The 125,177-nt window shown below is 38.1% G+C and overlaps 4 protein-coding genes across 6 annotated transcripts; 3 read left to right on the top strand and 1 right to left on the bottom strand.

Moving 5' to 3' along the window:
• Positions 1-7,152: 7,152 nt before the first annotated feature.
• PPAT (phosphoribosyl pyrophosphate amidotransferase) lies at positions 7,153-41,461 on the bottom strand. Its single transcript, XM_065877421.1, has 11 exons — positions 41,334-41,461; positions 19,329-19,395; positions 14,971-15,177; positions 13,847-13,959; positions 13,598-13,743; positions 12,997-13,069; positions 11,944-12,095; positions 11,382-11,509; positions 10,197-10,418; positions 8,877-8,997; positions 7,153-7,349 (listed from the first exon to the last, which is right to left on the bottom strand). Exons 1-11 carry the CDS (start codon positions 41,459-41,461, stop codon positions 7,153-7,155), a joined length of 1,554 nt encoding a protein of 517 aa, XP_065733493.1.
• Positions 21,029-69,993, top strand: PAICS (phosphoribosylaminoimidazole carboxylase and phosphoribosylaminoimidazolesuccinocarboxamide synthase). Of its 2 annotated transcripts, XM_065877419.1 has the most exons (15): positions 21,029-21,410; positions 27,553-27,987; positions 35,672-35,737; positions 38,029-38,165; positions 42,289-42,355; positions 46,373-46,570; positions 46,890-46,901; positions 48,903-48,911; positions 52,390-52,568; positions 60,510-60,689; positions 60,786-60,899; positions 61,769-61,852; positions 62,769-62,949; positions 64,460-64,618; positions 69,827-69,993. In XM_065877419.1, exons 1-15 carry the CDS (start codon positions 21,029-21,031, stop codon positions 69,991-69,993), a joined length of 2,370 nt encoding a protein of 789 aa, XP_065733491.1. The 2 variants fall into 2 exon arrangements, with proteins under 2 accessions (XP_065733491.1, XP_065733492.1); XM_065877420.1 differs by lacking the exons at positions 27,553-27,987; positions 46,890-46,901; positions 48,903-48,911.
• Positions 69,994-76,611: 6,618 nt separating this feature from the next.
• SRP72 (signal recognition particle 72) lies at positions 76,612-102,523 on the top strand. Of its 2 annotated transcripts, XM_065877392.1 has the most exons (19): positions 76,612-76,776; positions 78,880-79,000; positions 81,014-81,137; positions 82,418-82,561; positions 82,638-82,749; positions 84,287-84,318; positions 85,590-85,714; positions 85,808-85,865; positions 88,171-88,302; positions 89,176-89,304; positions 90,672-90,744; positions 92,705-92,769; positions 94,048-94,143; positions 94,996-95,099; positions 95,227-95,304; positions 95,532-95,669; positions 98,382-98,419; positions 100,829-100,988; positions 101,808-102,523. In XM_065877392.1, exons 1-19 carry the CDS (start codon positions 76,668-76,670, stop codon positions 101,983-101,985), a joined length of 2,016 nt encoding a protein of 671 aa, XP_065733464.1. In that variant the 5' UTR covers positions 76,612-76,667; the 3' UTR covers positions 101,986-102,523. The 2 variants fall into 2 exon arrangements, with proteins under 2 accessions (XP_065733464.1, XP_065733465.1); XM_065877393.1 differs by lacking the exons at positions 85,590-85,714; positions 85,808-85,865 and having other exon boundaries at positions 76,668-76,776; positions 101,808-101,985.
• A 2,691-nt stretch (positions 102,524-105,214) lies between these two features.
• ARL9 (ADP ribosylation factor like GTPase 9) lies at positions 105,215-122,918 on the top strand. Its single transcript, XM_065878200.1, has 4 exons — positions 105,215-105,490; positions 108,297-108,459; positions 111,081-111,256; positions 122,739-122,918. The coding sequence occupies exons 1-4, from the start codon at positions 105,215-105,217 to the stop codon at positions 122,916-122,918; spliced, it is 795 nt and encodes a 264-aa protein (XP_065734272.1).
• Positions 122,919-125,177: the final 2,259 nt, after the last annotated feature.

Genomic DNA, 125,177 nt, shown 5'->3' with positions numbered 1-125,177 from the left:
TCTCTAGACCAATGCCCAGCTGTCTATATCAGAATCGCTTGTGGTAATGTTAAACAACACAGATTCCAGATTCCTGGATCTCCATCCCAAGAGGCTCTGAATTCATTTTCTAGTGATGGAGGGGCCTGCAATCTGCATTCCTCCCCTGCCCCCCATCTGCATTCTTTAAGTGATAACATCGTCATCTCCACTACTGCTATCTTAGTTCAGGTCTTCTTGGTCAGTGTTTCCCTAAAGCCCTTCCAGTCTTGCTTGGCTACAGTAGACTCTGAACTGCTGCCAGGTAATGTCTGTTTCATTATTGAAGATATCATTTTTCAATTCTGATATTAATGATAGCTTTTTTTAGTTTTTTTCCCCCCTTGCAGTCTCTATTTCTTCTGTTGGCTTTGGATTCTTTCATGTTAGAAGCTTCCACGGGTGTCTGGTAATAATCATTGATTATCTGATCATATTTAAAAGTGGGCATTTAAAAGCTGATTGGAAGCTCTGAATCCGTGGAGCAAGTTTTTTGAAAATCAAATGAGAGAAAAGGGCTGCAGGGGTGGGAGGAGGGTCTCAGAATTCAGTATAAAATTTTTCACTTAATTCTATTCCAGGTGCCTGATGTCCTCCAAAGACCCTCTGTTTTACTCTCTCCCAAACAAAACGGCCTTCAGAGTTAAGCTTAAGGGTGATGGGAGGTAGCATAAGGGTATAACTCATTCCTAAGTGAATTTCCAATCCTTTTAGTTACCATCTTTACCCCTGCTTCCAAACGCCAGTTTCTCAGTTTTTAAGGGTGCTCTATGATGTAAATAGGATTGCTTATTGGCTTTGCTCACTGCTGGTTTAGTCTAGCTTTTCCAAATCAGCCGAGCCCTTTGCTTTTTTTAAAAAATAAATGAGTTTGTTTATTTATTGGCCGTGCCATGAGGCATGCGGGATCTTAGTTCCCCAATCAGGGATTGAACCCATGCCCCCTGCAGTAGAAGCGCAGAGTCCTAACCACTGGACTGCCCAGGAATTCCGAGCCCTTTGCTTTTGATTTTAAAATTTTGTTTCTGTTATCTCTTTCGCTCTATCCTTGAGAGTTTGTGACTCTAAAAATCCCTTCACTGTCATTTTCAGGGGGTCTAAGAGGGAGCAAATGTAGAAGACTATGTTCATTTTTACCTGGTAATCTAGTGATCATTCTAAAACACACACCAGAGCAGTAACTGCATTCTCCTGCTTAAGAAGCTTCAGTGGCCTCTCATTGCCTACATGACATTCAGACTCTAGCAAGGTAAACAAGATAGTTCGTTATCTTTCTAGCCTAATCCCTCACAGTTGGCTACTGCTTCCTCACCCCATGCTCCACATTCCCCACACCTGGTACTGTAAGATCCAGCTATAATAAGACCCTAGTAAGTCTTCTGAGCCTACCAAACCCTTATCAAGTTTCCACACCTGTGCTTTGGCTGAGTCACAGGCTGAAAAACCCTTTCCCTCCCCACACCTGCTTGATCAACATTTATTCCTCTTATGAAAACAGTTCTAACATCACCTCCTCAATGCCTTTCTTCAAGCCCTGTATGAGAATTTACCCATCCTCCTCCAACCCCCATCCCATGAACCTAGCATACTGCTGGGAAGAGCAATTTGCCATGGGCCCCGAGTGTCCCTGCAAATTTTTGCTGGGTTCGCAAAGAATGCAAAGTACTGACTGCTCTTTATCCAGATCATTTTTCAGGGTTGTTCAGGGTGATCAATCTTCAGAGCTGAGGTAATGTCTTCCCCAAGCAGCAAGCTTTCTTCCACTTACTTGTAAAAGGAATGAATCCCCCCAAACTTAGTATTCCTTTCCTGTAATGCAACCCACTGTGTGTGCAGACATCCATCTATGTCTATCTTAGTTACCCGAGGGGGACTTAGGAGGCATGGAGAATTGACAGACATGAAGCTCCGGCTACTGCTTTTGCCATGAGTAATGAAGTTCTCTTTGACCCAGGAATCTCATGTCCGCTACCACGAAACAGTAACAAACTGGCTCATTAGATTTTAAACAGGGTACAAGCCTTCCCAAACGGTGACTTACACTTCTCATAGAACCTGTAACAGCTGCATTATTTCCAAGTCTGTCTTCATTTAATCCCTTCTTGACAGCAGAGATTCATGTGTTTTGCACCTGTTTCCTGAACTATCTTTTTACTGTTCCCCATCTATTTACTACATCATTCCAATTCCCAACAAGTATCAAATGCGTGCCCCAGTACCTTGCTGATCCTTTGCACATTTATTGTTACATTCTCATTTCACTGCTTCTCTTCAGCTACTTCCTAACTCATCTCTCAGTTGTCAATGTCATTGTTTCTTTTGAAAATAAAAATTATTTCAAAAATAATTCTGAGGGACTTCCCTGGAGGTCCTGTGGTTAAGGTTCTGCGTTTCTACTGCAAGGGGCACGGGTTTGATCTTTGGTCGGGGAAGGTCCCGCATGCCACGCAGCACGGCCAAAATAAATAAATTAAAAAAAATAAAAATAAAAAATACGCTTAAAAAATTTCTAAACAACAACAACAAAAAAATTTGAAAACCTTTGACCCTACCCTGAGACAAGGTTAGGTCCCTGTTATGTGCTCTGGTAGCACTGTAGCCCACGTCACAGTTGGGACAGGAGTGTGTGATTTACTCTAAGGGAGCTCAAGCTGCCCATGGGTTCATTCAGGTTTGGCATTTTTGTCAGGTGATTGTGAAAGAACGGAGGGATGAGGGAAGTTAGGCTCTTTGCAAGAGTGAGCCCGTTCGAATTCTCTAGAGGGAATTCCCTAGCGGTCCAGTGGTTAGGATTCTGCGCTGCCACTGCTAGAGGACATGGGTTCGATACCTGGTTGGGGAACTAAGATCCTGCATGCCGTGGCCAAAAAAAAAAAAAAATGATGTTGCAGTCTTGAAACAGGTTGGAGACTGTGGTAGGGTTTCTAGGGTGCAGTCTTGAGAATTCTATCTTCTTCTGGAAACCTCAGTCTTTACTCTTAAGGCCTTCAACTGACTGGATGAGGCACACCCACATTACGGAGGGTAATCTGCTTTATTCACAGCCTACTGATTTACACGTTCATCCCAGGTAAAAAAAAATACCTTCCAGGCAACGTCTAGACTGGTGTTTGAACAACGTGGCACCAAAGCCTAGCCAAACTGAAACATAAAATTAACCATCACATCTAACATACCATCAGTGGAGCCAAACAAGCAATCTTCAATGATTGAGGTAGAGGGCAAGCACCCACTTGCGTCTCCGTTGTGTAATCATTTTCTGTTTGTCATAGTGCAGTGAGAAATTCTGATTCACTTTGTTATAAAGCAGAAATTAACGCACCATTGTAAAGCAATTATACTCCAATAAAGATGTTAAAAAAAAAGAAATTCTAAAAAGGTTATAAGCATTGGTTCCTGCCATCCAACAAATTCTCAGCTACATGAGAAGACAATTTCTGCACACAAAAACATAAATTTACATGGCATTTTTTGCAGTTTTCTCTAAAATGTCTGAGTGAGCAGTTTTTTTCTGAGAGGGCTGGATTTTCTTTTTGACCTCTTTATGAAACATGAAGGCAATTTTCCTTAGAGGAGTTGACTACACCCTACTTGAAACCCTAAGAAAGGCATCAGAAACTCAAGTACTTGAGTTAATCATATTAATATGATGAACTTAAGTCTACCTGTCAGAGCAAACTTTGCTAGATTCCAGGGAAGAAATAGAGATAATATCTAAAGTTGGTACAGTAAGAAGTAAATAGTACGAGCTAATTGTTTAAAACATAGAGATTAACAACAGAAAATATATTTAAATGTGGATGCACTACAGAGGACTGGAGAGGGCAGTGACCTCTTTATTTTCTTCATTTTTAACTATATACATGTATTATTTTGATAGGTTTTTTTAGAGGTAGGACCCTGGTATCTTTATTTTTAAACAGACTGTTTTTTAAAGTAGTTTTAGGTTCATAGCAAAATTGAGCAGAAGGTACAGAGTTCCCATATGCCCCCTACCCCCACATAAAATAATCTCCCCCGTTATTAATATCCCCCCTCCCCCGGAAGTAGTCCATTTGTTACAGGTGATCATTACACTGACACATCATTATCACCCAAAATTTATAGTTTACATTAGGGTTCATTCTTGGTGTCATACATTCTACAGATTTGGACAAATATATAATGACATGTATCCACCATCATAGTAACATACAAAATATGTTCACTATCCTAAAAATCCCCTGTGCTTCACCCTATTCATCCCTCTCCCCACCAGCTCCTGGCAACCACTGATGGTTTTTTCTGCCTCTCACTGCCATGGCCTCTCCCGTTGCGGAGCACAGGCTCCGGATGCGCAGGCTCCGCGGCATGTGGGATCTTCCCGGACCGGGGCACCAACCCGTGTCCCCTGCATCGGCAGGCGGACTCTCAACCACTCTCAACCACTGCGCCACCAGGCAAGCCCACCACTGATCTTTATTATTCTCTCCATAGTTTTGCCTTTACCAGATTGTCATATAGTTGGAATCATACAGTATGTACTCTTTTCAGATAGGCTTCTTTCACTTAGTAATATCCATCTAAGTTCCCTCCACATCTTTTCATGGCTTGACAGCTCATTTCTTCTCAGACTGAATAATATTCCATTGTCTGGATGTACCACAGTTTATTCATGTACCTACTTTATTTTTATTTTTAAAAGTACTCCTCCCCAACACACACACGCAGTTTGGGAATCTAAGCCTCCTCTTCTGTGACACCTTCCCTATTCTTGCTAGTGTCTCCACAGAACTTGGCACTAACATAGCGCTTACTTAGCACTGCATTTCTACTTACTTTATTTGTCCCTCCTACTCAGCCAGCAGTTTTGCCTGGTTCATAAGAGATGGTCTATTTACTGAAATGCCTGAACCAGAGAAATAAGATATGACTAGCTGGCGCCAAGAATGGATCCTGGATGTGACTGTCACTTGTGCTGTTCACTATAATGCAGTACCTGAAAGTCACTATTTAGAAAAAGTACACACACATATTTCAATGTACTCATTACATGTATTTGTCACCAACGCATCACAAGGAAGTCACAAAAAGTAGGCTTAGTTTAGTTCACAATATAGATCCTGTGAAAACACATTTCTCATTTGCTCTGCAGTTTACAATACCTATAAAAATTTGAAGCAGTTAAACAACATTTGAGATTACACTGGTATAAAATTGTAATTCACACTTCAGGAACTTGTGAAATAAAAGGCCATGATGGAGAAAGAGTAAGAAATCTGTAGAATTACCAAACTGTCACAGTACCATTTTCCTTTATAAAAGCATCTCAATAAAACAAAATAAAAACTATGGAAAACACAAAAGTTATATCAGAGATTTTGGTTTAGTACTTTCCCTGAGTCTCTTGTTTTTAAAAAAATCAAAATAAGGCTGGTTCAAAACTGACCCATAAGGTCTTGCCTCCTCCATATGCTGCCATGAGGAATACATTTAAGGCAAGAGGCTATACACACAAATGGTCCCAGGGCTTTATTCAGATGCCAGTTTGCTTGTGGTACCACCACAGGGTTATCTGACCCACTGCTGCCCGCTGCACATGCGCTTAAAGAGCTGTCAACATTTTCTCTTGGCCTGCCATGATACAACACATGAGACTAAATACCAAATGAAGACAAAAGATTATGGTTATTAATAAATATTACAATTCTAGGTGGATTTGGACACTGTACACCAAATCATGGTAATAACACAGAAACAAACACTTTTATGTTTTCAAAATCTTACATAAACAAGGGTTGAGGGCAAGTCATTTTAAAGTTTTAAATCTCAGATGTTAAAAAACAAACAAAAACCTTTTAAAAAATCTAATTCATTAGATCCCAATAAAACAAAGTAGAAAAAGTGATACGTTGATGCTTGGAATTAGATGAGCATGCTAACTGAAAAAAGCTGTTGTCTCCTTGTTCCATAAAATTGGCCCCTACAATGTTTCTACTTGATCATCTCATTGCATACACAGTATATTTGCAAGTGATCAAGCACTTCATTAAAAAAGCATATAATCAAATTAAGGATAAAAGGTTTGTTAGAATCTAAAAAATTATTTTTTACTTCAAATGTACCAGGTTACTTGCTGGGCTTCTACTATAAGGGCACTAAGTAGTATGGATCATACTTTCTAGTCAAATGTAGGAAAATATTTTGCACAGCCATGTTTTTACAGTCATTCTCAGAGCACCTCAAAGATAGGTTGCAAATTACTGCTGTATGTCTCCCTCTTGAAATCTCGATTGCAGACCAACGGCCAACATTTCAAAAGCTAATAATCATGTACTGTCTTAAAACTGAGGGGTGGAATAATGGCTCTAGCCACGAAAATAACTGCTGCAAGTTATTTAATTTAGTAATATAAGCACCTCATTGCACAGGTGGGGAAAGTGAGGCACAAAAAGGTGTTCCTTCTGTTTTTTGTTTTTTTTTAAAGAGAACTCTTGATGCTAGGTAACTTTGGGGTATAATGGATTCAAGGTTTGCATGAAATGTTATACTTAACTCACATGTCCTGTTTGTACCACAACACCTTAGTCTAATCTCTTGCAAACTCTTTAAAGCATGGACCTGGCAAATGCCGCTGACCACCTGCCTTCTCTGACCAGGTGAAAAAGGCTAGCCAATGCTTGAGCGAAAAAAAAGAATACCACATATTGTTGTTTTATATGTAATTAGCAAGGTTCAATTATGAAAATATTCCATAACTGAATTTCCATAACTCTCAAACATTCCACAAAATTCTCTAAGAACCTGTGGGAGAGTAGAGTACCTGGCAATCCTCTCTTGAACAGAAATTTACCGATTCGTTGCATTACTGTTGATGATCTGAAGTTAAATGTATACGATTTCTAAAAATAAAAGTGCTAAACTACTAAATAAAACTGAAAGGATCATCCAAGTTCCTAGATAATACCAAAATATTTATCTAGGATTACTAAAGAAATCATAGCACTTTGGTACCCTTTTCAGAGAAAAATCTCAAAACTTATAACACAAGCATGTGGCATTTCACACTGTACTGAGTAACAGTAAATGGAGGTGTAACCACTATAACTTCTCCACTAACTTTGTGTTTTGAAACATCGTGTCTGCCCCTAGCAGCTACCATTCCAGTTCCACAGGGTATTTTCCAGTCAGACAAGCTGTACAATGATCGTTCTTTTCAAAACATTCCAGACCATTCCCATTTTCTTGAACCATAATATCTTGCCTTTTCACTTTCTGTTTTTTAAATGTTATCCCTTCTTGTACAGATGCAACCAGTCCTTCTACTGACAGATACACAACACTGTTTGCTCCTGCAGGGGAAAGACAGGGAAAAAGGTCATGAGACTTCCTTTGGAAAGGAAGAATTGCCTTAACAGAGAATAGTTACAAACAGAAAAACAGAAGCCAAAATAAAAATTTCTTCTTTAGCCCCTATCTCTCTCTCTTTTTTTTTAATTTTTAAAAATTTATTTATTTATTTTTTGGCTGCGTGGCTTGTGGGATCTTAGTTCCCTGACCAGGGGCTGAACCCAGGCCCTCGGCAGTGAGAGCTGGAGTCCTAACCACTGGACCACCAGGGAATTTTCTCCATTAGCCTCTCTTAAAAAAAAAAGGCGGGGGTGGTGGTGGCTGGAGAATCAGTAAAACTCAGGGCCTTTATTATGTTTTTTTAATTTTAAATTGGAATGTAAGGGATAACAATTTAAAATAGCAGTGGAGGATTTAAGTCTAGAATGGCTTCAGAAGGCTTTAGGAGTCATTTTCTTGAATAACAGATCTTGAAGTCCGAAAGACTTCAAATTTAAGTTCAAGGTCACTTACTTTTCCTAAGACTTTTTTTTCAGCTATCAGATAAGGGAAATATTGCCTAATTGTATCAGTTTTGTGATGTTATTATGATAATATAGATATGTTCCTGGCAAACAGTGAGTGCTCACAATATATCAGTTGGCTGACATTCAAAATATTTAACTGGGGGGCTTCCCTGGTGGCGCAGTGGTTGAGAGTCCGCCTGCCGATGCAGGGGACACGGGTTCATGCCCCGGTCTGCAAGGATCCCACATGCCGCGGAGCAACTAAGCTCGTGCGCCACAACTACTGAAGCCCGTGCGCCTAGAGCCCGTGCTCTGCAACAAGAGAAGCCACCGCAATGAGAAGCCCGCGTACCGCAACGAAGAGTAGCCCCTGCTTGCCGCAGCTAGAGAAAAGTCCGCACACAGCAACGAAGACCCAACGCAGCCAAAAATAAAATATAAATAAATAAATAAATTTACAAAAAAAAAATTTAACTGGTAAGGTACAGGTATGACCAGTCAAGAGAAACAGCAGCTGTAAACAATCAGTGTGGAGGTACCATACATGGATGAACATGTATGTGATATTTATAGTTTATACCTCACCTGAATTTGAAAGGCAAATGTCTTATCAAGGATAACCTCCATCTCCAAGACTTCTGACCACATTATTAAAGATAAGCCTACATAAGCTTTTCACTTTTTGATTTGTACTCACATCCAAATTATTCTATTAGAATCTGTGGTGAAATTACTTTTGTTTTTCTTCTGATCTGACCTTTGGGAGGCTTTAACTGATTAGCAGTTTTCTCTACCAGGAAAGCCTTTCTTCCTTCTTCTCTGATCTCACCTTAGCCTAGCTCTCCATCACAGCACTCACTATGGTGTCCACACATATCACTATTCATATGCTCAACACATACAACATTTACTTTCAATAAATACTGAACACTATTTTTTATTAAAAGTGTAAAGATTGACAAGCTTGGATTTTCTGTTAATAAATGAATAAAGATAAAAGTTTATAGAAATTGTAATACCTACCTAGATGATCTGAGATATGCTCAAATTCTGGTTTATTGGCAATAAGCTCTTCTTTTGTTGGTATGTTTATTCCCATGAAGCATGGATATCTAATTGGTGGTGAAGCTACGCGAATGTGTACCTTGGAAAGAAATCATTTCACACATTCATTAGTTTGACATTCACTGTAAGAACAATTATGCAAAATTCTGTCATTGACAAATACAACATAAAATTGTTTTACAGAATACTTTAACAACATGCAGGTAATAAAGCATACTAAAAAATTTCTTTCACTATAATAGGTGGAAAAGAATCCTATAAAATCATGTGATATACATATAGAACTCCAGTGTTCTAAAAGTAATTCTACTTTTAGAATTAATTCATTACCAAGAATCCTACTTGAGCAGCCCCGTCCTAGACTCCAAAGTGTCCTGAACAAGAATTTCAAAATGTTAGCCACTGGTAAAGGGTTCTTTTTACAGAGATGCCCATTGTTTCCTTCTGTCACCTACTAACAAGGACATTTCTTTCTTCTGATCTGTCATTTCTCATTTATTATATTCCTAGGACCATCTTCATTTTTTCCTCTAACACTTGAATGACACTTTTGCCTACCTCTTATTTAACCTTTTTAAAAAGAAAAATAACATCTACCAGGATATAATAAAAACCTTACTACTACTACAAAGAGCTGTGTTTGTCTGTTTTTTTATCTATCATTATTTTCTGCCTTTTGTCAGGAACATTTACACAGCTGTAATCAGTGTCTACATTTACTTTTCACCTTTCTTGTAACAGCAAAGATTTTCCCATGTTTTGCAGTCTTCATAATTATAGTTTTTAATGGTTGCATCGTATTTCATCATACTGATGTATCGATTTACTAAATTATTTCCTGCTGGTAGATATATGAGCTATTTCCAGTTCTTTTGTTTGTTTATTTGTGTCTATTCTTTTTTACTATTGTAATGCTTTCTAAATAGACTGTCATACTGCTTTCTATACCATTTTCTCCACCATAGATTTTATTTCTAAATCTGATCAACTATTAGCTGTAAATGACATCTCACTTCAGTAATTCGAATTACTGAACTATTTAGTTAGAATAAGCTTTGAGATTTGAAAATATAACCTAATGTGTCAAATTTATTACACTAGGATTGCTACCATATCTTCAAAAAGAAAAAGTAATCAATACTCTACAAATTTAAAAGTATTCTATTTTGTGGTTTGTTAGTTTTAAAATTAGGTTTATAAAACTTCTAACATAAAATTTTCATGACTATCATATTGTAATTATTGGTGCTTTAGGATAGGTGTTTTAATATTACTTACCTCTTTTGCACCAGATTCTTTGAGCAATTTGATTATGGGTGAAATGGTATTGCCTCTCACAATTGAATCATCTACAAGAACAATTCTTTTGCCTTTAAAGTTGTCCGACAATACTCCAAATTTTTTCGCAACACCAAGTTGTCTTAACCTCATGTTTGGCTGAATGAATGTTCTTCCTACATACCGGTTTTTACATAGCACCTCCACATACGGAAGCTCACACTGACAGAGAAGGAATAAAAGTACAATGAGCAGCACATATACAGAGAACTCTAGGGTTCTGTTTTCTCTAGGTCATGCTTCCGTTATAACATCTACGTAAAAAATTTTAAATGTGGTTGTTATTCTGAGCTCTCCATCATCAGATTATAATTTTCCTTCACTATTTAAACTGTAGGGAAGAAAAGGCAAAAAGAAAAATTATTGAAAGTTCTCTACTTAGTAGGAAAAACAACTCATTTTGCTAGAATTTGTAATGCTTCTTTCTTAAACACATATTATTTCTCTATCTTGGAAAAGAACACCAAGAATGTGAACACATGACAAAGAATAAATCACTGTCAGAAAAATTCACATATTTAAAAATTGTCAGCAGGAAATGAATTAAAACCGGTAGGCTAAGGAGATATTTTCTGAGGGACAGGAGGTGACTTATCCATCTAACAAGGTAATACTTCTCTAAAATGTATGCATATTATTTCTTTTAAAAATTCACAAACTAAACTTTCCAACATAGTGAATGTTGGGTATTATACACCAGGATCACTATAATTACATATCCTACCTGGTTATGAAAAATGAAATTAAGCATAGTACTAAGAACATTATACAAAATTAACATAAACAACTTTATTATCACCCACACTCAGTAGGGAATAAATACACCAGTGGTTTGTGAAGGTACTTAATAATAAGCAAATATTACCACTAAATTCTACATATAGTCATGATATTATTTTTTTTAAAATGAAGGGGATCGTTTTCCTAGTCTTTGGGTAAACTTTTTGTGGACCCATTAAAAAATAGTGCCACTGAATGAAAAGGCTGGAAAATAAGTAACTCTTGCAAAAGAACAAACACTTTCTTTTTCCTTACAGTAAATTGATGAGTTTCTCTTTATATACATGGACTTCTAATCTCAGTGCGAAATGAGCAATTCACTGTGTGTTAATTAAGAGAAAATACCTTTGCTGCGTAACCAAGGGCAGCAGGCGTAGCAGATTCCGGGACAGTGCTAACTAAATCCGCATCCACAGGGGCTTCAATTGCCAGCTGCAGACCACAACGGTATCTTACTGTGTAAACCATTTGGTCTGGAATGTTTGGAAAAGGAAACAAATGTTTACTTAGTATAATATAGCACAGCATATCACTATTCTAAGAAACTAGCTTGTTAGAACTCCACAGAATTGAGCGTGCAGCAACGAAGACTCAACACAGCCAAAAATAAATTAATTAATCTAAAGTGGAAACACATAAACTGGGGGAATTCACTCTTTAAAAAGAGAATTAACCTTAATACATATCTGAAAATCATAATCCTTACTCCTAAAAGGAAAACAAAATCCAAGAGTCAGATGAAAAGGAAAAACTGTGATCTTTTACGACTTGTAAGCTCAGTCCCAAAATTCACGACATATAACTATGTGCCTTCAAAGAACCAGGTAAGCCTTTGGGCCCAAGAATTGTCATGTTTCAATGAGGTAAATAATAGATTTATATCAATAGTTAGAGATACTTTACTTACCTTCAAATATACTATCTGGTCTTGCAAAATAAACATATTCAAAGATACAGAAAGCCATTGGGTTTCCTTCAGACCTTGGTATAATATCAAGAGTTTGGATATTATGTCTGGATATTTCCACAATTTCTCCAGGCAAGATTTCACGGTAATATCTTGGGAAACAATATTAAAGAAGACTAAAAATAAACCAGTCAAATTAAGGCAAATTATCTGTTATAAAGCACACAGAGTCCCTTCCCTTATAAAGGAAAAATGGCTCAATTTAAAATAAAGTCTATTGGCTTAAAAAATTAAAAAGTAGTATTCCTGGGCTTCCCTGGTGGCGCTGTGGTTAAGAATCCACCTGCCAATGCAGGGGACACGGGTTTGATCCCTGGCCCGGGAAGATCCCACATGCCACGGAGCAACTAAGCCCGTGCGCCACAACTACTGAGCCTGTGCTCTAGAGCCCATGAGCCACAACTACTGAAGCCCGCACCTAGAGCCCGTGCTCCCCGACAAGACAAGCCATGACAATGAGAAGCCCGCACACTGCAACGAAGAGTAGCCCCTGCTCGCTGCAACCAGAGAAAGCCCACACACAGCCCCTGCTCGCTGCAACCAGAGAAGGCCCACACGCAGCCAAAAATAAAAACAAATAAATAAATAAAATTTAAAAAAGAAAAGTAGTATTCCTCCAGCAGTAATTTCCATAAATCTGTTACCCCTAAATTCAAATTTAGAATTAAAAAAATTAAAAGCCCTATATTTTATTGATTTTTAAAAGCATGAAATCTAAAGAGAACATTTTTATCCTGGCTTTAATTTTTTGCTCATAACTATTACTTGTTGAGGAGATTCTTCCTTTCTAAAATAAGTCTCATGGTATTTTGAAAACAGGATGCCAGTTCCGGGATTAGAAGGTATTACTGGGACATTAATGTCAGTGCAACTGCTGAGCACAATGCACAAAAGGAACTGCATTTATAAACACGTATTCTTGCAGACATCAGAAAAAAAAATTTTTTTTATCCATGTGGAAAAAGTTGATGTGCTGAGTGAGATAAAACTTACCTTGCACCAATAGATAAAAAGCTACAAGATTCTGAAGACACCACCCATCCTTCTGTTTCTGAAGATTTTTTTTCTGTAAATCACAAGACAATCGATTCAGTTACTGAATTCAAGAAATTTTAAAAGAGGCTACATATTTCAAGAGAACAGCTAAACACCAAATAGATAAGCAAAAGAGCTCACAGAATATCCACTACTATGACTTTAAGAGCATATCGTTCCTCATTTGACTAGAACCAAAGATAAAATTAATAATCCCAAGATTCCTTCAAACAATATGGTTTCATGGCTTGAATAAGACATCTGATAAGTCAAAAAGAAAATCGCTGAAATCATACTGCACAAATGAAAAAGCTGGGCAAAGGATATGAATAGGCCACTCAGACAGGACAAAACAGGAACGTCCACTAAATATATTAAAAATGGCTCAGCTCAGAAATACTCAAGGAAATGTACTTTGAAAACTAAGTGTCATTTTTTTCCTTTTTACCTAGCTTTTACTCAATAAGCTCCTTATACCTACAGATTTCAGGGTGTGCCAATAGTAGGACAACGACTTGGGAAAGCATTATAAAATTATATTTCTTTTGAAGTTCATTACCTTTATCATTTATATCAGATACAGGAATAAGACGACCAATGCACAGAGGACGATTTCCATAAGGATCTCGTACTGCATAAATCACATCTCTGTGCATTATAATCAGAGAGTATGCCGTGGGTGCTTCCTTCATTAAGTTTTTAACCCTGGAATCAATTAAATAATTGAATGAATAATTTTAGTTACAAACACATGCAAGATCAAGCTCTCATTACCAGACCTGCACACTCGACCTACTTTTACCATTACCTTGCCACCCAGTCTGGGGTGTCATCTTGCTCCTGAGGAGGGGTATACGCCAGTAACTGGGTGATCATTTCGCTATCAGAACTTGTTGACAGACCAATACCATGACGCAGAAGCTATTTGGAAAGGAGAAAAGTTGCAGTCATTAGAGGGGAAGCTTTAACTCACCCCTCACCCAATAGCCTGCCATCACAGAAAGAGATCAGGCATCCTGTAGATGCTCAGTTACGGGATCCTGCATCCTACCAATGGTAGGTATGTATATATAATAACGGAGAACCGCTGCTGGAGGCAATGGGAAGTCTCTGAATCTTTTCAAACAGGAAAAAAAAAATGTGCTTTAGGAGGTATACAGGAAAGCTTTTGAAAACTAAGTTTGATGGAATGTAGACCTGCAGTGGGTGGCTGGAGGAGGGGGACGGAGAAGGCATGAGGGTTTGGGATTATGGTTCTAACTTTTTCAGCCCTCGACACTCCTGAGAGAAAGGACACATTCCTGTAAGAGTGGCACACTGCAGTGCAGACTCTCAACTCAGGTTTTTTGGTGGTGGCGATGGTGGCTATCCATCCCCACTGATCATCCCTGATGCAGCGAAATGTGTAGAGGTGAAGTCTAGCATCTGGGTAAGGGGTTAGGTGAAAAATAATGCCCTGGGTATTGTTTAGAATGGAACTTCCAGTGGTACCTCTAAATAGTGAGTTTTAAAATAATTTTTACTTCATATTTTTTAAATTGTCTGAATAAAAAATTTTTTTTTCATTTCGGAGCTAAAAAACTGTATTATAGTAACAACAATGGCAGAGGCTAAGAAGAGGGCAGGACAAAGTTCTGGGAATACTTAAATCAATTTTACAAATCTCAACTCCAAAGCAGTGCATCAGAATCACCTTAGGAGCATATTAAAATGCAGACTCAGCAACCGGCCCCTCCCCAGACTCTGGGGGCGGGGCGGGGAATCTCTTAGAATTTGTAATTATAACAAGTACTCCAGCTAATTCTGATACAGTTGTTCTTTGACGTTAGATAACAGGTAGCAACAATAGGGTAATACCCTTTTCCAAGCTCCTCAATAACTTCTTTTCAGTAATTTATTACAATCATGAAAATGCATTAAAAAAAACCTTACCTTTTTCCTTAAGCGAGCAGCATTTACCAATTCGCCATTATGCGCCACAGCTATTTTCCCATGAAGTGTTTCAACAACAAAGGGCTGGCAATTTTCTAATTCACAGTTTCCTTTAGTGGCGTACCTCGTGTGTCCAATTCCAAGATTTGAAGTATATAATTTCTTCAAATTGTCTTCAGTAAAGACGTGATTTACAAGACCCATTCCCTTGCAAAGTCAAAGTAAGAGCTCATTTTAGGGAAAAAAACACTAGTAGCATTTTTATATGCCTTTGCTCAGACAATCCCAAATTAGAAAATGAAGTTCACTTAATTTCTCTGTGCTGCAGAATTCTAATCTTAAAAAACAGAGGGGGGACTAACCTAATTGTAAGAACTGTGACGCATTAAAATATATATTTAAGGTGAAATTCACATAACAAAATTAACCATTTTAAAGTGAAAAATTCAGTGGTATTTAATGTAGTCACAATGTTGAAGTGCTTGTTTTATAAGATACTTTTTGATAAAACACCGAAGAACAGATGTACTAAGCGTTAACATTTGTCAAATACAATAAACTAAATTATTTGTAATTTTAAATTAAAGCATGTTGAAGTATTCAAATAAATGACTTGTCTGAGTCAGTCTAGCAAATCATCACTGGGAGAGAAATAAAAATAGAAATGACAAATAGAAGTGGTTGACCCTTGAACAATATAGGCTTGGACTGTACAGGTCCACTTTTTCATGGATTTTTTCCAATAAATATATCAGAAAATTTTTTTGGAGATTTGCAACAATTTAAAAATACTTGGCAGATGAACTGTGTAGCCTAGAGTAACTGAAAAAAATTAAGAAAAAGATGGGTATGTCATGAATAAAATATATTTAGATACTAGTCTATTTTATCATTTACTATCACAAAATATACACAATCGTATTATAAAATGTTAACATTTATCAAAACTTATGCACACAACAAACACAAACCATAAACTGTGCTATTTGCTGTTTCGAGAAATGTAAACAAACATAAAGGTGCAGTATTACATCATAACTGCATAAAATGAACTGCAGTCCGTACTGTAATACTGTAATAATTTCGGAGCCACCTCCTGTTAATATTGCAGGGAGCTCAAGTGCTGCAAGTACCCACTTAAAATGCCATGTGACACTAATCCTCTCCGGGTGAGCCCTTCATCTCTACCTCAAGTTGCCTATTGCAGTAAAAAGTCTCCTCTCCCAGTTCCTGCGTATTTTTCTTCGTGTTTGCTGCAATACCGTAAACCTTGAGTAACACCGTGGGACCCATTCAAAGTGCCACTAGTGACGCTGAAAGTGCTCCCAAGAAGCAGTCACGACTTTACAAGAAAAAGTTGAATTGCTTGATGTCTACTGTAGATTGAGGCCTGCAGCTGCAGCTGCCCCACCATTTCAAGATAAATGAATCCAGCATAAAGACCATTGCAGAAAAAAGAAAAGGAAATATGTGAAGCCGTTGCTGCAGCTATACCAGCGGGCACAAAAATCTTACACTTTTTGTGAAATACCCTTTTATCTCATATTGAAAATGTAGCTTTTATGTGGGTGCATGATTGCTATAAGAAAGACGTACCTATCTAATATGATTCAAGAAAAAATGAAGTCATTATATGATGGCAATGCAAAAGGAAGGTGAAGGATCTAAAGCTGCAGAATTAAATGCCAGCAAAAGATGGCTGGATACTTTTAGGAAGAGATTTAGCTTAAAAAAATGTCAAGATAACAGAAGTGACTTCTGCAGACCAAGGGGCAGCAGGCAAGTTCCCAGACAGCACTAAGAAAATCATTGAGGACAAAGGATATCTGCCTGAACAGGTTTTTAACGCAAAATAAAACAGGTTTTAACGCAAAAGTGACCTATTGTGGGAAATAAAATACCACAAAGGACATTTATCAGTAAGGAAGTGAAGCAATGCAAACAACAGGATTTAACGCAGTAAGGGATAAGCTAACTCTCCTGTTTTGTGCAAATGCAGTCAGGTTTAGGATCAGGGCTGCCCTTATCTATAAAGCTGCTAACCTCCGAGCCTTGAGGGGAAAAGATAAACAGCAGCTGCTAGTCTTTTTTTAAAATAAATTTATTTATTTATTAATTTTATTTTTGGCTGCATTGGGTCTTTGTTGCTGCGCACGGGCTTTCTCTAGTTGTGGCGAGCAGGGGTTACTCTTTGTTGCATTGCGCAGGCTTCTCATTGCAGTGCACGGGCTCTAGGTGTGCGGGCTTCAGTAGTTGTGCCATGCCAGCTCAGTAGTTGTGGCTCACGGGCTCTAGAGTGCAGGCTCAGTAGTTGTGGTGCATGGGCTTAGTTGCTCCGCAGCATATGGGATCTTCCTGGACCAGGGCTTGAACCCATGTCCCCTGCACTGACAGGCGTATTCTTAACCACTGCAGCACCAGGGAAGTCCGGCTGCTAGTCCTTCAACACATGGTTGTACAACAAGAAAGCCTGAACAACAAGAACACTTTTTCTGGACTGGTTCCATCAATGCTTTATCCGTGAAGTCAGGAAGTACCTTGCTAGTAAGGGATTGCCTTTTAAAGTTCTTTTGATATTGGACAACGCCCCTGCCATCCAGAACCCCATGAGTTCAACACGGTCAGACCCAAGTGGTCAAAGTGGTGTGCTTGCCCCCAAACATATCTCTAATTCAGCCTCCCTATTAGGGGATCATAAGGACCTTCAAGGCTCATTACACAAGGTACTCTATGGAGAGCACTGTCTACGCCATGGAAGACAAACCCAACAGAAAGAACATCATGAAAGCCTGGAAGGATTACACCACTGAAGATGCCACGGTTGTTATAGGAAAAGCTGGAAAAGCCGTCAGGCCTGAAACAATAAATTCCTGCTGGAGAAAACTGTGTCCAGGTGTTGTGCATGACTTCACAGGATTTACGACAGAACCAGTCAAAGAAATCATGAAAGAGATTGTGGATATGGTAAAAATAAATAAAAAAAAAATATACAAATAAATAAAAATGGTGGGGGATGAAGATGAAGATAGGGATCTTGGAGAAATTCAAGAGGTAACAGTCACCATACCAGAGGAATTAACAGAAGATGACTTGGTGGAGATGAGTGCTTTTGAACCAGTGCCAGATGATGAGGAATAAGACACAGAAGAAGCAGTGCCAGAAACAAACTGACACTCTGGCAGTAGGGTTCCGATTATTCAAGACTCTTTTTGGACTTCTTTTACAACATGGACCCTTCTATGATACAGGCACTGAAACTAAAGCAAACCGTGGAATGACTGGTACCACAAAGAAACATTCTGGGAGAAATAAAAAAAGCAAAAAGTCAGACAGAAATTACGACATATATCTATCAAGTTACATACAGTGTACCTGCCTCTCCTGCCTCCCCTTCCCACCTCTTCCACACCTGAGACAGCAAGACCAACCCCTCCTCTTCCTCCTACTCATTAGGAATGAAGACTACTAGGTTGAAGTCCTTTATGATGATTCACTTCCACTTAATGAAGAGTGAATCATCAACATACTGTACAGTTAATAAACTTACCTGTTGTGGATGTGTGAGAGTCTTCTTGTGAAAATCTAGTAACTGTACAGCAGAAACCATATGAGACATTTTGGTGTCACCACCATCACCATTGCCTAAGTAGTCACTGTGTACAACATCATGTGGAAGACCGGTATTAAAGTGGATAGCCCATCTTTACATAGGCATAAAGTGAGTGATATTTTATAACGATTCATTTATTAGTGTATAGGCTAGGCAACCATAAAGCAATCATATTGCTTCTTCTTTGTTACCAATGCATGAATTGTTATACCTATAAATATGAATTTTTCACATTATCTTTTCATTTTTGAGGTCTAGTGTTAGTAACACATATAACATCTACAGTGCTCTGTATTAAGACTACGTTAACATAGGTACCGACAGAATTTATCTTGTAAAAAGACAACATAAGCTTATTGTATCGATAAAGGCAGTACTATACTGTAAATGTATTTTCTCTCCTTTATGATTTTAATAATATTTTCTTTTCTCTAGCTTACTTTATTGTAAGAACGGTATATAATACACATGACATACAAAAGACATGTTAATCAACTGTTTATGTTATCAGTTAAGGTTTCCCGTCAACAGTAGGATATTAGTGGTTAAGTTTTGGGGGAGTCAAAAGATATATGCAGATACTGGACTGAACGAAGGCCAGCGTCCATAACCTGCATTGTTCAAGGGTCAACTATACTTCTAATTACAAATTATTTTTATTCAAAGTTCCTCCCCTCACCACTATATACTAGTTATCTTCGGGCTATTGTTACCTTTATACTCAACATTTTTTAATGCTTAAATATACCTTGTGTGTTTTGAATGTTGGTATCGAATTCCCATCACTGGTCACAATACCAGCACTCTCCTGACCCCTGTGAATATAAAAAGTATCAGCTGTTAAATTTACCCCACTGATAAGCTTCTTAATGACTTTTATGAAACATACTTTTCTCAGTAACATCCATGAACTCAGTCTTACACCACATTAAATGCTACTAGCACTGGTGCCACTTCCACTCATGATGATGACAATGACAACGACTAGCAATAGCTGCAGATGAGACTGTCTGAGTTCTAACTAATATGCCAGGCACTGTCCTAAGCATTTACACGAATGATCTAATTTGTTAGCCTTTGAAAACAATCCTCTGAAGTAGGTACTATGATTACCATTCACATTTTACAGAAAAGGACAACACTAAAGAAACAGAAGTAACTTGTCTAATGTCACACAGAGAATGGTGGCACGGCCAGGATTAGAACACAGACAATCTGACTTCAAAACTTGTACTTCTAACCTCTGTATTATGTGACCTCTAAATAAGGTTGAGTATGTAGATATAAATAAAAAGCTCCAAATAAAATAGCAGGTAAAATGCTTGTGGGTACTGGAATTATGAACAAAATTTATTTTTTTGTTTTGTTTTGCTTTTTGCATTCATCAAATTTTTTCTGTCAAATAGCTATCACTTTTGTCTTCAGAAAATAAATGCTACTTCAAAAAAGCCCAAGCTGATGAGGCACTCTGTATCTCATTTCCTGTGTTAGTATTTTTAGGTGATGATAACAAAGAAAGCCAGAAGCTAGGCTTCCTAGCTAGGTAGGGTAACACACTCGTAAGACTTAGAGGATCTGCACCACAGTGGAGTACAAACTCAAAAGATACAATAAAGGTTCAAAGTGCTCAACAATTTTTAATAGTTCTGAACAAGTGCTATAAACACTAGATGTTTATTAACAAATTTTTGTTCCAAAGAATATATATCAGGGTAGAAATAAAAAGTAAATCTCTACCATAATATGTATGTATACATTAACAACTAATACATGATTTATTTGGTAAAAAGGATCTTTTCCAAAATTGTAATTGTTTAGACATTTTAATGACAAGAAAAATTACAATATTAAATGTACTTGCAAAGTAAAAATCTAAGAAGTTAAAATTGAAGTGATTTTACTAAATTACCAATGCTTTAAATACTATGAACTATTATGCTGAAAACAGACATGCATAATACTATACATCCTATATAAATGAATAATTTGTGACTTAGGATTTATTTATTTAGTGAAATGATGTGGTTTGTAGTAACCAATGTTCAAAGACTAAGTGATTCATATCAGAGGAGAAATAAAAATGTTAGCCATAAACCTTAGGGCAGAAAGAACCTCTGCCAACCATTTCCAAAACAAACAAACAAAAAATCAACAATCATATAGTAAACTAGAAATAAACACAAAAAAAGTTTTCTTTCCCTTTTGTCTCAAGGGTAATTTTTCCTTTAAAGCTGAAATGAATAACATTAGGAATCATTTAGGTCCAGGCTTCTTTAATCACAAAGCCTGCTTATTTGGCAGTTTCTCAAGTTACTCCCCTCAGGCAGCTTGAACCAGTTAAACTAGATCCTTTCAGCTCTTCAGAGCTTATTGACAACCAGCCGTCTGGTTTCCTAGGAAACAAAACCTTGGCTAGAAATAGTGAATCATTTCCAGGTCACTTTCAACATGGAGAGTGGAGCAGGAAAGCACTGGACTGAGGAAGAGGTTAAAGCTTTGCTAAGTATCTGGGCAGAAAAAAATATACGAAAACAACTCTATGGAACACTGAGAAATAAAGGAATATTTATCTACATTGCTAAAAGGCTGCAAGCACTAGGAGTATACAGAGATTGGAAACAGTGCCGGGCAAAGTACAAAAATCTCAAATATGAATACAGAACGGTTAAATATGCCCACAACTCTGGAGACAGCTCTAAAACTATGAAGTTCTTCCATGATTTGGATGCGATCCTGCAGTATGAACCTGCCACACAATTAACAGAGGAAGATGCAAATGACAGGTGCCTGGCAACGCTGAGCCAAAGTACAGCCCCAGAGATCACTGAAGGTAAAAAGAAAAAGTACCATTCTTTTGTTTTTACCCAGCAAACTGTAAAAGAACCAGACTTGAGTCCATATGATAAATATAGCCTGAAATATCAAGGTTGAGAAAAATAACTGACCTGTTATGTATATGCTATTTTGCACAAGGTAAAAATTAATTTCAAACGAGTTTAATGCCAACCATTTAAAAAACCTGTAAAATACAGAAAAAACACGTTAAAATGACACCAACTGCTAGTGCCAACTGCTCCTTACCCATGTTGATGCAGTTTTTGGAAAATGGATTGTGTTCTGAAAATATTTTAAGTCTTAATTTTATAAGAGTCGTGAAAAAAAAAATATTGCTCAACTGTTGTTTTCCCACAGCTCCAAATAAGATAGAACTTTCTGCTCTATATTACGTTTCCATTTTCCTAAATTTATAAATAAAAGCACTAAAATACTAATAACTGATAAAGAACTTCATTACTTGTTTGGGAGAACATCTCCATTTTAACAGTAAGTAAAACAAATAGATTTGATAGATTAAATGATTTATGATTAAATGATTTAAATACTGGCATATCTCAGGGATATTGTGGGTTCAGCTCTAGACCTCTGCAAATAAAACAAATATCCCAACAAAGCGAGCCACACAAACATTTTGGTTTCACAGTGCATATACAGTATGTTTACACTATACGGTAGTCTATTAAATGTGTAACAGCATTAGGTCTAAAAAAAAAACCAACGTATATACCTTAATTAAAAAATACTTCATTGCTAAAAAAATGCTAACCATCATTTTAGCTTTCAGTGAGTTGTAGCAGTAACATCAAAGATCACTGATCACAGATCACCATAATACAATTAAATAGTTTGAAACATCTTGAGAGTTACCAAAATGCGACACAGAGACCAGAAACGAGCATGCTGTTGGAAAAATGGCACTAACAGGCTTGCTTGACACAGGGTTGCCACAAACCTTTAATCTGCAAAAAATACAATATCTGAAAAGTAATATATGCCTTATTAAAACAAGGTTCTTGAGCTGCTGTGTTGTTAAACCCAACACTATTTACATAGAATTTGCTCAGTGTGGAAGCCGAACGTGTCACTAGTCAAATTGGGAAAAATCAATGGCAGTAATGAGATTTCTCCCATGGCCAAAATCTTAGCATAGCTATTTTTAAGAACAGAGTTGTTCAATTCAATTCAAAATCTGTTTAATACCTACTATCTGTGTACACTATGTGCAAAGCAATGAGTTACATGCATTCATGGATGTGACCACAGAAAGGAGGGAACTGTGAATAAATGTAACCCAAAAGAAAGTGGTAAGTGGTATAATAAAGGTACCAAATAAGAAGGGGGGTTAAAGATGAGAGATTACAGTTGAGTTAACTTGGGTTATCTGAACTTCGTGTTTAAAGCTCAATAATAAAATCCTTTGGTAAAAAATCCACTCAACTTACTGCCTTTACACTTCTAATACCAAACCAAATTCTGAGAAAGCTTTGCAGTCTTACCAAGTTAAACAGTAATTATATTATTTTATTCAGTTTATCACTCTGCACTCATCATCATCTAAATGCCTTAAGTATTAACAATAAGTAAATCACTCACTGAGCTTCTGAAAGGCCTTGACTTAACCACAGGTTGGTGTAATGAAGATGTGATGGTAATATCTCCACTTCTTAATGGGATCTTCTAGCCCTTTCAGCTACTTGCATGGCTCCAAACTCCCCATTTCACTCATAAGCAGAGGGCCCACAATACACCTTAACCATGTATGTTTAGGGTATGTCAAACACCCAGTTCTAAAACCAACTCTCTTCCCCCATCAAAACTGATCCTCCTACAATTACTTCCACCTTACTATCACTGTATTTCTGGTCACTTAAATAGAAATGTTTGAGACAACCTTGATTTTTTGTCAGTCACTAAGTCCTTAAAAAAAATCTACTGACATGTTTCATAAATTTATCTCTCTGCTCCATTTTCATTACCACCATCCAGAACTTCATCATCGCATGGAATATTAGGATAACCTCTTAACTGGCCTCCCTAGTTTTCAGCCCCTTCTCACATTATCTTCCACAATGCCACTGATTGTTTTTATACAATTTTTTAAATTATAAAATTACAAAAAAATTAGCATTTTGTTTACGTTTAAAATAATCTTTAAATTATACCCAGAATTGACCATAATTTAGGGTTAAGTGTTACTTAATGATTCCATAATATTTAACTGAGTGCATATACCAGAGTTTGGGTCTTTGCCCCCTTATATAACGGATGCTGCAATCGATTACCTTTCTTTTTTTTTTGGCCACACTGCACGACTTCCGGGATCTTAGTTCCCTGACCAGGGATTGAACCTGGGCCCCAGCAGTGAGAGCGCCACGTCCTAAACACTGGACCGCCAGGGAATTCCCTACCATCAATTATCTTTTGTCCATAATTAAAATTATTACTTTAGGATAGACTATCAGAATTCAATTTCTGGTTCGGCGGGGGGAATAATTACTTTGAAACATATTGCTAAAATAACTGCTTTCCAAAAGAATTGTAATTTAACAATGAGACTGTCCCTTTTATAGAACCCTGTCAAGTAAGATTATGGAGTGAGGTTGAAAGGGGGAGAGACTTTGCTAATTTAATAAAGAACCGAGTACAACAGTATATGCAATAAATAACTTTTACTTTGCATTTGTTTAATTACTAGTGCTGTGGAACATTTTCCTACATATTTATTCAGTTTTACAAATTGACTGTTCATGTCAATTAGATTAATTTCGAAAAATCTGCATATCTTAGATTAATTTCGAAAAATCTGCATATCTCTTTGGCCTTACAAGTTTGGCAATTTTTATTCGACCCACAGAAGTTGAAAGTTTTAATATAGTCACATAGTTTCTTTTCTAAGGCTTAGAAAGTTCTCCTTTCTCCAGGTCTAATTCATTTATAATGTCTTCTGGTGTTTTTGGTGGAAGCAGCAGAATTTGTATTGGTGTAGGGTAAAAAGAGGAAGGGAAGGAAATGAATGTGCCTTTTCTACTGTTGGGATCAACCTCATTCATGCAAGGGGTAAGGACAGAGGATCTGGTCCCTTCTGTTAGGCAGCAGGTAGTCTGACTGAGCCTTGGCAAAAGACGCAAATACAAATTCTAAGACGCTTCATGTTCTGGAAATTATAATTATCCTCAACCTCAGAATACCTTTGGCCGACTGCGGCTAAATCATATTCCTTCACTGAAAGAAAGTTTCCGCTCTCTTTCCCTCCTCTTCCTACATACAAATGCATTAGGAATAATGACAAGAGTTTCAGTTTAAAATCTCCATGGCATGGGGCCCCTACATTCAGTTTTGGGATTCATGCTCCCATATTCCCAACTAAATCCAAAACATTCCCTAACTGCAATTTAGCCTCAAATAATTATGAAACGATTTTAAAACTGACAATTTTTGAGTTTTAAATTTATATAATTATGCCATTTGAAAACACTGATACTTCCCTTATTTTTCACTTGTTTGTTTTTAATATAAGAATCCCCAGTATAATGTTTAAGATGATAAACAGCATTCATTTCCTTATTCTTTAATGGAATGCCTTGTAATGATAACGGTGAATAGTGATTTTAAAATGAACGTTTACACCATCAAAATCATACCTAACATTGATCTCCTAATGTAAAATGCTATTTCTGTTACTCAGTAAAACAAAATTAGAAAAACATGTGGAAATGATATAAGGAGATCAAGGAGGGTTGTCTTCATTTTTCAAAGCTGGCATGGTTCTTTTAAATGGTACATTCCTTGGTCCATTTAAGCAAAACTTAGATTAATTTCTGGAAAGTTTAGTATGTATCAATCAACTAGTTACATAAGATACGTACAAACTCAGCTATTTGACGATATATGCCAATAAAACAAGATTTTCTGATTATCTCATTGCAGGATTTCTCTTTCACATTACCAGTATCACTTAAAGGGCCGACTATGTTAAAGCACCTAAAATACAGAAAAAAGAAAATACCTCATTTTAAAGATGTAATTTAATTTGAAAACTAACTACAACCATCTCTAGAAACTTATAAAAGAAGCAAACAATTCTAGTGGAAGTTCAAAATGTCAATGTGATGGAAGAAATTAGATTTCTCTTTATGGACATAAATATTTAAACCATATTATACCACTATTACAAAAAGCATCTAACCTAAATCTATAATCCTTCATGAATATGAACAAATTCAACTCAAACTATTAGCATTATCAGTTATAATCCAATTTTAATTTTCCTTTGTACTTATTTCTAAAAGGAATTCTCTCTTTCCAGGTAAAATGTCAGTTACATCAGTAGACAAGGAAGACATCCCAGGAAATCCTTTACTTTTGGTTTCTCATGTCAGACCAATGGAACTAGGTAGGTATGGTATGGTGGGCCAAATATATAGTGAAACTGATCCAATTTCAAATTGGAAAGTAAGATTGGTTTCAAATCTGAGAAAATGGATGAGTTTTCCTGGTAGAAACACTTAAGATTAATTTATGTTTCCCTCTTTTTTACCAACCTATACAAAAAAAAAATCATTTCTAAAACAAATGATTTCCTTAACAAAATGTAAATTGCCTGGAAATATTAGCCTTCAAACCTCCAATCTTTATTCTTTAAATATAGTAAGGAATCTGATGGCCAAAATTACACATAGTAAGTGCTTAATATTAATGAGCATATGACTTCAGCATTCCTGGGGTGTAAGAAAAACAGAATTTTATATTTGAAAGTAAATAATATGAAATCCATAATGAAGTCAAGGATGATTTTATTCACCCAAAAAGTCAACATAAATCTCCTTCTTGCTTCTAAATTCTTATTGAAAGTTAATCCAAGTATGGAAATACTGAAAAGCATCTTAAAGAAATTAAATACACCACAAAATAAAAACAATTCCCTACCTCAAGTAAATACTATAGTGTTTTGTTTTTTTTTTTGCGGTACGCGGGCCTCTCACTGTTGTGGCCTCTCCCGCCGTGGAGCACAGGCTCCGGACACACAGGCCCAGCGGCCATGGCTCACGGGCCCAGCCGCTCCGCGGCATGTGGGATCTTCCAGGACCGGGGCACAAACCCGTGTCCCCTGCATCGGCAGGCGGACTTTTAACCACTGCGCCACCAGGGAAGCCCTACTATAGTGTTTTTTTTTTGTTTTTTTTTTTTTTTTTTTTTTTACTATAGTGTTTTTTAATGAGTAATGTTATGGATGCTGAGGTCCGAACTACGTTTTTATTAAACATGAAATCTGAGAAAAACAAGATAATGGGTTGTTAAATAACCAATATAATGTCAAGTAATGCCATTATCATAAAACGAGTTGCAAAACTGTACCAGAGATGTAATACAAAGTTATTAAAGTATTTATAACTAAGTGGAGACATTCTGCCTAATGCATTATGAAATTTCTGGCACATTTCCTTGCATTAAAAGAATATAATATTTCACTTTGGCACTTGGTCTTTAACCAATGGGACATCTTTTATTTTCCCAAAGAGTAGGAAGCACCAGTTATTAATGTGCCTCTTCCAAGCCCTTCATTCATGAATAGTCTTGGTTCTCAACACTGAACTACACACTAGAATCACAATCCAGGGATGAGGGGTGAGGGCAGTGGTTTATAAAAGCTCCCTAGGAGATTCTGATATGCGGCAAATGGAAACCATTAGATAAAGAAAAAGCATGGGAAGGAGATAAATTGCTCACACCTATCATGAAAAAGTTGTCTTCAACAAGCTGTTTTATGTAATTATATTTATTGCTTTTGACAAATAAATATTACAAAATTATATATTCGACTTTCACTATATACTAACATACATCCCACATACTAAAGGAGTGGAATGGAAGAGAAAGAAACGATAGAGAAGAAAGTTGATCGAAATGTAACTAATTGAAAACACAGCTTTATTGAAGCCAGTCACTGTCACGGTAAGGAACAGATTCAGGTTCTGTGCTTCCATTTCCCAACTAGTTTAAGAGAAAAGCTAAGCTACGATTTACATTCCATCTCCTACAGAGAAAATTACTTCCTTTACTAATGTTGCATCCGATTATTTATCTTAGCTGACGTGTGTAACCCATATATCTGTTTCCCTCCCCACCCGGTACAGGTAACTCTCCACCAATAATGGAAACCCCTAATAATCCAACTTTCATTCCAGCTGTAGCAAATGAAGGAGGAAAACACTGGACTGTGCCAGAAGTCAGGGCTCTGATAGGCATCTGGTCTGATAAAGGCATACAACAACAACTAGAGGGAACAGTGAGAAATAAAAGGATATTTGAACAAATTGCTGCCGAGCTTCAGAAACTCGGAATAGAGAGAGACTGGAAGCAGTGCAGAACAAAGTACAAAAACTTAAAACATGAATACAAGATTGTAAGAATGGCTCAAGACCTAGGCATGACTAAGAGTATGAAATTTTTTACTGAGTTGGATGCTATTCTGGGACACAGTAAAACAGACAACTCACAAGAACAGGAATCCCACGATGGAAAGGAAGCCACAGGATGTGCCAGTGTAAAAATGGAAGAGGATCAGACAGGTAGGAAGGCAAAGAAAAGTAATCTTAACATCATGCTACCATATAAAAAAATGTCAATACATGAATACAGTCTAAGTTAAATAGGTTTCATTAAATGCTATTCAACAAGCTAATTGCTCAATCTATCATGAAACAGATTTCACATATATTTGATCAGAACACAGAAAATAGAGTTACACAGAAGGAGGAAAGAAATTTGAATTTCTAGAAGTTTAAAAAGACCAATTTTAATAAAGCAAAAATGCAATTCCAGATGGCAGAAGTTAAAGCAAATTTTCATACCGGTTGTGGTAAAATCATGAGTAAACAGAAAAGGGGCATTGAAAAACTTAGAAAAATACAAAACCTGTGAGAATGTAAGTGTGAGTTGTCCTGGGACACATCATAAAGTTCTTCAAAACGAGTTTAACCCAAAGGATTGAGATGCAATATACACAAAGTCATGACAGACAGCATGAAATAAACTGTATGAGTTCTAGGCCAGGAGTCAGGAAATCCAAGTTCTAACTCAGTCTCTGTGGAACTTTGAACTCACAAGTCTCTCCTCTAGACCTGACTATGTAAAATGGCAGACTGGACAAGACGTTCTTAAAGACCTCTACCAAACATAATGTTTCTAGATCTTAACATCATTAAATGATGCAGTCCTAATTCTTAAAGAGTATGAGTGTGTGTCTAGCGGAAAGAGAGGGAAATGATAGAGAGTTAGGATTGGGAAATGGTGGTGAGAAGTCCTCAAATGTTTCACTGGTGGACAAGAAAAGAAACTGGTCTGCTGGAGAACTATACATCTCCCCCATTAAAATTAAAATGTAAAATAACTGGCGATCAAGTAGCCCAACAGCAGTGGCCTGATTATGTTCCTACAGTAATTGCTGGAGGTGCAGCTGAAGATGACTGTCAGTTTTATGTCAGAAGACCTAGTAACACCAGATATTTATAGTGACCTAAGACTAAAAAATATGTTTAAGGATGGGGAATCTAAGCTACAGAAAAGTGAACAACCACAGTTTTTAGTATCAGGTTCACTCTAAAGGGGAAAATAATATATCAGAACTTAAAACACAAATCTGAAAGTGAATAAAAAACAAACCACCATATATCCCACTATGTTCATACAGTCATTGCTGGAGATGCAGCTGAAGACGACTCGGTCAGTAATATGTCAGAAGACCTAAGAGAGACAGATATGAGACAAAGCCCTGGCACAGGTAAAACAGTATTCATTTTGGTTTTTTTTTTGGTCTGTGACAAAATACATAAGATGTTATTATAAGATGCTGCTACAGACTGAACTGTGTCACCCCCAAATTCGTATGTTGAAGCCCTAACCCCCGCTGTTATTACATTTGGAGATGGGACTGTTGGGAGAGAATTAGGTTTAGATGAGGTCATAAGGGTGAGGCCTTCATGATGAGTTTTATGGGCACATGTGTATGCGTATGGCTGATTCGCTTTGTTGTGCCACAGAAACTAACACAGTATTGTGAAGTAATTATACTCCAATAAAGATCTATTTAAAAAAAAAGAACATATACGAGAATGTTATAACATTATGAAGTACTGTTGGATAATACATTTCCAAAATACAGAAATGGAAGGTGGAAATTATTAATGACAGTAAAGTTCCCTAAGGCTGTTTTTCTCAAAGTGTAGCGGCATCAGCATCATCTGGGAACTTATTCAAAACGCAAATTCTTGGGCCCCATCCAGAATCAGAAACTCTGAAGGTGAGGCCCAGCAATCTGTAAGTACTTCAGGTGATTCTGATATATGTTCAAATTTGAGAACCACTGCCCTGTGGTATAGGGTAGTAAGGGGATGAAGAGTGTGCGTTTCCTATCGGATGGTTTGCCTTTTACACAAACCAAAATTGGGGGAAGAGGGGATCACTAAGCCCCCAAGCAGAAGCCTAGTCATCACAGACCTTGTATGTAGTCTTTCAGTCCAAAGTTTCATATAGCCTTGGAAAGTATAAAGACCAATGCTGATTAAAAAATCAGGTGCCCCACGGTCTTGGCAAACTTCAGATAAAAAGCTTGATGGGAGAAAGGATAGCTGCCAGAACACTGACAGGTATAAATGGAGAGAAATTAAGGAGACTAACTAGACAGGAAAGTGCAGCCGACTAGAGTGAGACAACAAAAGTAAACAAAGCTCTGTGCTCCTAAGGATTCTAAAGATATCACTGCAATGGCCCTTGTCATTAGGAGTTAAAATCAGATTACTACTTATAGTGTTTAATAAGGCAGAAGGATTTCCATGAAAAAAGTTAAAAACTTTAGCATTCAGAAGATGTAAGCTTGTTAGTCCTCTGGAAAACTCACTTAAGTACAGCACCTCAAGATAATTTTTTATATGTAAAAGGAAAATATTAAGTCAGATGTAAACTGACAGGTTTTAAAAAGTTGTTTGGTATGTTTACATGTTAGTATGGAATATATTTAGAAAATATGAAACAGGATGTTTACAGTCATTCTAGAAATAATATTTTAAACTTTCAGGTGAAAATAAAAGCAAAGGTATAAACCCACATGGATCTCAGCAGCTAAATACGTATGAGAACAATTTAAATAGGCAAGAATTTTAGGCACACCTGCAATATATACCACTTGATGCACAAGTTGCCAGTCCACTATTTGGAAGATTGTTCTGTTGAGGTTAAAGACATGGATATTTATCTTTAGAAAAAAAGTTCACATCAATAGGTAGAGGTCACCTCATTTTGTTTTTATACATTTTACTAATAAATATTATTATTGGAGTTGCCATTGCTCCATATTGTTAACGTTGACACTTGGTCATAAAACTGATCTCCCAAAAGTAACACTTTCCTACCTTAAAAGTATACTATAAGCTTCTTTCGTATTTCAAATAAAAATCCAGCTGAAGCTGTGGACCCCTGAATTCTGGATAAGTAATTAGTTCCCAACTTAGAACTCCTGGAGATTTTGGTTTAGTGTGTGTTGTAGAGTGGATTCAGGCACCTGTATTTTTAGAGAAGATCATCAAGCACAGCCGGGTTGTCATGGTTTTAGAGAGTAATACCAGCAGACGGCTGAAGACAGTAATACATAAAATCCAATTTGATTCCACTTGGGGTAGAAAAATCAGCTACTTCCAGCAAATTATCACTTAAAAAATGTATGACCAACGAAATATGAAGAAGTTAATCAATCACTGGGAAGAATCATAGAACTCTTAGGCTATGCCTAAGAAAAAAGAAATGGCCCATGAAAACGGAATGACTACTTCTTTGGATCTAAAATAAATTTATTTTTCTCCCGGTCTGAGCATAGGCAATAGAGGAGAAAAGGAATCAGAAAGCTACCGCGGGAGAAAGGACTGGTTGTCTGAAGGGAAATTTGTGTTTGACAATCTTATCAGCTAGCTACCTGTCTTTTCTGAATATGGAGAAATTAAATTGCCTTAATGAATCTCCGTATCAGTTGCTATTTAAATGAGGTAGAATACCTCAATACCTTGGCATTCTGGCCAAAGTCACTGCTTTCTAGTATAGGACAGTCACAGGTAGATCAACTCAGAGGGGTAGAGACCAGCACATATATCCTATTAGAGGCCACTCTTATCGTCAGCCTAAAATTCACATGTGAAAGACTACATGGTTCTTTTAAGAATAATCTTAAAACTATTTTCCTTTTGGCTGTAGTAAAACGTATTTCCAAAATTAAAATATTCACTAGCTTGGCAATTTCACAAAAATTAGCAATGTGATGGCCAGCAGAGGGCATTAAAGTATCTATTGATAGTATCTCAGAAGGCATGCCAAGCATTTTGTTTTCTCCAATTCATTTATTTCTTTTAACAGACTGAAGAATAGTCTAGTTTTCTTTAAAATGGAATATTTAAACACTTCTGTATATTTTGTATACAATTTGGATAAACTTAGCAGTAAAATTATTATATACTCTAATGTACTTCAGTCATATGAAACAGTGTTAAGCACTTTTAAAAAATTATAAGTATATAAAAAAAGCTAAGACGTAGGTAAGCTGATAAATTTAAACACAGGCAACTTATAAAAAGGTGTCATTTTTCTAATTCTTACTGTTTATACTTTAATAAACTTTTAAAAAGCTGTGACAAAATAAAGCTTATGTCTGGTCTTTGCCCCTAGTTCATAGCACGGAGTTTCAAAAACCTTTGGAATTTCCAGTGGTAGAAGTGTTTGGGGTTTTTTTGTTGTTTTTGTTTTAAATTCTAATGAGGTGATCCAGGGTGGGTTTCTAGGTAGCTTCAGGATGGTCACCAGAAAAACCACCCTTGTGATGAGAGTTGGAATTTTGGCCCAGCCTGACCTCCAGGAGGTAGGTCAGGCCATAAATCAATCATGTGGATGAAAACTCTGACTCAGGTGAGCTTCTTGGATGAACACATTGATACGCTGGGAGGGTGACACATCCTGCATCCTGGACTGGCTCAGTCTTGCCCTACATGCCTCTTGATTTGGCTGTTCCTGAGTTCTTTTACGATAAAACTGTAATCCTAAGTATAGCACTTTCCTAAGTTCAAGAGTCGTTCTAGCAAATTTATTGAACCTGAGGAGGTCATGGCACCCCCCCTGAATTTATAGCCAGGCAGCCAGAAGTGTGGCCGGCATGTGAAGTAAAGGCAGTCTTGTGGAAGATTTGAGTCCTTAAAACTGCAGAGTCTGATGCTAATTCTGGGCAGTTAGTGTCAGAACTCAATTGCCGTACACACAGTTGGGGTGGACATAACAGAAACTAAATGCTCCTCTTTCCTTAAAAGATACTAAATTTAGGGATTCCTCCCTCCCCCCCCCCACATTGACATTTTACTGTCTAGAACTAATTACTCAAAATTTCTCCATCATACCTAATCTTTGTAAATGTTATTTCCCGGAATAGAACATGTGCCTCAGCCTAGGAACTGACAGTTTTAGTCACTTAAGTAAAATGTTCACTTAAGTATAAATTCATGTTTTGCTGAAATGAGATTTGAGCTCAAAGTTTACCGTGGACTTGGGATCTCCAAAAGTAACCACTGGGGCAAGGGTAGGGGAAGGGTTTGGGCAAGGAAGGAGGTGGTAGGTGTAGTTATAAAAGGGCAACCTTTTGATGAAACTGTTGAGTATCTTGACCTTGATAGTAAAGACACAAACCTACAAAGGTGATAAAATTATTATAGAAGTTAATACACACTGCAAGTGCACATGCACACATTCACAAATGAGTACAAATAAGATCTGGGAAATCAGAATCATAGTGGCAGATTGTACCAGTCAGTATCCTTGAAGTAACAAGAATATTACGGTTTATAAAATCTCCACGTACCCATTGCTGCATATGCTTACTGCCCTCTTAACTACATTTTTGCCTTGCAGATCTACTAATACAAATCTTTGTCTAATTTTACAATAATCATTGCAAGCAACTAGACACATAATCATAGTAATATAGATTTTCTTTTTAAATGTCCCAGTGTATAGGAAAGTACAGCTGGGATAAAAGAAGACTGTCACAGCATTGCTGTACTTCAACATAGCAATCCAACATACCCATATGAGGAGCTGTCCCCAAATTACAAACATCTGACTTGTAAACATCCTAAACACATACTGGTCCACTAGAATAAATCCCTGTTATATTTACCGGGCTAAGCATTTTAAGTTCCTTAAAATATTTATCACTTATCTGCTGTTAACATCTGAATGTGAAAACTGCTAAAACCACTTAAAATCTTATGAGTCTTTCATTCCTTTATATGTATTGCAATAAGGATCATTCTCAGTTAAAATGAGGATCAAATGAAAAAAGATACGTAAGAGGACTCTGGCAGGCATTAAAATGTAACAGTGAAAGACGTTACCAAATTGGATCACAAAGCACTTTCATACTCCCAAACAGAGCATACCGCCTCGAGACTTTTAAGGCAGAATACTTCCAACGTTTTGGTGTTGGTGGTGAATCCTATAAGGGCATCTCAAAGCTTGGTTACAGATGGCAGATGTTCCTGGCTTTGAGGTTACAGTTTTGATGCTGGGATCCAGTCTTACCACTTTTTCAGCACAATCTTCAATTGCAAAAGTAGATTGGGGTTCTGTGAACAACAAATTTAAATTGCTACTGTTTGTTTTCTGACAGAGGAAGACACTGTAAGTACTGCCTCAGAAGAGGTGGGCGGCCCCACAGCACTGCACAGTATCACTGGGTCAGGTACAGCATATACATTGTTGAATTTTAAATGTTCTTTTGATACTGAAAATCTAATATATACCAGTTTAAATAGTTACAGGGAAGATCTCTATTATGTATTATCCCAAATGCCTCATTATACCTGAGTTGGTAGAGAATATGGTAGGGAGTAAAGAAAATGTCTATTCGCACTTCTTTTTTTAAGTTAATTAAGTAATTAATTTAATTTTTGGCTGCGTTGGGTCTTCGTTGCTGCGCACGGGCTTTCTCTAGTTGCGGCGAGCCGTGGCTACTCTCCGTTGTGCTGTGCAGGCTTCTCATCGCGGTGGCTTCTCTTGTTGCGGAGCACGGGCTCTAGGTGCGCGGCCTTCAGTAGTTGTGGCTCGCGGGCTGTAGAATGCAGGCTCAGTAGTTGTGGCGCACGGGCTTAGTTGCTCCGCGGCACGTTGGATCTTCCCAGACCAGGGCTCGACCCCGTGTACCCTGCAGGCAGATTCTTAACCACTGCCCCACCAGGGAAGTCCCTATTCCCACTTCTTACTAAAAAAAATCTGTAAATACAGAGACTCTCCATATTCATAAATATCCAATGAAGAATACCTATTGATGAAAAGCAGCTAATATTCTCACTAATATTGGGGATTAGTCTGCCTTATAATTTAAAAAATATTTTGTTTGCATATGAATATATGAAAAAAGATGATCCTTATACTGAAATTCTCAGTGCTTTACATCAATCCAGGTTGTTTTAAATGAATGATATTCAAATACAGGATGTATCTAAAAGTTTGAATAATTGTAACTCATGTCGATTCATAGGTAATCATATTCCTTTAGAAGATGCTAAAAGTCATTTACAGATTATAACAGTGAGCAACACAGAGGCTGGAAAACACTGGTGTGACAATGAGGTCAGAGTACTTTATAAACATATGGTCTGACGAAAAAATTAAGCAAATGCTTGAAGGGGCCACAAGAAACAAAGAAATATTTGAGGAAATTGCCAGAAGACTAATGCAGTTTGGAATAGACAGAGACTGGAAACAATGTCGTACCAAATACAAAAATTTAAAATATGAATACAGAGTTTTACAAAAGAAAACTGGCAACCCTCAAGGAAAAATGAGATTTTATGAAGAAGTTGATGGCCTCCTAAGACAACCATCTCTCAGAACTGCCAAATGGAAACATGGTAACCTTGGAAGTGACCCTTTCAAAATGAAAATACTATAAACTTTCCTCTTTGCATTTAACTTAGCAAGATATTCTTCAATAGTAAATTCCTAACACTATTTTATGTTCAAATGACCCCCTAAATTATTATAAATCACATACCTAATATAAGTCAAGAATTTCAAATCTTGTACCAAAATATTCCTAATTCTTAAACTCATTCTTCATCTGTCCAACTGCTTAAATGTTCTAACTTTAGTGTATTTGAATGCTTGAAGACTAATGTATTTCAGACGATGTCATATAATGATTCTTCTCCTATGTTCTCATTTAAGAATTATTTGAAAGTCATACCAAAAACCCAAGAACTTTGAGAATCAAGAGAAAAGCACATGAAGACGGTAAGAGTCTGAGAAATGCCACCTTTTTCCACACTGAGAAAAACTTCTGTAGCTTTTTCCTGATCAGAGATGTTTATTCCTGTCCTTGACAAATTAGACTATATTGTTTGAGTTGTGTGAGAGCAAAAAATGCTGAAAAATGATTTCTTTCATAGCTTATTAAGAGTGAAAGTAAGAAAGTAAACAGAAACTTTCCCAGATCAGAAATTTCTGCACAGCTATGCATTTATCATGAGCCTTTAAATTACACTTTTCAGTGATTGCTATTAGAAGACTAGGATGTAAAAGGAAAACCCCCCACAAACTAGTAAGTTCTGAATTTTGGTTTTCTCCAAAGGTAGCCAGCAATGGCTGTGACATTTTAGTATTGATAATTCTACAAATAAGCCAAACGCAGAAGCCAGCTAATTATGGAGCTGTAATTCCAAACTGACCCATTATAAGTATCAGAAAAGGTAACATAATATAGTATAGCATAGAGAAGAAAAACGGAGAATATAAGAAAAAGCACTGGTCTGAGACTCAGAAAACCTGAGTTCTAGTCTCCCTTTACCTGAAAAATTCAACACGGAGCAAATGACTGCATCTCTCTGGATCTCTAAGATGATCCAACTTTAGCATATAGATTTATAATTTAACGAATTGTTTTGAGTTCACATAAATAGTTAAAGAGCTCAGTTTTTACAAAGTGAAGACATCTATGGAACTACTACTCAAGTCAAGATATAAAACATTACCAGCACCCTAGAGGCCCCCCTTCATCATTAATCATCCTCTTAGCTCCCATAACGGTTATCAATATTCTGACTTCTATCACCACAGATTAGTTTTAGAATCATACAGTATGTTTTTTCTTTAGTATGTATTTTTTAATGTCAAGCTTCTTTTTTTTTTTTTTTTTTTTTTTTTTTTTTTGCGGTACGCGGGCCTCTCACTGTTGTGGCCTCTCCCGTTGCGGAGCACAGGCTCCGGATGCGCAGGCTCAGCGGCCATGGCTCATGGGCCCAGCCGCTCCGTGTCATGTGGGATCTTCCCGGACCGGGGCACGAACCCGTGTCCCCTGCATCGGCAGGCGGACTCTCAACCACTGCGCCACCAGGGAAGCCCTGTCAAGCTTCTTTTACACAACATTGTTTGTGACATTCATCCATGATTTTACTTGTAGCAGGAGTTTGTTCTTTTTTATTGCCGTAGAATTTTCCATTATAGGAACATACATTGCACTACCTTCTTTATCCAATGTTTCCAAATTGGGGCTACTATGAATAATACTGCTATAAAAATTCTTGTGCATGTCTCCCAATAAACATATGTATGCGTCTCTGTGGAGTATACACCCGAGAGTGGGATGCAGGGTCACTGGGTATGCATATATCCAGGCACTGTTCTAAGCACTTTATATATTAACGCATTTAATCCCTACTACAACCCTATGAGGTATAGGTGTTATCATCACCCCCAATTTACAGAGGAGGAAATGGAGGCATAAAGAAGTCTGTGCTGTTGCTCCATTGCCTCTCTGTGAGGGGCAGGGACCACATCAGCCCTGTGTAGTACAGTATTCCTAGTGCCTTGCATACACACAGGAAGAGCTCAGCAAATATTTTTTGAATAAAGTATTAGAGAATAGCAGGAATCCACTGCCCCCCAGCCCTGCCAACAATGCTTGTACCTCAAGTGAGCTGAAGATTTTATTCTCCATTTTTTGACATAAATTACAAATCAGACGAGTTGCCCCATGTTTGCCTTCTCTTAATGCCCTTTAATGGATATGCTATTGAAAAGGGAAACTGCTAAGGATTAACCACACAAAAGTATCATTCCCAATACACTGAATTTGTGCACTGGACCTTTAAAATACATAAGTCTCACCCAACAGGTAAGAAACCAGACTCAGAAATTAAGGAGACTTGACCAAGATCAAACTGTTACTAGCAAACTTGGGACTAGATTTCAAGTCTTATTTAAACAGGCTGTTCCTAATACTCACCAGAATGACAAAGCAGTAGTACTTTAGGACCCTTTTGGGGATAAGTCACTTTTCCAACTAAGGGAGTGTAAAACACTATAGGAATGTAACATGTTTGGTCATTATTTCTGAGAGGTAAAAATCAAAAAAGTTAACTCCAGGCTTAATATGCAACTCAAAGCAAGTTCTCTGATAACCTACTCCTGTGTTCTCCAACAAACTAAATGAAGATAACTGGTAACTAATTCCCCAGGTTGGTCTGAGTGCATCTCTCTATCTCGCAAGTGCCTTTCTACTGATACGTTATATACTCTGTTTGCAGAACCAGCGGCAGTATCTCTTAAGAAAACTGCTCCTGAGATGACTGCAAATCAGTTTCCTCAAAGAACAACAGAACCAAAAGATTGTACAGAATGTTTTTGCTGTCAGGAGACCCCCTACGTGACCCAACTTCATCAGGTAAATGTCATAAATTTTTAGAAAAAGTATGAAAATGTTTATCAGTTGTAGGGTTCAATTCCTAACCCAGGGAAATGATAATTCACTGAAAGGCATTTTCATCTCCTAACTAACCAAGGAAAGGCTAACCAGTTGATTCATGGGATAAATCTATGAAATTTTAATAATTCCTTTTATGGAACCTTCAAATATGTCCATGTCATTCTAGTCTCCGTAAAATGTGACTGTGGTTTAAAGATTTCTGATCTGTGAGGGGGTGTGTGATTTGTCCAGAATTGTGCAAACCACTGAACTAATATATTTAGGGCTGAAAAAGCACTTGGTGATTATATGAATCTGGCATGAACAAGCATGCACACACAGTTTTACAGCTGAAGAGGACAACTAGTTAGTTTAACATTGAAAAGTCCCCCTGACAGAAAGTAGAGCTATGGTATAAATCTGCAAATAGCCAGACTACTAAAAAGAAGTACTTCTGGACGAACCCATCTGAATTAAGCATCCAGTACATGACTGTCTTGTAATTGATACTCCATTTGTTTTTATATATAAAATACATAACATTACAACTTTCAGGTGTTCTGTTATCCCTGACACTTAATGTCTATGCCTAAGACAAAAACAGAACCAAATACAATGCAAAAGTGATAGAAATTTCACCTTCTAGATTCCATGTCTTAGGAAGAAAACGTGTAAGGGATAAATCCCTTCATCAAAAATGGGGGGAAAAATCAATTGAATCTTGTTGCTGTTGTTTTAAAACTAGCCATTGAGTGGAGGAAGGTGAGGAGGTAGATAGAGCCTTCTGCAACAAACCACCACTTGCCAGTGTACACTGTATATAACTAACTCTATATTAAAATATAACAACCTATCTAGGCTTCTAATTTTGACATTCCTTGATTCAATGCCATATAAAAACATTTTTTGTTAGTTTATTTTATTGAAGTATAGTTGATTTACAATGTTGGGTTAACTTCTGCTGTACAGCAAAGTGATTCAGTTATACATATACATACATTCTTTTTCATATTCTTTTCCATTATTGGTACCACAGGATATGGAATATAGTTCCCTGTGCTATACAGTAAGACCTTGTTGTTTAACCATTCCATTAAAAACATTATTTCTTAACCTTCGACCCCTACTTACGAGCTTAGAGAAGCAGAAGATTTTATCTTCTAGGCATAAAGAAGTTTCATATTCTTAGAATCAGAATCAGTTTCCCTAAAGGGTGAGGACTTTTGCTAATTTAAAATTTTGAATTGGATAGGATTATGGGCAAGAACCAGCCCTCTCAATGAACCTTAATGATTCTATGCCTACACAAGGAAAATGTAAATAGTTTTCCATTAACATCTTTCTCCCCCAGAAGCTACTGGGTTTTTTTGCCACTATTATTGAAAATATCACAAGGTCAATTTTCAACACTACAGTTTAACAAATACTTGCTCCATCAAATAAGCAGCCTGATAGAATCCATTTAATTTTCTCTACCATCATGTAGTAATCACATTTTTATTGCCCTTACCTTGTATTATCTAATCTCATAATTCTTTCACTTAAAAGTCACTGCAGAAAAGTGCATGTAGTTAGGAATGAAGTTATTCATTAAAAAAAAAAAAATCACCCCCCTCTTCTTTACACACACATTTAAAGAGGAGATCTTGGGATGAACTTTCTGAGTTATTTTAGCTAAAAAATAAATAGTTAAAAAAAAAATTCAAGGTCAGTTCATTTCTTTCTCACAGACCACCAGGCAATTCTAAAGATCCCTTGTTTTTTATACCTCTTCCCATAACAGATTATCCACAATAACTTCTCCGAAGAATGTTATAAACTAATGTTGCTCTGGACTACCATACGAATAGCTTTTAGTTTTTCCTTGGATTATATATAATCCTCTCAATAATGTAAATGTATTTTAAAATAAGATTTCTATCATGGTTAACCCACAATTATCCAAGATTAGAGTAAGTCAAACTAGAAATATTCTTTTTGATTCATCCCAGATTCTAAGTTACTCTCAGCTCTTAGTAAACAGGGAGTACACAAGATGTGAAACTCAAACTCAAGTATTCAGGACCCTGAAAAAAGCTGAGACTACTTCTAATTTAAGTTTGGTGAGGGAAAGCTAATCATTTGTAATGCATTTATGCATATTGCTCTCATACTGCCCATAAGCATTATTGCCAAGTTCCTTAACTGTTCTAGAAGTTGTTGCTGAGGTATTGCCTTATGGAAACTTTGTAATACTTTCAGTGATAATGCCAAACTTAGGTTTATATTTCTTAAGGAAATTGTTTATATCAACTTCCAGTTAGTTCAGTTAGTAGGAAGTGGAAAGATCACAGAAGCAGTTATTTTTTAACTCAAAGGATCTATCAGTTTTTCAAAGTCAATGTGTATCTTGTCAGACAGGAACTACTTTCCTCTCCCTCTTTTAAAGAGGGGAGTTATTTTGGCATTTCCTTACTACCAACCTCTTCATTCTTATCTAAAACGTTTACCAATGAATTTTTTGCAGAGGCACTCTTCCCTGCGATTGGGGTATTTTCTGTTAATTCAGATGAGATCTAGAACCGGTAGTTCCTTTCGAACACCAAGCTAATTCAGCTTCCCCGGGTTTGAATCCCTAAATTCCCACAGCTATGCCTACGTTCAAATACACAAACTGCCCAGTAGCTCTGCCCTTGCAAACAAAAGCTTGTGGTGGCTGCAGGCTCCGCGCGAAACCTCAAGGTGTATTGTAGGTCCTGGACCAGCAGTCACCCCACACAAGCCTATCACAAGAACAGCTCCAGGCTCTGGGAGATTAAAACTCGCAAGCAGTCAAGAAAGAATCCCGACTGGGCTAGTCCAAGCGAATCGGAGCCTTATAAACTGGCCAGACCAAGCAGGGGTGCACGACACCGGAAGAGAGGGGAGAACCCCTAAAGAGCATGAAGAGTTGCGGGGGACAGGCTGAAATCCAGGGAGGCAAGGTAGCCCCCGCGCACTCCTTGGCAATCGGTGGACGCCACAGGCAGGTACCCGTCCAGGTAAGAGAGAGATCCGGCCTCCGGTCCTCAAGCGCCCGCGAGATCGCCAACTCCGGCCGCGGGAAGCGGCTCGGGCAGATGGAGAAGCACACGCGCCGCCATCCCCACCCCTCACCCAGTCGCTCACCGGTGCTGCAGCCCCACGAGTCCCAGAGTGATCACATGCGGCACATCGAGCTGCGTGGGCCACTCTCCTGAGGCGATGCATCCGAACACGCCACATTCCTCTCGGATCCCCAACTCCTCCAGCTCCATGTCGCCGCCGAAAGCACGTGGAGGGACCCGCCGCTGCGGCAGGGGTCTAAACACCAACCAGTTGTTCGTTCGGCCTGTAAGCCTCAGAAGCTCGGGCCAGCTGCAGCCGCTTCCTAACCAGCGGCTCGACCCTCGCTACTGCGGCGGCGCGTGCTTTCCCTAAGTGAGAGTGATTAGCTCGGCCACCGCCACCCTGCCCCGCCCCTACAGGCCCACCAATGACCGAGGACGGAGGGAGAGGCTCCGCGGCTGAGGGGCGGAGTCAAAGGCCCTGTGGGGGTGGAGCTAGCCCTCCACCGGAGCCCTGGGGGAAGATCATTTTTCTGCACGTGGAAATCTCCGTTATTTTCCAATACCCAAGACTGAGATGATGAGACTAGCGGGGTTAACGTCATTTCTGTCTTACAGGATGTAAATTTTGTATGTCCCTCCCCACATGCTTTCCCCAAGGCCGTCACTACTTGGTATGCTCCAACCTCTGAGCCACTCTCGCTGCGGGGGAGGGGGCCAAGTCAGCGAGCTGCTGTAGGGTGGGGAGGGGCCGCCAGTGCGCGCCACTTTTCCTCTTTCCTGGAACTGCGCCCGCGCAGGGCGGGGTACGGTCCGCGTCGCTGCGCCTGCGCGGCGGGAATCTTGCGGAAGGTGCTGGCTCCCGGAGTCCAAGTTCCTCTCGATCCGCAGAGACCCCCGAGGTTCCGTCACCGCGGTGGTGCTCGAAGAGAACGCGAGAGGGCACTCTGGGTTACGTGGCCCCAGCGGGGGCGTGTCTGTGGGCCGTGTCTCCTTTCCCCGCCCCGTGAACCTCTCTGATCACTCCTCTTTTCCAGAGTACTGCCTCTCTTCCTAGAGCTGCCGCTGCCTCCAGACCACTCCGGATAATGGCGACAGCAGAGGGTGAGTAACAGGCGTCCCCAGGACTTGGGACCTCCTGCCATCCACGGTCTTCCTGCCCCTCTGCCTTGAGCTCGAGGGTTCACGCCGGCACGTGCGCGCTCCTCGGCCCCGACGGCAGCCTTCCCCGGGCAGAACCCGGTCTCCCTGCACCCGCCCCACTAGGCCACTGGGCTGGCGGGCACGTGGCCCAGGCGCTGCAGAGCGGTGCGTCGGAAACAAAGCGCTCCCGGGCCTCCGAACTTTCTGAAACATCCAGAACTGCTTCTGGGATGGGGGAAAGGCGCAAAGGGTCATTAGGAAGAGAAATGTCCAGGGGTTGGAGACGTGCTTGGAAATCGCGTTTGCCATCAGTAGATATTGCAAAACAATCGCAGGAGCATCTAGTGTTGACTCTTGAAACCAAAGTCTTGCTTTCTCCTGTTAGGCTAATAATAACTTGCTATTCCAGAAAGTTAATAATTGAACCTTCTGAAAAATTTGCTATTTTCTGTGCAGATTTTGTGTGTGTTTTTAGCCTTTTTATGCCAGTGATGGCTTTGGAGAGTTACAAAACCACCAGGGAAAAGTTTCCTTCCTTCGCTTTGCACTTATTATATTCCATATTTATATAATCATTTTGGCCACTCGTGATTAGGATACTCAGGAAAGATCGTTTGTGCTATTTTTACTGTAAAACGTTTTCCCCCATCCCCCATACTTACTGTGAACCAAATTCCTTGTGTTGGCCAGTCACTACATTCTCTTCCACATAGAAAAATTAAATTTAGGTAAAAAACTATAGACTGAACAAAATGGTCCTGATAACAAGTAACAACTCCATAAAATCAATGCGTTAGACCAGAATTTTCCCTGCCATACCTCTAAACTGACAGATCTCTAAAATCTTTGCTCTTCCACTTCCTTCCATCTTGCATTTTTTTTTTGGCAGGTTCATTATTCCAAATTTTCACTTTTATGGTTTCTAAATGGCACTTCATTGCCCAAAAATGTTCTCTGGCAATGTGAAAGCTATTGAAATCCATTCTGAAGAACTTTTCATTCACATCCTGCATACTGCTTCCTTCCTACCTCTTCAACCCTTACTTAGGTTTTTCTCTCTTATGAATCCTAAGCCTACATTCCAGGCAGGTTAATTCACCAAGTTTACTCTTCTCTATGTTTGTTTTTGCTGTTTCTTCTAGAACAGTGCTGTCTAATAGAAATATAATGTGACACTCTATGTAACTTTGTTTTCTAGTAGCCACATTTTAAAAAGTAAAAAGAAACAGGTGAACTGGTTTTTAATATATATTATTTAACCCAATATATCCAAAGCAGTATCATTTCAACATGTAATCAATATAAAAAATTGTGATTTTTGCAAACCTTTTTTTCATATTGAAATTCACTGTGTATTTTACGCTTAACTTACATCATTTCAATTTGGAGTAGCCACATTTCAAGTATTTCATAGCCACATGTGGCTAGTGACTACCTTATTGGACAGCACAGTCCTAGATGTTCTTACCTCTTTGTGGAAGTTCTGTACTTTTCAATACTCTTAAATGTCAGCCCTATGAATTATTCTCAGTCCTCATCAATCTCTTCTGAATTCATCTATGAATTTGTAGCAGGCATTTTGGCACTTATAGCAGATGTCTCCTATGATGTTACGTTATTTCTATCCATTAGTTGAAATTCCTACCCTGTTTAAAAATTAAGTAATAAATACCAATTCAGGGAATTCCCTGGCGGGCCAGTGGTTAGGACTCCTTGCTTCCATTGCAAGGGGCACAGGTTCGATCCCTGGTTGGGGAACTAAGATCCCACAAGCTGCACGGCAAGGCCATATGTAAATACATACATACATACATACATACCACTTCAAATAAATCGAGAGAGAGGAGCAGTAGGTACAGATTATCTAACCCAGGCAACATCTTAACTTTCCCTTCTTTTATCCCCCATATTGAGTCAATTGTTATAAAAACTTTTACCTTTTAAATATCTTGAGTCTTACCCAACTGCTTTTTCTTTAGACCAGGACATTTCTTGCCTGGATTGCTGCCACAGCATCGTAAGTGGTCTCTCAGTCTCTAGTTTTCTTCCACCCACCCCTTCCTCATTTCATTCTCCACACAGCAGCCATAATGGTCTTTCTAATATAGAAACTCTGTCATTTTACTGAAGTACTTAAAAGCTTTATAGTTGCTCCTAGGATAAAGTGTAAACTCAGTCAGCATGGCTTGTGAGACCCCAAGGGTGAGTTAGTGAAATGGAAGGGAAGGAAACAGTGTTTCAGGCCTAGGGAAGAGCATGTTAGAAGCCTGAGAGGAGGATATAGAGATTCAGTTACAAAGTTGGAGTTCTAGGAAGGGAATAGAGAAATCTGAATTTGGAGCCCTGAGCTGGGACTCCATTCTTGGAAGGATGGGAATTCATCCTCTGAATTAGGTACCCTGCAGTGGCAACTATTAAACTGAATTGTAATTGTTTTGTTTAATCGTTACCTTCATTAACTGGTGATGTGATCCCTGCCCAATTCCTCAGGCTTATCTCCTGCCTTCCCTTTCTACTCCTTAGCTGCTACCTGATCCCATGCCCCACCCCTTCACCCCCAACAGCAGTGTACACACACAGTCCTCCAAACATACTGAAGTTCTGCCAGGTGCTCTTTCATCCCCTGGTCTTTTTCACCACCAGTCTCTACCCCTTGCCGTCTTCCAGCTAAATTTTGACTATTCCTCAGATCTCAGCCTAATCCTCACTTTGTTCTAGACTTCTTTCTTTGACGTCTAGACATCAGAGGTTAGGTTAAGTGATCCTGCTATGAACCTGTGATCCCATAGTCTGTGTATTTCTCACATTATACTTATTATGATGTTTAATTTCAGCTTCCCTCAGACTCCAGTCACTTGAGAGCAGGAACTCGGTTTACTGGTACATCCCTAGTACCTGGCACATGGACACTAAAAACTGCAGACACTGAGAATGAGTCGATGTTTGGGGAGAATGAGGGGTGATTTCTCCTCTTGGAAATTTTAAGTCCTTAAATGTCTATTATCTCTGATCTTCATCGAAATCATTCTTTCTAATGACCCAAGTCTACTTTTCTTTAGGTGTGATGACCTGCATCAAAATTGGATTCTCTTGTCGTTACTTCTCACAGTTTTCTATAGCTGTTAGTGAGGAGAGGGGATCAAGGATGGGGGGGTTCTTCCAAATGGGCTAACTTCAGTGGGTGGAGGTGCCCCCTCTTGCACATTAACTTGAAATCAAGAAACACATCTGGGGCTTCCCTGGTGGCTCAGCAGTTGAGAGTCCGCCTGCCGATGCAGGGGACACGGGTTCGTGCCCCGGTCTGGGAAGATCCCACATGCCGTGGGGCAGCTGGGCCCGTGAGCCATGGCTGCTGAGCCTGCGCGTCCGGAGCCTGTTGCTCCGCAACGGGAGAGGCTACAACAGTGAGAGGCCCGTGTACCGCGCAAAAAAAGAAAAAAAAAGAAACATCTGGCTGAACTTTCCCATTTTGCCTGCCATGGAAAGCAGAAGACGGGAAAAATACAGCATTTTTTTACCTGCAAGCTAGTTTAGTTATTGTATTGTGAGAACATATATGAAACTACTCATGTTGTTGCATTAATTTTAATGTATTTTAACTAATTCTACTTCAGTTTTGTTGTGAGAGAGGCAGGTTGATAGTGAAAAGAGCATGACACAGCATTAGATATTGGAAGACAGGGTTTTTTCTGGCTCTGCTCTTTCTTAACTGTGTGACCTCTACTTTTTGATACTTAGTTTCCTAATCTATATAATTATTTACATAATTAAAATTCATCACAAAATTTTATGAATGAAATGTGATGATGATGCATTAAAAATTGTAGAATGTAAGGTTCTATGCAGATGAGTTCATTTTTATTAAAATTATTTAATTATGCTATGTTCACTGATTCATCGTTCTAGACAATTTAGTCTTCTGAATTATCTTCTCTACGAAACTTCCTGAAATCTGATGTTTCTGTTTTATTTCCACAGTACTGAAGATTGGTAAAAAACTCTATGAGGGTAAAACAAAAGAAGTCTATGAATTGTTGGATAGTCCAGGAAAAGTCCTCCTGCAGTCCAAGGACCAGATTACAGCAGGAAATGCAGCCAGGAAGAATCACCTTGAAGGAAAAGCTGCAATCTCAAATAAAATTACCAGTTGTATTTTTCAGCTGTTACAGGAAGCAGGTGAGTGGCTCTCCCAGTAGCCTCCCCCTTCATGTTCTTTCTCACATATACATACTGGTCCTTTTCATCAGGAAATGACATTGTTTGGATAAATAAGATGTTGATAACCAGTTGATTTTTTTTTTTTTTCAGTTGTTATAGGAAGCAGATAAGTGACTCCCCCTACAGCCTCCTGTACCACTCTGATCTCTTTAATGGGGAGATGGCATTATCTGGTTTAACAACATGTTTGGGGATGCTTCACATGCTAAACTTATTTAAATTAAACCAGAAACTTAAATTTCACTGTAACACTTTACTTGGTTTGGAATTACTTAAGTAGTATCATTCAGTTAGTTAAAAGGAATCTTAACAGTTTGCTATAGTCTTTGTCTGGCATGTATTTCTGCAGCTTTCCTCTGCTAGGACATCTTAGGAGAGGCTTACCTATGAAGGAACTTAAGGAACTTAACCTGTGAAAGAAGCACATTCTGGTGTTTGGCAGCTCTAATTGATGAATTGAAATTTAGTCCCTAAAATTCTATATAAATTTGCTCCACCCATTGGAGATTATACAGAACTTCAAATCCCTCTTCTACTTGAAAGCCCTAAAAAGTAATTGAGTACTGCAACCACACCTTCTCATCCTGCCATACCCCAAGTGAGAGATTTGGACTAGATCAAGATCTGCAGGGTTACCTCCTGCTCTAAAGCTGAATGAAGATGATTTCCAATAGAGAAATCTATTCAAAAGATGAAATTCAGATCAAAACATTCTGTGGAGGGCGTTTGGAGTGAAAGAAGGGAAATTAGGATAACGGTTTTTCTGCAGGGATTCAGGCAAAAGCTGATTGGTCTGTAGTGTATAAAATCTCAGCTAACAAAAGATTTGAGCTCTTTGCCTACAGTGTAAGAGACTCTGTGCCTTGGATCATTCAATGTGTGAAGCCTCCAGTTCCTTATCTGTAAAGTAAAAGCTTTGTTCTTTATCATTCCAGTTCTAATTTTTCAGTTTAATATCATTGTCTCCATTTACTTCCAATATTCCCAGTTGCCCTCACATTTCTTAGATTTTCCAGTAAGCATTAATCTTAATTATTAGTAATTAAAAATTAATTAATTACTCTTTCTTAAATCCAAAGGGGAATTTAATACCTTTGTTTCCAGTGAAGATAGATCTGCCTTCCACAAAATAACAAGGTAATTCAAGTTAAACCCATTCCGTCAATACAGAATAGGTTCTTGAGTAGTTTTGCCTCTTCCAGAGTACCCTGTTTCACTGTAAAAAATATGTTTACTTGACAACCTAAATTGTCATCCATATCATAAATCCCTCTATACATTGAGGGTGAAAATATTGCTGTAAATTTAAAGCACCTCCCTCAGTTCATAAGTAATACAACCCAGGATTTTTACTTCAAAGCCTCCTTGATTGGTGGTTTCCCAATGACTGAGTAGATTTCTAGAGAGAGCATCAAACTAATATTAGGTTTCTTTTGCAGTACAAATAAGTGCTCCATTTTTTAACCTCACAAGTTATCTCCTCCCCATACATATTAAAATGGTTTATAGTTGCTAATACTATAAGCTGTTAACAATACAACTAGCTTCTGTGTCCCCATAGTAATTGTACCCATCTATGGGATCATATATATGCATTTAAGTAATGGGGGGTAAGTACAGGCCCAAGTTTTTATTTGCTTATTTAATAAGGCACCTATTCAGTGTACTTGCCAGGGCTTAAGGACAGGTGAATTAGGGTGATCCAGTTTTGACTCTCAAAGTCCTGCATGCAGCTGGGAAGGTTGGTCATCCATGTGAAGTACTCCAGCAGTCATCTATTTGGCACACTTAACATAGCTAAAACTTACTTGGTTCACGAGAAATGCTGAAAGGTGTTTTCTAGGTTTTATATACTGTGGAAAATCTAAGGTTTTAAAAATTCTTAGATGATTAGTTTTAGGGTATGGATTAAGAGTTCTGTTAAGCCTTATGTAATTTTTACTTGCTAGTAGTTAAATGCTATGTCTAGTTGACCATCAGTGGTCTATTTAAAACTGCTTTCTTGGGGCTTCCCTAGTGACTCAGTGGTTAAGAATCCACCTGCCAATGCAGGGATCATGGGTTCAAGCCCTGGTCTGGGAAGATCCCACATGCCATGGAGCAACTAAGCCCATGCACCACAACTGCTGAGCCTGTGCTCTAGAGCCTGCGAGCCACAACTGCTGAGCTCGCGTGCCACAGCTACTAAAACCCACGTGCCTAGAGCCCATGCCCCACAACACGAGAAGCCACCACAATGAGAAGCCCATGCACCGCAATAAAGAGTAGCCCCTGCTCGTTGCAACTAGAGAAAGCCTGCGTATAGCAACGAAGACCCAATGCGGCCAAAAATAAAATTAAAATAAAAGAATAATAAAAAATAAGTTTATTAAAAAAGTAAAATAGAACTGCTTTCTTTATAAACAGGCATATATTCCAAATTAAGATATTTCTAGAAATTCGAATGGAAAAAGCACCAGAATGAGCATCAGTAAATCACAATTCTAGTTTTCTCTGTCACTCATGAGCAAACTGTAAAAGACTGTATTATACATGCTGTACCTGAATTTTGAAGTTCCTAAATTTAGTCTCATTACTAAAAAATCAAAATTTAACCTTTTAAGTTTCAATTCCCTCCTACACAGAAATGCACTATGATTACATTTTGGTGTGATAGTAGTGATATGACTAACAGTCTTGGCAGTTGTTAAACCACAGGTGGGGAGCTGGGCAACCTTAATAGAGGGATGGCTCCAGCGCTGTCATACTTGGCCATTGTAAGTCAGAATGTGAAATGACATTTACATTTTCTTAGTAGTCTTGATAGGAGTTTTGAATTTTGTAAACAACTAAGACTACTGGGAGGATTTCTTTTTCTCACTGTATGAAGCCATGGAATTTGCTTTAATGATTAACACGTATATTAGAAGCAATCATTATATCATCTAAACTGAATCTCTCTTTTTTCTTAGTAGCAATTTTTTTTTTTTAATGTACAAGATCATTACCATAAGTTGCTTCTGTGGTTTTGATTCCCTTAGATATAGGGGAGGACTTTCCTCTGAGTAACAATAACTGTTGTGTATATTTGAATAGATTTGGATACTAGTCTATCAAGCTTGATAGACAACTGAGCAAATATGACTACTAGGTAACAAACCTAAAAAAGAAGAGCTCTTAAACCCAGACATGTACTTACCACCTCAAGTTAAGGATTGATTTAAATCATCTGCCTGCCCATGAGCCCAATCATTCATTAAAGGTTAAAATGGCCTAAATATTGACACTTTTAACATTCTTTCCCAGAGTTACTGTTCGTGCAGCATACAATTTATTTATTTATTTATTTATAAATTTATTTATTTTTGGCTGCATTGGGTCTTCGTTGCTGCACAACGGCTTTCTCTAGTTGCGGCAAGTGGGGGCTACTCTTCATTGCGGTGAGCAGGCTGCTTTTGCGGTGGCTTCTCTTGTTGTGGAGCACAGGCTCTAGGTGCGTGGGCTTCAGTAGTTGTGATGCACGGGCTTAGTTGCTCAGTGGCACCTGGAATCTTCCCAGACCAGGGCTTGAACCCGTGTCCCCTGCATTGGCAGCTGGATTCTTAACCACTGTGCCCCCAGGGAAGTCCACAATTTATTCTTTTCCCTGTTTTAATTGCATCTTCCTGGTCAAACCCAGAGGGAATGTGGAGAAAACAGTACAGGTTTAAAAACCGGATAGTGCATTTCAGGTCCAGGCTCCATTACGGATTTGCAGCATGACCTAACTTGTTAAGTTACTTCACTGCTGTGAGCCTCTACTTCTTTCACGATAAAATGTGAATAATAACACTACCTCAAAAATTTTATGTATGGTTAAATGAGATAAAACACTTCGGGGACTTCCCTGGTAGTCCAGTGGCTAAGAATCCGTGCTCCCAATGCAGGTGACCTGGGTTCTATCCCTGGTCAGGGAACTAGATCCCACATGCATACTGCAACTAAGAGTTTGCATGCTGCAGCTAAAGATCCCGCATGCTGCAACTAAGACCTGGTGCAGCCAAAGTAAATAAATAAATAAATATTTTAAAATGAATAAATAAAACACTCAGCATGATGCAGGGTTTCCATAAATGTAGGTTCCCTTTACATATGGATACATATGTATGTACATACATAGATAGATACATACATAAGATGAAAGATCTTCAGTCCTTTCCTGATAAGAAAAATTTGATCTTATTAGAGGTTTAGTTGAGGATTGGAGGTACTAATATTGTAGCCCGAAGATGAGCATTACTATGTTAAACCCATGCAGGTTTCCAGGAGATACTTTAATTCACGTTAGTGCTATGATGTAATAACACGTCTAGGAGAGGCAGTATAGCGTAGTGGTTAAGTGAGCTGCGTAAAGAGTTCAGACAGTGTGGGTTAGAAACCCTGCTTTACCTAGTACTAGCTGACATAACTCCTGTGTCTCAGTGCTGTTATCTGTTTCATTGGATGAACATCATACCTTATCAGGTGCTATGAGGATTAAGCAAAAAGAAAATAAATTTATAATGCCTGACCTAAAGTAGGTCTTGCAAATTGTGGTAAAATATACACACATAAAATTTACCATGTTAACCATTTTTAAGTGTACGATTCAGTGGCATTCAGGTACACTGACAATGTTATGCAACCATCACCACTATCAATTTCCGGAACTTTTTCATCATTTCAGACAGAACCTCTGACCCATTAAACAATAACTCTCCCCTGATAACCTCTATCCTACTTTCTGTCTCTATGAATTTGCTTGTTTTAGGTGCCTCATATAAGTGGAATTATACAATTTTCACTCAGCATAATGTTTTCATGAATTATTCATCATGCTGTAGCATATATCAGAATTCCCTACTTTCTGTGACTGAATAGTAATTCACTGTATGTAAACTACATTTTATCCACTACACTAATCTGTTGTTAGACACTTGGGTTATTTCCCCCTTTTTGGCTATTGTTAATAATGATACTGTGAACATTGGTGTACAAATATGTTTGAGACCTTGCTTACAGTTCTTTTGTGTATATACTTAGAGTGGAATTGCTGGATCATATAGCTTATAATACATTGTAACTACTATAAGAGTTATTTTCCAAAGCTGCCACATAAACTAGCTCTTTATCTTAGTTTTCCAGTAACAGTTTGTGTAAGAGTGAACAGAGGACGGGGCAAATATTTTCTTTGCTCTTGGCCAAATTGGCCTCCATGTTCCTGCTGCTACCTGTTGAATGCTTTTTTCAAGGACTTTTTGCTTTAAATATTGAGAGAAAAAGGCTGTCCAGAATTTACGGCTGTATCTGATTATGATAAATAGATTAATATTTTACAAAGCCCATATAATCCCGGACCATAGAATGAGAATTCTGCCACCAGATCTGATTTAGAGATAATTTAGTGTCACTTAGTCATGTGCCTTGTGCAAAGTTAGGTGCACAGTGGCAGAGGAGATAGTATTTTTTGAACAGATCAATGATGGTAAAAACATTCGGACCCAGATTTTTTGATCCAGCTTGCCTTGCAATATTAACATGAAATATTCCTGAATATTTTGATAAGCAGTAGAAAGCCATATTAATAATTTTTTCCTACTTCTGCCTTTTAAAATAAAATTACATTTGTCTTTGATAGTGCCATTTAAAGGTAATGCATTTGGCTACATAGGCTTTTTGTTTTGTTTTTTTGTAAAGCGTAGAGTTTCATTATGCCTCAGATCTCCCTTTTTAAATACAATTTTAATGCTTTTTTTTTTCTTTTTGTCATCAATCTGTAGGTATCAAAACTGCTTTCACCAGAAAATGTGGACAGACAGCTTTCATTGCACCTAAGTGTGAAATGATTCCAATTGAATGGGTTTGTAGAAGAATAGCAACTGGTTCTTTTCTCAAAAGAAATCCTGGTGTCAAGGAAGGATATAAGTTCTACCCACCTAAAGTAGAGATGTTTTTCAAGGTAATTATTTTATACCTCCCTGTCTTACTATAACATAGCAACAAGTTTATTACAAAGTCAAAAGATTTAAATATTATCAAAGCTTTTGATATTACAGTTGTCATTTCAGAAATATTTGTCAAAAATGTACACTTTAGGGCTTCCCTGGTGGCACAGTGGTTGGGAGTCCGCCTGCCAATGCAGGGGACGCGGGTTCGTGCCCCGGTCCGGGAAGATCCCACATGCCTCGGAGTGGCTGGGCCCGTGAGCCATGGCCGCTGAGCCTGCGCTCCGCAACGGGAGAGGCCACAACAGTGAGAGGCCCACATACCGCAAAAAAAAAAAAAAAAAAAAAAAAAGTACACTTTAATTAGCAATGATAATTCAGATTTTTAAAAGAAAACCTTTGAAAATCTGCTTATCTATTTTGTACCAACATGACTAACAAAATGAACAAATTAAAATTAGCAGTTACGAGTCACTGGGAGAGCCTTTCCCAGAAGGATGGAGTGACACTTTGTCCTCAGGAAAAGGTGGGGTTTTTTTTGTTTGTTTGTTTCTTTTTATTTTTTTATTTTTTTTTTTGTGGTACGCGGGCCTCTCACTTTTGTGGCCTCTCCCGTTGCGGAGCACAGGCTCCGGACTCGCAGGCTCAGTGGCCATGGCTCATGGGCCCAGCTGCTCCGCGGCATGTGGGATCTTCCTGGACCGGGGCATGAACCCTTGTCCCCTGCATCAGCAGGTGGACTCTCAACCACTGTGCCACCAGGGAAGCCCAGGAAAAGGTGTTTTTTGTTTTTGGAGGCGGGTTGCGGGATCTTAGTTCCCCAACCAGGGATTGAAGGCGTACCCTAGGCAGTGAAAGCTCGGAGTCCTAACCACTGGACAGCCAGGGAATTGCCAGGAACAGGTTGGTGGGAAGCCTGGGTGAAGAAAAGATGAACACAAGAACCAGGTTCAAATCACCTCTACTCTTTGAACCCTATTAGGTGAAGCCAGAGTGAGGCCTTCACATAATGAGATTGAACTACCTGTTTTCTAAAAGGAAAACCAATAGAAAGATTAAAGAAAAAATTACTGTTATCTACAGTCCTGTGGCTGACAGGGTCTTGGTGCTTCGGCCAGGTGTCAGACCTGAGCCTCTGAGGTAAGAGAGCTCAGTTCAGGACATTGGACCACCAGAGACCTCCTGGCCCCACGTAATATCAATCGGCGAGAGCTCTCCCAGAGATCTCTGTCTCAGTGCTAAGACCCTGCTCCACTCAACGACCAGCAAGCTCCAGTGCTCGGCAGCCCATGCCAAACAACTAGCAAGACAGGAACACAACCCCACCCATTAGCAGAGAGGCTGCCTAAAATCATAATAAGTACACAGACACCCCAAATCACAACACCAGACACGGTCCTGCCCACCAGAAAAACAAGATCCAGCCTCATCCAACAGCACACAGGCACCAGTCCCCTCCACCAGGAAGCCTACACAACCCACTGAACCAACCTTACCCACTGGGGGCAGACACCAAAAACAACAGGAACTATGAATGTGCAGCCTGCGAAAATGAGACCTCAAACACAGTAAGTTAAGCAAAACAAAAAGACAGAGAAATACACAGCAGATGAAGGAGCAAGGTAAAAACCCACCAGACAAAACAAGTGAAGAGGAAATAGGCAGTCTACCTGAAAAAGAATTCAGAGTAATGATTGTAAAGATGATCTAAAATCTTGGTAATAGAATGGAGAAAACGCAAGAAATGTTTAACAAGGACCTAGAAGAACTAAAGGGCAAACAAACAATGATGAACAACACAGTAAATGAAATTAAAAATTCTCTAGAATGAATCAATACCAAAATAACTGAGGCAAAAGATGGGATAGGTGACCTGGAAGATAAAATAGTGGAAATAACTACTGCAGAGTAGAATAAAGAAAAAAGAATGAAAAGAATTGAGGACTGTCTGAGACACCTCTAGGACAACATTAAACACACCAAGATTCGAATTATAGGGGTCCCAGAAGAAGAATAGGAAAAAAAAGGGACTGAGAAAATATTTGAAGAGATTATAGTTGAAAACTTCCCTAATATGGGAAAGGAAATAGTCAATCAAGTCTAGGAAGTGCAGAGTCCCATATAGGATAAATCCAAGGAGAAACATGCCAAGACACATATTAATCAAACTATCAGAAATTAAATACAAAGAAAAAATATTAAAAGCACCAAGGGAAAAGCAACAAATAACGTACGTACAAGGGAATCCCCATAAGGGTAACAGCTGATTTTTCAGCAGAAACTCTGCAAGCCAGAAGGGAGTAGCAAGACATATTTAAAGTGATGAAAGGGAAAAACCTACAACCAAGGTTACTCTACCTGGCAAGGATCTCATTCAGATTTGATGGAGAAATTAAAACCTTTACAGACAAGCAAAAGCTAAGAGAATTCAGCACCACCAAACCAGCTTTACAACAAATGCTAAAGGAACTTCTCTAGGCAGGAAACACAAGAGAAGGAAAAGACCTACAATAACAAACCCAAAACATTAAGAAAATAGTAATAGGAACATACATATCTATAATTACCTTAAAAGTAAATGGATTAAATGCTCCAACCAAAAGACACAGGCTCACTGAATGGATACAAAAACAAGACCCGTATTTATTATGTCTACAAGAGACCCACTTCAGACCTATGGACACATATAGACTGAAAGTGAGGTGATGGAAAAAGATATTCCATGCAAATGGAAACCAAAAGAAAGCTGGAGTAGCAATTCTCATATCAGAAAAAATTAGACTTTAAAATAAAGACTATTACAAGAGACAAAGAAGGACACTACAGAATGATCAACGGGTTAGTCCAAGAAGAAGATATAACAGTTGTAAATATTTATGCACCCAACATAAGAGCATGTCAATACATGAGGCAAATGGTAACAGCCATAAAAGGGAAAATTGACAGTAACACAATAATAGTAGGGGACTTTAACATCCCACTTTCACCAATGGACAGATCAACCAAAATGAAAATAAGTGAGGAAACACATGCTTTAAATGACACATAAACAGGATGGACTTAATTGATATTTACAGGACATTCCATCCAAAAACAACAGAATACACTTTCTTCTCAAGTGCTGATGGAACCTTCTCCAGGATAGATGATATCTTGGGTCACAAATCAAGCCTTGGTAAGTTTAAGAAAATTGAAATCATATTAAGTATCTTTTCCAACCACAATGCTGATACTAGATATCAATTACAGGGAAAAAACTGCAAAAAAATACAAGCACATGGAGGCTAAAAAATACACCACTAAATAGCCAAGAGTTCACTGAAGAAATCAAAGAGGAAATCAAAAAACACCTAGAAACAAATGACAATGAAAACACGACAACCCAAAACCTATGGGATGCAGCAAAAGCAGTTCTAAGGGGGAAGTTTATAGCAATACAATCCTACCTCAAGAAACAAGAAATATCTCAAATAAACAACCTAACCTTACATGTAAAGCAATTAGAGAAAGAACAACCAAAAAAAAACCCCCAAAGTGAGCAGAAGGAAAGAAATCATAAAGATCAGATCAGAAATAAATGAAAAGAAATGGAGGAAATGATAGCAAAGATCAATAAAACTAAAAGCTGGTTCTTTGAGAAGATAAACAAAGTTGATAAACCTTTAGCCAGACTCATCAAAAAAAAAAAAGGGAGAAGACTCAAATCAACAGAATTAGAAATGAAAAAGGAGAACTAACATCTGACACTGCCGAAATACAAAGGATCATGAGAGATTACTACAAGCAACTATATGCCAATAAAATGGACAATCTGGAAGAAATGGTGAAACTCTTAGAAAAACACAACCTTCCAAGACTGAACCAGAAAGAAATAGAAAATATAAACAGACCAATCACAGACACTGAAATTGAGACTGTGATTAAAAATCTTCCAACAAACAAAAGCCTAGGACCAGATGTCTTCACAGGTGAATTCTATCAAATATTTAGAGAAGATCTACACCTATCCTTCTCAAACTCTTCCTAAATATAGCAGAGGGAGGAACACTCCCAAACTCATTCTACAAGACTACCATCACCTTGATACCAAAACCAGACAAAGATGTCACAAAAAAAGAAAACTATGGGCCAATATCACTGATGAATATAGATGCAAAAATCCTCAACAAAATACTAGCAAACAAAATCCAACAGCACATTAAAAGGATCATACACTATGATCAAGTGGGGTTTATCCCAGGAATGCAAGGGTTCTTCAATATATGCAGATCAATCAATGTGATACACCGTACTAACAAATTGAAGGATGAAAACTATGTGATGATCTCAATAGATGCAGAAAAAGTTTTTGACAAAATTCAACACCCATTTATGATAAAAACTCTCCAGAAAGTAGGCATAGAGGGAATTTACCTCAACATAATAAAGGCCATATATGACAAACCCACAACAAACATCATTCTCAATGGTGAAAAACTGAAGCCCTTTCCACTAAGATCAGGAACAATACAAAGTTGCCCACTCTCACCACTATTATTCAACATAATTTTGGAAGTTTTAGCCACAGCAATCAGAGAAGAAAAATAAAAGGAATCCAAATCGGAAAAGAAGAAGTAAAACTGTCACTGTTTGTAGATGACATGATAGTATACATAGAGAATCCTAAAGATGCTACCAGAAAATTACTAGAGCTAATCAATGAATTTGGTAATGTTACAGGATACAAAAATAATGCTCAGAAATCTCTTGCATTCGTATACACTGATGATGAAAAATCTGAAAGAGAAATTAAGGAAACACTCCCATTTACCATTGCAACAAAAAGAATAAAATACTTAGGAATAAACCTACCTCAGGACACAAAAGACCTGTATACAGAAACCTATAAGACACTGGAAAGAAATTAAAGATGATACAAACCGATGGAAAGATATACCATGTTTTTGGATTGGAAGAATCAACATTGTGAAAATGACTATACTACCCAAAGCAATCTACAGATTCAATGCAATCCCTATCAAACCACCACTGGCATTTTTCACAGAACTAGAACAAAAAAATCCACACTGTGTATGGAAACACAAAAGACCCTGAATAGCCAAAGCAATCTTGTGAAAGAAAAGTGGAGCTGGGGGAATCAGGCTCCCTGACTTTAGACTGTACTACAAAGGTACAGTAATAAGATAGTATGGTACTGGCACAAAAACAAATATAGATCAATGGAACAGGATAGAAGGCCCAGAGATAAACCCATGCACTTATGGTCATCTTATCTTTGATAAAGTAGGCAAGAGTATACAATGGAGAAAAGGCAACCTCTTCAATAAGTGCTGCTGGGAAAACTGGACAACTACATGTAAAGGAATGAAATTAGAGCACTCCCTAACACCATACACAAAAATAAACTCAAAATGGATTAAAGAGCTAAATGTAAGGCCAGACACTATAAAACTCTTAAAGGAAAATATAGGCAGAACACTCTGACATAAATCACAGCAAGATCCTTTTTTACCCACCTCCTAGAGTAATGGAAATAAAAACAAAAATAAACAGATGGGACCTAATGAAACTTAAAAGCTTTTGCACAGCCAAGGAAAACATATGATGAAAAGACAACCCTCAGAATGGGAGAAAATATTTGCATACAGAGCAACTGACAAAGGATTAATCTCTAAAATACACAAGCAACTCCTGCAGCTCAATATCAAAAAACATCAACCCAATCCAACAATGGGCAGAAGACCTAAATAGACATTTCTCCAAAGAAGATATACAGGTTGCCAACAAACACGTGAAAGGATGTTCATCATCACTAACCATTAGAGAAATGCAAATCAAAACTACAATGAGGTATTACCTCACACCAGTCAGAATGGCCATCATTAAAAAATCTAGAAACAATAAATGCTGGTGAGGGTGTTGAGAAAAGGGAACCCTCTTGCACTGTTGGTGGGACTGTAAATTGATACAGCCACTATGGAGAACAGTATGGAGGTTCCTTAAAAAATAGAACTACCATATGACCCAGCAATTCCACTACTGGGCATATACCCTGAGGATACCATAATTCAAAAAGGGACATGTACCACAATATTCACTGTAGTGCTATTTACAATATCCAGGACATGGAAGCAATCTATGCAGCAACAGATGAATGGATAAAGAAGATGTGGCACATATATACAATGGAATATTACTCAGCCATTAAAAGAAACGAAATTGAGTTATTTGTAGTGAGGTGGATGGACCTTTTTATTTCCACTCTGTATGACAGACCTAGAGTCTGTCATACAGAGTGAAGTAAGTCAGAGAGAGAAGAACAAATACTGTATGCTTACACATATATATTGAATCTTAAAAAAAAAAAAAGGGACTGAAGAACCTAGGGGCATGACAGGAAAAAAGACATAGATGTAGAGATTGGACTTGAGGACACGGGGACGGGGAAGGGTAAGCTGGGTCGAAGTGAGAGAGTGGTATTGACATATATACACTACTGAATGTAAAATAGATAGCTAGTGGGAAGCTGCCTCATAGTATAGGGAGATCAGCTCGGTGCTTTGTGACCACCTAAAGGGGTGGGATAGGGAGGGTGGGAGGGAGACGCAAGGGGGAAGGGATATGGGGATATATGTATACTATAGCCGATTCACTTTGTTATGCAGCAGAAATTAACACAACAATGTAAAGCAATTACACTCCAATAAAGATGTTAAAAAATAAATAAATAAAAAGTACAATTAGCAGTCATTAGGAAGAAGAGAAAAGTAACAATTTAGTAAATTTTTAAATCTATTATTGAAGAGTTTGAGGTAAAGGCTAATAAAGGGACCTTTTTATATTCTTTTTTTTTTTGGCCACACTATGTGGCTTGTAGGATCTCAGTTCCCCAACCAGGGATTGGACCCAGGCCACAGTAGTGGAAACCTGGAATCCTAACCACTATGCACCAGGGAACTCCCAAGGGATCTTTTTATAGTCTAATACAGAAAAACTGTTACCCTCAATGTTTCTTATAAGCAAAAACATAAAATAAAGGATGTAGGAATCAACGGTCATGAATTTGTATTGGTTTTCTTTATTGAAACTGCTTTTTTTTTCATCTTTGTTTATGCTGTTAAGTATATTTCTTCTATTTCAGAAGCAATGTTATTGTTGCTTTTTATTTTTTTTATTTATTTATTTTTTTTATGGGCTGCGCTGTGCAACTTGTGGGATCTTAGTTCTCCAACCGGGGGTTGAACCCAGGCCTTCTGCCGTAAAAGCACGGAGTCCTAACCACTGGACCACCAGGGAATTCCCTGCTGTTGCACTTTTATTCAGTGAACTGCACAGCTTAAAGCATTGTCTTATAATTATACAAATCAAGAATCCATAAAAGAAAAATTTCGTGTTCAGTTGGGACACTACTTAGAATAAAATGAAAGTATTTTATTTTTTCACGCATCTCTTTACTTTGCACGAAGTCTCTTGAATTATCAAGTAATGTCACTGAGGACTTATAGTCAGTCTTGTATGAATTCTTATCAAAAATAAGGTTAGGGGATTATGAAAGTTGCATTCTGGAAAGATTTTGGTGGACTAAAATGTGTTTTGGCCTTCTTACCATCTCTGTTGCCTCTGATTAAGGAAAGATAAAAATCACAAACTTGTATTTAAATTATTTATATATGGAAAGCAAATTCTTTACAAATACTTTATGACATAGAATAAGCTACCCCAAAATTTTGAATTTTTTTTTTTTTTTCAAAATTTTGAATTTTAAAGTAGCTATTGAAAATAGAAGAGTTTAAAAGGATTGCTGTGAATTAAAGGGTATTTTAAACAAACATTAAATATTTAGAGAAAATGAATATTTCTGAGGAATTTATTGTGCTCAAGGGAAAAAGGACTTCAGTTTATCTGAAAAGTTCAAAATTTTTGTATTTAATTGTACTTCTATACTTTTTTCTCAGGATGATGCTAATAATGATCCACAGTGGTCTGAGGAACAGCTAATTGCTGCAAATTTTTGCTTTGCTGGACTTGTTATAGGCCAAACTGAAGTGGATATCATGAGTCATGCTACACAGGCTATTTTTGAAATACTGGAGAAATCCTGGTTGCCCCAGAACTGTACACTGGTTGATATGAAGGTACAAATGAAATGGAGTTTTGAAAGTAAAGGTTATAACCGAGAAATGTCTTTAGTAGTAATTTTGAAAAACTCTTTGGTGATGTGCTATTTCTAGATTGAATTTGGTGTTGATGTAACCACCAAAGAAATTGTTCTTGCTGATGTTATTGATAATGATTCCTGGAGACTCTGGCCATCAGGAGATCGAAGCCAACAAAAAGACAAACAGGTAGGTAATGCTTCAGGTTTTCTTTAATCCTTTGCAAGATCAAGCTGGGATAGAGGAGAAAGGGAGGATGGGAGGAAAAGAAAAGTCAGTTATTGTTACTTATGATATGAACCTGAGTTGTTGATTGCTATTTATTTTTAAAGATAAATATCTCTTATGTTTCATATATCATGGAAAAAAGATAGGAGTGATACTTTACATTTATGAAGCAGATTTCTCATTTATTATTTTAATAGACTCTCACGCAGAGTAAGTATTATCCTTGTTTGGCTAATTGAAACCTAAGGCTCTAAGATGATAGATATCTTCACAGTTACAAGAGTTAGTGGCAGATCTGGAACTCGGGTCTTGCAGATCTTATCAGGCTCCATATCTGCTCTTTCCTATGAAAAACAAAATTAGGGCAAGACCCTCTCTATACTTAATACGTAAGAATTGTCAGGGCAGCTAATTGTAGTTGCTGGTGTAGTAACTCAAATGAAAATACAAGTATACATCACTATCTGAAGTTTCTCTAGTCTAATTCAGGAAATCAATTTGTTGACTCACATACATTTTCAGATATATCCTTTGCTATGTAAACTCTTCATAATCTGTACCCAAAACTCAGAAACCAAATAATTTCAGATAGGAAGAATATTACTAATGGAATACTTTACCCAGTCTTCTTTTCTATCAGAAAATTCTGGCTCTTTGAACTGACTTAGGTCTGGGAATTGGGTGAGAGGTAGTGAGTCTCTATAATGGTGGCTCACATCAGTCATCTCTGCTTACTAGATCTAGTTGCTGGGTGTTTTTTGGGAGAGGGAGTAGGGGGAGTTCATGCACATCTAGTAGTTGTATTCTAAACTTACTGTCTTATTTTCTAGTCATATCGTGACCTCAAGGAAGTAACTCCTGAAGGGCTGCAGATGGTAAAGAAAAATTTTGAGTGGGTTGCAGAAAGAGTAGAGGTAAACCTTTTGTAATAAATCAGTATTGTATGTTTTCCTCCAAGAAAATCTTGCTTCAAAAAGAAAAAAAAAAAAAAATGAGAGGGTGCAGTGCTTTTCTTTTTTCCAGTGACTTTAAAGAAAGGAGCACCTTTAAAAAATGTACCAGCTGAACTGTCCTCACTGGCATACTGGAACTCCCTGCTATGAAACTGGCCAGTCCTCATCTCCCAAATCCTGTTGGGGAAACCTGGAATCCTTTCCTCCCTGCCCTCTATAGGAGAAACCTTACATTTCCTACCCACCTCTCCACTGCTACTCAGAGTTCTACTAGCAAGAGTTTAGAATTGGAACTCCATGTGACATTAAAATGTCACTCTAAAATTTATGGTATAATTATTAGTATAATTCCATGGAAATTGAATGGGGTTTATGGTTATCCAAGGGTAGTAACTACTTTTTAGATTTCCATAGGAACATGCATTTTGAATTCCAAGCAACTAACTTAAAAAGATTTATAATATGACTTCTATTATGGCTGATTATACCTTAAAACCCCATTGAACAGAATGTACTAAAAATCTTCAATGACATATTTTATATTATAGCTTCCTGAATATTTAAAAGGTTTGAGTATTTATCCTTGCTTTTTATTACAATAGTAAACAATTTATCTGATTAAAAATCTTACTCATTAGGTCTTAGTTATGAAGACCACTTTCCTTTATATAGAGAGTTTATTTTGAAAAATAAATCCTCTATCATTTTGTTATGCTTGTCTGTCTTAAATTTAGTCTATTAAAGGAAATATTGTGACAGGTTGTAATTTTGCTATAAGCTATAGCTCTGTAAACTGACTATTCTTACAGTACTCATTCCTATATTTATTCATTTTTGTCTTTGCCTTCTTTTGCGTATTCATGTTTTTCTTTTCCAGTTGCTTCTGAAACCAGAAAGTCAGTGCAGGGTTGTAGTACTGATGGGCTCAACCTCTGATCTTAGTCACTGTGAAAAAATTAAGAAGGCTTGTGAAAATTTTGGCATTCCCTGTGAACTTAGGGTAACATCTGCCCATAAAGGACCAGATGAAACTCTGAGGATTAAAGCTGAGTATGAAGGTAAATGTAGAATAACTAGAGCATTTCAGGAAGTTCTCCTGATTTTGCCCCAAATTTTATATTTAGACTAATAATGCTGAAAAATAGTTTTACCACATTCCAAAGGAAAAAATGTGATATTCTAGGCTTTCATGATGTTTACCTCCAAAAGTTTTAAGGTGCTCTAGGAGCTTATAGAAAAGAATGGACCAGGGAGAAAGAACTGAAAATGCAAGCATGGGAGGAAAATGAAGACTAGAATTAGTCTTTACCTAATCCCCTCAAGCATCGTTTCTAATATGCTCCAACAGAAGATAGGCCCCACGTCAATTACAGAAGGAGGGCCTAGGGTTGAAGCAGCAGATCCTCTCAAGTATCTTTAAGGGTCAGCCTTTCCTGGGAGGCAGTCAAACATGAAATTAAGGAATAATTTCAGAATTTAGTATATAAAAGAAATGTCTTGATGGGATAGCATCTAAAATACGGAGCCCTGTAGATTGGAATGTTTCTCAACTGTAAAAAATATTGGTTAAGTATTCCTTCTGAAGGTAGTTGCTATAGGAGCATATTTACTGAATTTTGGAGGGTTTTTTTTTTCAGGGGGTGGGTGGGAAGGTCTCAGACCTCTTTGATAAGCTAATAAAAGCCAGATCTCTTTCTCCAGAAAAATGCAAATGTAAAATTTTGGATTCTAAGTTAGGAATCACTGTTATAGGAAACAAAGGAATAATTTATGAATTTATGAAAGAATAAAATATTTATGAGGTATGTTTAAAATATATTGAAGGGTCTTAAATATTTCGATACTATATTATTGAATTCAGTTCCTCAACTCTTATTTCAAGAAGTGTCACTAAACACATATATGTGGAACATAGAAAAATGGTACAGATGAACCGGTTTGCAGGGCAGAAATCGAGACACAGATGTAGAGAACAAACATATGGCCACCAAGGGGGGAAACCCGCCGGGGGTGGGGGTGGGGGTGGGGGTGGGGGTGTGATGAATTGGGCGATTGGGATTGACATGTATACACTGATGTATATAAAATTCATGACTTATAAGGACCTGCTGTATAAAAAAAGATAAAATAGAAAAATTTTAAAAAGTGTCACTAAACCTCTAGTCTCTATTAATTGTATCTCCCATACCCTGTTGGTTGAAAGACACCAGGACAGATGCCACTTCAGGTGGTGTCATTCTTTGCTTCAGAGAGCCAAAGTAGCAATAGTGGAAGGGGCCTTTGAACCATTCCCTCACTCACACCCTGGTGTTATACCTCCTTTATACTACAGATCTCAAAGATGGCCAAACTTCTTGCTACTTCATTACTTGATATACAGTAAGTGGCAGAGTGAACCTTATATTTTTAATATATATTTAATAATAGTGTCAATATAGTGCTTTTTCTGGAGACTACTGTTAAAAACTCAAGGAGTTACTACACATGGGCCCTTTTTTTTTTTTTTTTTTAACCTATCTTTAAATCTCTTGAGTGCTTAGCCTAATTATAAACTTGTAATTTGCCTAGGGGATGGCATTCCTACTGTATTTGTGGCAGTGGCAGGCAGAAGCAATGGTTTAGGACCAGTGATGTCTGGTAACACAGCATATCCAGTTATCAGCTGTCCTCCCCTCACTCCAGACTGGGGAGCTCAGGATGTGTGGTCTTCTCTTCGATTACCCAGTGGTAAGATAATTGAATTTTTAAAAAACGTTTATTAAAAAGTTTCAACTATGCACTGTAATAGAGAGAATAACATAATGAAATCTCACATACCCATTACCCAGCTTCAGAAATTAACATCTTGTTGCATCTATAGCCCTCTCCTGCTGGATTATTTAAAGCAGATCTGAGAAATTATGGCATTTTATACTTCAATATTTACGTATGTCTTTCTAAATGATAAAGACTCTAGTTTTAAAATCATAATGATACCATATTCACACCTAAGGAAAATTAATGGTAATTTCTTAAAATCTGATTTCCAACTAGTGTTCATTTTTCCAGTTGTCTCATTTGTTTTTACAGTTTATTCAAATTAAGATCCAACATAGCCCTTATATTGCATTTAGTTGATATATCTCTAAAGTCTCTTTTTTTGTTGTTCTGTTTTTGTTTTTTGGGGGGTTTTTTTGCGGTACGCAGGCCTCTTACTGCTGCGGCCTCTCCTGTTGCAGAGCACAGGCTCCGGACGTGCAGGCTCAGTGGCCATGGCTCACGGGTCTAGCCGTTCCGCGGCATGTGGGATCTTCCCAAACCGGGGCACAAACCCGTTTCCCCTGCATCAGCAGGCGGACTCCCAACCACTGCACCACCAGGGAAGCCCTAAAGTCTCTTTTAATCTCCTTTTTTTTTTTTCCTCTTTCATTTCTCCTATAGAATTTTCTGCATTCTGGACTTAGCTGATTACATTCCTGGGTGTTGTTTAACATGCTGTTCCATCCCCTATTTTCTGTAAAGTGGTGGTAAAATCTGTAGTTAGATCAAGTTCATATTTGGTTTTGGGTTTTGTTTTTTTCCCCACCCAAGAATACATCATTCATGGTATTTTGTTGTTTGTTTTGTTTTGTTTTTTGTAAATGTGATTGTTACTTCTGTAGAGGAAATAAGATATTTAAAACTTAGGTATTAGAATAATTAAAACCGAGGAAGTTTCATCAGTTGGCTGGCTGAGCAGGATCTCATAAAATAACAATATTGTTGTGTGCTCATCATGGTCCAAGATAATGATCTGATCTATAAGGCCTGAGTGTCAATACTGTTTCAGTAAGAGTCGATTTGCTTATCACTTAATATACCTCATTTTTCTCACAGTCGTGTAAGTGTAAATCTGCTCTTGATACGTGTTAAGTAAGTGTGCCCTCTGACATGTTCCCATATGGACTGGCTTCTCTCTAGGCCTGCTGCACTGCTCGTCTTAGGATCTCTCTCTACAGCATCCTGGACATTCATTTTGCCTTTCCCTAGTCTCAGATCTCCTGTTTCCTAGGTCCCATATCTTTACCTTCTTGGTTTACTTTTTGTTGGAGAGCATTCTAGTGAACTTTCTGAGGAAAGGGTACAGAAGATAAACTTTTTGAGATCTTGTATACCTAAAACGTTTTTATTGCAGCTCAGTCTGATTTGATAATTTAGGAATAGAATTCGAGGTTGAAAACTATTTTCTGTCAGAATTTTTTTTTTTTTTTTTTTTTTTAATTTATTTTTGGCTGCATTGGGTCTTTGTTGCTGCTTGTAGGCTTTCTCTAGTTGCAGTGAGCAGGGACTACTCTTCGTTGCAGTGTGCGGGCTTCTCATTGTGGTGGTTTCTCTTGTTGCGGAGCTTGGGCTGTAGGCGTGCGGGCTTCAGTAGTTGTGGTGGGCAGGCTCAGTAGTTGTGGCTTGCAGGCTTTAGAGCGCAGGCTCAGTAGTTGTGGTGCATGAGCTTAGTTGCTCCGTGGCATGTGGGATCTTCCTGGACCAGGGCTCGAACCTGTGTTCCCTGCATTGGCAGGCAGGAACCACTGTGCTACCAGGGAAGCCCTGTCAGAATTTTGAGGTTGTTACTCCGCTGTCTTCTAGCTTCCAGAGTTATTGAGAACTCCAGGGCCCTTCCACCATTCTGGTTCTAGGTCATTTATGAATTTTGTTTCTTTCTGGAAACTTCTTGGATCTTTTATCAATCCATTATTCTTAAATTTCACGAAGATGCGTCTTGGTGAGTCTGTTTTCATCCTGGGCTTGTAGTGGGCTCTTTTAATCTGGAACTTTGATTCTTTAGTCCTGGGAAATTTTCTTGAATTACTTAATAATTTCCTTCCGCCTCCATTTTCTTTCTTCTTTCATTTTTGGATTTACTTTTCACTGCCTTGATTTCTATTTTGTTTTCTTATTCTTTCTTTTTTTAATATTTATTTTATTTTTGGCTGTGCTGGGTCTTAGTTGTGGCATGCAGACTTCGTAGTTGCAGCACGCAGGAACTTCATTGTGACATGTGGACTCTTAGTTGCAGCATGCATGTGGGATCTAGTTCCCCAACCAGGAATCGAACCCGGGCCCCCTGCATTGGGAGCATGGAGTCTTACCCACTGCACCACCAGGGAAGTCCGTGTTTTCTTATTCTTGTTGCCATACTTTCTGGAAGATCTCTTCAAATTTACATTTCAACCCATCTATTGAGCTTTTCATTTTGAATGTGGTATTTTGAATTTCTTACAGCTCTTTTTTGTTCTCTGGTCTCCCCCTACCACCTCCCCAAACATCCTTTTCTTGTTTAATCTTTGCAATAACCTCCTTTATCTCTCTGAGATTATTATTGTTCCTTTCATATTAGTTCCTTTCCATAGCTGTTTGCTAATAAGCCTTGGCTGTTTTCTCTTGTTTAAGAATGGCACTGTAAAAACCAATTGGAGGGAGTTCCCTGGCGGTCCAGTGGCTAAGACTTCACGCTCCCAATGCAGGGGGCATGGGTTCCATCCCTGGTCAGGGAACTAGGTCCCACATGCATGCCGCAACTAAAAGATCCCACATCCTGCAATGAAGATCCTGCACACGGCAATGAAGATCCTGTGTGCTGTAACTAAGACCTGGTATGGCCAAATAAATAAATATAATTTTTTTTTTTTTTAAGTGTCATAAAAAACCAATTGGAAACTCTGCAAGTGGGTAGGGCTTGTCAAAAGTGGCCTCCACTGTGAGTGATCTTGTAGGGTCATTCTTTGAATAACCCTTCACATCAGTGTCTTTGATCTTTTCTCATGTGTTGGCCAGAGTTACCCAGAGAACATTTTTAGTCTCAGTCTCCTGCCTGAGTTTGTTAACATGTGCAAACTTAATCCCATGTTTTCACTGTGGCATTCCTTGCTTCACCTGTGCCCGCTTGGCACAGAAGTCTGGACTAAAGTCTGTTTTGCCTCCAGAAGAATTTAAAACTCTGCCATGGTGCAGAAGGGGCCATTGTTCAGGTACATAAGAGTGGGGAGGGGGCTTCCCTGGTGGCGCAGTGGTTGAGAGTCCGCCTGCCGATGCAGGGGACAGGGGTTCATGCCCCGGCCCGGGAAGATCCCACATGCCGCGGAGCGGCTGGGCCCGTGAGCCATGGCCGCTGGGCCTGCGCGTCCGGACCCTGTGCTCTGCAATGGGAGAGGCCGCAACAGTGAGGGGCCCGCGTACCGCAAAAAAAAAAAAAAAAAAGAGTGGGGAGGAGGATGTGGTGGCCTTACTTCTTCTTGACTTTCACTGAGTCTTCTTCTTTTTAGCCCCGTTTTCAACCTGATTCCTCCCCTAAAAGGTATCTGGTGTCACCAGTTCCTCAACCTTTGAGTGGGTTCTGTAATGTCAGGCTGCTTCTCATCTTTCCCTGCTTCTAGTTAGGATTAAATTTTCTTGGTCTGCTAAGTTAGTTAGTACTCCCTTTGCCAAAATGTTATTGCTGTTATCTCTTTGTTTATGTTTATTTTCTTTATTCCCTTTACTGTTGTTTTTATAGGTTTCAGAGATACATACATCTTGTGACTAATCTATCTTCAGCTAGACTGATCTGATTATATCAACTTCCCAAGTTAAAAATCTGTAACTATAGATGAAACTATACCCAAATTTATGCCAGAGGAATAGTATAGATATTATTATCCATGGAGCTTAGAAAAAGGAATTTTGAGCAAATATGTGGCAGTTTTTACCTAGTAATGTCCAGGGAGAGACAGAACCTAGAATATTTTTAGATTCTGATCATTAGAATTGGGGAGAATCTTTTGAGGAGTGTTTTCACAGTGGCCTGTGTAAGATCCTGAAAACTTCGTTCCTCTTGCTCTTATGGCATGCTCAACCAGGTAACTTAATTTTTTGCTAATTAGGTTTTCTTGACATCAGAAAGTGAGTCATGGGCAGTAGGCACAGGTACTTCAGTTGTTAGAGTGGAATGCTCTACCTAGTTTATTACTACTACTACTACTACTACTACTAATGGTTGACATTCATTGAGTATTTACTGTGTGTCAAGCACTGCTCCAAGCACTTTATCTGTATTAACTCACTGAATCCTCACATAAGGTAGCTACTAGTTATCATCCCCATGTTACAGATAAGGACACTAAAATTAATTTGGCTGATGTTGGTTATGTAGTAAGTAGCAGAGCTGTGTAAATTGATTTATTAATACAAATTAAATCTTGTGATTTATATTTTAGTCTGTTCTTATTGGGGATAGTGAGAGTCAAAGAGCCTGATGAATTCCAAGAGTATTTAGGAAAATTGGATCTTTTGGATCTATAACCTATTTAGTCCTTGACTCTAATGACACAGACATAATAGTACCACCTTGAGAAATTGCCTGAGCAAACCTGTGGTCCCCAAGGAAGTTACTTTCTAGTCTACTGTCTTTTAGATCTTATTACTATTGAATTTATTTATAATAATTCTTAAAATTATTTTATGGATTTGACTTCTCCACTGCTTAAAAATGTTAGAATAATTCAAGTGCAAAAACAAAAGGAATAACTAGAAAATTACCAAAATAATTAACATACCTCAGGTTTGTCTAAGAACAGATGATTCTACCTCATTCCTTGTTTTATTTCTATTGCATTTCACCAGGGATTTAAAGGGGTAATGTATGTGAAAAGAACTTTGAAAAAAGGTACATTTCTTTGCAAGTGGATTCAGTGAGAAGAGTGATAGTTGTATATAAAATATCTGTTCCTGGCTGATAAATATTACTTATCATCTTATAATCACTTTATCACTCTAAAGAGTAAAGATGGAAACACCTTCTACAGATCTTACTTCAGACAAGGATAATATTGTAGCTGTATTGTCTGTGGCAAGCAGGGCTTCTGAGAGTATAAAATAGTTGGGTAAGTGGTATTTTCATCATTAATTTACAGCTCAATTTTCTGTCTTTTCTTTTATGAATAGGTCTTGGCTGTTCAACCATACTTTCTCCAGAAGGATCAGCTCAGTTTGCTGCTCAGATATTTGGATTAAACAACCATTTGATTTGGGCCAAACTGCGAGCAAGTGTATTGAACACCTGGATTTCCTTGAAGCAGGCTGACAAGAAAATCAGAGAGGGCAACTTATAAGAAACAACATCATTGCATTGTTTAGGAGAAAAACTATAAATTTCTAGTTTAGCTGCAGAAAAAAGAAATCAAGCAAGATGAAAAGATTTTAAATCAATCACAAGCAAGATGAAAAGATTTTAAATCAATCAGAGAAAACAAAATTTAAAAGTGAATGAATGCCTCTCTAGATTCATGAATTAGTAGAATAAATGTACATATTTATTAGTATTTCTTTATACGTAGTGAAATTAGTATACATTTAAAATTAATCTCTTACCCACATATGGTCAGTTAGGTAGGCAGTATAATTAAATATATTTCTTAAATGATAATAATGTTCTGTTATAGAGCTCTAAAGTTACTACTTCCTACATCTGAGTCCGTAAGTTTTAGAAACTTAAAATGGTTGTATCTTAGGGTGGTTAAGAGCAATATAGTCCTCTTTCACATTATGATCTTTACAGAACTCTAGGGCATGGTTTTTTATTTGCAGTCAGTATGTCAGAAAATGATGTTGTATTTATCTCTAGCTATAGCTAGAGATGATGTTTGGGTTTGATATTGCCTTTTTTAAGAAAAGCTGAGATTGACTCTGGGGGTAAGAAAGACATGAATTAAGATGAAGGGGCACTGTGGAAACCATGGAGAGACTTCTGAGAACTTCTCCGTTAAGTGTCAGGGCAATTTCCCGTGGAAAAGAAGTAGAGTCACCTTTGCCATTGCAAATGAGTTAGTAAATCTTACTTGGCTCTGTAGGTCATAAAATTCTTTTCATTCTGATAACACATATTTTAGCCAGACTAACAATCCCCAACCATCATTTTCAAAAATTGGAATCTCCCAGTTAATACCCATAACTAGTTTCTTTCTCATAATAGTATTAAGTCTAGGTAGTATACCCAGCAAAATGCACTTCTAAAGGAGCAGTTGTTACTGAGAGGTATGATAGTTCATCATGAGTCTATAAACCATATTTGGAAATATCAGTGTTACATTATGCAGCCTTGAGGATTTTATAGATCATGAAACTTTAATCCAGGTGTCTATGAACCCCTTAAGCTTACATGTAAAATTTTATGTATATGTTCACTTCTATGAGAAGGGGGCAATCAATTTTTACCAAAAAGATGTGTCCCCCCCCCCCCAAAATGTTAAGAATCTCTGCTACAGATGAAATCTTGACACTGGCCTACCCGGTCTATGCTTTTTCACTTCCCTCTCAACTGTTAGCAAGCTGGCATCTCATCACTTCCTTCACCTGATCTCTGTGGGGTATGACTGACCTAACTTCCTTTCTTGGGCTATACACCAAGTTGTTCCAACCTCAATCTTAATCATTCCTCATATTTTACTCTTTCCCTTAAGTATTGATGTTTCCTACTATTGAGTTCATTGTTTACAAATAATGGTAGGATAATTTTAATTCTTTACAGTGAATGTCTGTAGACTTGTATTTTCAGCTGTCCATTTCTGTCTGAATGGTCTAAACTTAACTCATCTTCCACCAAGCCTATATCTGGCTGCACTCACTGTCCCAAATTAATTTTATCCTTGATGTTTTTCTCTGACCTTTCATTTCTAACTCATCACCAGGTCTTGAATTTACCCTGTTTACCCATCCACTGTACATAAAACTCAAGCAAGGGTCAAATTCTGTATTAGCCCGATCTAGGTCTTCTTTTATTTATTTATTTATTTTTTGTGGTACGCGGACTCTCATTGTTGTGGCCTCTCCTGTTGCGGAGCACAGGCTCTGGACGCAGAGGCTCAGCGGCCATGGCTCGGCCCAGCCGCTCTGCAGCATGCGGGATCTTCCCGGACCGGGTCACAAACCTGTGTCCCCTGCATCGGCAGGCGGACTCTCAACCACTGCGCCACCAGGGAAGCCCTAGGTCTTCATTCTTAACCCAACATTTTTGAGGTTGATTGTCCAAGGACTTACAACAAAAACTCTTAAATTTCTTTTGCAACACAGACTCCTTTGAAAATATGAATGCTATTGATCCTCTCCCTAGAAAATTGCACAGTATGTTTACTAACAGGTTCCATTTGTTCCTGAGTTCCTTGAAGCCTATCCATAGTCTGTAGGTTAAGAATTGCTGTTGTAACCCATCAAGGGAACTTGCTTTCCTCTTTTTCAGACTGTTGCATATCTGTACCTTTAGTTCTTAGAATGTTCTCATTTGTCATTAAAATCTACTTAAGTTACTAGAGCTTCATCTTCACTTTCTCCATGAAACCTTCCCTGATAAACCTTCCAGCTACAGTGGCTACAAGTACTTTCTCTGTTGGATTGTAAGCTCCCAAAGAGGAGAAAATGTAATTCTACAGTTTATTTCCCTTACATTGTCTTATGCTCTGATGTGCTAATGCCTAGCTGTCTGTTAGAAATGGGGGAATTATAAAAATCATGTACTGCTTTATTTTCTAAAGTTAGATCACAAGAACAATTAATAAGATGAACTTGGGCTTCATAGTCTCTGAATAGTCATTGGCTGCTATTTCAACTCTTCTATCCGTACCTAGCAAAAGCTCCACCTGTTTCTGTGCAGTACATTAAAATTTCAAACACTGATTGAGACTCGTAGATAGGACTGACCTTTATCAATGGTCATTATTAGTTTCTTAATAGAGTACATACACCCTCAGTAGTATAGTTCATCAGTGCTAGAGTAAATACTTGTTTGAAAGTATTTTAACGATTATAAAAAGTAATTTACACAAACCTACCTGGTTTGCCATCTTTGGGTTTATACTTTCTGTGGGCTTGTAGTTAAATAGAGGAAGAAAACTTGTGTCCGAATAATGCTGTACTTAAACTTTATATCTTAAAGCCACACTTAGAATTGCTTTAGTGCCTCCTGAAATTTAAAACAAAGCAGCCAAATAAAAGACAAGGATAAGCTCTTGTGTGAAGCTTTATTCATTCATCCATGTGTGAAATACATGTTTTGCCTTATTTTATTCTAGGCCCTAGGAAAGCAACACAACAGAGACAAGGCCCTCGCCCTCACAAAATTTACATTTTATTGGGGATAACAAACCATAAAAGATAAATTAGATAGATTCAGGGAAGTATAAGTGCACATGAAGAACAGCCAAGGTGAGAGGACAGTGATGGGGTAAGAGGAAGGTTTTTAAGGAGAGCAGGGCAATGATGTAAAAGAGGAAGCCATGCAAAGATATGGGGAAATAGTTTCCCAGACTAAAGGAACAGAAAGTAAAATAGCTTTGCCTTTTTGAGGACCTGCAAACATGCTAATATTGCTGGAGCTCTGTGAGCAAGGGTAAGAGTGGAAGGAGATATTGATGTAAGCAAAGGCTAGATAACTTAGGGCCCACAGACCACACTGAAGTGTGTCAGGAAAAAACATTGGTAAGTTTGAGCAGGGGCTGACATGATGTATTCAACAGGTTTTAAAGTATTCTCTGGCTGTTGTGTGGATTAGAGGAGAAGCAAGGAGATTAGTTAAGAAGCTACTGTAGTCCAGTTGAGAGAAGAAGTGACCTTCAAGTTACTTAAATTTTTTGTGCCTCAATTTCCTCGTGTGTAAAGTGGGACTAATACTACCTACCTCAAGGTGATTATGAGAGTTAAATGAGTCAATATATGTAAAGTATATCCTAGCACATGAATGCATTATGTAAAAATTATTTGGCTGACTGTATAGAATGAGTGGAGTTGATTCCATGAAAATTACCTTGAATTTGATATTCCCTTCAGCTGATTTAATTTCTAAAAACAGGAAAAAAGGGCAGAGTCAGCATAATGCGACTTAAATAAAACATGACAGGCCATAGAACATCCACAATCTCTCCCTGCCATCTTCAGCCCAGCAGTCCTTGGAAAGCCAGTGGAAACGCTTACTTTTAATGGTGCTTTTTGCATTTAACTCCTCACAACCTCAAATACTTGGGGTGGGGTTGTTAACCCAGCACTGTGGTACAGTGAAAATAGCAGTAGAATGGAAATGAAAAGATTTCCTTGGGCACGTTTCTCTTTGAGCTTCAGTAACTCCTTGCACTCTGTCCTCAATCCCTCTTACCTTTCCTTACTTTTCTTCGTAGAATTTATTACCACCAAACATGGTATATATTTGTTTATTGCCTCTCTCTCCCAACTAGAAAATACATTCCATGAGTACACTAGGTTGTCTTTTTGTTGTTAATTGTATCCCAAGCGACTAGTACTGATATAATGCCTGACATTGGCATTTAGAAGGCACTCAATAAATATTTGCGGAATGAATATATGTGCAAATTCTCATAGGATGGCAACATGGAACCATACATAACTAAATATTAGAGGAGTATAACATGCAAGGGGAGTAGACAGTAACAAAAGATCATAAAGGACCTTACATGCTAGGCTTTGTAGTTTGGATTTTATCCTGAGGATAGAAGAGTGACATCAGGTATATGCTTTAAAACATCACTCTGGGGCTTCCCTGGTGGAGCACTGGCTAAGAATCCACCTGCCAATGCAGGGGACACGGGTTCGATCTCTGGTCCGGGAAAATCCCACATGCTGCGGAGCAACTAAGCCCGTGAGCCACAACTGAGCCGGCGTGCCGCAACTACTGAAGCCCATGCGCCTAGAGCCCGTGCTCCACAACAAGAAAAGTCACCGCAATGAGAAGCCCATGCACCGCAACAAAGAGCAGCCCATGCTCGCTGCAACGAGAGAAAGCCTGTGCGCAGCAACAAAGACCCAATGCAGCCTAAAATAAATAAATTTATTTTTTTTAAAAATCACTCTGGTTTGGAAGACTCCTGTTTCAAAAGGGGCAAATTAAATCCATACATTTATATCTTGTTTGCCACAAAACCCCATTAAAACTGACAGAAGAAACAGAAACACAGGAATCCACAGCAGAGGAATTCTGAGGAAATTTCTAGAAGCTACAAAGTGTATGAGATCAGACTGATATAGAAACCAAAACTGTGAATCCTTACATAAAGTCAATATTCTGAAAAGAGAGAAATGCACTAATAAGGCAGTGGTTCTTAGCTTTTGGAGGGGGAGAGGGGAGTTAGTATAAACACCTTTGGAGAATCCAATGGAAGCTACAAAATCTTTCCTCAGAAAAATTCTAATAAAATTTTGCGTATACCAAATGTCTTCCCGAACTCCTTTAAACCCTCTGAAATCCAGGCATAATTAGCTTGAAATACATGACAGTTCCACAGCTAGTAGAAGTCCACAGCCCTTCTCATGATTTTTACTAATTCACAGAGCTTATATCCTCCTGAGCTAGAGCTCACTGGATCATTACTGCTGTTTTCGCATTGTACATATTAACCAGACATGAAATGTGCCAGGCACCATAGGATATAGCCATGAGCTGGACATAGTTCCTGCTCACAAGGAACTCACAGATTAAGGGAGAAAGAAGCAAAAACTCACTCAGTTAAAAAGTTGAGTACCAACTATATGCCAGGGAGTGTGCTAGATCCTAGAGATGCTACAGTGAGCAAGGCAAATATAGTCCTTGGCCTCATGGAAATTACAGTCCATCTGGAGAGAGACAGGCCTTAAACGATGAGCAGTGCTCAGAAGTAGAGAGCTCCATAAAAGAGTGTAATGGGGAACCTTGCAGAGTCTGCAAAGTCAAAGAGTAACTTTTAACCTGGAACCAGAAGGATACAGAAATATTGAAGGATGAAAAGGAATTAGCTAGTTTGCTGAGAAAGAGAGGAGGGGGGAAGAGGCAGGAACTGGTAGGATCGTGACCAGAAATGAGCCTGCAGTAGGCGTTCTCATCAAGAATACTCGGTAGGTACTCGGTTTGGACAAGCACATCTTGATATTTAAGGTCTTACAAAAACTCTAAATCCCCTATGTCTGTGTGTTACTTGAGTACTTACTATGACAGGGTGCAGGAAGTATCGTTTATCCCTAGAACAATTATATATTATCCCTATTTTACAGCCCGGAAACCTGGGACTCTGATAACATGTTCACAAGTCAGACATCTAGAGCGTCTGAACCTGGGTATTCTCACACCAAAACACATCACCCTTCCAGCCTTATTGCCAACTGCTCCTGAAATGCAGCCCAAAGGGTAGCCAGGGGGTTTTCACCAAACGTGCTTTGCACTTGGAGATTCTTTTCTTCTTCTTTGCCTTTCCTCATATTCGCTTCTCTGAACTTTACCCAGAACCAACCCCAGGTTTTCCTAATCACCTTTCAAGATCCCATTCAAATACCAATTCCTCTATGAAGCATTCCCAGGCAGCAAGAAGCCGTCTCTCTCCCCCTCCCCTTCTCTCCCACTCCTTCAGATGACCCCCTACGGTTTCTAGTTGGTATTTTACCACGCCATAGACCTGTTATTTATTTTCCATAGACCTTCGCCCAGCTCCGCCTCTAGGGACCCGGACACTTCGCCGCCCCCAGCGGTCGCCCCGGAAACGCACGGTGTTTTTAGCCGAATCTGTTTGGTGAATCCTTTTCAACCCCTTCCTGGGATCCGACGCCTCGTTCCTCCAGACCCGCTTCTAGAAAGGTGTATCGACTCAATCTTCGCAAATTTCTAGGTACGAGAGTGAAGACTGCGGTCTTTGACGCCAACTCAGTAATAAAGACGCTTCCGACTGCGAAACGCTTAGCAACCACCGGCTTCCTTCTCCGCTTAGCCACCTCCGAGATCCTCTTCCGGGGCAAGAGGGCGCCCCGCCTCTCCTCCAAGATGGCGAGCGGCGGCAGTGGGGGGGTTTCGGTATCTGCGCTCTGGAGTGAAGTGAACCGTTATGGCCAGAACGGCGACTTCACGCGCGCTCTCAAAACCGTTAACAAGAGTAAGTGTCCCGGCGGGCGCCGGGGCGGGGGCTGACCCGGGCAGGTGGGAGGATGCAGCCTCCTTCCGTGGCGCGTGACCACCTCCGAGCAGACAGCGGGAGGGGAGACCCCAGCCGCCCGCCGCTAGGGCCCGAACGCCCAGCGGGCGCGGGTCGCGGTGCCTCAGCTCCCCACGGCCAGCCCTGTGTCCTGGGTAGCTTAGAGCCACGTGTACTTCCGTCTTTCCCCCCCCCCCCAACGCAGAAAGCGAGGGAAGGATTTAAAGAGACCGCAGCTCCCGACGTCTCTTCCAAACTGCTTTCTTATTTTACTCCGTTGATTTCATGCCTTATCTCGCAAATACTCCACATTGCCTCCTTTTCGCTTTCCTTATAGCGGAGTGATCAAGACAGTATTGCTGAGGGAGCTTTTTCTTTTGGGCCGCAGCGGGAGGAGGAACCTCCCTGGGACACGTAATTTGGAAGCTGGCGCTGACAAGTGGAAGCTGTACAGACTCAGGGTAGAGGGAAGGGCTGGATCTGGATGTCAGGCCTGTCATTCCCACAGATAGAATCCCTCCAGCGTCCTTAGACCAGAAAATGTGTGTGTGACAGCACTAACATTTGCAATGACGTTGCAAAGACAAATGTTAATCCTGTTTTTTGCCCAGTAACTGATCATTTTGAGTGAACTGTCTTCGGTGTGAGGTTCAACTCATTATATTCTGTTATCCTTTACTGCCTAACTGTAATACGGCCGTGCTTTTTAATGCTCTCTGTCGTGTTAAATTCTTTTTATTGAAGGTGTTGCCTGTATTTGTTAGGTTTGGAAATGTAATTACCAGGACGGGGTTTGACTGTTGAAAGAAGTAATAACATACATGGTATGTCTGTAACGTACAAGTGTGAATTTTCAACAAACTATTGCTGGGTTAATGTGAAAAGAAATGATTGTGCCCGCAGTGCACTTTTGGTGATTTCAGGCATTGAGGAAAACAGCTACTAATGACAATTATTTGATTGTTAAACTTGTTTTGAATTAACTTTGGCCTTTGCTAGGCCTGCAACCAATATTAATCAGCAATGTAGTAAGTACTGTGCAGGAATTGTTTAATCAGCAATGGCTGTCAGTTCCCCAATATATATTTTCTTTTTTTTTTTTTTTGCGGTACACGGGCCTCTCACTGTTGTGGCCTCTCCCGTTGCAGAGCACAGGCTCCGGAGGCGGAGGCCCAGCGGCCATGGCTCACGGGCCCAGCCGCTCCGGGGCATGTGGGATCTTCCCGGAACGGGGCACGAACCCGTGTCCCCTGCATCGGCAGGCGGACTCTCAACCACTGCGCCACCAGGGAAGCTCTCCAATATATATTTTCATAATTGATAGAAATTACTCCGATTCTTAGACTGAGATTTGAATTCCAATAGTTGCCCAGGAGCAAGGGGAGTGATCCTAGTCATTTTGACACTGAACAGCTGTTTAGCATTGAAATTTGGCCACCTGACTCCTTCCTTGCACTTCTCTTTAGTTATATTACCTGAAAAGGGAAATTTTGAATGGTGTTTGGAAATATTGCCAGCAAAACAAATTGTGTTTGTATACTTTACAGTTTATAGATTTTTTTCAAAATATTCTCATGTAATTTTTTTAATAACCTTGTAAAATAGGTAATGCTTTCATACTCGTTTTGCAGATCAGAAAGTTGAGATTTGGCTATCAAATGACTTGTCCAAGACCTCAAGGCATTTAGTGACAAGCTTGTACTCAAACCTAAGTCATTTGCTGCCAAGTTTTATGTGAACTTTTTTCTTTCCCTGTGAAGTAATGAAATATGTAGGATATAGCATGCATTGCTAGATGAAAAAGCAGTAGAAAACAACTTCATTCTTGCTTCTTTATCTCACTTTACTTTTTTGGTACATGCATCTTGGGAAGCTATCTCACTGGAAAGTCTAACTTAACTCTCCTTATTGTCACTTCTTAACTTAAAAATAAAGATCAGTCATTTAAAAAAATGTTTTGACTAATCATTTCTGCTGCAGTAAAATTGGAAATGTAGCTTTCTGAGATGGCAAATGTGGAAAGGGAATGGATTTAAAAATTGCTTTCCTAAAATTGCTGTCTAGTACTGCAGATCAACAAGGATGATGTAACTGCCCTACACTGTAAAGTTGTGTGCCTTATCCAGAATGGAAGTTTCAAGGAAGCCTTGAATGTCATCAATACTCACACCAAAGTGTTTGCCAAGTAAGTGATTTAATTAGTTGTTTGTGCATGTTTACCATAGCTATAACCATTTCCTTGTTTTTTTCCCCACTATTCAGTGATTTTTGATCTTTTTCTTTCCTTCCCCTTTTTTCCTTTTGCCTGCCAATGGTGCTTCTGAAACTGGAAAGAGTAATAGTAACTTTTGTTCTTTTCTGCCTTAAGAAACCTTTTCCTTACCCCTGTCTTCCCTTTGAACCACTAAGAAGGGAAACTGGAGGGATGTGGGGCATAAACAAGAGTCGCAAGATTTCTTGGAGGACATAGAGAGAACAACTCAGCAGAAGTTTAATTTAAAAAAAAAGAGCAGAGAGGGCAGAACATATAGGGTAGGGATGTATTAGTCGAGGCCTCTAGGATGGTATGGCAGTCTTAGCCTGACCTCTGTGCCTGCCCCCTTTGAGAATTGTTTAGGTGAGTATGATTTTAGGCCAAGATCTTTCAGTGTCAGAATTCTTTAGCAGCCTTTAGAATATATAGCAGTTTTTTTCAATCTACTTTTTATTTATTTATTTTTGGCTGCGTTGGGTCTTCGTTGCTGCGTGCGGGCTTTCTCTAGTTGCGGCAAGCAGGGGCTACTCTTCGTTGCAGTGCACCGGCTTCTCATTGAGGTGGCTTGTCTCGTTGTGGAGCACAGGCTCTAGGCACGTGAGCTCAGTAGTTGTGGCTCGCGGGCTCTAGAGCGCAGGCTCAGTAGTTGTGGCGCACAGGCCTTAGTTGCTCGGAGGCATGTGGGATCTTCCTGGACCAGGGCTCGAACCCGTGTCCCCTGCATTGGCAGGCGGATTCTTAAACACTGTGCCACCAGGGAAGCCCTATAGCAGTTTTTTATTATTCTTAATCTTTTTCATTTATTTATTTAATTTATCATTTCATGAAACGTGAACTTATAATCTGAATTGGTACTGTAATTTCATTTTTCTTTACAGTTATGCCTAAGCCCCAAAAGAAATGTGTGTTGAAATGAAGGTTGCAGCATATTTATTGTTTAATGTTTATAAGGTACAGAACAGTATATTGTATACTTCCTTTTGTATAAGAAAAGGAGGATATAAGAATTTCTATGTATATTTTTTTGTATTTGCAAAGACAAACAATAGATGGAGAAACAATGAATAAAAATAGTTACTTGTAGGAGGTGAGTGGAACAGAGTAGATTTGAATAACAGTGGGAGTAAAACCCTTTCAATGTATACCTTTTTGTTTTTTTTACTTGGGCCAACTGCATGTATTACAGATTAAAAACAAATTTTTAAACTTTATTAAAAATAAAAGGGTAATAAAAGGGACACTGCTTTCTACTAGTAAACATGTTTATGCTAAAATTCAATGTTTTGATTTTTGGCCATTTTGTGAGAGAGGGAAATTTTGAAATAATCTTTTGTTAGGTGAATAAAGGATGTTGCCATTTGCTTGATGTTTATTTTTCCTCACAGATTATGGTTGAAACTTCACAATGTTTCATATGTGACATTAATGTAGATGAATTTTTAAGTCTGTATGTAAGTAGTGTTTTTGTAGTTGTCTGTTTATCAGTTGTTTGATTACAAGTGCTGTGTTCTTTTAAGATTTCTAGTTACTTTTTCTTTGCTAATTATTTGCTTCTTGACAAGTTAGAGTAGCATTATATGGCTTATCATAGGTTCTTAAATGGATTTAAGAAACTTCTATAACAACCCATTTAAAACAATGTTCAGATTGTCTGTATATCTGAAACAGTTTTTAGCTAATTCAGGATTTCATTCTTATATATTTGTTTCAAAGGCCAGTAATTCTAATAAGAATATCCATGAAAGCAAGAGAGCCTAGGGAAATAGATGTAATATTTTCTGCCACTTATGAGCTGTCTGATTTTAGACAAGTCGCTAACCTTTGTCATCTGTTGTTAATGGGGATTAAATAATATGTATCAAGTGTGCTTAGAGCAGTGTCTGGCTTACAGTGGGTGCTCTGCAGTGTTAGCTAATAATCAGACATTGGTTTTTCCTTTTTCAGTAACTCTCTTTCCTTCGAGAAGGCATACTGTGAGTACAGGCTGAACAGAATTGAGAATGCCTTGAAGACAATAGAAAGTGCCAACCAGCAGACAGACAAACTAAAGGAGCTTTATGGACAAGTGGTAATTACTGCTTTAAAATCCCTGTTTGACAGTCATCCTGCATGAACGTGATTCTACCTCTAGCAAGGAGCAGGGATGAGGAACCCCAGCCCATCCTGATGCTCCATAAAACTTGCCACCAAACCAGTGCTTGAGGTTTGAACATATTCCCTCTCCTTGATCTTCATATGAACAATTGCATGTATAGTGTTCTATGAACAAATGACTTCCTAAGGGTAATTGGAAAATTAAGAACTATCCTATGAAATTTGGACTTTTTAGTTGAAAGATGAAGGCCAGTAAGCTTATATACTTACACAGTTTTGAAACAGTCATTTTAGTTTTTAACTGATATTTTATTCTAAGTGTAAAATAAAGAAAATCATGATGAATAAGAATTTAGATGAATTCAGATGGTTCATGAAATCCCTGGAAATATCTTATTCTAAAAGAATTTTGAGACATACAATTAAGCCTAATGTAAAATAGGGTTATTTATGATAAGAGGACAGAAATGTTATATTAGAACTAGCAAAACTCTCTTAAAATTTTTTAAAATGTCAGTTTAGGGCAAATAATGTATTGAATATATTGTCCCCAAAAGGTAGTGTGAGTTTAACAAAGATTTGGGCAAGTTCATGGATTGTAGGTCTATAAAGAACTTTTCATGTAAACTGGGTTAGCTTAGGGTAGATTCCAGCATTTTGATATTGATGAAGGGCACCCATCTCTGTCATACCTGTAGACTAATTGACCCAGAATGGCAGTTCTTATCGCTGTTTAAGAACAACTTGAATGAAATAAGCAAGAATTATGTTGTGTATACTTGATACTACCCTATACAATAGTTGGTTTCTGGAAAAGAGAAATGAAGATTCAGTATAATGAACTAGGAAATAGTTAAGTCCTTTTGTTAACATCTAATTTTGTTCCTGTTTACTGGGGCTTAGTAAACTTGTGGGATTGTAAGTCAGATTGGTTGATTTCTACAGAATGGTTTTCTTTCACAACCCACTTAGACACTTACTTCACCTCAAGATGGGGGTCAATACAATGGCTTTTCTAACTGAATCATGCCTACAAATACGCAATATAGTAGAGATTCATTGCAAGTAACTTTGGGGAAGTATTAGTAGTATACAGAACTAATTGAAAAATTGTAAAGGAAAAACAATTAATTGCCCACATTATGCTGAGTTAGGTTTCTTACATGGTGGTTCCAAAAAAGGGGTTATATGGTGTTAGGGATGTAACACAATATTTGTCTTCTCTGATTTTTTACTTGCTATTTATCTCTTCAGTTGTACCGATTAGAACGCTATGATGAATGCCTGGCTGTGTATAGAGATCTTGTCCGAAACTCTCAAGATGATTATGATGAGGAGAGAAAAACAAACCTTTCAGCAGTTGTTGCAGCTCAAAGTAACTGGGAAAAAGTGGTTCCAGTGAGTATCTCTGTGTACTTACACAGCCATGACATAATATTCCTGTCTAGCGTTTGACTGGTATTCTCTGTGACAGGAGAACTTGGGTCTCCAAGAAGGCACACACGAACTGTGCTACAATGCTGCATGTGCGCTGATAGGACAAGGCCAGCTGAACCAGGCAATGAAAATCCTGCAAAAAGCTGAAGGTTGGAAGTTTGTTAAAATGATATGTAAATGTAATGTGCATATAACTTTGCAAAGTATTTCCAAAAATTAAAAAGTTAAAAACTTTGGGAAGTTTTTAAATGGAAATTATTGATGCAGTGGAAATTTCTCAAAATCCATCTAGCCTTTCTCTTGGGTTCTTGACTCTTATCTCTTCTCTGTTACTATGTTATTCCTAAGCCAGTCTACTTGTCCATTTTCAGCCACACCAAACCTTAAGTTTGGGTTTTGAGGAGTAGGTTTTTGAACAACTTACTGTGAATGTTAAATGTAAATTAACTGAGTAAGCATTCGGTAAATATTATTATCATCATTATTATTGGTATTAAACAAGTATACAAATATAGTAACAATATGGTGTGCCCCATTTATGCATTGATAACACTATTCAAGCACATTTTAACTCCACTTAGTATGTTTCCATATACAATATCTGCATGCTTTGAAGCTCTTAAGTGAAAAAGAAAATAATTATTAGAGAACTTATGTCTGGTCTCAACTCCTGAAACATTTCGACTTTCTTCTCCATACATTTCCCTTGGAAGCTATAAAAGTGATGTTGTAGGGCTGCGATGAATGGTGGGAAGGAAAAATGGTGAAACAGGGTCTGTTTTATTCTTAAATATTGATGCTTAAAATAAGGGCAGAGGTTAGAGCATCATGAGGAGAAAAATATGTTTAATAATGATAATTTCTGGATCATACCCAGTATTGACAGTGGTATGGGAGGACATCCTCATATATTGCAGGTATGAATGTAAAAGTAGTAGAGGCTTTGCAGTGGGCAGTTTGGTGCTATAGCAGATTTTGAAATTTTCATACCCTTTGATCTAAGAATTTCATTTTTAGAAATTTAAGGAAATAAGGGAATAATTAGATAACATCCATACAGATATATATATATGAATTTAATTGAAGGGATGTTCATAAGAACAAAAATTTAGGAACATGAGTTTCTGTCCTATTAGAAGACTTTATTATAATCACAGAATAGATTACCATGCAGTCATTAACAATAATCATGTTAAAAATAATGTAGATGTAAATGTGTTATAACATAAAGATGTCCACAGTATATTAAATGGGGGAAGGGAGGTTTCAAAATAGTAGACCGTCCCACTTTCATTTAAAAATGTAACTGTGCATTTACATTAAAAAAAAAATAGCTGAAATGCTACAGTGGTTATCTTTAGGTGACAGGATTATTGTCCTTATTTTTATACTTCTCTATAATTGATTTTTTGCAATCAACATTTGTTACATTTATATATGTTAAATTCCCTTAAAAATTTTTTTTAACATAGGGATTACAAGTAAAAGAAAATGCCAAAGAGCTAGAGTAATCAAGGATTGATAATATTTATGTAATATATTTGATGTTAATGATAAATTCCAAATTTGCTTGTTATTAAAATTATCTTAAATCTTCTGCCTAAGAATTTAGTTCTTGTTCTTTGGAACATGAAAGAAACGAGAGTTACCCAGCAATGTTAATTTTAAAACCGTTTTCTCCTATAGATCTTTGCCGCCGTTCATTATCAGAAGACTCTGTAAGTATTCCACTGTGGTTAAACCCAGATTTTACACTTCTGCTAATATAAATTTGTAGGAGCCTTCTTTGTAGTATTTACTGACTTTTTGAAATGATATTGATTCATTAGATAAGAATCACAGAAACCCTCTTGACCAGTTATTTGATGGACTCTCTTAGGGTGAGAAATGACAATACAAAATTTTATATGCCTTATGCATTTCATTTTAAATTCATATAAATTCATTCTCCTGTTTTAGATATAGGGCTCAGGTCTTTGAGTAAGGTCCTATTCATAGGAATTCCATGCATATTCCTTACATAAACTATACATAATCCAACAGTCATGATCTCCAGGGTTTTTTTCTTAAGTATAACAATACTTTAAAGACAGTTGTGAATTAGTTTCATTACAGAGTCCTTTTTTTTTTTTTTCTGCATTTTCTGGCTCATACCTAATTAGATAGTAATTTTCTTTAGGAACTCAATGTTTGTCAAATATTTCTGAGCATTCAACATAGTTTTCATCGAAGCAAGTCTCTTTTCTCATGCATAGTTCTTGTCTTACTACAATACTTAAGTTTTATCATTTCTTTATCAAACACAACTGGCATAATGGGATTGGAAACAAACAAGTCTGACCTGGTCAACATATGCTTACCAGGTGAGAGTAGGAGCGCCTGGTATGGCAAAAAAGAGCAGCCTCCTAGCCTTGAGCATTCACTCTACGTGGGCGTCAGTCAACCTCTCCAAAGGAATGGAAAATACAGATTGATCTGGGGTATCAGTTAAGAGAGCTGCTACTTTAATTACAGAATTAGTTTCAGCTTTTGAAGTTCTTTGTACAGTGATAGTTACTAGTTAGAATTTTGTAGTCTTTGGATTAGAATTATTTTAGAATTAAGAGTGAAGCATTTTGAAAATGTGTTTCTTATGAGAAAATTGTTTCCAGAATTTAGGGGTATTGTAAAAAGTTAAACTTGTATGCTCTTTTTCACATTTTTTTTTTTTTTTAGTCTTAACTTTTTAGAGAATAAAAATGATCAGTGAATGGTATTCCTGAACTTGTCACCATGTCCTTCCAGAATTTGTCTTTTTGCCATTCTCATTTAAGCTTCCCTCTTTTGGTAGCTATTCCTAAATTTTAACAAACTGACTTTACAGGAAAATTCCTGAAAATTGTATGTCTTCTTTAGGATGATATATCTTCTGAATGTTTGGATCACTTGGTTAATATGTGGATCAATTTGGAGAACTCACAGGAAAAAAAATATTTCTTTTTCTGCTTAGGATGGGGCTGAAGAAGACCCACAGGCAGAACTGGCCATCATCCACGGGCAGATGGCCTATATTATGCAGCTTCAGGGTCATACAGAGGAGGCTTTGCAACTTTACAATCAGATAATAAAACTAAAGTAAGTGGGTTATTAAAATGAAGTGTCTTTTATAGGGTGTGAGTTTTCTTTTTAAAGGTTTATTCCTTTTTGACTGGTGCTTTTTGTTTGCAGACCAACAGATGTAGCACTGCTAGCTGTGATTGCAAATAACATCATTACAATTAACAAGGTATGGAATATCCAAGGTTTTCTTACACTATTTTTTGCTGGAAGCATATTACTCCAGCCTTGTTCTAGGATAAGTTTTTCCATGACAGAGTCCATTTGCAGCAAAATCACAATGGAGAGTTTTATTTAACTCTCATAATGATTCTGCAAGGTATATTCAAATAATAAAACTATTTTGTAGTTACATACCCTGGACTTTAAAATCTTACCCTTTTCCCATTGTTTTTTAAAATTATTATTCTATATAATTATAATATTAATATAATTATAATATTATTTCCCATTATTATCATTATATGGAGAATACTTATTAGAGAAATAAGTTGTTTGGACTTTGATTTCTTCATCTAGTAAGTCTGAATACGAGTTTTCCGTATATAGTTTTTCTCTTTCCAGTGGTTTTTATTTTGGGGGAGAGGAGGCATGGGCAGGTTCTCTCTCTTTCTCTGCCCGCCCCCCCCGCCGCCCGCAAGCCCTGTGTAAACTATTACACGCATGTATGTAAACAATCCTAAAGAGTACTGTACTAGTCAAATTAACCACCTTTTGGAACATTGTTCTAATGGGAAGATATTTCAAGTTCAGATTTGAAATTCAAGTCAATAGAAAATTAGAAAAGTAACATTTAGGTTCTTTTGATAGGCTGTGTGATTTTCCAAGTGCCAGCTTATTTCATCCTCACAATTATCTTTTTAGGTGGCAGTACATGTCTCCAATTTATAGGAATGTAATCTGAAGCTAAAAGGAGTTAAGTGATTTGTATAAGATCACAGCCACTAAGAGGTAGAACTTGGATTCAGATTCTAGTCTGTGACTCCAGTGCACTCTCCTTTTAGGCCTGTGTGGTATCTCCCTCCCCCTATAGCAGAAATTCAGAGGGTTCTCAGATGTAGGATAATGGCATTAGGGGGGTAATAGATATAGGATGTTGTAGGGCATTGGCATGGTTTAGGTTTCCAAAAATTGATGCTGGCATTTGACTCTTAGCAGCAAGATGTACCTCCCTATGTTTATGAACAATTTGAAATGCCAGTGAGGACAAATTGTTTTTATCTGATATATAATTGTGGGGAGGAGGGTATGTGAAGTACTAAATATCTCAATCTAAATGTATTTACACACTGAATTTTTCTTCAGTTAACATTTATTTCTAATTTTTTATTCAGTATGGTGCTGGATGCAATAGGAAATGCAAAAATAAATATGAAACGTCATCTTAATCATTACATAGTATAAAAAAATTCTAGTGTTGAAAAAAATTGTGCACATTTAAATTTCTTGTTGTATACTTGTAACTACAGTATTTGGTGAAGGAAAATCTGGGTTGGCTAATTTGAGTAGAGCCTTGAAGGAGGGATATGGTTTGAAGGTTAAGCAACAGCATAAGCAAATGACTGGAGGGAAAGTGAGAGAGCAAAAGATATGAGGATACATACATGCTGGCTAGTTAAGAAAAAAAAAAAGGTTACATTGAATAATAACCAAGGTGTGGGAGACCTTGAAAAATCAAAAATGTTAATAAGTGTCATGGTAGTAAAGTTTAAGAGAAGTCTGGCAGTGGCATGCATGGTGAGTTTAAGTACTAAAATAGTGACATAGGAGTACCAACTAGAAATATGGTTTCTTGAGGATTGATTTATATGAAAGCCAGTTTCTTGCTGTACATTTAAAATAATTTCACATTGGTTTGGAGCTTCACAGTAAAAAGCATAATTTATTTTAGATTTCTTCTTTGCCCCCTTTTAGTCTTTAAACTAGTAGAAGACATGGTTTAAAAAGCACAATGGTAACACATATTTGCAAATAATATTTAACAAAGTTAGAATACTGTGCACATAGTAGACACTTAGATGCCCTTTTTGTCCTTCTCAGGGTGCAGTGTGACTTAATTGTCTTCCATTCTTATTCCATTCCATTTGCTTATGTATGATAATATGTCAGAGAGGAATAAGTTACTTTCTTCATTTGTCATCTAAATTCTAAAGATAGTTTGTAGATATTACAGATTTAGGTATCGTTGTAGTCCTAATTTCCACTGTAAGATTTGTGTAGTCCCTTTGTACTTTTCATCAAAAAGCTAAAGAAAGCAATTAATAGTAGAAAGATAAAACCAAACCAAGAAACTGAGCCAAATTTATATGTACCTTAGGAGCATAGGCACCCCATCCAGGTAGGTGTATTATCTTCCAAGCTCTCTTGTTGTGTTTACATAAAATAACGAAATGAAAGAGGAATAAGGCCTTGGAGTGTTAAAAGAGTTGAAGTCTGAGATTGCTGTTAATGTTGAATGAACTTTTCTTTGTCAGGACCAAAATGTCTTTGACTCTAAGAAGAAGGTGAAATTAACCAATGCAGAAGGAGTGGAGTTTAAGCTTTCCAAGAAACAACTGCAAGCTATAGAATTTAACAAAGCTTTACTTGCTATGTACACAAACCAGGTAGGCAACAGACCTCTGGTTCCCCTGGCTAAACCTTTTGGAGTATGGCACATGAGGCATAATGGGTGTATCAGTCCAGTCTGTTTATATTTTTGCTTATATTTTGTCTTAGACTTATGTAGTCTTCAGAAGGTCATGTATCATAGATTTTATCTGTTAAGTAAGTAATTTGCCCAATTCTTTGTAAAGGTCTGCAGTGGTGACTTTTAAGAAGAAAACACTATTCACGGCTGTAAATGAGAAAATTCTCTCATTACCTTATTTCTGATTTCTCTGAATTAAAGGAAAAATCATCAAAGATGCTGATCATGATTATAAATGTAAGATCCATCTTTTTAGTTTGTGCATAATCACATCAAGTTATAAATAAGAAGGGCAGTTCTAACTCCAATATGTGTAAATTCTAATTAAATTATGATTTTGTACTCTTCTAGAGCAGAGGTTTTCAGTGGGGGACTGAGAGGCAGTAACATTTTCATTATTTAGAACTGAGTCAAGTTGTTCCTAAATACTGTAGCAAGAAATACCTATACGTTTTGTTGCTTTGAAGCAAAGGCTGACACTTGATGTGTTCTGGGTTTTTTTAAACAAAATTCTGCAATTTAAGCATCCAAATGAATGTTTAGGACTTATTCTTTCCTAAATGCTTTAAGAACTCATAGCTTACATTCAGTAAATGGAAATCTTTTTCTTTCAGGAAAAAATTGAGTGTACTGTAAACCACCTCTCTTACCCTAGGTAGTTCTTCACTTACTATTTTGTTTCAACTGGTTTCCTTCCACCTCCCCATCCTTTTTTTCTTTTTGGTCGTTCACTTAATTTTTGATTTAATTAACTAGCTTATTTTTGTGGGGGGGAAATACTGTCTTTTAGGCAGAACAGTGTCGCAAAATATCTGCCAGTTTACAGTCCCAAAGTCCTGAGCGTCTCCTTCCTGTGTTAATCCAAGCTGCCCAGCTCTGCCGTGAAAAGCAGCACACAAAAGCAATAGAGCTGCTTCAGGTAAAACAGTTACTTGCATTTTTAATGAGATGTCAGGTAGTTGTAGCCTTGTTTTATTTTCATTATTAGAATAATGTACAAGCTTGTAAATTTCATGGGAAAACTAATAGGTAATATAGCACTATACACATGCCAGAGTGTCACTTTAGTTAATTCTTGGGCCGCAGGTTTGTTTTATATAAATTTGCATTAGTAAATGTTTGCTATAAACTCCGAAGAATGCTTTTCATTTGGAGATTGATGTAACACTAGTTAACGGTTTGTTTTAGACTTAAAATACCAGAACATGCTTAGCCCCTTTTTCAATAATGTATTTTCTAGTAAGTCCCAATCCAAAACCTCAAACAATTACAGAGATACTGACTTGGTTTTTAATTAAGCTAAACCAAACATTAAATCACATTCGAATTTCCTGAGAGTAGACTACATTGGAAAGTTGGACAGCATAAAATTAGGACCATCCTGAGGGGCAAAGTTGCCAAGCAGGGATCCTCAGTAAGGAGTCGTCTTTTTTTTTTTTTTTTTTGAGTATCTTTCTTTAAAAAAAAAGAAAAAGAAAAATCTATGTAGTAATTTTAATTATTGTTTCTCTACTGGCGACTTCCTAGAGACTTGACATTATTGCAGTTTCTTTCAGAGCACAATTTTTTTTTTTTTTTTTTTGCGGTACGCGGGCCTCTCACTGTTGTGGTCTCTCCCATTGCAGAGCACAGGCTCAGCAGTCATGGCTTAACAGGCCCAGCCACTCCGCAGCATGTGGAATCTTCCCAGACCAGGGCACGAACCCATATCCCCTGCATCGGCAGGCAGACTCTCAACCATTGCGCCACCAGGGAAGCCCTCACAGCACAATTTTAAGCAAAGTGGATGTCAAATAAAATTTTTCCAAATTTAAAATTTTGACCTGAAACCAGAAGTTTAATGTTTCAAAACTGGATTTAAAATTTAATGAGGGGACTTCCCTGGTGGCGCAGCAGTTAAGAATCCACCTGCCAGTGCAGGGACGTGGGTTTGAGCCCTGGTCCGGGAAGATCCCACATGCTGTGGAGCAGCTAAGCCCGTGTGCCACAACTGCTGAGCCTGTGCTCTAGAGCCTGCAGGCCACAACTGCTGAGCCCACGTGCCTAGAGCCCATGCTCCGCGGCAGGAGAGGCCACCGCAGTGAGAGGCCCGTGCACCGCAGGGAAGAGTAGCCCCCGCTCGCCTCAACTGGAGAGAGCCCGCGCACAGCAACAAAGACCCAATGCAGTCATCAATTAATTAATTAATTAATTTTTAAAAAATTTAATGAGGCTGAAATAAGTAATTAGAATATGTGTGCTTAGTTGTGTAAATGTGATTTTTTTTCCCAACTAAAAAAATTCTAGGAATTTGCAGATCAGCATCCAGAAAATGCTGCTGAAATTAAGCTGACCATGGCACAGCTGAAAATTTCCCAAGGTATTCATGATTATTTCATTATGATTAAAATAATCCTGTTAATGGAAACATATGATTGGAATGATTCTGAAATAGTTGTGGACTATGTGATTTTTAAAAATTTTTGCATAATAGTGAAGCATAATGCTGTTTCAAATATGAAGCTAGATTTGTGAACTCCAACATATTTAGTAATGTTAGGAGGCCTTTTCTTGGGTTAATTCCTAACTTGTTAGAATGTTTCTCAATCCATGCTTTGAAAGTCTGTAGAAGCATAGAATTCCTCTGTTCTATACTTGAATTTCCTGTGTACGTCATGTGTAGAAATGCTTATATCTGTCACTTGGTAGTATTTGCATGAATTAAGAGTTACTTTGCTTCCTAGTTTTCAAAATTTCTTAGCCCTTTATTCTTCATTTATACTCTATAACCCATATCTTTGGTAGAGAAGAGGCAAGGAAGTTTAATGCGAACTTGTGCTTTTGAATCTTACAGAGAACTGACAGTTTTTTGTTTATAATTTTGAATCAGTGTTGAGTATCTAGGGCTGTGTTTTCCCTGTCTGGTAGCCACTATCCATATGTAGCTATTCTAAGTTTAAATTAAAATTAAATGGAATTTATTTTTTTAAAGATTTATTTATTATTTATTTTATTAATTTATTTATTTTTTGGCTGTGTTGGGTCTTAGTTGCAGCATGTGGGATCCTTCATTGCAGTGCACAGGCTCTTTGCTGTGGTACACAGGCTTCTCTTTAGTTGTGGTGTGAGGGTTTTTTCTCTTCTCTAGTTGTGGCACACAGGCTCCAATGCACGTGGGCTCTGAGTTGCGGCGTGCGGGTTCCAAAGGGTGTGGGCTCTGTAGTTTCCAGCACGCAGGCTCTCCAGATGAGGTGCGCAGGCTCAGTAGTTGTGGCGCATGGGCTTAGATGCCCTGCGGCATATGGGATCTTAGTTCCCTGACCAGGGATAGAACCCGGTCCCCTGCATTGCAAGGTGGATTTCTTACCATTGGACCACTAGGGAAGTCCCAAAATTAAACTAAATTTAAAATTCAGTTCCTCAGTTGTGCTGGCTACATTTCAGAAGTTTCATTGCCACATGTGTGTAGTTGGACAGCATAGATAGAGGATGTTTCCATCATCACAGAAAGTTCCATCAGACAACTCTGGTGTAGACCATACATTCTCAGTGGGGGTGATAATTGGTTTGGTGCACAGGATTGAAAAAAATCTTAGATGTTGTGATGGCTAAAATGAAAAGTTCATGGGTAGAGGGGAGGGGAGTTGGCAATTAGGAAAAAACAATGTCTAAAAAGGCATCTCAGTGGGGTAGTAATGAAAATCAGGTTGAGACCTGATAGCTACCCTATTCTCACATTTGTTATCTTCCTCCTTTGTTTCTTTTTCCTTTTCCCACCTCTCTTTCTTCTTTTTCTTGCTTTCCTCTGTATCTTCTTTTCTCATCCAGTTTTCAGTTTATTTTTGTGAGGATTATTTATCATACTAATATTACTGAGAATGAGTCTGTTATGGTTATTGTTTTGTTTTGTCTTTAAAGACTTTGGAAGGTTTGTTATTGAGGTTTGCAATGAGTAGAAAATCAGACTTTAACATTGTAGGAAACTATCCACTGCACTCATATCTACAGTAACAATTTCAAGGCCTTTAGGGAAGGACTCCTACCTTTAAGTTACACTCTGAAAAGGGAGAAATAGAGCTCAATGGATTGGGAGCTGGGAGACTTCTTTTCTGGTAGCAGCTCTGCCATTAACTTTGTGGGCATAAGCAAGATATATTGTTTCTTTAGGATTTAATTTCCTTTGTTTGTAAAATGAATAAATAGAATACATTATTCCCAAGGTCCCAAAGCTTGAGTGTTTAGAGATGTTACAAAATATGACCCTTAAATTTTTTATCTTTTTTTTCCTCCATGAGATGCTTTCTTCAATGTGATGCTGATTTTGTTTTTATTCAATTAAGGTAATATTTCCAAAGCATGTTTGATATTGAGAAGCATAGAGGAGTTAAAGCATAAACCAGGCATGGTGAGTTTATAACTAAAATATTTTAAGACTGAAAAAGTAATGGAATTAATAGTTCATTGGTATGTCTGATATTTCTTTGTTTTCACTTTAATTTCTGCTTATTTCTTTATTCAAAATGTAGAAGTTGTAGTTAATAGCTTTCTGGTGTAAATTTAATTACATTTTATGCTCTGCTTTGCATTGATTTATTATTTAGTCAAATGTGTCAGGAACTGTTTAGGCCTTATATTACCACTTGAAAGCCAACCTTAAATATCCTAAGACATATATAGGGAATTTCTTAGCCTATTATTTTATCATGTCTTCAGTGTGATTTCTTTGAGTTAAAACAATTTGGTAATAATGGCCTATGAATTTAGTTTTTAGGTCTCTGATTATTCAAGCATCACAGGTCTAGATCACTAATATAGCTGTGAGCACATCTGTTTCGAAGTAAAAACATTCTGTAGTGGTGGTATGTACATTTATTGTACAGGGACTGTTTCATTTTCCAACACAGCTTGTTTACAAATGGCACTCAATAAATGTATAATAGTATTATGGTAGTGTTTTCTCTTTTGAAGAATCATACTTTAAGACTGGGCTGTGATTATGTTAGAATCAAATATAATATCTGGCTAACAATAATGTTTCATCTGGATTGTTGGATTTATTGGCATGAAAGTTGTTCAGATATTCCCTGTTTATCCTTTTAATCTGTAGGACATTTTGTTCCTATTATCTTTTTTTTCTAATTAGTCTAGCCAGAGGTTTGTTAATTTTATTGATTTTTCTCAATGATCTGGCTTTTTGTTTCTGTTTCCTTTTTGTCCTCATCTGCCTATGGCTCCTCCCCCTGTCACTCCACTCCAGTTACATGGGCCTCTTTGCTGTCCCTCCAGCACACTAGGCAAGCTTTCACTGGCTTCATGTAGTGGAGGCCACATGCAAATTTAGCCTCTCTAGTGTGTGTACCTCAGTGATCATATAAACTAATTTTCTAAGTGCTTCTTCTCAACTTCTGTATTTACCTTGTTGTGTACTGGTAGCAAACCATTTGTGAATGAGCTTTAGGGGAGGTATTTTTTTTTACAGATAATCACCTTTGTGTTTGGAAAACACCATTGTTGTTCATGGTATTTCTAGTTAGGCATTAGCAATTTTTATGATGAATTAGGTACTAGCACAGAGTCTAGCAACCTTTATTTGCTGTTTCTTTAACTTTATTCATTTTCAAAAAGTTTATTCTGAGAGAGAAGGAGGAATTCTGTTCACTAATTTATACCTTTGGCTGGGTAGGTGTCTGCATTAGTGACAATGTACAGCCATGAGGAAGATATTGACAGTGCCATTGAGGTCTTCACACAAGCTATCCAGTGGTATCAAAACCGTCAGGTAAAAGGATGGAGTAAAATTTTTTGAGGATAAGTTGCATAAGAATAAAAAGCTGCAGCAGTGAACTCAAAATTAAGAATTGAAATATTTCAACTCACTGTTTAAAAAATGGAATGCTGTTAGACTGTCACTCAGTTTTTATGTATACCAGATCCAGATAATGTTATTAGAAGAAAGAAATGGCTACAAAAAAAAAAAAAGCTCAGTTATATTTTCTGAAGCTCCTTCCTGAGTGTATGTATGTGTGTTTGTGTGTGTAATCTCAAGAAATAAGAATATTAATTGTATGTGCTTGTGTATAAGACAGCTCATCTTTAGTGGCTAGAGAGCCCATGGATGGTAGTACTTGGTACAACAGCAGTACCTAGAATAATTGTGTATCTCTATCTAATAGGAACATCTGGAACGTTTTTTCCAGTATGGGTCTTTGCATAGGCAATATCCACCTTATAGATATATATACACACAGGGGGCATTAATACTGTTAGCACTATTAGCAGTGAAGTGATATCAGTGTTCTAGGAAGTATTGTGTCAAATTAATGTTTGAGAACGATAGTGATGTAACTTTAAGATTTGGTTATGCAATATTTCTAGTTGTAGACAAGACAGTCTAAATAGAGATGAGTTGTATACCAAATTCATAAATTGGTCTTCACTTGTACTAATTTGTCTTTCCCTCTGTGTGTGTGTGTGTGTGTGTGTGTGAATTTCTTTTTGTTGTTTCATGCATTCAGTAAAACTTAAGATGAGAAATCTAATGGATAGGTCCATTTTAAAGATATAATATAACTTCATTGACTTGCTAGATACTTAGCTTAAAACTTTTTTTCTTTCTTTATTGAATCTATAGCCCAAATCTCCTTCTCATTTGTCCTTGATAAGAGAAGCTGCAAACTTCAAACTCAAATATGGACGGAAGAAGGAGGCAATTAGTGACCTAGAACAGCTATGGAAGTAAGCTCTGAAAGGTGGAGGTGCAGAAATCCAAGTTTTATTTGATATGAGGGAGTTATTTTGCTTGTTTATGTTACTTTCTCCAGTTTTATAAACTGTTTAGTGACTTTCTTATTTCTTCTTTTAGACAAAATCCAAAAGATATTCACACCCTGGCACAGCTTATTTCTGCTTACTCACTTGTAGATCCTGAGAAGGCAAAAGCGTATCCTTTTGATTGTTCTAGACAGCTCCCAAGTAGTGCAATAAATCCCTTCCCTTACCTGTTTTGACCAGGGCTTTTTTGTTACAAATTTCAACAAACAAACCCCTCCTCTAACTAGTAAAAGCAAAAATGAGAATTTATTGATCAATGTGCCTGAAAAATACAGTGATAGATCCAAACATATATATGTATATATATTGTGTTCCTGAACTCTTGTTCTATCCCAGCCTTAGTAAACACTTGCCTTCATCAGATAGTATGTCTCTAAAAGTAGATGTTGAGGCTCTTGAAAATTCTCCTGGTGCTACGTACATTCGGAAGAAGGGTGGAAAAGTTGCTGGAGATAGTCAACCAAAGGAGCAAGGGTAATGTTTTTCATTGTAACATTCACTAATGCTGATTTTAAGTTATATAAGGAATAAAAAATGCACTCTTGTAAAAATTCCATGTGAATAAAGTTTAAGTCCACTTTGTTTCTTTTCTCTTCTCTTGTGCTGTGCCCAGCTTTTTGTCCTTGTTTCCCCTCCTCCTCCCCACCCACAATTTACCTCTGATACTGATTTAGTGTGTTTACTTCCAGATCTTTTTCTTTGTGTTTGCACACAGAGCTGATGTAGAAATACTTTTCTTAGATTAGATTTTTTTTTTTTTTTTTTTTTTTTTTTTTTTGGTACACGGGCCTCGCACTGTTGTGGCCTCTCCCGTTGAGGAGCACAGGCTCCGGACGCACAGGCTCAGCGGCCATGGCTCACGGGCCCAGCCACTCCGCGGCATGTGGGATCTTCCCAGACCGGGGCACAAACCCGTGTCCCCTGCATCAGCAGGCGGACTCTCAACCACTGCGCCACCAGGGAAGCCCTAGATTTTTTTTTATAGAAATGGGATTATATTGTACTTAACTGTCTTTGAATTTTCTTTCATTTAATAAGTCTTAGAGATTTTTCCATATTCTCAACGTAGACATATTTTATTCTTTTTATGCATAGTATTCCATAGGCTGGATGTGTCTTACTTTATTTACCTGTGAGATATTGATGTACATTTAGTACATCATTTAGAATTCTAGACCAAATTTCAGATAAGGTTTATTTTGCTGATTTGGAGGAAAGTTAGCCAGCTTCAATAACTTACAAGAAGTCAAATTTCAATTCTTTTCTTGTTCTCGTACATTGTCATCTCAAAAATAGCAGAGGCCTACTAAATAAACTGTTTTAAGATTCTGTTTTTCACTCAGGATGAATAGAGAATGGAAGAGATATAGCACTTCCCCAGTTTTGTGACTTTCATAATTTTTCAGTTTTCTCTTTTTTTTGAATGACTTTTGAAACCTGATTTTTCGTAATTAAAAATATATATATATCAGCAACAGTATATGATTGACTTCATTATGAACTCTGTGTTTGTTAAAAAGGTATTACCATCCTCATAATAGATTTTTAAAAGTTGAATAAGAAATTGCAGTCTCAGAGATATTGCATTGTTCCAAATTTCATTTTATCATGATCCCAATTGCAAGCCTTATCAAGAACTCCAAAATAACGAATTCAAGCCAGGTCTTAGGAGATTTTCATACAATGTGTATTTAAATATTTTCAGTATTTTTTTTTTCCTTTTCCAAAACAGGGTTGGGTAATTAGTAAGAGCATACAGTTCTTTTCTAATCCTTTAATCATCTTTATCTTTTCCATTAGACAATTATTAAGATGTACATTGACTTTAAAGCTTCTCAGTTTCAGCACAGTATTTTCATTCGGCATTATTAATGTCTTTCATTTTATGTTGACTTTTGGATACCTAAAAAGGTGTAGTTTCTTTTGAAGTTAACACTACGTTGGTGACGAAAGTAAATCATTGTCCTTACCCTGAAAAGAACTTCAGTCTAGCAGAAGGAAATATACTTAAGCAGTAATTGAAATAAAGGTTGCACGTGCTGTGATTGTGCAAGCATAGAGGAGTACACCAGAGGAATAGTCAATCCTTCCTGGGGACGGTGGGAGGGAGGATAGGAGAGGCTTCATGGAAGAGGTGACTGTGTTGACTCTGGAGGAAGACGAGGATGAGATGGGCAAAATGTGAGCAAAGGCAAAGAAGTAAGAAATGGCAGAGAGTCTTAGGAAATTGCAGATATGGCTGTGTAGTATGATTTGTAGGGAGACAATTCAGAAGACTGTTGCATAGTCTGAGTGAGAGATGAAGCTCTAAAGTAAGATGCTGTATGTTGCATTTCTTATTCTTCGGGGTACCCTAAAAGAACTTTCACAATTGAATGACTTGGTAGCATGAAATTTGGGCAGACATTGTTGCTGTCTTATCTTTTTAGTTCACTGTTTCATAGTTCCCGTAGAGGTATATCCAACATGAGTGTGTCCAGAGGGATTTTTTTAATGTCTTCCTCTTTTCTACTGTAGCTGTCAGAGTATAGCTGTCAGAGTACTTAATAGTTATTTTGAAGTATTCCCCTGACTTTTTATGCTCTTTAAATACCTTTATTTATTTTTTGGCAGTGTACTTAATAAAGATTTTACTTACTTAAAAAATTCAATAAACTCACAGGGTTCAAAGCCTGAAAGATTAAAAACGTACAGTCTTCCTCCCACCCCTGTCTGCCCTCTTCCCACTCAAGGCCACAACCAATGTTACTTGTCTTGCATATCCTCCCAGAAATATTCTTTGCATGTATGATACCTTTATATGTTCTTCCGGGAAAGAGTTTAAATTATCTGTTTTCTAGTTTTGCCAAATACAAGGTAACTTAGCATAGAACTATAGATTTTTATGCTTGTACAGATTTCTTACCTTTTTACATAGACTTAATATGTGCCAGTGTAAATGGTATCTATTTTCTGAAAACAGTTGTCACCCCTCTTTTCTAAAGCACCTTCCAAAAAGTAACGGTGTTTGAAGCTTGATTAAATTTAACCTGAATTAATATCCCAACTGGTTTATTAGCTTTGGTGAGGTGACGCCAAATCTTAAACACATTTATGACAAAGTACCCAGCTCACTCTTTTGCACATGCTTAATGCTCTATAAATATTTTATCACAATGATGATAATGATTTTTCTTCTCTTTGTAGACAGGGAGATTTGAAAAAAAAGAAGAAAAAAAAGAAGGGTAAGGCTTTTTTTTTTAATCTTTAGATTTCTTTCTATAAGGTAAAAGTTTGAGTTTGGCCTTACATAGAAATCTTCAGACATAAACTCTCATATCTTTGAAACTGAGTTTTGTCTTGACTATAGCTAACATTTACTTAAATTTATAACTTTAAAGAGCGCAATTCTGAAGTTTATGAGTGCCTGAATTCAAATTGTTGCTCTAGTAACATTGCTCTTTGTCACTGTGACTGTGAACAGGTTAACATACCTTCCTGAGTTTTTCATCTGTAAGATGGAATATGATAGTATATACCTCATAGGATTAAATAAGATACTACATGTAAAGCTCTTAGAACAGTGCCTGGCACACAGTAAGCTCTTCTACATTAGAGTGCTTTTGGCTACAAGTACCGTAGAACTCCGTGAAACTGGCTTAATAAAATTTACTGTTTATGAAATTGGCAGTGTAGAGGAAGGTTATATCAGGGTTAGTTTATCCAGTAGTTGTATCTCTTTGTTCTCCTGTACACAAAAATGAATCCCACTAGAGTAATCAGATGTTTGTTGGAAACAGAGCCATATACTTGTTATTTATATCCAGCAGGATGTAAAGAGAGCCTCTGCATTTGGCAAGTCTTTCCCATTAACCTGATTGGGCCAATATAGGTCAGTGTCCAGCCCTGAACCATTAACCAGAGGAATGCCATGCATTGATTGGCTTACCTATTTTAATCCATGGCAAGAGAGGGTGGAATTACCATGCTTGGCTTCAACTAGTCAGAGGATATCCCTGGAGCCACCTACCTGTTCCCGAGTCTTTGGGAAATCTGTGGTAGAAATCAGTTTGCTTCTTGATTTTGCTTACTGCAAAATCAAGGATTCAGGTTTCCCAAATCTGCTAAATTTATTACCACTCCTCCATCTGTTTTCCAGCTTCTAGAATTTTACTGAAAATATCTTTTCTACTATTCTTCCTTTTAATGGGTTTATTACTATTTTAGTGGAGTTTTGGATAGTGCAGAAGCCAGTGTTGCATTCACTCCACTGTCTTTACCTACAAGTCTTACTAGTTCTTTACTTTTATCACTGTACTTGGAAATTGGTAAAAACTAAAGTATTTGTTTCATGTTGTTTTATTTATTAGTAATACTGCAAGGAAATAGCTGATAACTGTAGGTATCAGTAACCTCCAGTTTCAGTTTTTCTGTTTTCGTGGTTTCCAGATGAGTATTTTTTTTAATTTACAAGAGATATGTTCATTATAAAAACAAAAGAAAAAACAAAGGTAAGAGACTTCTGTCATTATAGAATGGCTTAAAGAATGGAAAATTCCCTACCCCAAATTCATTCTCCCAGAGATAATTACTTAACTTTTTTTGTATATATAAACACATTTACATGCTCAATTAATATTTTTACAAAACTGATATAAACAAATCAGGATAATTTGTTTTAATCTTCTACTTTAGACTATATTGTGCAGACATTTTTCCAAATTATTAAATATAGATGTATTTCATTTTTAACTCAGTTTTATAGCTTGCTATAGTGTGAGGATCATATATTTAATCATTCTCTTATTGATAGACATTTAAGTTAATTTGCTGTTTTCAAGAATATGACAGAGAGTATTCTTACACATATATAGCTTTGTGACTTAGGAGTTTCTGCAAGATAAATTTCTAAAAGTATAAATTTTGACTGGTACTGCCAATTATTTGCTCTCTACAGAGGCTATACTAGTATATACTTCTGCCATAGTGTTTGAGAGTTGCCCACTATCTCACAAACACTGCATATTACACTTTTTAATATAGAATTTTTTATCCTTTAATTTTGTTTTTTTTGGGGCCACGCTGCACAGCTTATGGGATCTCAGTTCCCTGACCAAGGATTGAACCTGGGCCACGGCAGTGAAAGCCTGGAATCCTAACCACTAGGCCACCAGGGAACTCCCCTATCCTTATTATTTTTAATTAGTGAGGTCATGCATCTTTTCACATAGTTAATGACTTTTATTTCTCTTGGCTTACTCTAATTACAGCTATGCCCATTTTCTTTACATGATTTGCCTACTGATTATCAAGAACTCATTCTATATTAAGAATATTAATTCACTCTGTTACATAGTACGCAAATGTTTTCTTGTTTTGTTATTTCTCTTAAAAATTATCTTTTACCAAATGAAAATTTAAACTTTTTTATACAGATACATCTATGAAATCTTTTTATGCCTTCTGAATTTTGTGTCATGCTTAGAAATAAGTCCTTTTTCCGCTGCTAGATTATACAAATAAAACTTTCTCAGATAAGTTTATTTCAGTTTTAATGTTATTTATTCCCAGGTTTGGACACAGTGCTTAAACAAACTATCTCGAAAACATTATGGACAGAGCTCTCATTTCTTTATCAATTAATTGTTAAACAGGAAAACTGCCTAAAAATTATGACCCAAAAGTGACACCAGATCCAGAAAGATGGCTACCAATGCGTGAACGTTCTTACTACCGAGGAAGAAAGAAGGGTAAAAAGAAGGATCAGATTGGAAAAGGGACCCAGGGAGCAACTGTAGGAGCTTCATCTGAATTGTAAGTCATTGCTTCCCAATCCTCAGGGCATAGGTTGCTTCTTTCTGAGATTGACTCAGGGTCATCATTAAGAATTTTTGAATTATGTTTACAGTATGAGAAGTATAGTCACATATCTTTAATAAATGTTTTGTAATATGCTTATGTAAAGGAAAGAAAACATGCTGTTTCTGGCTTGGTTGTATTGTAAATACTAGAATTGTAGGATTGTATTGCAGATGTTAGGATTACAGTACCTTCAAAAGGAAACTATATACACTGAGTAATTCAACTAACTAAATATCTAGAGAAACAGATATAAATAAATAATTTGACTAGAAAGCAGAATTTAAAATGTTACTAAATCAGTTATTTCTACATGGAAGGATTATAGGTCGTTAAAAGTTTTTTTTTTCTTTATTTTCTAAGCTTTCTGAAAATTGACATGTACCATCAATTACATTTTTAAAAATTATAATGCAGTAAAAATTTTATTCAAAAGAAAAATGGATAGGGAGTTGGGGAACGCACCTTAAAAGAAAATATGTGTGGGAACTTCCGCGCAGTCCAGTGGTTAAGACTCCGAGCTCGGAGGCACTGCAGGGGGCACGGGTTCCATCCCTGGTCTGGGAACCAAGATCACATGTGCCAACCCTGATCGGGGAACCAAGATCCCGCATGCCATGTGGCGCGGCCAAAAAAGAAAGAAAGGAAGAAAAAGAAAATGTGTGTGGGAGATTGTGAGAGGTGGAAAGTGAAATCCATGTACATACATTTTTATAGCCTTTTCCTTTGTTGAATATATGAATGACCAACACTTTCCTGATCTGATGATTTCAGGGATGCCAGTAAAACTGTGAGCAGCCCACCCACCTCCCCACGACCTGGCAGCGCAGCAACAGCATCTACATCTACAAGTAATATCATACCCCCAAGACACCAGAAACCTGCAGGGGCTCCAGCAACAAAAAAGAAACAGCAACAGAAAAAGAAGAAAGGTGGAAAAGGTGGCTGGTGATTAGAACATTCTTTTTGTAGGCTATTTTTAAACTAGTCTCAGTGACACTGGGAACATAATAAAGGTAACACAGCAAGAAGCACAGAGCTGCTCCCTCTCCCATCCCCACATTTTCATAAAATTATTTTCTTGTTCATCAAACAGAAAAGCATCTTCCTCAAACTCTGCCCAGTCAGACTTGGCCTACTTGTACCACCTTGCTTTGCACAGATGAGGAGGAGTCAGAATAGTTGGGCATTTACCCACTTTGATATCTGTCGCATCCTTTCTCTTTGTATGCTGATCTGCTGTTTTTTTCAATTTCACAAAGAAGGCATGTTATCCAAGGTTTCCTAGGATATAAACAGAAACTACTTCTGTTTCAACTAGAGTGCAAAGATATTTGTTCTATCAAGTCCCACTTTAAATTATGTCTTAGGAGGCCTTAGGAGACTGAAAGTGGAGTCTTCTGAGCATTCTAAATATCTGCTTAGAAATAGCATGTAATAAAAAGGGACCTTATTAATACACTGGTATTTTTCAGTTCACTACATGCGTGGCCACAGGAAAACTAAATTAAATGTCTTGATTATTCTGACTGTAAATTCTCTGCCATGTGATACTGGAATATGGGATGCTATATATATATATATAGTAATGAAAAGTATGTGTATGTATATACATATATACACATGTATATAAATTAGGACTTTTTTGTGCCCCCATGTCATTTTCAAATTATGATAACATTATGCTGATTTAGCACTATTAAAGATCTCAAGGGAAAGACATCAATGTTGCAAGAAGTTGACTCTTAGACCCAGTGTTCTGAGGTCAGATGGATTTGATAGAAATCAGAAAGATTTAAACAGCCCCTATCAAGAGCATGAACATTGACTTCCTACATAGAGAGGAGGTTAATACCAGAGTTCAGGAGTAGGCAGTATTAAAGCTTAACAAAACTGTTGGCCCAATTGATAGGTCTCAAATGATTCCTCTTTCTAGTTGGGGGTATGACCATTCACTACCCTTCTCAAAGTAATGAAGTACTGTAGTCAGTGTGTGGTATCAGTGTCGCTCTGTTCTTGCCTTGCTTACGAGTCACCTTCCCATTGAACAGGTGTGACAGACACACTGGGATGCCTACACTTGTTAGTATTCCTTTTATGCTGCCCAAGATAGCATTCAGTTTAGACTTACGAGTATTTCCTTGTGATCATATTGCTCTGTCCTTGTTAATAAAGTGCTGCTGTGTTTGACTCTGAACATATCTACTGAAACTTCTTCAAAGAGTTTTTTAAAAGGCTTTCCTCCTTTACAAGAGTAAGAAATGTGGTGCTGCCTTTCTGTTTAACATAAACTGTGGTAGCATCTAAACAAGAGACCTTCATATATGAATGATTTATTATGGCATTATACTTTTTGAGCTCTCAGAACAGTCTTTTGGTAAGTGACAGATATTTATTCCTTCTGAATATAAACCCCATTACAAAAATAATTGTTAGTAAATTTATGATTTTAGGATTCCATTAAATTTCTGTGGTGAAGGATAATCATTTTTTAGGTTAACTAAGCCACAGAATTTTGGTGAAAATTATCCGCCAATGAAAATTTTGACCCAAGGCACACAGAGAAATTTATAGTTCTCTAAGTCATTGTAATTGCCAGTCGTTATTATCAGTCATTATTAAGCAACTGAAACCTCAGTTCAAATAAATTGTAATTGTCAAATGAAATGTAAACACCTACATTAACTTTCTAGTAATTATTCTTTTGGACAGGTCTTTAACCAATGACCTATATACTTTGTGTATGTGTGTCTGTGTGTGTGTGTGTCTGTGTGTGTGTGCATTTATAAAAGCCAATATGGATACATCCATTCATTGTAGCACATTTTAAAATAAAATAATCTAGCGGTGAGTATGGATTAAGGTGTTCTGGGGTGTTGGCGTTTTACAGAGGGCTTATGTTAGTATATCTAAGAATTTTTTAAGCTGAGTATCTAAAATTATCCCCTGCCTCTCCCCCCAAAACGGGAAAACTAAACTAATGGGATTGAGAGAACCCAGTTTTAACTTGACTGAAAATTCATCATGTTGATATCTGTATATAAACAAATTGAGGAGTATACATTTTTTCAGTTTTTAAGCATAGCATTTTCAAGACTGCTTGGAAACTGCTAACCTTAAGAACTACTTAAAAACTGTTGCATCACTGAAGCTTTCTGAAACCTGCAGTTCATTCGTTGTTTCCTTTTAAGCCTGTTTGAAATGTAGATCTGATGAAGGTAAGTCAGTTTATTGCATTAAGATAATTTTGTTAGATTGTAAACTATACTAAAGGGTCCAATTTAACAAAATAATAAAAAAGAACCATCCATATACTTCTCAAGCAGTGTAAGCAACGTTACACCACCTTTGCAAAGCCCCGTGGGTACCTAATTTGTTACATATTAGATCATTGGGAGAGACTAGGCTATTTTGTTTAGTTGTGGTTTTAATACACGGTATTACCAGTATCTGTGATCCTGGCAGACTAATCTCCAGAGAAAAAATTTTTAAGCGAAATGTAACAGATTTAAAATAAGGGAACCATTCACATTCCTGTTTTTCCTTAAGCATCCTGGATAGCGTCTCTAGGCGCTGCTGGTGGACTTAAACAGGACGGAGGGCGGAGAGATTCCTAACTTCACTCTCCAGGCTTGTGACTACTGACGAGGGGAAGGCGGGGCATCCTCTGGTGCGCCTCAAGCGTTCTCCGGGTCGGAGACACGAGGGCTGGGCGGGCTCAGGGAGGAGGCGGGAGAGGTGAGAGGCTAAGATCTGGGCGTCTCGAAAGGGCTTTCTGAGACACCCTGCCCAGCCCGAGGGGATCTCCCGAGGAAGTGGCACCCGGGAACGATATTCCTGTTTGACCAGACTTTCCGAACTCCCGCGGCGGGGCCTCCCAGACCCCTCGCCTGGGCTCGACCCTTCTGGCTACCCGCGCCTTATCCTCTCCAATTCGCCTACCGCCCCAGGGCTCGGCGAATCCGCTGCGCGCAGCCCCCGGCGAGCAAGCGCCGGACTGCAGTCGTCGTCCCTCGGGGCCGGGGTGCTGGCGCCGCGCGGTGACCGCGGGGGAGTTGTACGCTGCGTGGACCTGCGTCTCCTCCTTGCGCCTCCCGTAGGGGCCACTCCTGCCGGGACCCCGCACCGCAGCTCCAGCGCGCGGGCGCGTGGGAGGAGGGAGGGAAACAAGGGTGGTGGGGATGGAGAGGGGGAAAGTGAAGAGAGAGAAGGGAGAGGAGCCGGAGAAAGAGAAAATACGGAGAAAAGGAAAGGAGGAGAAAGATAAAAAGAAGGAGGTGGAGAAGGAGAAAATTAAGGAAAAAGAAAAGGAAAGGGGGAGGGAGGAGAAAAGTAAGAGTAAAGAAGAGGAAAAGAGGAAAGGGCGGGGGACGGAGAAGGGGAAGGAACAATTTACGGAAAAAGAAGAGAAAGAGAAGGACAACAGCACGTTGGCAAAGCCGCCGCTGGAGCTGCCGGTAAGAGACGGGTGCCTCAGACCCTCACCCAAGGCCGATGTCAGCGTTCTGGCCGGAGCGCCGGCTCTCGCGCCGGAGGGAATCCGGTCTCGTGTGCGGGCTTTGTAACCGCGGATGGAGCAGGTGTGCCAAGCTGCGAACGCCATCTCCCCAGCCCCTTGCCCGCTCTCACCCCTAACCCCAACCCTGCGTCCAAGGTCTAGGTCTAGTGTTGAGGAAGGTCAGGTCTCGTCTGGTCTAGTGTTGAAAAGGAGGCCTTAGTCGGGTTCACGGGAGCGCGGGGAACAGCCCTCTTTCCAGCCCCATCTCTGTCCGACGCCCAACGCTAGCTCCCAGTCCGCCCACGACACTGAAACCAGCCCCAAACCCTCACCACACATGCGCTCTCCCAGTCTTTTCTGTTTCGTAAGTTCCATGTGGGAAGGTGCAGGCTTCCTGAATTTGTACAGGATGTGTTCTGGGTCCCTCTGGACATTTTCTGTGGGCACTGAGGTTACTACTTCCATTGTTTTCAGACCACCAGCGCCCAGAAGGGACGGGCACAAAGGTTTAACTGAGAGGTCTCAGAAACCAGGCACTGCAGTCACAAAAGGACAAATACCTATGATTCCACGTATATGATGTACCTAGAGTAGTCAGAATCGTAGAGAATAGAATGGTGGGGCCTGGGGGAAGGGGGAGTGCGGAGTTCGAGTTTAATCTTACAAGATGAACAGTTTTGGAGATGGATAGTGGTGATGGTTGCACAATATTATGAATGGATTTAATATCACCATATGTTTAAGAATGGTTATGATGGTAAATTTTATGTTGTGTATTTTACCACGATTTAAAAATTGAGGGGGAAGAAGGAAAAACAGGCATTATTTGGATCAGCTCAGTGGACTCTGTGCTCCTGGAGTTCCTGAGCTCAGAGCTGCTTTCTGGTTCTAAACAATGTGAATTATTAATGGAGATTTGATCTCTGGTAAAACACAGACTACATAGGTTCACATATAGTTAAATGAATAACTTTTGCAAGGAACAGTGGTGTTGAGAATCACATTTCGGGTCTGAACTCCTGGTTTACAGTAACCCCAGCTTTTCTTAAGAGATTATAAATATCAGGAGGCTTGTCTTTTAGACTAAAAAATAAGCAAAATGTAAAGCATCAGTGACTGCAGAATTTCTAGGGGTTTAGGAGCAGCGATATGGTTGGAAAGGGAGTAGGGAACTGTTTTTATTCACAAAATTTCATAGGATCTAAGGTGCCATTATTTTAGGTAACACAAACAAAGAAAAAAAATGCTGCCAACCAAAATATGACATACCATAGATTGTAAAGTCCTCATTTCAGAGATGTTAAAATGTGGAAAAAAAAAAACAACCCAGAAAACAGCATCTTGGAACTGATGAAATATCTTGGGATAGCCAGAGTAGAGCCATTGGTGGAGATAATGAGGGAGACACAATCCACATCTTGCAGCCAGTTCTTGGTGGCATCATTGCTTTAAAGCATCCCCTTCATGCATCAAGTCCCTCTTCCTTACCATCACTCTCTCAGAATGACACTATGACATTTAGGTGTGGGTAAGAGGGAACGGAAAGGAAGTGGGGATGGAGAGAGGAAACACCTATGGAAATACCTTTTGCTTTAAGAGCCATCAAGAATACACTCCAAAAACAAACATTCTGTTATTCACTAGACAGGTTTATTAAATGCTGCCCTGTACACAAGACCCTATTAGACCAGAGCTTAAACCATCTTACTTTTACATAGATCTTACATATTTAAAAAAAAAAAAAAAAAGAGATGGGAGGTGGGATAGACATTTAGTGCTGTTTAGGATCACTGTTTTTTTTTTTTTTTTAACAGAAATCCAGTCTAAGTCTAATGTCAACATTTAGTGTTCAAGCAGAAATGTATATGATTATTATTTTTAAACCAATGCCACTGAAGACATTTATTAGTGTTTTTTATGCATGAGAAATCTCTTTAGTAGGCTGTTTGAGAAATAGAATTCCTGTGAGTAATCTGGCCGGATTGTTGCTTATTTATTACTGTTTACATTAAAGTTTGTACCCTAAAAATCACCTTTCTGAGCACTCTGAAATTTCTATTTCTGCCTTCATACCAGCCTGCTCTTCTTGCCCCTCAATCACTTGTCATAAAATTTTCTAAGGTTGGTATATTGGTAGAATGCTTCTTCCTAAAGTTTACATCTAGTTCATCAGGTTTTAGTGTCAGACTTTAAATACTCAATTATGATTAGAACTGGTTTAACAGTTTCTATAATCTTCGCCTTTTCATTTATGAGGGTAACCTTGCCCTAAGGGCTTTTAATCTAGTGATTCAACTGGGAAGACAAGACAGATTAATAATATGAGACCTTAGATGCTTACATGCTGAGTGGCAAAGTCAATATATGGAACAAGTAGGCCCCAAGACCCCATACAACAAATTGAATTCTGTTGCAGTCTCCAATAGACATGAACTCAGGAAGCAAAGTGAAGTCTGAAAATTGACCTTGAAAATATGGCATCTCCCATAAATCCTGATATATATATATATATATAAAGTATTTATTTGGTAGATTGACCAGGAGTTGGGGGATGGAGAGGGGGTATGCAATTAATATCACATAACTGATGGCTGATTATATAAAATACAAACTGACTGGTACAGTTTGTTCTAGACCTATTAAATGTTTTGCGATGTTTTATTCTGGTTTACAATTCCACAATATTATTGGCAGGCACACTGCCAGGAGCCAGGAAAAGCAGGCCCTGATAGCATAGCTTTATTGACTTATCTTTTGTTTCACAGGAGAAAAATAAGCAGATCCTAGTGCTGGGCCTGGATGGAGCAGGAAAGACCAGTGTTCTCCACTCTCTAGCTTTAAACAGAGTCCAGCACAGCGTGGCACCTACCCAAGGTTTCAATGCAGTGTGCATCAGCACTGAAGACAGCCAGTTGGAGTTCCTGGAGAGTAAGCTGTCTTTCTCAGTAGTTCTGGGGATAACCGATAGCCTATAGCCACATTATCGTTATACCTTAAGCCAGATTTAATGTTATCAACATTGGGTCATTGTGAAATGAAACACTGGGTCAGATTTTCCTAGACTTTCAGAATGCATGTGTAGTTTATTGCTTGGGTACAGTGTGGGAATCACTTTCTGTTCTTTTCATTTTCTTCTTTTTGCAGTGGTGGTGATAAAGGGGAGTTGAGGGGAAGGCTTTCGCACCCCTCCTATAACAGCCTCCCTCCTCCCTTACTACCCCAAATATAAATGCAATCTAAGTAAATACAGTGTGTTTCCTTCTCTGCAAATGCAAATAGAGGTAAGCTCCAAACCTCTTGTAACCAGATGGCAACCCAGAAACCCCTCCTCTAGCAGTTCTGGAGTCACCACCTCTCAAAATATTGCTGTACCCCAAAGTTGCATTAGATCCTCTTGTCTCCTCTTTACACTCTCTCCTAGGATGATTTCACCTTTCCTCTTGACATTAAATACTATCTATATGCTAATGACTCCCAAATTTATCTCTCCAGCCAAACATATCCAGATGTTGCCTGACATCTCTACCTGGCTGTCTCACTGGCCTCTCAAGCCTAATATCATCAAGACAAAATGTTCGATATATCTCCGTATCTGTTCCTTTCCCTTGTAATCCAACTGGTCAGTAAATGTCTCCTCACCCATCAACATGCTCAAGCCAGAAAACTGGGAGTTTTCTGTACCCCCTTTTGTACCCCAACTCCAGCCTGCAAGTAAAATGCTATGAATTTTTGCTTTCATTCAGTTGCGAAGAGAAAATGATGGGCAGAGAAATTGGTAAGCCTGCAGGCAAATCTTTATGATAAAAGCATTGTTAAGAATAGAGTTTTCAATTTCCCCAGAAGCTATGGAAGAAATAATATTTTTAATGAAATGGATGGCTAACAAAAGTCTCAAAATATAAAAAGTGAAAAGAAAAATGGGAAGGAAAGGAAAGGGAAGGAAAAAAAGAAAGGGAGATAGGAAGAAAAAAGAAAACTCCAATTGGGGGAGAAATGGACAGATCTGCCGTTAGAGTGAGGGGTTTCAACATATCTTTGTCAATTATTAATAAGATCAAGGAGAAAAAATATCCGCAGAGATATATAAAATTTGAACACAGTCAACAAGTTCGATCTAGTGAATAATATAAAATTGTCCAATTAGACAATTTTAGCCACATACAAAAGTTAAAATTCACATTCTTCTCAAACACTCACAGAACAATTACCAGCAATGACCGCTTACTGGGCCATACAGCAAGTCTTAACAAAGTTTTCAAAGAGGATGCATCATACAAGCTGTGTTCTCAACTACATTGCTGTCAAGTTAGAAGTTAATACCTAAAAGATAGCAATCCCTGTGTAGGTGAAATGTCATGGTGTTGCCAAAAACATGGGGAACGACATGTTCATTTACCTTTAAACTACATGTGTTAAAACCATATGAATTACTTGGATTATACACATTCTTTAAAAAAATTAAAAACACAAAATACTTTGAAGAATGACTAGCCTGGCTCTCCATACAAAAGAAAACAAAGACAAATCAACACCCTTTCCTATTCGTTTTTTAAATGGTATTGTTAAGTCCCTATAACAGGAGTCTGCACACTTTTTCTGCAGAGGGCTCGAGAGTAGCTAATGTAGACTCTGTGGCCGCATGGGCTCTGTGCAGCTACTCAACCCTGCATACTGCGAAAGCAGCCAGAGACCATGTGTGCACAAATCTATGTGCCTGTGTTCTCATACAACTTTATTTGTACTGAAATCCAAATGTGATATAATGTTCATGTGTTACAAAATGGTATTCTTTTTTTCCCCAAACATTTAAAAAGGTAGAATCCATTTTTTGTTTGTGGGCTGTACAAAAATAGGCAGTGAGCCAGATTTAGGCTGTGGGCCATTGTTTGTCATATTCTGTCCCAGGAGAAAAATAAAAACTGAATTCATTGTGTATGTATTATTATCATTCCAAAAAGTTTCTTCTGGGAAGAAGCAGCAGAATGAAATAACCCAAAGGAATTTCTTCTGAAGCAAGTATTCCTGAATGCCCACAGGATCATATTAACTCTTTGTGCAAGATTAAGAGAGGAAATTAGTTCTGGGATTTTGACAAAGGAAAAAAGTTGTGCAAGTGAGGCTAGCCAATGACATTTAAATCAGTCCATTTGAAACTTATTTTAGAGAAATATGTGTTTTAACCCACCACCCTGAATTATTTTAGTATCCTACTCCCATTCGCTGAGCTATACCTGACAGGCATTGGCCATCGTGGCTGCTGTGTATAACAGCTCAGGAGACATCCACTGTAGTACAAATTTAAGATCTTTATGCTGGTCCTTTGTGTTCCAGAATGAGTGACCAGCTTGTGGAGGGTAAATATTCCCACCAATCATTTCCCCAGTAACATCGCTCAAGTTGTTTGAAGAATTGGGTAGAGTCTCACAGAGGTCTTTTATCAGAATATGTATCCAGTGTTCAGGAATTATCAAAATGTGTCTTTCCTGCCCCCCTCAGTGGACTCTTCTGAGGTTTGTGTGTGTGTCTTCCTTCTCTACCGTTCTTTGTAGTTGGTGGCAGCGAACCTTTCCGTTCCTGTTGGGAAATGTACCTGTCCAAAGGATTGCTGCTAATCTTTGTGGTGGATTCAGCAGATCACAACAGATTACCTGAAGCCAAGAAGCACCTTCATCAACTAATTGGGACAAATCCAATCCTTCCTCTGGTTGTGTTTGCAAACAAACAGGTAAAAATTTGTGCAAATATAAATTGTACTCAATAGTTTTATTATTAATACAAGAAGTAGAAATGTCTACTTTTAATAGCAAGATATTCAATAATATGTTGTATGTTCAGTTCAGTTTATACTATTAGATCTATTGGATTATACAGTCAGCCCTCCATATCTGTGAATTCAACCACCTGTGGATCAGGAAAAAAAAAAGATTCTGGAAAGTTCCAGAAAGTAAAACTTGTATTTGCCACACATAGGCAACTATTTACATAGCATTTACATTGTATTAGGTATTATAAGTAATCTAGAGATGATTTAAAGTATATGGGAGGATGTGCATAAGTTATTTGCAAATACTGTGCCATTTCATGTAAGGGGCTTGAGCATCCTCAGATTTTGGTGTCTGCTGGGGTCTTGCAGCCAATCCCCCTCAGATACCAAGGGACAGCAGTAAATTCCTTGAGAACAGAGACTATCATTCACCTTTGTGTCCCTTATAAAACCTAGCATAATGCCTTGTACATAGCAGGAATTCAACAAATACCTGTTGAATTTATTTTTTTTAATTTAATTTTATCTATTTATTTTTTACAGAGCAGGTTCTTACTAGTTATCTGTTTTATACATATTAGTGTATATATGTCAATCCCAATCTCCCAATTCACCCCACCACCACCCCCACTTTTCCGCCCTGGTGTCCACATGTTTGTTCTCTACATCTGTGTCTCTATTTCTGCCCTGCAAACGGGTTCATCTGTACCATTTTTCTAGGTTCCACATATATGCATTAATATATGATATTTGTTTTTCTCTTTCTGACTTACTTCACTCTGTATGACAGTCTCTAGGTCCATCCACGTCTCTACAAGTGACCCAATTTCGTTCCTTTTTATGGCTGAGTAATATCCCATTGTATATATATACCATATCAACTTTATCCATTCATCTGTCGATGGGCATTTAGGTTGCTTCCATGACCTGGCTATTGTAAATAGTGCTGCAATGAACATTGGGGTGCATGTGTCTTTTTGAATTATGGTTTTCTCTGGGTATATGCCCAGTACTGGGATTGCTAGGTCATACGGTAATTCTATTTTTAGTTCTTTAAGGAATCTCCATACTGTTCTCCATAGTGGCTGTATCAATTTACATTCCTACCAACAGTGCAAGAGGCTTCCCTTTTCTCCACACCCTCTCCAGCATTTATTGTTTGTAGATTTTCTGATTCTTACTGGTGTGGTGATACCTCATTGGACTTTTGATTTGCATTTCTCTAATAATTAGTGACGTTGAGCAGCTTTTCATGTGCCGCTTAGCCATCTGTATGTCCTCTTTGGAGAGATGTCTATTTAGGTCTTCTGCCCATTTTTGGATTGGGTTGTTTTATTTTTGTTTTTGTTTTGTTTTTGCGGCACGCGGGCCTCTCACCGTTGTGGCCTCTCCCGTTGCGGAGCACAGGCTCCAGACGCGCAGGCTCAGCGGCCATGGCTCAGGTGCCCAGCCGCTCCACGGCATGTGGGATCCTCCTGGACCGGGGCACAAACCCATATCCCCTGCATCGGCAGGCGGACTCTCAACCACTGCACCACCAGGGAAGCCCGGGTTGTTTTTTTTTTTTAATACTGCGCTGCATGAGCTGTTTATATATTTTGAAGATTAATCCTTTGTTGATTCGTTTGCAAATATTTTCTCCCATTCTAAGGGTTGTCTTTTCGTTTTGTTTATAGTTTCCTTTGCTGTGCAAAAGCTTTTAAGTTTCATTAGGTCCCATTTGTTTATTTTTGTTTTTATTTCCATTACTCTAGGAGGTGGGTCAAAAAAGATCTTGCTGTGATTTATGTCAAAGAGTGTTCTTCCTATGTTTTCCTCTAATAGTTTTATAGTGTCCAGTCTTACATTTAGGTCTTTAATCCATTTTGAGTTTATTTTTGTGTATGGTGTTAGACAGTGTTCTAATTTCATTCTTTTACATGTAGCTGTCCAGTATTCCTAGTACCACTTATTGAAGAGACTGTCTTTTCTCCACTGTATATCCTTGCCTCCTTTATCATAGATTAGTTGACCACAGGTGCATGGGTTTATCTCTGGGCTTTCTATCCTGTTCCATTGATCTATATTTCTGTTTTTGTGCCAGTACCATGTTGTCTTCATTATTGTACCTTTGTAGTATAGTCTGAAGTCAGGGAGTCTGACTCCTCCAGCTCCGTTTTTTTCCCTCAAGATTGCTTTGGCTATTCAGGGTCTTTTGTGTCTCCATACAGATTTTAAGATTTTTTGTTATAGTTCTGTAAAAAAATGCCACTGGTAATTTGATAGGGATTGCATTGAATCTGTAGATTGCTTTGTGTACTATAGTCATTTTCACAATATTGGTTCTTCCAATCCAAGAACATGGTATATCTCTCCATTTGTTTGTGTCATCTTTGATTTCTTTCATCAGTCTCTCATAGTGTTCTGCGTACAGGTCTTCTGTCTCCTTAGGTAGGTTTTTTCCTAGGTATTTTATTCTTTTTGTTGCAATGGTGAATGGGATTGTTTCCTTAATTTCTTTTTCTGATCTTTTATTGTTATTGTATAGGAATTCAAGAGATTTCTGTGCATTAATTTTATATCCTGCAACTTTACCAAATTCATTGATTAGCTCTAGTAGTTTTCTGGTGGCATCTTTAGGATTCTCTATGTACAGTGTCATGTCATCTACAAACAGTGACAGTTTTACTTCTTCTTTTCCAATTTGTATTCCTTTTATTTCTTTTTCTTCTCTGACTGCTGTGGCTAGGACCTCCAAAACTATGTTGAATAATAGTAGTGAGAGTGGACATCCTTGTCTTATACCTGATGTTAGAGGAAATGCTTTCAGATTTTCACCATTGAGAATGATGTTTGCTGTGGGTTTGTCATATATGGCCTTTATTATGTTGAGGTAGGTTCCCTCTATGCCCACTTTCTGAAGAGTTTTTATCATAAATGGGTGTTGAATTTTGTCAAAAGCTTTTTCTGCATCTATTGAGATGACCATATGGTTTTTCTCCTTCAGTTTGTTAATATGGTGTATCACATTGATTGATTTGCATATATTGAAGAATCCTTGCATCCCTGGAATAAATCCCACTTGATCATGGTGTATGATCCTTTTAATGTGTCGTTGGATTCTGTTTGCTAGTATTTTGTTAAGGATTTTTGCATCCATATTCTGTATTTTGCATCAGTGATATTGGTCTGTAATTTTCTTTTCTTGTAGTATCTGTGTCTGGTGTTGGTATCAGGCTGATGGTGGCCTCATAGAATGAGATTGGGAGTTTTCCTTCCTCTGCAATTTTTGGAAGAGTTTGACAAGGCTGGGTGTTAGCTCTTCTCTAAATGTTTGATAGAATTCACCTGTGAAGCCATCTGGTCCTGGACTTTTGCTTGTTGGAAGATTTTTAATCACAGTTTCAATTTCATTACTTGTGATTGGTCTGTTCATATTTTCTATTTCTTCCTGGTTCAGTCTTGGAAGATTATACCTTTCTAAGAATTTGTCCATTTCTTCCAGGTTGTCCATTTTATTGGCACAGAGTTGCTTGTAGTAGTCTCTTACGATACTTTGTATTTCTGCGGTGTCTGTTGTAACTTCTCCTTTTTCATTTCTAATTTTATTGATTTGAGTCCTCTCCCTCTTTGTCTTGATGAGTCTAGCTAAAGGTTTATCAATTTTGTTTATCTTCTCAAAGAACCACCTTTTAGTTTTATTGATCTTTGCCATTGTTTTCTTTGTTTCTATTTCATTTATTTCTGCTCTGATCTTTATGATTTCTTTCCTTCTACTAACTTTGGGTTTTTCTTGTTCTTCTTTCTCTAGTTCCTTTAGGTGTAAGGTTAGATTGTTTATTGGAGATTTTTCTTGTTTCTTGAGGTAGGCTTGTACAGCTATAAACTTCCCTCTTAGAACTGCTTTTGCTGCATCCCATAGGTTTTGGATCATCATGTTTTCATTGTCATTTGTCTCTAGGTTTTTTTTGATTTCCTCTTTGATTTCTTCAGTGATCTCTTGGTTATTTAGTAATGTATTGTCTGCCTCCATGTGTTTGTGTTTTTTACTTTTTTTCCCTGTAATTGATTTCTAATCTCATAGCGTTGTGGTCAGAAAAGATGCTTGATATGATTTCAGTTTTCTTATATTTACTGAGGCTTGATTTGTGACCCAAGATGTGATCTATCCTGGGGAGTGTTCCGTGGCACTTGAGAAGAAAGTGTAATCTGCTGTTTTTGGATGGAATGTCCTATAAATATCAATTAAATCTATCTGGTCTATTGTGTCATTTAAAGCTTCTGTTTCCTTATTAATTTTCTGTCTGGATGATCTGTCCATTGGTGTAAGTGAGGTGTTAATGTCTGCCACTATTATTGTGTTACTGTCAATTTCTTCTTTTATGGCTGTTAGCAGTTGCCTTATGTATTGAGGTACTCCTATGTTGGGTGCATATATATTTATAATTGTTATATCTTCTTCTTGGATTCATCCCTTGATCATTATGTAGTATCCTTCCTTGTCTCTTGTAACATTCTTTATTTTAAAATCTATTTTATCTTATATGAGTATTGCTACTTCAGCTTTCTTTTGATTTCCATTTGCATGGAAAATCTTTTTCCATCCCCTCATTTTCAGTCTGTATGTGTCCCTAGGTCTGAAGTTGGTCTCTTATAGACAGCATATATGAGTCTTGTTTTTGTATCCATTCAACGAGCCTGTGTCTTTTGTTTGGAGCATTTAATCCATTCACGTTTAAGGTAATTATCGATATGTATGTTCCTATTACCCTTTTCTTTATTGTTATGGGTTTGTTATTGTAGGTCCTTTTCTCCTGTTTTGTTTCCTGCCTAGAGAAGTTCCTTTAGCATTTGTTGTAGAGCTGGTTTGGCGGTGCTGAATTCTCTTAGCTTTTGCTTGTCTGTAAAGCTTTTGATTTCTCCATCGTATCTGAATGAGATCCTTGCTGGGTAGAGTAATCTTGGTTGTAGCGTCTTCCCTTTCATCACTTTAAATATGTCATGCGACCCCCTTCTGGCTTGTAAAGTTTCTTCTGAGAAATCAGTTGTTAGCCTTATGGGAGTTCCCTTGTATGTTATTTCTCGTTTTTCCCTTGTTGCTTTCAATAATTTTTCTTTGTCTTTAATTTTTGCCAATTTGATTAGTATGTGTCTCAGTATGTTTCTCCTTGGGTTTTTCCTGCATGGGACTGTCTGCACTTTCTGGACTTGAGTGGCTATTTCCTTTCCCATGTTAGGGAAGTTTTTGACTATAATCTCTTCAAATATTTTCTCAGGTCCTTTCTCTCTTTCTTCTCCTTCTGGGACCCCTATAATGAGAATGTTGTTGCATTTAATGTTGTCCCAGAGGTCTCTTAGGCTGTCTTCATTTCTTTTCATTCTTTTTTCTTTGTTCTGTTCCATGGCAGTGAATTCCACCATTCTGTCTTCCAGGTCACTTATCCATTCTTCTGCCTCAGTTATTCTGCTATTGATTCCTTCTAGTGTATTTTTCATTTCATTTATTGTATTGTTCATCTCTGTTTGTTTGTTCTTTAATTCTTCTAGGTGTTTGTTCTTTAATTCTTCTAGGTCTTTGTTAAACATTTCTTGCATCTTCTCAATCCTTGCCTCCATTGTTTTTCCGAGGTCCTGGATCATCTTCACTATCATTATTCTCAATTCTTTTTCTGGAAGGTTGCCTATCTCTACTTCCTTTAGTTGTTTTACTGGGGTTTTATCTTGTTCCTTCATCTGGGACATAGTCCTCTGCCTTTTCATTTTGTCTATCTTTCTGTGAATGTGGTTTCATTCCACAGGCTTCAGAATTGTAGTTACTCTTGCTTCTGCTGTCTGTCCTCTGATGGATGAGGCTATCTAAGGGGTTTGTGCAAGCTTCCTGATGGGAGGGACTGGTGGTGGGTAGGGTTGGGTGTTGCTGTGGTGGGCAGAGCTCAGTAAAACTTTAATCAGCTTGTCTGCTGATGGGTGGGGTTGGGTTCCCTCCCTGTTGGTTCTTTGGCCTGAGGCAACCCAGCACTGGAGCCTACCAGCTCTTTGATGGGGCTAATGGCAGACTCTGGGAGGGCTCACGCCAAGGAGTACTTCCCAGAACTTCTGCTGCCAGTGTCCTTGTCCCTTGGGGAGCCACAGCCCACCCCCGCTTCTGCCGCAGACCCTCCAACACTAATGGGTAGGTCTGGTTCAGTCTCCTATGGGGCCACTGCTCCTTCCCGTGGGTCCTGATGCACACACTACTTTGAGTGTGCCCTCCAAGAGTGGAGTCTCTGTTTCCCCCCAGTCCTGTCAAAGTCCTGCAATCAAATCCCGCTAGCCTTCAAAGTCTGATTCTCTAGGAATTCCTCCTGCTGTTGCCAGACCCCCAGGTTGGGAAGCCTGATGTGGGGCTCAGAACCTTCACTCCAGTGGGTGGACTTCTGTGGTATAAGTGTTTTCTAGTTTGTGAGTCACCCACTCAGCGGTTATGGGATTTGATTTTATCGTGATTGCGCCCCACTTACCATCTCAATGCGGCTTTTCCTTTGTCTTTAGATGTGGGGTATCTTTTTTGGTGAGTTCCAGTGTCTTCCTGTCAATGACTGTTCCACAGTTAGTTGTGATTCCAGTGCTCTTGCAAGAAGGAGTGAGCACACATCCTTCTACTCCACCATCTTGAACCAATCTACCTGTTGAATTTAATTCAGTAAACATTTATTGACTTTTGAATTGATTTCTACAAAATATTTGCGTGTTTAATATGTATAAAGAAGTGGTTTTAGATCAATTAGCCTGACCTGAATTTATTTCACGTACATGCATTAAAATATTAAATGTTCATGAAGAAATTGGAACCCTTGTGCAGTGTTGGTGGGAATGTCAAATGGTGCAGCCACTGTGAAAAACAGTATGGCAGTTCCTTAAAAAATTAAAAAATAGAGTTTTCATATAGTCCAGCAATCCACTTCTGGGTATATAACCAATAGAATTGAAAGCAGGAACTCAAACAGATATTTGCACAGCCATGTTCATAGCAGAATTATTCACAGTAGCCAAAAGGTAGAAGCAACCCAAGTGTCCATCCACAGATGAATGGATAAACAAAATGAGATATATACATACAATGGATATTATTCAGCCTTAAAAAAGGAAATTCTGACACATGCTACAACATAGATGAACTTTGAAGACATTATGCTAAGTGAAATAAGCCAGTCACAAAAAGACAAATACTGTATGATTACACTTTTTAAAAAAAATTGTTTATTTATTTTTGGCTGCGCTGGGTCTTCGTTGCTCCATGTAGTCTTTCTCTAATTGCGGCGAGTGGGGGCTACTCTTTGTTGCGGTGTGCAGGCTTCTCATTGTGGTGGCTTCTCTTGTTGCGGACCGCAGGCTCTAGGCATGAGGGATTCAGTAGTTGTGGCACACGGGCTCAGTAGTTGTGGCCCGCGGGTTCTAGCGCACAGGCTTAGTACTTGTGGCGCATGGACTTAGTTGCTCCATGGCATGTGAGATCTTCCCAGACCAGGGTTTGAACCCATATCCCCTGCATTGGCAGGCGGATTCTTAACCACTGCCCCACCAGTGAAGTCCCTGAATACACTTTTATGAGGTCCCTAGAGTAGTCAAATTCATAGAAATAAAAAGTAGAATAGTGGTTGCCAGGGCCTGGGGGAGGGAGAAACAGGAAGTTATTGTTTAATGGATACAGAGTATCAGTTTTACAAGTTCAAAAGAGTTCTGGAGATGGATGGTGTACAACAATGTGAATGTACTTATTTGTACACTGAACTGTACACTTAAAATTGGTTAATATGGCAAATTTCTTTATGTGTATTTTACTACAATAAAGAAAATTTAAAAAGGTGTTAGACATCTATAGCATTGTACAGGCATACCTCATTTTATTGCACTTTGTAGATATTGTGTTTTTTACAAATCAAAGTTTTGTGGCAACCCTGCATCGAGCAAGTCTGTAGGTACCATTTTCCCAAAAGCATTTCTCACTTCATGTCTCTGTGTAGCATTTTAGTAATTCTTGCAATATTTCAAACTTTTAAGATCATTATTATATTTGTTATGATAAACTGTGATCAGTGATCTTTGATGTTACTATTGCAAAAAGATTACAACTTGCTGCAGGCTCAGATGATGGTTAGCATTTTTTAGCAGTAAGGTATTTTTTAATTAAGGTATGTACTTTTTTTTAGACAATGCTATTGCACACTTAATAGACTACAGTAGTGTAAACATAACTTTCATATGTACTGAGAGACAAAAAAATTCATGTGACTAGCTTTATTGCAGTATTCATTTTTTTATTTTATTTATTTATTTTTTTGCGGTACATGGGCCTCTCACTGTTGTGGCCTCTCCTGTTGCAGAGCACAGGCTCCGGACACGCAGGCTCAGCGGCCATGGCTCACAGGCCCAGCCGCTCCGTGGCACGTGGGATCTTCCCAGACTGGGGCACGAACCGGTGTCCCCTGCATCGGCAGGCGGACTCTCAACCACTGCGCCACCAGGGAAGCCCTGCAGTATTCATTTTATCGCAGTAGTTTGGAACCAAATTTGAAATATCTCTGAGGTATGCCTGTAATGCTAAAACCCCTCTCTTAATTACTAGGGTTGCCAGTCGTAAGAGAGCTCAGTTTCTGCCATTTCTTCCACTACTTCTATGGGTGAATATTTATGGAAGTAAACTAAATAATTACAAATGACAATCTAAAAGTAGGAGCCTATATGAAAGTCCAGCATAGATGCTAGTCCAGCAGATTATTTCTAAAAGAAAAGCTGGAGATTTTTCTTTCATGAGCATCTTTAGTACCACAAACTGTAAAGATTTAGAGGATCCTGGTACATTTAAGTAAGCTGTATAGTATTCCATTGTATAAATATACCACAACTTTACCATTTTCTTGTTGGATATTTGGTTTATTTCCAATGTTTTATTGCTAAAATCAGTTTTACAGTGAATCTTCATGTATGTGTCTCCTCGTTGATGTGTACCAATATTTCTCTAGTGCATGAGGAATTGCTGGGTTTTGGATTTGTCCATATTCAATTTTGCTAGATATTACCAAGTTGCTTTCCAAAGATATTGAACCAGTTTATTTTTCCTACCAGCAGTATATGACAGTTTTTAAAGCTCCACATCCTTGTCAATACTTGGCTTGTCAAACTTTCATTTTTGCCAGTCTCATGGGGATGAAATTTTATCTTATTATTCTAATTTGCATTTCCTTAATTACTAGTGAGCTTGAACAGTTTTTCAGATGTTCACTGGTTATTAGTTTCAAATTAGTTTCATTCTTTGAAATGAATTTCCACATTTGTGAATTATCTTTTAATATGTTTCCCCAAATTCCCGTTACGGTGTTTATCTTTTGTCTTTTGAGTTGTAGGAGTCTTTCGTGTCCTTTGGAAAAAACTTTTGTCTGTTACATACATTACACATGTCTGCTCCAGCAATCTATTAGCTTATGATTTTATTTTGTTTATGGTTCTCTTTTTAATACATAGGTTTTCTTTTTTTTTTAAATAAATTTATTTATTTTTATTTTTGTCTGTGTTGGGTCTTCGTTGCTGCGCACAGGCTTTCTCTAGTTGTGGTGAGCGGGGGCTACTCTTTGTTGCGGTGCTCGGACTTCTCATTGTGGTGGCTTCTCTTGTTGTGAAGCACGGGCCCTAGGCACGCAGGCTTCAGTAGCTATGGCACGCGGGCTCAGTAGTTGTGACTCATGGGCTCTAGAGCACAGGCTCAGTAGTTGTGGCACGTAGGCTTTGCTGTTCCATGGCATGTGGGATGTTCCTGGACCAGGGCTCGAACCTGTGTCCCCTGCATTGGCAGGCAGATTCTTAACAACTGTGCCACCAGGGAAGTCCCAGGTTTTCATTTTTAATAGACAAATTTAGCAATACTCTCCTTTGTGGTTTATATCTCTTTATCAAATTGAATAAACAGAGCTATTTGGTGTCAAATTTATAACTTTTACTGGGGTTTAATAAGAAAAGATTTGTATATTCTAGTTTAAGTGTAATGCATCTTGGTTGATGCTCCTTGGCCAAAGTAATTTATTTTTTTGTATGACTCATTGGTTCAAGTTATTACATAAGTATTTTTAAAACGTCAACTTACTATCTTTACTCTTTGAGTGATGATCTCTATTAAGGCACAGTTATGTAAGTGTGGAATGCACCTGATATTTATCCCTGATGTGCTTTTATCATTACAAGGAGCCCCTCCTCCCACGCAACACCCTCCTTCTATTTTCTTCCTCTCCAATTCCATCAGTGACTTTTTTTTTTTAACTTGAGACATTGTCCACATGTTACTAGATTCATTAACACAGTTGCAAAATTCACTGCGGGCTCTAGGAATAAGTGAATTCAGGTTTCAGACAGGCAATATATTGGGAGGACCAGAAAGGTAATCATACCACATCAGGAAAAGTCTCACAGGCTCCCAGTTATGGAATTTGATAGGTTCATATTGGTACAAGAAAAAAATGACACAATATTGGACTATTTCCAGATGATGCCCTAAAGCTATGGGAAAACACTATGAAACAACAAAAAGCCAAATACAAATGCAATTTTAGGAGTGAAAATACTTAAACTTTTGCAAAGGACTTAAAAACTATAACTGAATCTGTGTATGTATTTAGGAGAGGGAATGTCAGAGGTTATTTGCATAAATAATTCTTGATGTGTGAGAGGCAGAGAAATATGTTTTGACCTTGGCATTTTGACCTCAAGGAGGTTTTGTCCTTGACATGCAGCATAAACACATGCTTTCTGTCTCCTCATTTTAATCTCTCCTCTCTCTACCTCTCCCAGTGGGTTTCTGTCCTTTAAGCCTTCCCCGCTTCTCCATCTTGTCCTCTTTCCCTCCACCTGTCCCTCCCCTCTCAGCCTCCTTTACCCACTACTCCATTTTCTAAATTCACTTCCTCCCTTATCCCTTCTCTGTCTCCCTCCATCCCTCCAAGTTTGATCCAAAATTTTTTGTTCAGTAGAAATAATGGTTGCAAACTCACAATGTGAAACTCACATTGTGAAAACTCACATTTGGCGAATGCTTAATCAATAAAATATGATATGGACAAAAACCAATTAACGAATCAAATTTCTACTGTTAAGACAAATTAAAAATAATCTTAGGAAAATAAAGATAAAAATGGAAAAACAAAATTAGAAGCAGATAGATTGCACTGTTTAGGAAATTGATTAAGGTATTATATCGACTTAACTTCATTCCAGAACATACTTTTTTGATGATAACTCATAAATGCTGATATAGTTCCAATGAAAATCATTATATTCAAACAATCATTAAGATCATAGTAATGGGATTACAGTATCCTCCATATTAGAATGGAGGTGGGGTCATTGAGAGCAATAAATGAGAGTAATAAATGTATCTATCCAAAAAGATTGCAAAATAACCAACTTTTTCTCAATTCTTTTTTCATTCTTGGTGAAGGATCTTGAAGCAGCCTATCACATTACAGATATCCATGAAGCTTTGGCATTATCTGAGGTGGGAAATGACAGGAAGATGTTCTTGTTTGGAACCCAGGTGACTGAGAATGGCTCAGAGATACCCTCCATCATGCAAGATGCCAGAGACCTGATTGCACAGCTGGCTGCAGACATGCAGTGATCAGGCCTAGGCCCACTGTGAGGCTCATGATTTGAATGTCACCAGGGAATGTTTAGCGGCAGGCTAGAAGCCAAAAGTTTCCACTTTCCAATAAAAAATAAGGCATTTCCTATTTTCTCAATGCAGGGCATATACACATATATAAGATAATGTTAATTGATTAAGACTTTCTCTATTTATATTTTGAACTTTAAAAATATTGGTAAAACAATGTATTTGGAGGGATTTGGATCTTTTTTAATTTTTATTTATTTTTGGCTGCGTTGGGTCTTTGTTGCTGCATGCGGGCTTTCTCTAGTTGCAGCGAGCGGGGGCTACTTTTCGTTGTGGTGCATGGGCTTCTCATTGCGGTGGCTTCTCTTGTTGCGGAGCACGGGCCCTAGGTGCACGGGCTTCAGTAGTTGTGGCACATTGGCTCAGTAGTTGTGGCGCACAGGCTCTAGAGTGCAGGCTCAGTAGTTGTGGTGCACAGGCTTCATTGCTCCATGGTATGTGGGATCTACCCAGACCAGGGCTTGAACCCACATCCCCTGCATTGGCAGGTAGATTCTTAACCACTGCGCCACCAGGGAATTCCCGGGATTTGGATTTTTAATCAACCAAATTAAAGTGAACAGTAGGAAGCATTCATTGCATTTGTAGTTTCTCAATGAAATGAGATTTACATTAAAATATTTTAATAACTTTTGTCTTTTCAAGTAAAAATCCAGGTATCTTTCCTTTAAGTGGATCCATTTAACACTGTAGGGAAAGAAATATCAGGATAGGGCAATAAGAAAAGTAAGCACTATCAAACCCACATAGAAATATAAATTAACAGCATTCAGAAAGATTTAGGAAAGGCTTCTTTTTAAGAAAATATTGCACTAAAAGAAGAACACCATGAGGATTTGTTTTTTAAATTCTTGATATTTAGCTTTTTTATATAGATAAGCGTTCTTTACTAGAAATATTTTGTAAGAGTGATAACTCTGTTTACCTATAGACATAAATCCAACTTCGAACCTTAGTGTCCTGTCTTGATCTTTTTTTAAAAAAAGAAAAGGACTTCCAGTTTTGAGCCCAGCATGTAAGAAGCTTGGAAGCCACCACTCCATTCTAACAAGTTAAAAAGCTGAACAGACTAAAAAATCAGCATTAGAGGGAGCAACAGGAGAATACAGAGATTAACAATTTACTAGAGCAGAGACTTATAGTGGGAAACTCCCCATGGGAACCCCAGGGTAGAAAAAATGGAACGGTGACTGATGAATTGCTGGTTGCTCAAAGTGGAGTAGTCTGAAAGTTAAAAAACTCTAGGGGAACCCAGTCATTGGAGGGGCCTCCAATTATTTGAGATTTACCTCCAGAACCTTGACCAGATTCCTATAATAAATATTGGAGAGAAATCCCCTGGTGCTTCCAAGGGAGGGGAAAATATTTTTTGAAATATGCCAGAGCACTCTGTCCTTCTTAACAAGGCCTGCCCTCAGGGGAAACTAGTTAACCAGAGCCTAGCCTGCTGGGTTATTACCAGAGCCTAGCTGACCTGGGGGAAATACCCAACTCCAGCCCACTCTAGACATTCTGTTCCACCTAAAAGTGCAGAAAACTAAGACCTAAGTTTGCAGTCCAGAGGCACTTAGTCTCTAAAAGACTAAGACCTAATCATAGGACTATAGAACGCTCCCCCTCCCCGCCCCCCAACCTCACCACCACATTACTAAAGGCCTGTTTACAGCAGCTCCTTTTACCCAGTACATCATGCCTGGCTATCAAGAAAAACTACAAGACGTACTAAAACACAAAACATACAGAAGAGATACCACAAGCACAATACAGAAATGAAGAATGTGTTTAGTGGGCTTGTTAAAAGGCTGGACATAGCTGAGGAACGAATCTCTGAGCTTGAGAGTATCTCAGTAGAAACCTCCAAAACTGAAAATCTAAGAACAAAGACTAGAAAGAAACAGAATATACAAGGATTGTGGAACAACTACAAAAGTTGCAACATGTGTGTAATGGGAAACCAGAAAGAAAGAAAAGAAAGGAACAGAGTAAATATTTGAAACAATGACTAAGAATTTCTCCAAATTAATGTCAGACACCAAACCACAGATCCCAGAATCTCAGAGAACACCAAGGAGGACAAATGCCCTCCCCCACAAAAAACAACAGCAACAACAACAAAAAACTATAGATAGGCATATCACTTTTAAGCTGCAGAAAATCAAAGTTGAAGAAAAAATCCACAAAGAAGCCAGAGGAAAAAACACCTTA

This window comes from Phocoena phocoena, chromosome 5, assembly GCF_963924675.1.
Source record: "Phocoena phocoena chromosome 5, mPhoPho1.1, whole genome shotgun sequence".
NCBI classification, from domain to species: domain Eukaryota; kingdom Metazoa; phylum Chordata; class Mammalia; order Artiodactyla; family Phocoenidae; genus Phocoena; species Phocoena phocoena.
The sequence above is the reverse complement of the archived record's forward strand: the minus strand, read 5'-3'. Positions and strand labels throughout refer to the sequence as shown.

Bases quoted from the DNA above. Each gene is read 5' to 3' on its own strand.
- PAICS (XM_065877419.1), top strand. From the start codon at position 21,029: ATGGAGAGTGGAGCAGGAAAGCACTGGACTGAGGAAGAGGTTAAAGCT. The intron at 21,411-27,552 runs GTAAAAAGAAAA...CACCCGGTACAG, and splicing joins AGCCCCAGAGATCACTGAAG to GTAACTCTCCACCAATAATG. The intron at 27,988-35,671 runs GTAGGAAGGCAA...TTCTCATTTAAG, and splicing joins AATGGAAGAGGATCAGACAG to AATTATTTGAAAGTCATACC.
- ARL9 (XM_065878200.1), top strand. From the start codon at position 105,215: ATGGAGAGGGGGAAAGTGAAGAGAGAGAAGGGAGAGGAGCCGGAGAAA. The intron at 108,460-111,080 runs GTAAGCTGTCTT...CGTTCTTTGTAG, and splicing joins CCAGTTGGAGTTCCTGGAGA to TTGGTGGCAGCGAACCTTTC. The intron at 111,257-122,738 runs GTAAAAATTTGT...TTCTTGGTGAAG, and splicing joins TTGTGTTTGCAAACAAACAG to GATCTTGAAGCAGCCTATCA.
- PPAT (XM_065877421.1), bottom strand. From the start codon at position 41,461: ATGGAGCTGGAGGAGTTGGGGATCCGAGAGGAATGTGGCGTGTTCGGA. The intron at 13,070-13,597 runs GTAATGAACTTC...TGTGATTTACAG, and splicing joins ATCTGATATAAATGATAAAG to AAAAAAAATCTTCAGAAACA. The intron at 7,350-8,876 runs GTAGGTATTACA...TTTCCCCTGCAG, and splicing joins GCATATCTCAGATCATCTAG to GAGCAAACAGTGTTGTGTAT.
- SRP72 (XM_065877392.1), top strand. From the start codon at position 76,668: ATGGCGAGCGGCGGCAGTGGGGGGGTTTCGGTATCTGCGCTCTGGAGT. The intron at 92,770-94,047 runs GTGAGTTTATAA...TTGGCTGGGTAG, and splicing joins TAAAGCATAAACCAGGCATG to GTGTCTGCATTAGTGACAAT. The intron at 95,670-98,381 runs GTAATGTTTTTC...TTCTCTTTGTAG, and splicing joins AGTCAACCAAAGGAGCAAGG to ACAGGGAGATTTGAAAAAAA.